The 144179-nt window shown below is 50.0% G+C and overlaps 3 protein-coding genes across 5 annotated transcripts; all 3 read right to left on the bottom strand.

The window, feature by feature from the left end:
• Positions 1-3390: 3390 nt before the first annotated feature.
• On the bottom strand, positions 3391-24732 carry TMEM9B (TMEM9 domain family member B). Its single transcript, XM_066583659.1, has 5 exons — positions 24577-24732; positions 23659-23750; positions 21067-21175; positions 8375-8509; positions 3391-5725 (listed from the first exon to the last, which is right to left on the bottom strand). Exons 1-5 carry the CDS (start codon positions 24643-24645, stop codon positions 5570-5572), a joined length of 561 nt encoding a protein of 186 aa, XP_066439756.1. The 5' UTR covers positions 24646-24732; the 3' UTR covers positions 3391-5569.
• Positions 24733-32338: 7606 nt separating this feature from the next.
• On the bottom strand, positions 32339-65445 carry NRIP3 (nuclear receptor interacting protein 3). Its single transcript, XM_066582431.1, has 7 exons — positions 65296-65445; positions 48348-48527; positions 47651-47733; positions 44748-44887; positions 40051-40103; positions 39738-39835; positions 32339-33059 (listed from the first exon to the last, which is right to left on the bottom strand). Exons 1-7 carry the CDS (start codon positions 65443-65445, stop codon positions 32339-32341), a joined length of 1425 nt encoding a protein of 474 aa, XP_066438528.1.
• A 7592-nt stretch (positions 65446-73037) lies between these two features.
• SCUBE2 (signal peptide, CUB domain and EGF like domain containing 2) lies at positions 73038-140883 on the bottom strand. Of its 3 annotated transcripts, none has more exons than XM_066583656.1 (23): positions 140648-140883; positions 134372-134494; positions 133198-133323; positions 131366-131500; positions 121077-121202; positions 109999-110115; positions 108242-108316; positions 107482-107598; positions 106934-107056; positions 105310-105426; positions 102000-102122; positions 98768-98884; positions 96265-96336; positions 94970-95068; positions 93439-93579; positions 92435-92638; positions 88945-89109; positions 87196-87363; positions 86021-86182; positions 81780-81977; positions 80482-80634; positions 77528-77607; positions 73038-74070 (listed from the first exon to the last, which is right to left on the bottom strand). In XM_066583656.1, the coding sequence occupies exons 1-23, from the start codon at positions 140721-140723 to the stop codon at positions 73918-73920; spliced, it is 2970 nt and encodes a 989-aa protein (XP_066439753.1). In that variant the 5' UTR covers positions 140724-140883; the 3' UTR covers positions 73038-73917. The 3 variants fall into 3 exon arrangements, with proteins under 3 accessions (XP_066439753.1, XP_066439754.1, XP_066439755.1); XM_066583657.1 differs by having other exon boundaries at positions 121077-121199; XM_066583658.1 differs by lacking the exon at positions 88945-89109 and having other exon boundaries at positions 140648-140882.
• Between the last annotated feature and the right edge of the window lie 3296 nt (positions 140884-144179).

Raw genomic sequence — 144179 nt, 5'->3', positions numbered from 1 at the left:
ACCACGAGGATCCATGCTGGGAGCGCCAGAAGACCACGAGGATCTGTACTGGGAGCGACAGGAGCCCTTTACGATCCGTACTGGGAGTGACAGGAGACCATTAGAATCCGTGCCGGGAGAGACAGGAGACCACGAGGATCCGTACTGGGAGCGGCAGAAGACCACGAGGATCTATACTAGGAGCGGCAGGAGGCCATGAGGATCTGTACTGGGAGTGGCAGAAGACCACGAGGATCTGTACTGGGAGTGGCAGAAGACCACGAGGATCTGTACTGGGAGTGGCAGAAGACCACGACGATCTGTACTGGGAGCGGCAGGAAACCACGAGGATCTCAATATTAAATGGTATGGCTGTTGTATCTTAATAAAATGTGAGAACAATTAGACTCATTTGGTTTGGAATAGCATATTGGGCCATATTTACACGGCTGATGAGTCGCTGGCGCAAGTTGTGTCACAAAGCATTCCACCCCGTCCGTGTGCTGCGAGATGCGCGGCATGAATTCATAGACTGGTAGAGTTGAAAATGCCTCCGGGGTCATCGGGTCCAACCCACTGCTCAGTGCAGGATTCACTAAATCATCCCAGACAGATGTCTGTCCGGCCTCTGAAGACTTCCATTGAAGGAGAACTCCCCACCTCCCGTGGCAACCTGTTCCACTCATTGATCCCCTCACTGTCTAATATCTAATCTGTGTATCCTCCCCTTCAGTTTCATCCCATTGCTTCTAGTCTTTCCTTGTGCAGATGAGAATAGGGCTGATCCCTCTGCACGCTGACAGCCCTTCAGATATTTGTAGGCAGCTATTAAGTCTCCTCTCAGCCTTCTCTTCTGCTAAACATTCCCAGATCCTTTACCCGTTCCTCATAGCACATGATTTGCAGACCGCTCACCATCTTGGTATCTCTGCTCTGCACAGTATTGCCATTTACTGTTCTCATGCTAGATTTGCACAAAAATAGGAAATGCCGATATCTTACCAGCGCTGCTCATGTAAAGTGACACATTGCAGCGTCTCACAAGCACAAAACCTGCGTGCTACAATCGGACGTGTAAATATGGGCCTAGAGGCGGCCTCATTCCCATGTACAGATGGAACAAAGAGCGGGCCCAGGATCTTGTACAGAGAACATTCACTGCATGGGAAGGAGACCGCGATACGGGAAGGGTTCTTCACAGTTAGAGCTGTTAAACTATGGAAATGTCTGACCTCGAGAGCAAGAAATGGCAGACAGCATGGCGGCACGGCGAGCAGCTGATGAAATAATAAACGCTGTGAGGGTCGTAATTAGCATAACAATGAATGATGAAAAATCAATTAAAGGCGGAGCTTGATGGACTTGCGCTTTTTTCCTTCTATATAATGGTAAACGCTAATATAGCAGCATTTTATTATAAGCCAAGAAAAACCCAAGCGGGGCAAAGATATTCCCACCCCTGTCCACCATCCGTGGGGAGAAAGACCGGCGCCTGACCCTCCACGGACGGGGATCCTCACCACTATTGGAGGACGCTAGCGGATTTGCCGTAGACATGATCCGCCGTGCCTGGACCCGCCCTTATGTCTGTGGTCGCCTCTCAAGATTTGCACCTTCTGAGGACTCAGCATAAACTTCAGTGCAAGAACTACGTTAGGTCCAGGGCCGGGCGTGGTGGGGGCCGCGGCAGCCATGTTATGTTTAGAGCCTCTGGCACGAAATCCCGGATGGAAGAGCACAACATGCCGCAGTACTTTCTCCCCGCACGTCAGAAGCAGAACAGACCCCATTATAAAGGTCAGTGGGGGCCGCCGTGTGCCGATCCAGCACTCCAAGTCTTTCTGTTGTATGGCTCCGAGGACGAATGCGAATGGAACCAGTGATGACAGTGTGAACTCAGGCTTAGCGCTCACCCGCATGGGCAAATGTTATACACGTGTAACATGGACTGCATGGACCCCCCATAGACCTGTATTGGGGTCTTTAAACATGCACTTTTTATACGCATGAAAGAAATAGCAGAATGTCCTATTTTGGTCCGCAAGTCTCTGGGAGCGCCACAAACACGCGATACGTGCGGATTTACACAAGTCCATCGGTCCTTCTTGTGCACACAGTACATACCGGCAGGTCTGCTCCAGGACTGAAACTACTTCCACCCCGCGAGTCCGTATACTCCAGTCACATCCAAGGCTGTTCTTGATACCAGCAATGGTCACAAATCAACAGAAAGCCAGATGCCCCAGAGTGAACTGCATTGTGGGAGATTATATGTAAATCAGCAGAACATTCAGTGCAGAAGCCGCGATCCGGGAGGAGATGCTGGGCGGCGCGAGCTCAGAGCAGCGAGGAAGGATGTGAGGCTGACAGGTTACTGCAGCTCTGGAGGTGATTGGAGCAGAAGGGTATACGGCTTGCTATATGGATAGACACGCCACGACTCCATGCGTGTAGAGAGGGTGCAGGCAGCGGGGACCAGGTAAGCGGCACAATGGGGTAAGGCGAGTGTCACATATTTCACACTATTTTAGGCAGGATTACATAGTACGGTAGGCTTGAGAGAGACCATGTCCATCCAGTTCAGTCTGTTTCTCTCCCCCCCCCCCCCCCCCCTTGTTGATCCAGAGGAAGGCAAAAAACCCAATGAAGCAGTAGCCAAGTTAGCCCCTTTGGGAGAATAAATCCCTGGACCAACCTCTGACAGTTCCTCCCTGACTGTAATCCCAGGATCACCAACCCCGCTGGTCACCTAATGTCTATAGCCTGTAATATCACAGACAGACATCTAGTCCCTCTTACACTCCTCTATGGATCCTGCCATCACCACGTCCTCAGGCAGAGAGTTCCACAGTCTCACTGCTCTTACAGTAAAGAACCCTTTTCTATGTTGGTGATGAAACCTGCTTTCCTCTAGACGTAGCGGATGCCCTCTTGTTACCGTCGTGGTCCTGGGTGTAAACAGATCGCGGGAGAGATCCTTGTATCGTCCCCTCATGTACTTATACATGGTTATTTGGTCGCCCCTTAGCCGTCTGTTTTTTGGGGTGAATAATCCCAGTTTTGGTGCCTCTCTGGGTATTCCAGTCCTCTCATTCCATGTATTAGTTTAGTTGCCCTTCCTTGAACCCCCTCCAGCACTGTAACATCTTTCCTGAGCGCCGGTGACCAGAACTGTATACAGTATTCCATCTGAGGCCTGACAAGTGCCTTATATAGAGGGAGGATAATGTTCTCGCCCCTCGCCCCTATACCTCTTTTAATGCACCCCAAGACTTTATTAGCTTTTGCAGCAGCTGACTGGCATTGATTGCTCCAGTTAACCCTTTAACATCTCTATTTGCAGTGACATCACTGCAGACGGCGCGCAGAACATGAGGAGCTGCAGAAGAATCCGACACACGAAGCGTTAAATGGGGAGAAAAGGGTTTATTATCAATCTCAACATACAAAATTGTGAACAGCGAGAGGTAAAATCAGCCAGGAGACGGATGCAGGGAAGCCGCCTCCCGTTACCCGGAGGTGTGACCGTGGCGCCCCAGCTACTACAACTCTGGCTATGAGCATGCTGGGAGTTGTAGTCCTTGCGATAGCTGCGATGGACCTGATCCGTCAGCTTAGCGTGAACCGTCCATCATGTGACTCTCCTGCCATCTCCAGAAGCTCCCGCTGTCAGAATGCCAAAAACCATTCTGAGCGCACGCAGGAATGTAGCGCCGTTCCTTCAGCGGTCCGACTATCAGTGCAGCGATGGCCAAGTGGCCCCGTGGGTTTAGCAGTCGGCAGATGCGGTCAGGAGAGTTGTGCAGACCTCCTCTGCGGGGAGCCGCGGCTCCTATATACACCTACCCCGATCGAACCGTGCGTGGGCCAGCGAGGTTATACAGAAGTCACCTGACCAGTGCGATTAGTAGAAGCCGCCTGCAGTCCCATGGAAATAAAGCTACGACATTACAGGATACAGACGGCAACATTGTATCACAGGTCATGGCACAAGCTGTTTGTTACAATGTAAGAGCCATAACATTACCTGCACTGACACACTGTAACAGAACGGCCACATGCGGTTCGCGCAGCTGAGTGAACACTTAACTACTTCACAACCGGAGGTTTCCTTTATTTATTTTAATTATCGCCCCCAGCTTCCAAGAGCCATAACTTGTCCCCCTGAGCGGGCGCTCCGGGGGCTCGGCGGTTTGTAACGTACCGTATGATGTAGGGAAAAACCTCACAGAATTAAGTTGGGAGAAGTTCAGAATGCAGCGACATGTTTGGCGGGTTTAGTTTCTACAGCGTCACAGAGCAGTAATGACGACGTATGAACCTTGTCCTGCGGTCGCCACGGCAACGCCACGTTTATAGGGGGTCAAATGTTTTCTATTAAAAAAATAAATAAAAGTTTTTCTTAAAATTTGCTTCCCGTCATTTTCTGAGACCCGCAACTTTTTTTTTTGAGTTTTTTCCCCAACGGCGCGGTGGGAGGGCCCGCTTCTGGCGGAGTGAGCGGCAGCTTTATTACTAACATTTTGGTAAACCTGTATTTTTTTATCACTTTTTATTCACATTTTTGGGATTCGAGATACCAGAAAAAAAAAATGCACCTCCGGCCTTCAGCGTGCGGGATATTATGGTGAACATATAATAGTCGGCCCTTTATGTGTGCCGCGATACCGAATATGGGGGATTTTTTAAATGTTTTAGTTCTTTTTATGGGGAAAAGGTGTTTTGCTGCTTTTTTTCCTCTATACATTTTTGTTCTGTCTTGTCCCGATCCTGTAATAATAATCGTTATTTGTATCGCGCCATCTGGCTCCGCAGCGCTTACAAGCGCGGGAGAACATAGACGATACAACAACATGTGATATACCATCAGCTGGGGTCTACCAGGACCCTACAGCTCTGCTGTGACAGGGGGACCCTGCGGTCATGTGATCGCCGGCTTGTGTAGTGGACTTCTTAGTACATAGCTCGTGGAGCGGAGGCTTTAATCCCACGTCAAATTTTTGTTATTGGCTGGGATTAAAGCCCAGGACCAAGTGCCATAAATTTACTGTGCTTGGTCCTTAAGGGGTTAAAGGGGGCGCTTCCTGAATTTTCAGCTCTGCTGCATTGCAATTTGAGAGATGTAACGTTTCAGTAGAGCGCAGCACGCTCGTTATGAAGGAGGGTCTGCAGAGCATTGCGCTCGATGTACGGGGTCCGCTGCCCCCCACTTAAAGGGCAGGCGATATATCATCCGGTTATCAGTGTGAAGGATCAGTCGTGTGAGGAGCTGCGGGGGGCGGTCCAATGCAGAGCTGCGTACCGGACGCCGCGGCTGACAGCGAAGTCCGTCGGTTAACAGAGATGCAGGAATCACAGAGAAGCGGCTGATGCGGGAACACGAACACGGGAATGGCATTCGCGGCAGAATATATTAATTATTTATTAGGAACATCTATTTACAAAGGGGGTCTCTACCCGAGAATCCGCGTCCTGCGGTGGTCCTGCCCAGCGCTGGAGACACGCGAGCCCCATAAAACCGCCGCAGCAGCAGGCGTGGCATTACCAGTGCGCCCAAGAAGCTTCCGCTGTGACATCAGCCTCATTCCGATTAGCTCAAAACAACATGGCGGTCAAAGACGGACTTGCGCTGTTCTTGCACTTGTAATTTCCAGCGCTGCTGGGCGTACTCCACCTTGTTGAGCACATTGGCGCGGCTGCGGGAGCGGGCCAGCACATCGTGAGCGTTGGCGAAAGGCTGGTGATCCTGAAAAGGGAGAAACGGATAGCGTTAGTCGGCGCGTCAGACATTACACATCGCTTCCCTGGACTGCTGCGGACGGGATCATCTTCAGTCACCGGGGCAGTGCACACACACTCTGCTTCCTGTCAGTGAATGGGGGCATCCGAAGGGGGGGGGGGGGGGAAATATGCCCAACCTTGTCCTGCTCACACAGCGGCCGGGACTCTGCAGGCAGGATCAATGCTGAGAAGTCAGTTCCATTCACTAACAGCAAGCAGAGATCTTCATGAGAAATCAAACACTCAAAAGTCAATAAGACAGTTGTAGAAGGTTCCCACCCGACGGGGCGAGTCCTCACAGGGGCCGCGGATCATTATTTCATCACATTCCACACTCCAGTCACAACCAGAGCTGCAGGCACACAGGCTGAACCCTAAGGAGCCCTTAACCACTTCCCATCCAGTGAGTCCATCTAGGCCTCGGGTGAGAAGGGGCTCCCACTAAGGGACATACACTTACACCCTCAGATGCTGAGCCCACGCCATGCGCAGCGTGATGTGACTGACAGCCGGGCCTCCTGACTGTAACAGCGGGGACCGATGGGAACACCGAGCCCGTTAACCCCTTACATGCTGTGATCAATGCCGGTCACATGTAAAAGGTTCACAGAGGAAGAGGGACGTCACTGCATCAGCCGTATAACCGCAGAAGACGGATGGGTCGCCAGTCAGGGGGGCGGAGTCTGCCATAGCCTGCAATGTATTATCAGAGCAATCACAGGACCGCAGGTTCAAGTCCCCTAAACTTTTTGCGCACTTTCACCTTGTTTAAAAAAAAAAAAAAGTAATTAAAAAGTTTCATAAAAAACACTGTTTGGCATTTTCTTTACCCGTAACGATCTGGCAGTGAACGCGCTGCAGTCCGCACAAAACTGGGCCAAGGAGCTTTTTTCCTCCTTCATTTCTCCACCCCCCCCCAAAAAAATTCAATAAGAATAAAAAACCCGTAACCCCCAAAACAGTAACAACGAAATCTACGGCGCGTCGTGAAAAACAAGTCCTCATACAGCCGGGACAACGGGGGGAAAAAAAAAAGTTGTGGCTTTTAAAAAGAGGTGATGAAAGTCCCCCGAAAATTGTCACGTCCCTTAGGTCCAGGCAGGAGCGCAACTAAGGGGTTAACGACAGTCCTAATAAACTCGCAGGCTACAGGGCGATCACATGACTGCAGGGTGTGCGTCGGATCCGTAAAAGCTCATTCATGACGTATCGCACCTTGACCGCGGTGTGCGATTACGGGAATGCGTTGACAGGTTTCAGTAACTGTAATTGCAGCGGCGCCCCCTCTGGCTGCACCGCACACCTGCTGGCCTGCAGAACAGTCACAACAAACACCCGATCGCACCTTTATTTAGCGCCCGTCCTTCTAATGTCACGGCCACGCTTGTATTAGAAGGCCGTGTTTATGCAACATGCGGCAGCTGCCGGGGGTTGGGCAGACGGATCCCGTTACACCTTTGTTCTGAGTGCGCGATCAGCAGCCGGCCCCGGCGCGGAGCGAGCGCGGCGCTATTGTCACCACACGGCGGCTCTGCTGTGTAAACAGGGCGCCATTGTTCGGGGGCGCTGGTGTGTAACGGGATTTAGCGCTGCAGCCACCAACCTGCCAAGTGATCTTATGACGGCCGTTCGCAGAGGCTTCTAGAGCACATCCGCATTTTAACCCCTTAGTGACGCGGCTCCCAGGGGCCCCAAGACAACGGTTTTTCTTTCATCTCCACTTTTGAAAAGAGCTAACGTTCTTATTTTTCCGCTGAAGCGGCTGTTCGCGGGCTTTACTGTTTCTTGCGCAATGAACTATTTTAATTGGTAACATTTTGGGGCACTTTTGGCTCTTTTGATCAATTTCATTGCATTTTCTGGAAGGCAAAATAAACACTAAATTTAAAAAAATTGGCTCTTTCTTCCCCCCTTTTATTTATGACCATTCGCGATTACATGGTGGGGGGCCGACGACGTCACACGGGGGGCACCTTCCCTCTGTCAACCTTTTACATGCCACAATCACCACTGATTGCAGCATGTAAGGGGTTAACAGCGGGAGGCTGACGGCTTCTAAACACGCCTCATCTGTAGGAAGTTTACACCCGTTTACAGGGACCCCCCCTTCTCTCAGAGGTGTAAATATACACCCCGGGGCAGGAAGAGGTTAAAAAGTTGAAATATTATAAACATGTAACTTTACCATTTTTGAGTTATTTTGTGTTTCCCGCACTGCCTGGACCCCCGACATGCAACAAGCAGACAGCTCCATTCCCATTGCGGTGGCCAGGCTTGGTATTACATTCATTTCATTAGGAACTTGAACTGCCAGCGTTGTGTGCTTCCTCTAGGGATCGGCTCAGTGCACACACACGGCACAGCAGACAGCTAACACGCAGGGGTCCTGAGCAGCGGACCCCACTGACCTACTGCTGATGGCCGATCATGACGAGAGGCCATCAGCACTTTACAACGGGACAACCCTTCTAAATGGGGCACAATCACACCGCACAGATCCGGCCTGCCGCCGATCATACCAGAGATCAAACCGCAGCGCCGCTCTGTGCAGTATATAAACATACAGTGTGCGGGAGCGCCCCCTGGTGGAGCAGCACTGCGTGGTCAGACTCACCCCAACATCATCATCGTTCTGTATGAGCTGAGAGTGACCAAAGAGACGGCGCTTCAGCATCGGCTCCACCAGAGTCAGGTACACCATGTAGAGCAGGAGGAGGCCCAGGATGGAGAGGTAGATGATGATCGTCACCTGCAAAGACCAACAGCAGAACAGTGAGTGCAGCTCTGGAGTATAATACAAGATGTAACTCAGGAGCAGTACAGGATAAGTAATGTATGTATACAGTGACTCCACCAGCAGAATAGTGAGTGCAGCTCTGGGGTATAATACAGCATGTAATTCAGGATCAGTACAGGATAAGTAATGTACACAGTGACCCCACCAGCAGAATAGTGAGTGCAGCTCTGGGGTATAATACAGGATGCAACTCAGGATCAGTACAGGATAAGTAATGTATGTACACAGTGACTCCACCAGCAGAATAGTGAGTGCAGCTCTGGGGTATAATATAGGATAAGTAATGTATGTACACAGTGACTCCACCAGCAGAATAGTGAGTGCAGCTCTGGAGTATAATACAGGATGTAACTCAGGATCAGTACAGGATAAGTAATGTATGTACACAGTGACTCCACCAGCAGAATAGTGAGTGCAGCTCTGGAGTATAATACAGGATGCAACTTAGGATCAGTACAGGATAAGTAATGTATGTACACAGTGACTCCACCAGCAGAATAGTGAGTGCAGCTCTGCAGTATAATACAGGATGTAACTCAGGAGCAGTACAGCATAAGTAATGTATGTACACAGTGACTCCATCAGCAGAATAGTGAGTGCAGCTCTGGGGTATAATACAGGATGCAACTCAGGATCAGTACAGGATAAGTAATGTATGTACACAGTGACTCCACCAGCAGAATAGTGAGTGCAGCTCTGGAGTATAATACAGGATGCAACTCAGGATCAGTACAGGATAAGTAATGTATGTACACAGTGACTCCACCAGCAGAATAGTGAGTGCAGCTCTGGGGTATAATACAGGATGTAACTCAGGAGCAGTACAGGATAAGTAATGTATGTACACAGTGACTCCACCAGCAGAATAGTGAGTGCAGCTCTGGAGTATAATACAGGATGTAACTCAGGAGCAGTACAGGATAAGTAATGTATGTACACAGTGACTCCACCAGCAGAATAGTGAGTGCAGCTCTGGAGTATAATACAGGATGTAACTCAGGATCAGTACAGGATAAGTAATGTATGTACACAGTGACTCCACCAGCAGAATAGTGAGTGCAGCTCTGGAGTATAATACAAGATGTAACTCAGGAGCAGTACAGGATAAGTAATGTATGTATACAGTGACTCCACCAGCAGAATAGTGAGTGCAGCTCTGGGGTATAATACAGCATGTAATTCAGGATCAGTACAGGATAAGTAATGTACACAGTGACCCCACCAGCAGAATAGTGAGTGCAGCTCTGGGGTATAATACAGGATGCAACTCAGGATCAGTACAGGATAAGTAATGTATGTACACAGTGACTCCACCAGCAGAATAGTGAGTGCAGCTCTGGGGTATAATATAGGATAAGTAATGTATGTACACAGTGACTCCACCAGCAGAATAGTGAGTGCAGCTCTGGAGTATAATACAGGATGTAACTCAGGATCAGTACAGGATAAGTAATGTATGTACACAGTGACTCCACCAGCAGAATAGTGAGTGCAGCTCTGGAGTATAATACAGGATGCAACTTAGGATCAGTACAGGATAAGTAATGTATGTACACAGTGACTCCACCAGCAGAATAGTGAGTGCAGCTCTGCAGTATAATACAGGATGTAACTCAGGAGCAGTACAGCATAAGTAATGTATGTACACAGTGACTCCATCAGCAGAATAGTGAGTGCAGCTCTGGGGTATAATACAGGATGCAACTCAGGATCAGTACAGGATAAGTAATGTATGTACACAGTGACTCCACCAGCAGAATAGTGAGTGCAGCTCTGGAGTATAATACAGGATGCAACTCAGGATCAGTACAGGATAAGTAATGTATGTACACAGTGACTCCACCAGCAGAATAGTGAGTGCAGCTCTGGGGTATAATACAGGATGTAACTCAGGAGCAGTACAGGATAAGTAATGTATGTACACAGTGACTCCACCAGCAGAATAGTGAGTGCAGCTCTGGAGTATAATACAGGATGTAACTCAGGAGCAGTACAGGATAAGTAATGTATGTACACAGTGACTCCACCAGCAGAATAGTGAGTGCAGCTCTGGAGTATAATACAGGATGTAACTCAGGATCAGTACAGGATAAGTAATGTATGTACACAGTGACTCCACCAGCAGAATAGTGAGCGCAGCTCTGGAGTATAATACAGGATGTAACTCAGGAGCAGTACAGGATAAGTAATGTATGTACACAGTGACTCCACCAGCAGAATAGTGAGTGCAGCTCTGGAGGAAGGTTGTGTGTCTGAGAGCTCTGCTGGTTCCAGGGTGTGGTCGCAAGAGGCAGGTGTAGCTCTTGCTGGATCCCAGGAGCAGTGCACTATTTCTGGGCTTGTTTGCCATGGAGTCTCGTGCTTCCCCCCCCTGGCTCCGGTCGGGAGGGGGGAAGAATGAACCCCAGGAGGGGAGAGGATCTAGCCGGGGTACAGGCAGCGTCACCCAGACTCCCCGGAAGGACGTGGAGCACAGGAAGACCAGAGGCCAAACCAAGAGCAAGGTCAGTGCTGCAAAAGCACCTACAAGTGCCAGCTGGGGAGAGCATAAGAGGGGTGAATCTGTGACCGCCATGGCGTCTCGGATAGCTGCGAGTTTAAAAGACTTTAAGGAGGTCGGAAAGCAGCTCCAGAAATATCGCAGGGAGCTACAGAGTGCCCTCAGCGATTTGGATAAGGCCCCACGGGGAAAGAAGAAAATTACTGCAGCGGAGAGAGTTAAATCCTGCAAGGAGGCAGTAGACTACTACAAGGAGGAGAGGTATAGGATACTGCAAGCCAGCGGCCCATTTAAAGAAAAACTCTTAAATGATGAGCGATTTTCTGGAATGGCGCATGTGAGCAGCGACAGCAGCTCTGATGAGTCAGAGGATGCACAAGAGGGGATGGCGGTATGTTCAGGGGAGCAGCCGTCCCTACAGCAGAGGGGAACTGCAGGGAGCAGCATTCCTGCAGAGCAGGTTAGCCTGCCCCCCACATCGGAGGAGTCCAATGCCGAGGATGCAGACGACGACAGCGACAGCAGCAGCGGTGAGGGGGCCCTCATCATGCAGCAAATCATGCTGCAGGAGTCCCCGGAAAGAATGCACAATATGTACTTTGGTGACGACATGCCTGAAACAACATCTACGGGCAAAAAGAAACAGAAAAAAAAGATATAGACCACCGTGCAGGAGAGGTTTGTGTACGTCACCAAGCACTCCGGTCCGGCTGCAAAGTCAGATCGGGGTGCTAGCCCTGGTATACCCCTAGTCCCGGGCTCTGCAGTGGGTCCGGTGCAGGGGACTGGGGAAGAGAGGGTTAATGCGGCCCAAAACTCCATTCCTGCTTGTGCCAGTAGTGGGAATGGAGGCGATAAGGAGGCAGAGAAGGTCCGTGGGAAAGATGGAATGAGGGGTCGCGGCCAATCCGGAGGTGCTGGCACTGATGGCTGCCCCCCAGTGGGAGGGGGGGGCAGTCTGGCATCAGTTTCCACCAGTGGCGGCTTGGCTGTCCCTCCTGTGTCCCTAAAACGCCTGTCAGGTGTAGAGGGGGCGCAGTGGGTGGTGGCCAAGCCTGTCAATCCTCCCACACATCATGATAGTATTGCGGTAACATCCAAGCAACTAAAAAGTACAACAAGTCCCAGAATGGCTGGGAAAGTGGGCGAAGCCAGGGCTGCAGAGACGGCTCCTACCGACAATCATACAGGACTTAGGACTGGTTCTGTCGGTCTCCAGCCTCAGCCCGCTGGAAAGTGTAATATTAAAAATAAAAGTGAAGCAGGTCCTGGTCCAGCAAAAGGAAAGAAAGGTGCGAGTGGTGTGATGGATATAAATGCCAGTGCTGCCGCTGCCCCTGCTCCCGCAGAGGCTCCAGGAGCTACGGATGCCCCCAATCCCCCGGGAGGTATGCCATCAGCTGTACGGGAGGGTGGGGCTTCGGGTAGTAGTCAGGGGATGGGCCAGGATCCAGTCACCCCTCCAGCGGCGACAACAGCTGGTAGAAGTTATGCCAGTGTCGCCGCTGGAGGGAGGGGGGATGCGCCCTCCTCGTCTTTGGGCTCTGGGGACGGCGTTTTGCAACAGCGCCTCCTGGAGGCCTTGAGGAGGGGGGAGAGCTCGATGAATGTAGGGGGCAGAGTTGTGGATTTGTCTCTCTGGGTGGAGAGACATGGTCTGGGTGCCTTCCGAGAACAAAGGGGGGAGACTGTCTGGTCCCTGCCGACAACCGGGCAGGACATTGGCCGTAGGAATGTGGCTCGTCTTCAGTGGAGAGGCAATGACGCGTGCCCATCCAGGAGTAAGGTGGTGGAGCTTCTGCTGAAGATGGGTTTCAGGGCAAATGACATCTATGCCCTGATCCATCCTTACGGCACGTCTGAGTTTGACATCAGCTTTGTTCGCCCAGAGGGCCTTGAGCTCTTTTGGGGGAACTATGAGTTGATGAAGGACGAGCCCGGCTGGCGCGGTTTCGCTGCACAAGTGGTAACCCGCCAGACTGGAGTCAAGAGAGTGACCGTTTTGACTCGTAACGAGTCCCTCTCTTGTTACGATATCATGACTTGGATAAGTCGGTACGGAGAGGTGGTGGATATGCCCAATAAGAACCGGGACGAGCACGGCATCTGGTCCGGAGCCTGGACGTTTATGGTAAAACTTAAGCGTTCAGGGAATTCGGTGGCCCACATACCATCCGCGGCTTTCCTTGGCAGGGATCGTATCTTGGCCTTCTACCAGGGGCAGCCGAAGCTCTGTCACAAGTGCGGCGACCCCACACATTTGAGTGCAGCCTGTAATGTCATCAAGTGCGCTCTGTGTGGCGAGGTAGGTCATCTTGCGGCATCTTGTACAGAGATTAGGTGTCACCTGTGTGGTGACCTCGGTCACCCATTCAGTCGCTGTCCGCGCTCTTTCGCCAATGCGGTCAGGGCCCCAGCGGAGGAGAGCCCTGAGGTTGCTTCTGCAGGGGAGGGGACCAGCAGAGGCGATGGAGCCCAGGAGCCAAGGAGGAACAAACATGCTGGGGCAGCCAAGCTAAGGCGCCAAGAGAAGCGCGGAAGGGGCAGGGAGCTGGTGGAAACCCAGGTGGCAGGTGGGTCAATGCTGGCCCCTGCTCCGGACGCAAATCATGTGGCTGAGGCTCCAGGGGATAGGGAGCTGGATGAGGAGGTCAGGAGGATCCAAAGGGAGGAGGCTGCCACTTATTCAGATTCTTCCCACTATGAAAGTGTGGGTGAGGGCAAGGATGAGTGGCAAAAGAAAAAGCGCAAGCAGGGCTCCAAGAAAATGAAAAAAAGGGAAGGGAAATCTTCCCCTGCAACGGGCCAGGTGCAGGAAGGCAATCCAAACTCTCCTCTTGTTGGGCTCTCCAACAGGTACCAAGCTCTCTCGTCCTCGGAGGAGGCAGAGGTGTCCAGGACAAGCGTGGGGCCTACAGGGGGTGCTGAGCCTTCCTCTTGTGGGGGTTTGGTGACCTCCAGGGGGAGGGCTGGCCCAGAGCCCAGTGGCAAGGAGGACGAGGTTGAGGAGCCCCTTGCCATGGACCTTTCAGTGTCCAAGAAACGTGGCAAGGGGTCATCCTCAGACCCTGATGAGAAGGGGGGTGGGAAGAAGAAAGCCATCTAACTCGATCACCAATGATGGCGGCACCCACTCCATTGACGCTGGCATCCATTAATGTTGCCAGCATTAAATCTGATATGGCTAGATTTGCGGCCTTTGATTTTCTCGGCCGCGTTGAAGCCGACATTTTGTTTTTACAAGAGACCAGGCTGCCAAATTTGGCAGCTGTGCATAAGGCAAGGAGGGAATGGAGGTCTGGTCCATCTTACTGGTCTCTTGCGGCCGAGCCATATAGCGGAGTGGCGGTACTTTTTACCGCAGCGGTTGAATGCCGACGGGTTATCGAGTTAGAAATAGGGAGGTGCCTGATCCTGGATGTTCTCATGAAGGGACAAGAGCTTCGGCTAATCAACATCTACGGTCCCCAAACCAAGCGGGACCGCAAGGATCTCTTTATGAGGATCAAGCCGTACCTTTTTACCAGTCGGCAGGTGATCTTTGGGGGTGACTTTAACGCAGTCACGAGGACCCGTGACAGGGGAGGCTCCCTAGGCAAGCTGACTTATGATAGCGTCGCGCTTAATAGCATAGCTAGCGAAGCTCGCCTGGTGGATGTCCACATCCGGCACACCCCAGGCCACGCGGGTTTCACCTATTATAGAGGCGAGTGCAGGTCTAGAATAGACAGGTTTTATTTGAAGGAGGAAGCCATCTCTTCACCAGTATCTGTTGTTGAGGTGGAGTTCTCTGACCACTGTCTGATTTTGTTTTCCCTGAATGTTGCAGAGACCCCCCGGATGGGTAGAGGCTTATGGAGGCTGAATTCATCACTCCTGGAGGAAGCAGAGATAAGACAGTCCTTTGAGGATTTTCTGCAGAGCCAGGTACCATTACTGGATCTTTGTAGCAGTAAGTCAGAGTGGTGGGAGATGCTCAAGATCAGGGCGGCGAGGTTCTTCCGCCAGCTCTCTAGCCTCAGGAGCCTGAGTAAGTACCGTCTTTATCAGGGCCTGAGGAGGAAACTCGAACATCTCGTCTCGACTGGAGGTAGCCGCGAGGAGATCTCCAGAGTGAAGTCTTTGCTCAAAGGGTGCCAGTATAATAGGCACGCATCTTTGGTTTTTGAGAGGGACTTCGGGAAGTACCACTCACCTGACCCTTACAGAAACTGCAAGATGTCAGTGAATCGTAAAGTTGTCACGGGACTGATCGACGGTACGGGATCTCTGAACAGGTCCAGATCAGGGATTCTGGAAGTCATCAGATCCTTCTACTCGCACCTTTTGAGAAAGAGGGATCTAGATCGAGATGTGATGTCGGCTTTCCTGGCTGAAGCTGTTCCTGAGCCGGGGGATGACATCTCCCTTAATGTTTTGACAGAGGAGATCAACATAGAGGAAGTTAAACTGGCGATTGATGGGCTTGCGCTCAAAAAATCGCCAGGACCGGATGGCTTAACATCTGAGTACTATAAGACCTTTAAGGACCTCTTGAGTCCCCTCTTGACTGAGGTTTTCAATGAGTGTCTTTCCTCGGACACTCTCCCAAAGTCAATGAGGAGGTCGGCTTTGATCCTTCTGTCAAAGGGTAAAGACTCGAGCCGTATTGAGAACTGGCGTCCCATAGCGCTTCTCAATACGGACAGGAAGGTTCTGGCAAAAGTGCTGTTTAATCGGCAGGTCAAGTTTGCACCCCGGCTCCTCTCGGGCGCCCAGCATTGCTCTGTTCCAGGCCGTAGCACCTTTAGTGCTGTTCTAGGTGTCCGGGAGGCAGTGGAGCAGGGTAGGGCTGGTCACTGGGAGGGGTACCTGCTGTCCTTGGATCAGGCCAAAGCGTTTGATCGGGTTAATCACGAGTACCTCTGGTCTGTTCTTCTGAGATATGGCCTGCCAGTGGGGTTTGTCAATTGGCTCAAGACATTGTACGTAGGGGCTGAGACTTTCCCGCTAGTGAACGGTTGGGTCGGCCACCCATTTGAGGTTGGGTCTGGCGTCCGTCAGGGTTGTCCTCTGAGCCCCTTGCTGTACGTGTTTGCCATTGATCCTTTCCTTAGGATGATTGATGGTGGGCCTATGGCGGGGGTCGGGATGGATCGGACGGTGCCGGAGGCCGCCCTCAGGGTGGCAGCGTACGCTGATGACGTCACCGTCTTTGTGTCCTCGAGGGGGGAGGCAGAGTACGTGATGGCAGAGGTGGATCGCTACTCGGAAGCATCCGGGTCCGGCATCAACTGGGATAAGTGCGAAAGTCTCTGGTTAGGAAGGGGAGATCCTACATTTAGTCTCCCGGACACCTTTCCAGTGCCCCAGGACTCGGCTAAAGTTCTCGGCATCAAATTCGGCCGGGGAGATTACCCCATGCAAAATTGGGTGGTCAGGCTCGATGGTGCCACTCAGAAGGTGGCCCAGTGGAAGGGTTGGTCTTTGACCCTTCGGGAAAGGATTAACCTGATCAAAACATACCTGCTCCCTTTATTCATCTACCTGGGCAGCGTATGCATTTTGCCAGAACCTCTCTGGACCCGGGTCTACAACCTGTTCTTCCTAATGTTGTGGGGGAACAGGTTGAACCTAATTAGGAGAGATGTCACATATCGCACGAGGAGATTAGGGGGGTTATCTATGGTCAACCCCGTGGTGTTTCTCGTAAACACCTTTGTTAAGATCAATATAGGCAACCTCTGGCAAGAGAGGGCTCCTCCGTGGGTCTTCTCCTGTTGGGGATGGCTTCGGCCTTTCTTCCAGGAATGGGAGACAGGAGGGCAAGTGAAGGATCTTCGCACGCCGCACGGGCATCTTCCGGCTTACGCTACCTTGGTTCTGAAGATGATACGTCGGTGGGGTCTGGGGATGTGGGAGATCAGAACTCTGTTGAGGAAACTCCTCGATAAGAGGGTTCTGTTGACCCATTTCCAGAAGCCCCTGGCGCTCAAGGACTGCCCAAGTCGGGACCTGGAGGGAGGGTTACGTTTATTGAATTCTGACAGGATCCCCTTGAAGTTTTGGGACTTGACTTGGCGCTGTTTCCACGGGAGACTGTATGTAAGGGGCAACTTGAAGAGCAGGCCTCTGGTGGATAGGGGTTGCCCCTGCCAGGAGTGCAGCAACGTACTGGAAAGCATGGAGCATTTCCTGCTTCAGTGTCCCTTTAATACAGAGGTGTACAAACGGGTGGGAGCCTCCATTGGTTGGCCCAGGTTGGCACGCCTCTCGTATGCGGAATGGGTCTATGGGGCATTCGGGGACCTTGGTGGCAGGGACCGGTGCACTTTATTCTTAGTCAGCCTAGTGGTCAGGTTTCACATTTGGAACGCACGGTGTCTAGTTTCGACGGAAGAGAAAATCCTCCCAGCGGATGAGGTGAATAGGAACATCCTGGGTGACCTGGTGAAGGTGCGCTCTCTGGATTATGAGAGGTTGGGCACGACTAAGGCCTCTCTCCTATGGAGAGGGTTTGTATTTCGTTAGGGACAGTCTTCTTATTGTTAGGGTCTTTGTAGGGACAGAATAGGGAGAGGTAGGGACAGTTTCTCTGAGGGTAAGTTTTAGGGAAGGAGTAGGGACATTGTAGGGACAGATTAACTATAGGGATAGTGTTTCTCTATTTGGTCGGTGCCCGGCTTATCATATCCAGTCCTGGTGGAGGGCTGTGTGTGACACTAGTAGAGTTTTTGTTTTCGGTCAAAGATAAAGTATGTACGGCTGCAGGTAACTGAACCTTAGGCTTTCGGGTATTAATATGTAGTGTTGGTTTGTAGTTGTGTAGTATAAGATATGTTATATGTTTTGTTTTGTATATAGGGCTAGGGGTTATAGATAGGTTGGGTGGGTGTTTATTGGGGGGAGGGGGGGTGATTTATGCCTCAGCCGTAGCTTGACACGTCCCGGACAATGAACACTGGGCACGGACTGTTGGTGCGGGCGTGGCCCTCAGGCTGCGGCGGGCAGGGTGTGTGTATGCGGTGCAGCTCGGCTCGTCCTGGACATAGACATTGAGCACGGACTTGGGATGCAGGCGTGGCTCCCAGGCTGCACCGTAGGGGGTTGTTTGGGGTGTGTGGTGGTTTGGTCTGGGTATAGGGTTAGTTTAGGATTATGTAAGGTTTTATTCTTTAGGTGGTGGGCATTTAAAAAAAAAATATATATATATAAAATAAATAAGGTATTGGGTTGTTCTTATTATTGTTATTATTGTTACTTTTGTTATTGTTTGCATTATTGTTATTATATCATTGCTTCGGTTATTAGTCATATTTTCTTTCTTCTTTTGGGATTTCTGGCTGGATCCTGTGAGTTAGGGATGTTTTCTCACATGTGTATATTGTTATATGTAGTATGTAGCGTATATGTATTGGTGAGGATGAGTGAGTGTAGTTTTGGAGTGCAGGTTGGTGTAGTGTGCTGTGTAGTATTGTTTGGACCAGATGGACCTTTTGCTTTTGTTCCTTTGTCCTGCAGTAAGGCAAAGTACAGATAACACAAGTGATGATTTGGTTTTGTTTTATGTTTATGCCAAGTGAGCGATATTTATGTTCTGTTTATTGTTATGTTTTTCACTTTTATAATAAAAAGATCTACAGGATGTAACTCAGGATCACTACAGGATAAGTAATGTATGTACATAGTGACTCCACCAGCAGAATAGTGAGTGCAGCTCTGGAGTATAATACAGGATGTAACTCAGGATCAGTACAGGATAAGTAATGTATGTACACAGTGACTCCACCAGCAGAATAGTGAGTGCAGCTCTGGAGTATAATACAGGATGTAACTCAGGATCAGTACAGGATAAGTAATGTATGTACACAGTGACTCCACCAGCAGAATAGTGAGTGCAGCTCTGCAGTATAATATAAGATGTAACTCAGGATCAGTACAGGATAAGTAATGTATGTACACAGTGACTCCACCTGCAGAATAGTGAGTGCAGCTCTGGGGTATAATACAGGATGTAACTCAGGAGCAGTACAGGATAAGTAATGTATGTACACAGTGACTCCACCAGCAGAATAGTGAGTGCAGCTCTGGGGTATAATACAGGATGTAACTCAGGATCAGTACAGGATAAGTAATGTATGTACACAGTGACTTCAGCAGCAGAATAGTGAGTACAGCTCTGGAGTATAATACAGGATGTAACTGAGGATCAGTACAAGATAAGTAATGTATGTACACAGTGACTCCAGCAGCAGAATAGTGAGTGCAGCTCTGGAGTATAATACTGGATGTAACTCAGGATCACTACAGGATAAGTAATGTATGTACACAGTGACTCCACCAGCAGAATAGTGAGTGCAGCTCTGGAGTATAATACAGGATGTAACTCAGGGTCAGTACAGGATAAGTAATGTATGTACACAGTGACTCCACAGCAGAATAGTGAGTGCAGCTCTGGGGTATAATACAGGATGTAACTCAGGATCAGTACAGGATAAGTAATGTATGTACACAGTGACTCCACCAGCAGAATAGTGAGCACAGCTCTGGAGTATAATACAGGATGTAACTCAGGAGCAGTACAGGATAAGTAATGTATGTACACAGTGACTCCACCAGCAGAATAGTGAGTGCAGCTCTGCAGTATAATACAGGATGTAACTCAGGATCAGTACAGGATAAGTAATATATGTACACACTGACTCCACTAGCAGAATAGTGAGTGCAGCTCTGGGGTATAATATAGGATGTAACTCAGGGTCAGTACAGGATAAGTAATGTATGTACACAGTGACTCCACCAGCAGAATAGTGAGTGCAGCTCTGGAGTATAATACAGGATGTAACTCAGGATCAGTACAGGATAAGTAATGTATGTATACAGTGACTCCACCAGCAGAATAGTGAGTGCAGCTCTGGAGTATAATACAGGATGTAACTCAGGATCAGTACAGGATAAGTAATGTATGTACACAGTGACTCCACCAGCAGAATAGTGAGTGCAGCTCTGGGGTATAATACAGGATGGAACTCAGGAGCAGTACAGGATAAGTAATGTATGTACACAGTGACTCCACCAGCAGAATAGTGAGTGCAGCTCTGGGGTATAATACAGGATGTAACTCTGGATCAGTACAGGATAAGTAATGTATGTACACAGTGACTCCACCAGCAGAATAGTGAGTGCAGCTCTGGGGTATAATACAGGATGTAACTCAGGATCAGTACAGGATAAGTAATATATGTACACAGTGACTCCACCAGCAGAATAGTGAGTGCAGCTCTGGGGTATAATACAGGATGTAACTCAGGGTCAGTACAGGATAAGTAATATATGTACACACTGACTCCACTAGCAGAATAGTGAGTGCAGCTCTGGGGTATAATATAGGATGTAACTCAGGGTCAGTACAGGATAAGTAATGTATGTACACAGTGACTCCACCAGCAGAATAGTGAGTGCAGCTCTGGAGTATAATACAGGATGTAACTCAGGAGCAGTACAGGATAAGTAATGTATGTACACAGTGACTCCACCAGCAGAATAGTGAGTGCAGCTCTGGAGTATAATACAGGATGTAACTCAGGAGCAGTACAGGATAAGTAATGTATGTACACAGTGACTCCACCAGCAGAATAGTGAGTGCAGCTCTGGAGTATAATACAGGATGTAACTCAGGATCAGTACAGGATAAGTAATGTATGTACACAGTGACTCCACCAGCAGAATAGTGAGTGCAGCTCTGGAGTATAATACAGGATGTAACTCAGGAGCAGTACAGGATAAGTAATGTATGTACACAGTGACTCCACCAGCAGAATAGTGAGTGCAGCTCTGCAGTATAATACAGGATGTGACTCGGGATCAGGCAGTTATTACTGGCCGCTTCTCATAGTGGTAATTCTTCGTATCATTTATGTCATGCACTTGTCTAATCTGCTATTGCAGCGCAGCATCCAATAATCCTCCGTGTCGGCCACTTTCTATACATGACCCCCCGCGGTCTTTCTGCGCGGTGCAGCGGTCTCACCTTGATGGTGACGGAGCTCCTCTCCTCGTATTTACATTCGCAGCGCAGACAGTACGCCTCCACGTCGGCTCCTGGGACGGGCATGGGGCTCACCACATGGAGGCAATCGCTGAAGACAAGAGAAGAGGGAAGCATGAGCCCCTCCAGGATTCATCTGCACTGATCAGCAAGCCCCTAATAAATGGCAGTTAGCGGACATCCTGCCGGCGCGGTCGGGGTGTGATGCCCCCATTACTGGCATCTCAGGACAAGGATGGCAGCGTGACATCCCAGAGAGTCCCCGCATCTCCACGGCCAGCTATAGGGGCCACTTACCTCTCATGTCCCCACAGAGCCGCAGACGGCTTCACCCCGTCCCAGCCGCCCGTGGGCATGAGGGGGGGGGGGGTACCAGTGCGGCAGTTAATGGGGGTTTCTGGGACTAAACAGCTGCAGACCCCTCAGGGTCATCAGTAGCTGCAGGGATCCCCGCCGGTCAGCTGACCGATGAGGCCGCGGAGTTCTGAGCCCTTCCTGTGGTCCGGTGGACTACATACTGCAGAGACCACGGCTTCCAGGACCGAATAATGAGGAGAAAAGGATGAAAAATGGGAAAAAAATAAAAAGTCTAAAATTCTAAACGACAAAAATAACCCCCGTATGGGTGAAAGAGCGCATCGTAGTCATCCCCAACAACCAGAGACCGCCCTGCAGGAGCCGCCCGGCGGGCAGAGAGAAGGTCTGGGGCTCAGAAGGCGGAAATGGGAACAAGTAGCAAAACACAAAGAAGTAAAGAAACTCGTTGTGCCGCGATCGTACCGACCGCAGAGACCCGCCCCTTTACTGAAAGCCACAAAACACCAAAAATTATTTCTCTTTTCCTAATTTTTTTTACACTTTTCCCTGCATTTTATGTTACATTCACAACTGCGACCCAAAAGCCGGTCCCCTCCGGGAGGTCACAGCGCCCCCCCAGCATCACTCACAGCGCCCCCCCCCCCCCAGCATCACTCACAGCGCGCCCCCCCCCCCCAGCATCACTCACAGCGCCCCCCCCCCCCCCAGCATCACTCACAGCGCCCCCCCCCCCCCAGCATCACTCACAGCGCGCCCCCCCCCCCCAGCATCACTCACAGCGCTCCCCCTCCCCCAGCATCACTCACAGCGCGCCCCCCCCCCAGCATCACTCACAGCGCCCCCCCCCCCCCAGCATCACTCACAGCGCCCCCCCCCCCCCAGCATCACTCACAGCGCCCCCCCCCCCCAGCATCACTCACAGCGCCCCCCCCCCCCAGCATCACTCACAGCGCCCCCCCCCCCCCAGCATCACTCACAGCGCCCCCCCCCCCCAGCATCACTCACAGGGCCCCCCCCCCCCCAGCATCACTCACAGCGCCCCCCCCCCCAGCATCACTCACAGCGCCCCCCCCCCCAGCATCACTCACAGCGCCCCCCCCCCCCCCAGCATCACTCACAGCGCCCCCCCCCAGCATCACTCACAGCGCCCCCCCCCCAGCATCACTCACAGCGCCCCCCCCCCCCAGCATCACTCACAGCGCCCCCCCCCCAGCATCACTCACAGCGCCCCCCCCCCAGCATCACTCACAGCGCCCCCCCCCCAGCATCACTCACAGCGCCCCCCCCCCCCAGCATCACTCACAGCGCCCCCCCCCCCAGCATCACTCACAGCGCCCCCCCCCCCAGCATCACTCACAGCGCCCCCCCCCCCAGCATCACTCACAGCGCCCCCCCCCCAGCATCACTCACAGCGCCCCCCCCCCCAGCATCACTCACAGCGCCCCCCCCCAGCATCACTCACAGCGCCCCCCCCCCCAGCATCACTCACAGCGCCCCCCCCCCCCAGCATCACTCACAGCGCCCCCCCCCCCAGCATCACTCACAGCGCCCCCCCCCCCCAGCATCACTCACAGCGCCCCCCCCCCCCCAGCATCACTCACAGCGCCCCCCCCCCCAGCATCACTCACAGCGCCCCCCCCCCCCAGCATCACTCACAGCGCCCCCCCCCCCCCAGCATCACTCACAGCGCCCCCCCCCCAGCATCACTCACAGCGCCCCCCCCCCCAGCATCACTCACAGCGCCCCCCCCCCCCAGCATCACTCACAGCGCCCCCCCCCCCCAGCATCACTCACAGCGCCCCCCCCCAGCATCACTCACAGCGCCCCCCCCCCCCAGCATCACTCACAGCGCCCCCCCCCCAGCATCACTCACAGCGCCCCCCCCCCCAGCATCACTCACAGCGCCCCCCCCCAGCATCACTCACAGCGCCCCCCCCCCAGCATCACTCACAGCGCCCCCCCCCCCAGCATCACTCACAGCGCCCCCCCCCCCAGCATCACTCACAGCGCCCCCCCCCCCAGCATCACTCACAGCGCCCCCCCCCCCAGCATCACTCACAGCGCCCCCCCCCCCAGCATCACTCACAGCGCCCCCCCCCCCAGCATCACTCACAGCGCCCCCCCCCCCAGCATCACTCACAGCGCCCCCCCCCCCCCAGCATCACTCACAGCGCTCCCCCCCCCCCCGTGTTTGTTACAATGTATCAGTAGCGCCGGCCCCCAGCCTCGCTGACACACTGTGACGCTGATACTGACCAGTCCTTCTGCGTGACGTTGCGGTTGTAGATGTTCCCCGGTTTGTCCTTGTAGGGGGGGCAGATGCACTTACAGCGGACGTCCTTGGAGTTCTGGAGAGGAAGGAGACCGTTACAGAGGAGGCAAAGCGCTAACTGGGGGGAGGGGCAGCGGTTTGCTCCACGGGGGGGGGGGGGGGCTCTGTGGGGGAGGGGCAGCGGTTAGATTGGCAGGGGAGGGGCTCTGTGTGCGAGGGGAGGTGGTTAGATTGGCAGGGGAGGGGCTCTGGGTTAGCAGTTGGCCTGGCGGGGTAGGAGCTCTGTGGGGGAGGGGCGGTGGTTGGCCTAGGGGGAGGGGCAGCGGTTTGCCCGGCGGGGGAGGGTTCTGTGTGGGGAAGGCACCAGTTGGCAGTGCAGGGGAGGAGCTCTGGGGCAGTGGTTGGCCTGGCGGGGTAGGAGCTCTGTGGGGGAGGGGCGGTGGTTGGCCCAGGGGGGGAGGGGCTCTGTGGGGGAGGGGCAGCGGTTTGCCCAGCGGGGGAGGGGCTCTGTGGGGGGAAGGCACCAGTTGGCCTGGCAGGGGAGGGGCTCTGTGTGCGAGGGAGGTGGTTAGATTGGCAGGGGAGGGGCTCTGGGGCAGCGGTTTGCCCGGCGGGGTAGGAGCTCTGTGGGGGAGGGGCGGTGGTTGGCCTAGGGGGGAGGGGTTCCGTGTGCGAGGGGAGGTGGTTAGACTGGCAGGGGAGGGGCTCTGGGGTTGCGGTTGGCCTGGCGGGGGTCTGGGGCTCTGTAAGGGAGAGGCAGCGGTTGGCCCCCCGTATGTAGGTGAAGCGCAGGCCCGGTACCCCCCTCACCCTTCCCCGGGAACCTGCGTTTGACCAGTGGCTGGACTCTCTGCCTGCCGCCGTCCGTTGCGGAGTGTCTGTACACACAGCGCGGCTCTCACCTTGTCCTCCGAGCCGCAGACGGCCGCCAGCAGCAGGAGCACCGCAGTGCATGCCGGGAGCGCCGCCATCAGAGAATCAGCGGCAGCACCGACTCCGCAGTCAGCTGACAACACGACCTGCGCCGCCCACTTCCGGTCTTTGCGCAACGCGATTTCCTCCCCCCGGGTGACTCGTAAAGGGAGAATCGTTCCGCTCATCGTCCGGACCTGCAATGTAAGAGCTCCCCCTGGCGGCCGGACCTGCAATGTAAGAGCTCCCCCTGGCGGCCGCCCCCGTCCCTGCAGTCCGCGGAGTCTAGAGATATATGGAGGATGATAGAAGTAATCCTCATATGTGCCGTGTGTACTGGTGGAGTTAGAAGGGTCATCGGGGGTCCTCCGGGGTCATCGGGTCCTCCGGGGTCATCAGGTCCAGCCCCCGTCTCAGTGCGGGATCACAAAGGCCTCCTGCACACCGGCCGGTGACCCCAGCGTACCTGTCTGGAGCCCTCTCTGTGGAGTCTTCTGCGCTCCGTCGCACATGCTCAGTAGCCGCCGGCACTCTGCGATGACACGGATCCCGCGGTACTTCCGCACTGCTCACTTTGGAAGCGCTGCGGGACGGACGGCTTCCACTGACTTCAATGGAACCTGGCCGAGCGTAGCGCAGAATCACGCTGCGATTTATCACCTGCGAGCAGAAAATCGCAATTGATTTCCGCCCGTGGGCAGGATCCCTAAATCATCCCAGACAGATGTCTGTCCGGCCCCTGAAGACTTCCATTGAAGGAGAACTCCCCACCTCCCGTGACAACCTGTTCCACTCATTGATCCCCCTCACTGTCTAATATCTAATCTGTGTCTCCTCCCTTTCAGTTTCATCCCATTGCTTCTACTCTTTCCTTGTGCAGATGAGAATAGGGCTGATCCCTCTGCACTGTGACAGCCCTTCAGATATTTGTAGACCGCTATTAAGTCTCCTCTCAGCCTTCTCTTCTGCTGAACATCCCCCCGATCCTTCACCCGCTCCTCATGATATCGGGGCTTCTCATTTATACAATCGCTTTTACGTCACAGACCAGCAGTCGCCGCGTCACACGGGATCAGTGGGGACAACAATATGGGAAATCACACGTTACTAAAGTATCAAAAGTGGAAGAAGCACATAATGATATCAGATGAGAAGCTCCTCCAATCAGAATGTACAGCTGCTCTCTGGGAAACATGAGGGGAAGGAAGACGCACGGACCCAAGAAATCCGAACACGATTAACTGCTAAGAGAGTAGATATAACAGTATATATATATGTGCCTCAGCTTATATAAGAAACACAAGACAATAATAAATGTTATATAGCATACAAATATCATTCCTATAACACTCATAAGACTTGATTGGTATTATTGTACCTTGACGCCACCAGGAAGTAGTGCTGGAGAGCGCTGACAGCCCAGTGATGTCCACAGTACCTCATTGGCTGCACAGATGGCTCCCCTGCAGGTCCCGGAAGGTGGGTATTATTCTCTCCTCAGCTCCCGGCCAACAGTTGTCGTCCCCGCTGCTGCTGTCAGTCCACCCGGCTCCCCAGTCCCAACCAACAGTTGTTGTGAGCGCTGCTGCTGCCAGTCTGCCCAGCTGCCCAGTCCCAACCAACAGTTGTTGTGAGCGCTGCTGCTGCCAGTCTGCCCAGCTGCCCAGTCCCAACCAACAGTTGTTGTGAGCGCTGCTGCTGCCAGTCTGCCCAGCTCCCCAGTCCCGGCTACCATGTTAAGCTCCCTGATGCTGTTTTAATTTTTCCAGCCGGCCTGCTTTCAGTTTTGGCAGCCTCCTTGGCCATTAGGTCACGTCCCCGCTGCAGTTCTCTGTTGGGTGCCCCTTCCCCGCTGCAGCTGCTGATCATCCCCGGTGTCCTCGCAGATGCTGCTGATCCACGGGCTACGTCTCCCGAGCGCCACTGGCAGAACATGGTATATGTATGGTCAGCCAGCGCCGGCAGGAGAGTGGCATGGGCACCTTCCCCACTGTTTCCGCAGCACCGGCTGCAACACACACGCAAATGATGGTGATGCCGCGGGGGCAGGACAGTGCAGTCCGGGCCTTCCTGGGTGCTGCTGCTCCCCGCTCTTAATCTCATTTCTGTCCGGATGCAGCGGGTGGACAGCCCACATGGAAGATGGAGCGCACATTGCAGCATCGCGTAGCAGCACAGTGTTTAGAGATTTGTGCGGCCCTGGATGGTTAGTGGTTATTTTCCAGTGAGGGTTACATTAATAACTGACAATGCTTCCATGTTACGCCTCTGAGATGGAAGTGTTTACAACTAATAATGTTACCCTCCCTGCTGAATAACTCCTAAACCTAACAGATCACGGGCCGCAACAATCTCTAAACACTGTGCTGCTAGGACCTTACTGACGTCAGACGATCGGGAGCTAGGGGTGTGACAGGGGCGTTTCTGCATCCAAGTGCTGTCAAGCCTCGAGCTTCCTGGTGGCATCAAGATACAATAATACCGACATGATTTGTAGACCGCTCACCATCTTGGTAACTCTTCTCTGAACTTGCTCCAGTTTGTCTATGTCTTTTATAAAGTGGGGTGCCCAGAACTGGACCCAGTATTCCAGATGAGGTCTGACTAAGGAAGAGTAGAGGGGGACAATGACCTCACGTGATCTAGACTCTATGCTTCTCTTAATACATCCCAGAATTGTGTTTGCCTTTTTGGCTGCGGCATCACATTGTTGACTCATGTTCAGTCTATGATTTATTAGTATACCCAAGTCTTTTTCACATGAGCTGCTGCTTAGCCCAATTCCTCCCATTCTGTATGTGCTTTGTTCATTTTTCTTGCCCAGATGTAGGGCTTTGCATTTCTCCTTGTTAAATACCATTCTGTTAGTCGCTGACCACTGTGCAAGCTTTTCTAGATCTTTTAGAATCCTCTCTCTTCCCTAGTGTTAGCTATCCCTCCTAGCTTTGTGTCGTCTGCAAATCAGTTTTCCATCAATTCCCTCCTCCAGATCATTTATAACAATGTTGACCAACACTGGGCCTAGGACAGAGCCTTGTGGTCCCCACTTGGTACATTCTCCCACTTGGATGTGCAGCCATTTATGACCCCTCTTTGAGTACGATCACTCAGCCAGTTGTGAATCCACCTAACAGTTGCCTTGTCAATCCCAGATTTGGTCATTTTTTTCAATAAGTATGGTATGAGATACTTTGTTAAATGCTTTACTAAAGTCAAGATATACTATATCCACCGCATTTCCCTGATCAACCCAGTCAGTGATTCTCTCATAGAAGGAAATTAGATTAGTCTGACATGACTTGTTTGTTACAAACCCATGCTGGCTCTGGTTAATTACTCCATTCTCATCCAAGTACTTGCATACATGCTGTTTAATAATTTGCTCAAAGATCTTTCCTGGTCTAGAAGTCAGGCTCACAGGCCTGTAGTTTCCTGGATCCACCGTCTTCCCTTTATTGAAAATAGGGACAACATTTGCCCTTTTCCAATCTTCTGGGACTTCTCCTGTTCTCCAGGAATCTTCACAGATTCTGGCGAGTGGTTCAGCAATTACCTTCACTGCTTCCTTTAGTATCCTAGGATGTAATTCATCTGGACCTTGAGACTTGGATTCATGTAAGGGCTCATTCACACGGGCTACAAAATCACGCAGCTATTAGCTGCATGAAAAAAATCACAGCTAGCGCTGCAGAAAATCCTCTGAATGGAAGATCTTCTCTAGTGCTAGTTGCGAGATTCACACGGCTGGGACTGACCGAAAAGATGCACTGCTGAAGGGACAGAGATGAAGGGGAGTCCCCCAGTCCTCACATGTACTGTATATACTGGGGGATGATGATGGGAGTAGTCCTCACATGTACTGTATATACTGGGGGATGATGATGGGAGTAGTCCTCACATGTGCTGTATATAGTGGGGGATGATGGGAGTAGTCCTCACATGTGCTGTATATAGTGGGGGATGATGGGAGTAGTCCTCACATGTGCTGTATGTAGTAGGGGATGATGATGGGAGTAGTCCTCACATGTACTGTATATAGTGGGGGATGATGATGGGAGTAGTCCTCACATGTACTGTATATAGTGGGGGATGATGATGGGAGTAGTACTCACATGTGCTGTATATAGTGGGGGATGATGATGAGAGTAGTCCTCACATGTGCTGTATATAGTGGGGGATGATGGGAGTAGTCCTCACATGTGCTGTATATAGTGGGGGATGATGATGGGAGTAGTCCTCACATGTACTGTATATAGTGGGGGATGATGATGGGAGTAGTACTCACATGTGCTGTATATAGTGGGGGATGATGATGAGAGTAGTCCTCACATGTGCTGTATATAGTGGGGGATAATGGGAGTAGTCCTCACATGTGCTGTATATAGTGGGGGATGATGGGAGTAGTCCTCACATGTGCTGTATATAGTGGAGGATGATGATGGGAGTAGTCCTCACATGTGCTGTATATAGTGAGGGATGATGATGGGAGTAGTCCTCACATGTGCTGTATATAGTGGGGGATGATGGGAGTAGTCCTCACATGTGCTGTATATAGTGGGGGATGATGGGAGTAGTCCTCACGTGCTGTATATAGTGTGGATGATGGGAGTAGTCCTCACATGTACTGTATATAGTGGGGGATGATGATGGGAGTAGTCCTCACATGTACTGTATATAGTGGGGGATGATGGGAGTAGTCCTCACATGTACTGTATATAGTGGGGGATGATGGGAGTAGTCCTCACATGTGCTGTATATAGTGGGGGATGATGATGGGAGTAGTCCTCACGTGCTGTATATAGTGGGGGATGATGGGAGTAGTCCTCACATGTGCTATATATAGTGGGGGATGATGATGGGAGTAGTCCTCACATGTACTGTATATAGTGGGGGATGATGATGGGAGTAATCCTCACATGTGCTGTATATAGTGGGGGATGATGGGAGTAGTCCTCACATGTGCTGTATATAGTGGGGGATGATGGGAGTAGTCCTCACATGTGCTGTATATAGTGGGGGATGATGGGAGTAGTCCTCACATGTGCTGTATATAGTGGGGGATGATGATGGGAGTAGTCCTCACATGTGCTGTATATAGTGGGGATGATGATGGGAGTAGTCCTCACATGTACTGTATATAGTGGGGGATGATGGGAGTAGTCCTCACATGTGCTGTATATAGTGGGGGATGATGGGAGTAGTCCTCACATGTGCTGTATATAGTGGGGGATGATGATGGGAGTAGTCCTCACATGTGCTGTATATAGTGGGGATGATGATGGGAGTAGTCCTCACATGTGCTGTATATAGTGGGGGATGATGGGAGTAACGTGTCTTGATGCCGTTCCCATAATTCTGTGGTTTTCGCCTGTGATCGCCATGTGCTTCGTGAGATAATTGCGTCGCTGCTCTTGCGATCGTTAAACACTTGAAAATGTATTTCAAATAAAAACAGAAAAAAATTGCCAACTCGTATTTTCTTGCGTCTTTTTTTTGTCGAGGCTCCTGGAGGAAATAACGGATGAACGTTAAACAAGCGCAGCGCGTCCGCGTGATTGAGCCCTCAGTAATGGTGTTGGTTGGAGGTAGTGATGGCGGCCGTGGTCACGTGAGGGCGGCGCCTGGTTTCACATTTCTTCCAGTAAATTCCACAAGAAAAAGAAAGAATGATCCCAGCGCTTCTTTGGGATTAAAAGGATGGATCCATTCGTTTAAAAATAAATTAAGATTTATTGCAACGCGTTTCAGCCCTTATCGGGCCTTTATCATGCTTGTTAAAGGCTTGATAAAGGCCCCATAAGGGCTGAAACGCGTTGCAATAAATCTTAATTTATTTTTAAACGAATGGATCCATCCTTTTAATCCCAAAGAAGCGCTGGGATCATTTTTTCTTTTTCCTGTGGAATCTACACCATTGGGTCCCCTGCGTCCGGGGGGACACAAAGATTTTAGCAGCTCTCCTTCTAGGATTGGGATAAAAGCACGACCATTTTACAGGCGAACCTGGACTCGGAGGTACCAGTGTGGGTCACTTGCAGGTGACTCCACTGTGTACCGGGGTAAGTCCACTTTAAGTTTTATGCAAAATTCATCACATTGTTGGAGCGCTCTATTGATCCCTACACTTTTTTTATTTCACCAGTAAGTGATGTGAAGGCGACCCTGCAGGATTAATTGTGCGCCGCTGTGGAATACGTTGCGCTCTCCTCACGTGTCGCCTCTGCTGAGATTACGCACATGGATGATCAAGCAGCGGTTGGTGTTATTGAATTCATGGGGCGCCGCGGTCAGGCGGGGGTGCGGCTGCCGTGGCCTAGTTGTAAAGGGTTACCATGGTAACCGGCCGGGTGATTCTCCGCTTCCATTTTCTGCTGACGACCTCGTTACATCTGGACCTCGCGCCGCCCGCCCCACCGCTTGTTATTGTGCAAAGAGAAGCCTAATTAGATTGTAGCGAGGGCGCCGGCATCACATGCCGCATCCGAGCCGCACGTTTATTCTGCAGTCATCGCACGCCGTCCTGTGATGCTGCGCGGCAGGCGCGACTTTTATTGGCACCAAGTATCATAAACAATACCTCCGTTCTGCCGTTGTTACCCGCGCAGCAGAAATACGTGGTACTTTTTTCTGCGGTTTGGTACGATTACAGCGATACCAAAATTATATATATATTTTTTTAGGTTTTTCCACTTTTGCACAATTAGGGCGCCCACCCACTGGCGTTTTTTTTCCTGGGTTTGCGTTTTGCGTTTTGCGTTTTTCCTGCACAGGCATAGAGATAACATGTGTTCCTGTCCACTGGCGTTTTGCGTTGCGTTTTTTAACATAGGAACTGTCAGTTGCATATGTGTCCTTATTTTTCTCCTAATGCACCCATGAAAGTCAATGGAAAAGCCGCGAAAACGCGGCAAAAAACGCCGCGAAAACGCGGCGTTTTTCACGCACGAAAATCGCAAACGCCAGTGGGTGGGCGCCCTTAGAGTTGTTTTTTGTTGCAAAATATAGAAACCCTTTTTCCATCGTTGCAGTCGTAGTGCCCGAAGTGTTCGGTGTCCGCGGTCGGAGCGCGGACGAAGCGCGTCTTGGTGTGACCAGTTGGATTAGTACCATTTTGGGGTACATATGGCTTTTTTGATCACTTTCAGTGTGTTTTTGACGAAATTAACAAAATAAGTTTTTTTTTACATCGTCCGCCGTGATGGGAAACGTGCGCTCCATTTATTGTAGGGGCCATCGTGGATGTATTGACACCAAATGTGGGGTTATTTGTTTTGTTTACAGTTTTTTACATATTTTTGTCATTTTTATTCATTTTTGCTCTTTCTGTCCGGGGATGGCGCCGCACAAAAAGGCTGTTTGTAAAAAAAAGGTTTTATATTGTACAAAAGTGGTCAAACATAATAAAACCTGTAATAATGAGACGTAACATAATAATCAGACTGCGGGCGCTGGAAGAGGAGCTCACAGCAACAGCCGGGAAATAAACCCAAACAGAAGAAGACGTATTCAATGCCATATATATATACTGTATATACTCGACATTGGTTCCTATAAAAACTATAACTCTGCTGGAATCATAGAATGGTAGAGTTGGAAGCGTCCTCCAGGGTCATCGGGTCCTCTCGGGTCATCGGGTCCTCCCGGGTCATCAGGACCTCCATGGTCATCGGGTCCTCCCGGGTCATCGGGTCCTCCGGGGTCATCAGGACCTCCGGGGTCATCGGGCCCAACCCCCTGCTCAGTGCAGGATCACTAAATCATCCCAAACAGATGTCTGTCCAGCCTTTGTTGGACTCCTCTGGAAGTCTCTGGGTCTGATCTGAACTCCTCTGGAAGTCTCTGGGTCTGATCTGAACTCCTCTGGAAGTCTCTGGGTCTGATCTGAACTCCTCTGGAAGTCTCTGGGTCTGATCTGAACTCCTCTGGAAGTCTCTGGGTCTGATCTGGACTCCTCTGGAAGTCTCTGGGTCTGATCTGAACTCCCCTGGAAGTCTCTGGGTCTGATCTGAACTCCTCTGGAAGTCTCTGGGTCTGATCTGGACTCCTCTGGAAGTCTCTGGGTCTGATCTGAACTCCTCTGGAAGTCTCTGGGTCTGATCTGAACTCCTCTGGAAGTCGCTGGGTCTGATCTGGACTCCTCTGGAAGTCTCTGGGTCTGATCTGGACTCCTCTGGAAGTCGCTGGGTCTGATCTGAACTCCTCTGGAAGTCGCTGGGTCTGATCTGGACTCCTCTGGAAGTCTCTGGGTCTGATCTGGACTCCTCTGGAAGTCGCTGGGTCTGATCTGGACTCCTCTGGAAGTCTCTGGGTCTGCTCTAAACTCCTCTGGAAGTCTCTGGGTCTGCTCTGAACTCCTCTGGAAGTCTCTGGGTCTGATCTCGACTCCTCTGGAAGTCTCTGCGGCTCGTCACCCGCTGCCGTTGCTGCTTTGGCCCTTTTACACGGGACAATTATTGTTCCGATTCTCGAGCTCCTGCAGGAAGTTGAGCGATAATGGCGCCGTGTAAACGCCTGCAGCGGCGGAGCGAGAGATGTTCCGTGTAAACAGCAGCGGTCTCTTCTGCACGCCGGTCTGCTTACTGTAAATGCAGGCAGCGGGCGGAGAACGCTCCCCGGCCACTCCACCTCCACGCCGGCCGCACTGTGAGCGAGCATCAGTGGGACGAGTGTCATCCTGTGTACAAGGACCGGTGGCACGGGGGACGTCTGTCATCCGGGGGTCCCAGTTCAATCACACAGAGAAACAAGACCACCTGGAGTCCTCACTGCCCATCCCCCACCTGGACCCCCCGAGACCCCAACTGTCCTCATAGAAGGGAAGATCTGCACACCATCAGCTGCAACCGCATCACAGTATCACACAGGATAGGATTAGATACACGGCTCAGCAGACAGTATCACACAGGATAGGATTAGATACACAGCTCAGCAGACAGTATCACACAGGATGGGATTAGATACATGGCTCAGCAGACAGTATCACACAGGATAGGATTAGATACACAGCTCAGCAGACAGTATCACACAGGATAGGATTAGATACACGGCTCAGCAGACAGTATCACACAGGATAGGATTAGATACATGGCTCAGCAGACAGTATCACACAGGATAGGATTAGATACATGGCTCAGCAGACAGTATCACACAGGATAGGATTAGATACACAGCTCAGCATACAGTATCACACAGGATAGGATTAGATACATGGCTCAGCAGACAGTATCACACAGGATAGGATTAGATACACAGCTCAGCATACAGTATCACACAGGATAGGATTAGATACACGGCTCAGCAGATAGTATCACACAGGATAGGATTAGATACACAGCTCAGCAGACAGTATCACACAGGATGGGATTAGATACATGGCTCAGCAGACAGTATCACACAGGATAGGATTAGATACACAGCTCAGCAGACAGTATCACACAGGATAGGATTAGATACACGGCTCAGCAGACAGTATCACACAGGATAGGATTAGATACACGGCTCAGCAGACAGTATCACACAGGATAGGATTAGATACACAGCTCAGCAGACAGTATCACACAGGATGGGATTAGATACACGGCTCAGCAGACAGTATCACACAGGATAGGATTAGATACACAGCTCAGCAGACAGTATCACACAGGATAGGATTAGATACACAGCCAGTATCACACAGGATAGGATTAGATACCCCGGCACGCGGTGTTCCATAGCAGTAAATATCGGCACTCGGCATGCAGTTCTGTTTATTGTAGTAAATCCGGTAATTACAGTGACGTTTGCGCCATTTCTAAGAGGCGGATTGTCTGCGCAGACATGGCTTTAACATTTAACATTTGCGCATGGCCTACAATCGGCGCAGGCAGCCCTTTCATGGGTCAGTCTAGCAGTCAGCGGCTCCGGCGAGGTACGATGCCTCACACCTCATTGGGTTACGTGAGGCGCATCTTCTCATGGACACATTAAATGGCGGCTTCGCTGTGTGAGTGCCAAACCCATTCGCAGGCTACTAAGTAACGCTGAGCATACCGCCGTGACCAATGACAGCCAATCAGATGTCACTTCCCACAAACGCATCTCATTATGGGGCTCTGTCACTTTAAAAATGTAATGCTTGCTCTGGCGTTGCCATGGCAGCAGGAACACACACTGTGCATGAACTTCCTGTCATATGACCTCCAATTTCAAAAAGGTATGTACTTATTTAAAGGTACAGAACCCCATTTTCAGTGAGCCTTCATCTCATTGGCTGCGCAGCCATTTGATTGGTTGCCATGGGTTACAGTCCCAGCCTGGACTGCGTCATATCGATGCCAATAAACTTGTCACCTGCTCGTTCCCAGAGAGTTGCTGACGAGTGACATATGGAACAAGATAGACAGGATCCCTGGGTCACAATGGCGCCCCCCGCCTCCCAAGCATCACGCTAATGTCGGGGGGTTGTGCAGAACAGTGGGGGTCATGCGTCAGCGCTGAAGAAAATGTCGGCTTTACGAAATTAGCGATGCGTTTATATTCTTCGTGAATACGTATGCCGCGATGCATTTGGCCACACCCCTTACACACGTTACATCTCATTGGCTTGTTCTGAGCGCTGTATTTTCTGCCACATTTGCGCTATTTTTCCACCTTCATGAGACGGATTGTTAAGGCGGAAACCTTCCAATTAAGTATCCTGAGAGCGTTTCTATGGTTGGTCTACTAATAGACATCACAAGGCCTGCTGGGACTTGTAGTCCGCCAGGTAAGGATCACAGGTCACTCGCGGTCCAAGAACATTAATAAAGACGTAGTGAGCGTTCTGCTCGGATGTCGTACGTAAGTGGGGGGTCTGGGAAAACAGAGTATTCACGCCCCTGGGTGTACGCCGCTCGCGTCTCCTCGTCACGCCGAACGCTTCTAGAGCACAACAACCCTTGCCTCGCGCTCGCAGGTCTGCGCGGTTGTCCCGCCCGCACGGTGCGATTCTTCTACTTCTCTGCTTGAAACAACATGCGGTTTTCATGTGCGCGAAATCTGTACGTCGCAGAGATGCAATTCGTTTTTTCGCAAAACACATCGCCGCAGGAGCCACAGGACGGTGAGCGCGGCATCAGATCGGCATCGCAGACGCCCGTGGGAACGCTGCCGCAGTCTGAGGTCATAAGAGGGCCGCAGGATATCAGTCCGAGGAACGCCGACGAGGAACACCTCGCACTCTGAACCTTCCATTTCTATGCGAGTGTGACGCGTATTTTCAAGGAAACCCCATTGCGGTACGAGCGTGAAAATCGCGTGCTGTTTTAATAGAAAAAAAATTTAAGATCTCATCGCGATCGCGTATCTGCGAATGTGAGCCGAATTTAACTCGCCCTTCGCAAGTAACGGCCGAGTTTTCTGTGAGCTCGCGTGCTGCAGTTTTCCGGTCTTGCAACGTCGCGGGGAGAGGAGGGACGTCCGTGTAAATTAAGGGACCTTTCACACAAGACAAAATGCTCTGCAGGACGCCGCAGAATATTCCGCCATCAGAACCTGCAGGTCTTAAGTCCGCCATTTTCAATACTGCATCAAAACCCACGTTAGTCAAGTGGATTTTATGCGCGGCGGGGAACGCTGTGAGCAAACGGCGCGTTTCAGATTCTGGTGCGGCATCTCAGGTGCGTTCAGGCGAGGACGGGCGGATGTTACGTTGGGGCTTATTTATCAATAAAGGCGTTATTCGCGCCGTTTTTTACTAGTTCCTGGCAAGTATAATCTGCGCCATATTCATGAATGAAGCGGATGGCACTTTAAATATTTGCCACATTTATGAGGCGCCAGAAAGAAGTAGTAGATGCGCCCAACAATTTTCAGAATGCGCCAAATTTTAGCCATGTTTACAAAACAGACGCACGCAGGCCAGGAAACCGTCAATAGAGAAGGCAGAAGAAGCCGAGATGCGCCAAAATGGGAATTTTTTTTTACTTAACTCAAACTTTCCCTCCGTGCCGTGGTGGTTTCTACACGGAGGGGCGGAGCGTCTGGATTCACCGCCGTATGAAGGACGTTATCCCAAGAAAATAATATTTGAGAAGTTTGTAAAAACAAGAACAATGCGAGCGCCAAAATGACGAGAAATGCACCAAAAAGAATTCTTAGCTGCGCCAAAAACACAGATACGCCAAAATGAACGCCAGAGGCTGAAAGATTGCGCAATAATCCGGCAAATACATAGCAAGCGCCGTAAAAGGCGCCAAATAGGCGCCAACCATAATCCAGGCTGTTTGCTTTACTTGCTCTGATCTGCGCTTACTTTTTGCGCCTGTTTTCTGACATTCAGCCTCATAATTGTCGCAGAGGCCACGCCCACATCCGCAAGAAAAGCTAAACTGGCAGAGGGATTCGGAATTTTTAAAATTCTTTTTGGCACAAATCTGTCAGAAACGGCTTTATAAATGGGAAACGGGACGTCTAAAAGGGTGTGAAGACTTCCTCAAGGCATTGCGTCCTTTTTGCGTCCTCCGTTCTTGTATGTTCAGAAACAGCAGAGAAGAAACGTTCCATCTGCCGATAATATATCTGCGGGGACATTAACAGTCTAATATTCGCGTCGCGGCGCGATATCATCAATAGAAAAGCCTTCTTCCTGCATGAGATCCGACGCAGTCACGTATTCCCGCCCCGCGTGGCGTCTGATAGCTCTAAGTATGTTTGTGATCAAACTTTATGTATATGGTGAAAAGTTCTCACAAGCACTTCCTGCCCCTGCCAGCTGGTGGCGCTGTGGGGCAGTGTGGGGGATGGCTATATGACAGGATGTGATGGGTGCAAACAGTTTTCTAGAAATAGCGGAATATTAAAATACATCTAGTAAAAAATCTCCAGCGACATTATCAGGGAGGGGCAGGTAGAAAAAGCAGAGAGAGCGAGGCGTCACAGGATCCGCAGACACACGGCGACACGGGAGGGGCAAACGGATGCGGTGATGAGGGTGGTCTTATTTGGTTTGGAATCCATCTTCTTGTTTTGCATCTGATGAGCTTATAGAAAAAGAGAGGAAAGGGTTAATCCTGCTGCTGCTGGCACAATGTCTGTTAACCCCTTCAGCCCCTGCCCCACACCCTGGTAGGTGGGCAGGCTCTGTGACCCCCCCCAGGACAGCCCCCATTTTCTTTACTGTGGTGCAGCGCCCCCCCCCCCCCCCCCCATGGGTGTTACCTAATGTCAGTACTGGCTCTGGCATGACGCAGATTGATTTTGCTGGGGGACCTCCCACCTCCGTGCATGCCCAAACATTCTGGGGTCTCCAGTTTGGACAATCACAGGATGCGATCATGTGTGGGGGAAATGGATGAAGCAATCACTGGAGTCAATTGCCATCTACAGCGCTGGCTAACAGGAGGGTGGAGGGGTGGTCTTCACCAGGGGACCCAATAGGAGGGGTTCTTCATCTTCTAAAATGTTTATCTAACGACGGCCATTTTTATTAGATGCATATTAGAAAGTGATACAGGGGTCTGGAGGAAGACACAGAGGAGTATGGAGGAAGGATCACAGGCGTCTGAAGGAGAGGGTCAGGTGGTCTGCAGCAAAAGGTCGGAGGGGCCTGGAGGAGAGGGTCAGATGGGTCTGGAGGAGAGGGGTCTGCAGGAAAGGGTCAGAGGAGAGGAGGAGAGGGTCAGAGGGGTTTGCAGATAAGGGTCAGAGGGGTCTAGAGAAGAGAGTCATAGGGGTCTGGAGGATAGAGTAAGAGGGGTCTGGAGAAGAGAGTCAGGTGGTCTGCAGGTGAGAGTCAGAGGGGTCTGGAGGATAGTGTCAGAGGGGTCTGGAGGAGAAGGTTAGAGGGGTCTGAAGGAGAGGGGTCTGCAGGAAAGGGTCAGAGGAGAGGAGGAAAGGGTCAGAGAGGTCTGGATGAGAGAGTCATAGGGGTCTGGAGGAGAGACTAAAAGGGGTCTGGGGAAGAGGGTCAGGTGGTCTGCAGATGAGAGTCAGAGGGGTCTGGAGGAGAGTGTCAGAGGGGTCTGGAGGAGAGGGTCAGATGGGTCTGGAGGAGAGGGTTAGAGGGGTCTGAAGGAGAGGGGTCTGCAGAAAAGGGTCAGAGGAGAGTTGGAAAGGGTCAGAGGGGTCTGGATTAGAGAGTGAAAGGGGTCTGGAGGAGAGGGTCAGGTGGTCTGCAGGTGAGAGTCAGAGGGGTCTGGAGGAGAGTGTCAGAGGGGTCGGGAGGAGAGGGTCAGAGGGATCTAGAAGTGCTGTCAAAGAGGCCTGAAGCAAGAGGCAGAAAAGTCCGGAGGAAGAAATAAAGGAGACCAAGGAGTCTAGAGGAAGGGATAGAGGGTTCTGGAGTAGACAGAGGAGGAAATAGATGGACCCAGAGGGGACATAGGAGTCTGGAGAAAGGGAAAGAGAAGTCTATAGGGGAATAGAGAGGTCAGGAGAAGACGACAGAGTAGTCTGAAGAGGGACAGAGGGGTCTGAAGGAGGAGAGAGGGGTCCAGAGATGAATAAAAGGATCACAAGGAGGGGGAAAGGGGAGAGAGATCTGGAGGAAAGGTCAGAGGTATCTGGGGGAGGGGACACAGGGATCTGGAGGAAGGGTCAGAGGGATCATGAGGAGGGGGCATAGGGATCTGGAGGAAGGGTCAGAGGGGTCTTGAGGAGGTGACATAGGGATCTAGAGGAAGGGTCAGAGGGGTCTCAAGGAGGGGACATAGGGATCTGGAGGAAAGATCAGAGGGATCTGGAGAAAGGGTCATATGGATCTGGAGGAAAGTTCAGAGGGGTCTGAAGGAGGTGACATAGGGATCTAGAGGAAGGGTCAGAGGGGTCTCGAGGAGGGGACATAGGGATCTGGAGGAAAGTTCAGAGGGGCGTGGAGGAGGGGACATAGGGATCTGGAGGAAAGGTCAGAGGGATCTGGAGGAAGGGTCAGAGGGGTCTGGAGGAGGGGACATCGGGATCTGGAGGAAAGGTCAGAGGGAAACCTGAGGAGGGGACATAGGGATCTGGAGGAAGGGTCAGAGGGGTCTAGCAGTGGCTTTCTCCCTTCATGCCTGTGTGTGGAGGATGGATATCTGTAGGTGAACACATGTTCGTATGATAGCGATCTAACAAGTCCGGTCCCCTAAGAGAGTTCTGTGCCATTTTTCCTTGCTGTATAGCCCCTTTTTCCACCCCTCATCTGCTCAGTACTCACTGCTCCTCCCTGGCGGCGCTGCGGCTCGCGACGAGCGGGACAACATCTCTGTCTGCTCTTCCCACTTCCAGATGATTCTTCTCCAGGTTTATCACACACTGTGGAAATACCGGCAATTAAGGGAGGAAGGAGCGACGCCATCATGTGACGCTGATCCTAGCGATTCCTAGGCTCTTGTTTATGTTACATTTGTTGCCCTGGGTTACCACACAATGAGGCCTCCTTGATATATTGTATCCAGTGCAGTGATAGAATAACCGATGGCTCCTCCCACTATCGCCACAAATATCCGATAACTGCTGCAGGATCTTACCTTCAGGGAGCGCAAAGCCTGGAGACCCAGCGAGAAGCTCCAATCCTTGTCATCTGGAGGAGAGAGCAGAGACGTGAGCACAGTGAACCCCAAGACAAGGCAAAGAAGAGCGCCCCAAGATAGAACGTCGCTCTAGAGTCTCCCACCCTCCGCTCTGCCTCACACCATCCACTGTATGATGGAAAGACCCAACACAAGCTGTGCCCTCCTCGTATGGACCCTACACAACACTCCAATAGAACTCAATGGTAAATCCTCCACCATTTTCAATATCTCTGCTGCCAGTGAATAGAAACAATATTATATACATTCAGGCCAAAAACCCCTTAATACCTAAATCTTAGGACCAAAATGTGTCCTAAAATCTGCTTACAGATTTGGATCTTCACAAACTACCCTGTTGTACCGCCTCTAGCTTGGATACAAGATGTGATACAGGCAGGCATGGGGGCTCTAGTACCCTGTTGTACCGCCTCTAGCTTGGATACAAGATGTGATACAGATGGGCATGGAGGCTCTAGTACCCTGTTGTACCGCCTCTAGCTTGGATACAAGATGTGATACAGATGGGCATGGAGGCTCTAGTACCCTGTTGTACCGCCTCTAGCTTGGATACAAGATGTGATACTGGCGGGCATGGAAGCTCTAGTACCCTGTTGTACCACCCCTAGCTTGGATACAAGATGTGATACAGGCAGGCATGGAGGCTCTAGTACCCTGTTGTACCGCCTCTAGCTTGGATAAAAGATGTCATACGGGTGGGGGGCAGGTATAAAGCCTCTAGTACCCTGTTGTACCACCTCTAGCTTGGATACAAGATGTGATACAGATGGACATGGAGGCTCTAGTACCCTGTTGTACCGCCTCTAGCTTGGATACAAGATGTGATACAGGCGGGCATGGAGGTTCTAGTACCCTGTTGTACTGCCTCTAGCTTGGATACAAGATGTGATACGCATGGGCATGGAGGCTCTAGTACCCTTTTGTTACCACCTTTAGCTTGGATACAAGATGTGATACGTGCGGGCATGGAGGCTCTAGTACCCTCTTGTACTGCCTCTAGCTTGGATACAAGATGTGATACGGATGGGCATGGAGGCTCTAGTACCCTGTTGTACCGCCTCTAGCTTGGATACAAGATGTGATACGGATGGGCATGGAGGCTCTAGTACCCTCTTGTACTGCCTCTAGCTTGGATACAAGATGTGATACGGATGGGCATGGAGGCTCTAGTACCCTGTTGTACCGCCTCTAGCTTGGATACAAGATGTGATACGGATGGGCATGGAGGCTCTAGTACCCTGTTGCATCACCTCTAGCTTGGATACAAGATGTGATACAGGGGGCATGGAGGCTCTAGTACCCTGTTGTATCACCTCTAGCTTGGATACAAGATGTGATACGGATGGGCATGGAGGCTCTAGTACCCTGTTGTATCACCTCTAGCTTGGATACAAGATGTGATACGGGGGGCATGGAGGCTCTAGTACCCTGTTGTATCACCTCTAGCTTGGATACAAGATGTGATACAGGCGGGCATGGAGGCTCTAGTACCCTGTTGTACTGCCTCTAGCTTGGATACAAGATGTGATACGGGTGGGCATGGAGGCTCTAGTACCCTGTTGTACCGCCTCTAGCTTGGATACAAGATGTGATATGGGTATCACAGCCGCAGGGGAATCACTTTTTATAGTAACGTTTTCACTAATTTGACTCTTAGGTAAAATATAACCTTTAATGATATCCTATAAAAATATACAATCCCACAGAGAGAAAACGAATATATAATTTGGTTAAAACACCAGAGACTCCCAATTTCTTAAATGGCCCCCTGGTGGCACTCGAGAAGCACTTGCCCGGATACAGTCGGTATAGATATTCCGTGTTTTATTATCGGGCTCTCAGGACTCCCTGCGGGACAGAACTGAGAAACTGAAACGGATACATTTCGGTCCAAAACCCGCTCGTCTTGTCCGCTATTATAGCGGTGAGGCGGAGTATAGCCAGGGACTTGGTCCGGGGTATTACGATGATCAGAAAGAGCAAGAGGTGGTCTTATAGTCCTGGATCAACCCAGCTGTCCATGTAGACAGACCCGGCTTTAATCTATGTTCGCTCACATAAAGGGAGATGTTGAATTCACTGATGTTTTACATGGCTCCACGCGTTTCTGTCGCAAATGTGACTTCATCAGGAGCCTAAAAGGAGAGGGACCAAAAAGTTTTGTCCCAACAACAAAATACTTGAGCGTTCAGAGCAATGTCTATAGATGGTAGGGTAACGGTTCAGCTGTAACACTCGGGGTACGATCCTCACCGAAGGGACAAAAGGTTTCAATAATGACTTGTTAAAAACCCTGTGAACCCTCCAAGTAGCTGGTAAATCAAGTTCATAAGCAAGCAGATTTACTACCCGTGTGATGACAAAGGGACCCACGTAACGCGGCGCCAGTTTCAAAGACGGAACCTTTGATTTGAGATTTCTAGAAGACAAGTATTCCTTCTGTCCCACCCTGTACGGTTCAGATACTGACAGACTCCTCCCACTACGCAACTGCATACGAGCCCCCGCTGCTTCCAGGTTCTTCTGTACTTCCTTCCATACCCCCTGCAGCGCATCTGTGGCGACATCAGCTGCAGGACAGGCAGACGGAGTAGGGATCGCTGTAAGGAAGCGAGGATGCTGACCGTATACACACAGGAATGGAGATACCCCGGTGGAGGAACAAGTGCGGTTGTTTAGTGCAAACTCTGCCAACGGCAGGAACTCTGCCCACTGATGAGCCTTCTCGCCAGCAAACAACCGTAAATATTGCACTAAATCCTGGTTCTTCCGCTCAGTCTGACCATTAGTTTGCGGGTGGAATGCTGACGAGAAGGAAAGCGACGTTCCCAGGTTTCTACAGAAGGCTCGCCAAAACTGCGACACAAACTGAACCCCGCGATCAGATACGATGTTCTCAGGAACCCCATGTAGAAGAATTATTTCTTTTACAAAAATCTTGGAAAATTCCATCCCAGAAGGTAGCTTCTTTAACGCCACGAAATGTGCCATCTGTGAGAAACGGTCCACAACAACCAGGATGGTGGTGAACGTCTGAGACTCAGGTAGTTCGGTGATAAAATCTACCGATAAATGCGACCACGGACGAGAAGGCACCGGTAACGGTCTCAGAGGCCCCTCCGGACGACGACGACGACTTTTACTGCGTGCACAGACAGAGCATCCTCTAACAAAGTCGCGGATCTCCTAAGACATGCCTGGCCACCAGTAGTGTCTAGTACAAAGATCCAGAGTCCCCTGAACCCCCGGATGGCCTGCGAGAACAGATGAGTGAGACTCTTCAATGACTCTGAGACGCAAGGTCTCTAGCACAAACCATCTACCCTCCGGCACCCCCGAGGGAGCGTCCTGCTGACAACTCCGTGGACGAGGAACAAGATCAGATTCTACAGCTGCCACCACCACCCCAGGGGCCAAGATATTCTTGGGAGCCACTGTCTCACTTTCCGGCGAACTGAGACTCCGTGACAGGGCGTCCGCCTTCACGATCTTCTCCCCTGGAATATATGTAACGACGAGGTTAAACCTGGCAAAAAACAATGCCCACCTGGCCTGACGAGCCGTGAGTCTCTTAGCGTTAGGGAGATATACCAAGTTTTTATGATCAGTATACACGGTAATGGGATACCTTGCCCCCTCAAGATGGTGACGCCACTCTTCTAGAGACCACTTAATCACCAATAACTCATGATTACCCACGTTGTAGTTACGCTCCACCGAACTGAACTTCCGCGAGAAGAATGCACATGGACTATACCCAGATCTCCCGCTGACTTCCTGTGACAATACAGCCCCCGCCCCCAGCATCGACCTCAATGAAGAACGGTCGCCGCGCGTTAGGCTGTACTAGTACCGGGGCAGCAGTAAACGCCCTTTTGAAACGACTAAGAGCCTCTAGGGCCTCTGGTGACCATCTTACCAAGTCGGCCATCGTAGCCATGTACAACATCAGTGAATTCAACATCTACCTTTATTGGAGCGAACATAGATGAAAGGGGTTCTGACACAAATAAGGTTTTTATGCTTTAACAGCCATTGTTCCCTCAGCGAGAGAAGAGCCGCCATACAACACTGCAACTTCAACTGTGAGTGTGTAGCGGTAGAGAGCTGGAGAGAGTGAAGAGAGCAGAACCCCTCAGATAACTGGGACTGTGGCTTCTTCTGTCACACCACTATCCTGTATGGTGCTTGTGTTATACTGGCTGATGTAGCATTCATGGACTGTTAATATTTTACCCAAGTAAACGAGCTCTACCGACCGTTGCTCAGAAAGTTATCCCTGTGTGTGGACTCTATTCTAACTTCAGGAATTCACTGCAGAGGACGGAACAATGGCGTCACGAGTGAGAGAGCTGTAAGGTAACCGCTAGTTACCAAGGCCTGTGACCTCCCCCAGCAGTAATGTAGACAGGTCCCGAGCTATCCCCAGGGGAGGAGATGATAGAGCCACCATGACAGCAGCCTTTATCTACCCTGTCATCTCCTCGGCTGTGGGCCCGCTCCTCAGACGCTGCACATTCACTGGCAGCAAGGATCTTGAGAAAGGTGAGGAATTAAAACACAACAAAGTGTATTGGAAAGTTAAACCTTCATGAGGGTCATTTGTGGATGTAAATGAGGCGTCTGATACCCACCGGTGACGGCGGCGCTGCAGTCCAGGGACACGCTGCCCAGAGTCACCGTCAGATGTTCCACCTGCCCAATGGTCTTCACATTGTAGGGCAGAGAGATCTTCTCCTCCTCCTTCTTGTACCACCTGAAATGTTCCTTCAGCCTGAGACAGAAGAGAAGACGACGTGACGCCCCCCGCAGGTTATTGACGTGACGCCCCCCGCAGGTTACTGAGATCTGTGAAAGCCCTTCTACACGGGACCATTATCAATCAAATGAGCGAAAGTGCAGATAATCGCTTAGTCTGAACGCAGCCGACGACAGAAGGTAATCGCTGACAATTAGAACGTCGTTCATATTCTGCATAAGAATCGCCGTCGGCTCGTTTACTAATCCTTCAGTTCAAATACCGAGCGGTCAGTCGCTCACAGTAATACAGCGAATGTGAATGGCTGAATGAATGGTGCAAATCAGAGGAACCCCCGGGATGTGGGGGCATAATATAAATCATAGGGACCCCCAGAATGTGGGGGGGCATAATATAAATCATAGGGACCCCCAGGATGTGTGTGTGGGGGGAGGGGGGACATAATATAAATCATTGGGAACCCCGGGATGTGGCGGGGGGGAGAGCATAATATGAATCAGAGGGACTTCCGGGGTGTGATTGGGGGGGGCTGTAATATAAATCACAAGGACCCCCGGGATGTTCCAGCTGTTTCCAGATTGCTTTAATCCGTTTGTATTTCTCAGTACAATTAGCTGCGGTTTTATGGTAATGAGCCGGACACGAGCGCGGTGACCTGATTCTGCCAGAGGAGCGACATCTCAGCACAAGCCACATAATACAGCTGCGTCAGCAGAACCCTCGGTACCAGCAAGGAACCATCATTAACTGGTATGATGCCAGGCGCAGGAGTCATCTGGTGACGGCCCTTTAAATTCTAGTTTACCTTAAAGGGGAACGCCACTTCAGTGCAAAATGTATCCACACCTGAGAGTTCAGGCTCCGGCACCCTGGTGAGGGCGGCATCGGGATGTGACTGACGCCCTGACATCGCCCTCACAATCCTCCTGAAGCCCTGGAGGCGAGGCATCTCCGCAGGGAAACAGCCTCCCATCCCTGCAGGACTGAAGGAATCCCCTGCTGCAGCGGTCACAGCCACGGCAGGAGATGGTGATCTTCTCCCAGCCACGGCAGCGCCAGCCCACTGAAATCAATGGCAGATGATCACGATCCTCTACCACTGCGGTGACAGCAGTGGCAGGGGACTCCCCATGGCGAGGATTTTCAGGGGAAGCTTGAAATATAAGTCCTACCCCGAAAATAATCCCTAACTGTAGAAAAATAATAATACTACATCCCCTTAGCAGCGCTGTCACCTCCGGCGTCTCCTAGCCGGTCCCCGGCACTCTTTTTCAGCTTCTCTTCTGGCCTCCTGAAAGCGCTGCCACTAATCCTGTCCCATTGATATTAGTGGGGCAGCAGCTGCCGGCCTCATTGGTAACGATGGACGAGATCGCAAAGAGAATGGCCGTGCTGCCATCTTGTTTTCGCGCTGCATCGCACATGTGAATGGAGCCATTGGCTTCACAATTTTGCGATTTCTCGCAGCGCTGGGAAATTGTGCGATTTCATCGCCCTAACCCTCAGATACTTACTAGATACCATTTATTTTATTCTTTCTTCTATTTTATACTCCAGTTGCATCCAAAGCTGCAATCAACTATTGGAGTGCCCCAAGCCTTATGCTGCCTGGTGCAAAGTGTGAAGCCCCCCCCCCCCAAAAAAAAAATACACAGGATACCCAATATATATCTGAACTATTGAGACTAGTCTGACAGAGAAGTGACGGAGTAGTGACTGTCTCCTGTAGTGGTCCTAATATGAAGTGTCCCCCTTAGTGGCCCTAGTAATAATAGTGCCACCTGTAGTGGCCCCAATAGTAAGTGGCGCCAATAGTAGTAACTTCCTTCCCCAGTAGTAATAATGCCACCAGTAGTGGCCTCACTAGTAATATTGACCCCCTTAATGCCCCCATTAGTACTAGTGTCCCCTATAATGGCCCCACTAATTACAGTAAGGCACATAGTGGTCCAAGTAGTAATAGTTACCCCAGTATTGACAGTATTCCTTGTAGTGGACTTTGGGCAGCAACCCAACCAGCTGTGCACTCAGTCTGTGGTCCAGTCAGGCGGCTGCTGCTGCTATCAGTCTGTGACCCCTGACCTCTCTCCCCAGCGTCTGGATGCAGGAGCGTGGATGCAGAGTGGTGGCCTCCCAACCACAGTTGCGGACGTAGTGATTTCAGTGCTTGTATCATTGCAGCTCGGCCGCCTCGAAGCTGACGATTCTTTTTACCGACCCTCTGAGGTCCTGCAGACCTCATGGATGGAGCCTCCTGCCTGGTGGCAGAGCGGTGAATTGTAAGAGCTGAAAGTGCAGTCACACATCCAGACCCCAGCAAGCAATCCACCATAATGCAAAATACAGCACATATCCATATGGAGTGTGTCCACCAGCATAGAGGCAATTGGCAGAATTATGACTGCAGCTCTGGATGTGACTGGAGTATAAGGTACAATCTGATGTCGGATCCCAGCACTTTGTAAAGTTTATAGCATGAAATACATTTATCAGTGGAGCTGACCAAAGAAATGTGATGGCAGGTGACACCGAGCGCAGAGCTCCGCCCAGGGAAAGAGGATATGAATCTCTGCTCCATCCCAGTGCATTATGGGAGCGACATTCAGAATACAAAGGAATGGATGTAACAAAACATATTGTATACAATGTTCTCCCTTCACGACAGGGGGGGGGGGGATCCTGCTACAGTTGTGCTCATACCAGTAGTGTGCAGGGTGGCCCTTTAATTCATGGAGTGGGGGAGGGGAGACGGCGACATCTCACATCTCTGACACTTACCCGAGTCGGTCCAGGCAGGCGGAGGACATGATGCTGTGCTGGCAGGACGTATCGATCTTCACCTTCATCTCCTTCCCTGCGCACTGCAGGATGACAAGGGAAACCCTGTTACCTGGGGGGAGGGGCCTGTGGAATTATGGGCGGGATGCAGAGTGTACACCCCATATTAGACCCCATTTACACTGAAAGATGATCGCTCACAAATCGCTCAAACGACAGTCTGAGTGACAGTTTTGAGCGATCATCTTTGCATAGTCCATAGTAGCTAATTAGCTACTAAAGAGCTATGCAGGCCGAGCGGGACACTGTCACTATTGCTAGGCGAACAATACAGCTGTTTCACATAAGAAAAAAACAGCTGTATTGTTCTCTGCGATTACAGGTCATGTCCTGCTGTAAATAACCAGCAGTACACGAGCTGAAAGAATCTTATCAGCGCTGGCGACTGTGATAACAGCCTGCACCGCTGATAAGAGTTCATCGCTCAATTCAAGAAAACTAGAATTGAATGGTGAACGACTCATGCGCGAAAACTGCTCAGTGTCCGTATATTTTGACGCAACGGTTATCGCTCAAAAGACGGCTTTGAGCGAATTTTGAGCAAGAATCGTTGTGTCTAAATGGGCCTTCATATATTAACCCTTGCATCACACTGGGGGAGTGAAGGCCTCATTGCATTAGTATTAGATCCCTCTACCTGACACCAGACAAACACTGCGTCGTCCTCGTCGCTCTTTCTAGCGCTCTCTCCTTTCCCATAGTTCAGTTTGTTGCTCTGCGCTGAGACTTCGTTCTTCGGGATCCACGCCGGCCGACTGTTTCGAAGTTTTGTCAAATTTGACTCCATCAAACGTCTCTGCAGGATGTTGTGCGGCTGCTGCAAAATGAGTCAGAAACGCAAGGAGTCAGGAAGCTGCACACGAGCCGGGTGACCCGCCAGAGCCTCTGCCGCCCCAAGCAGGCATCGTCAGCTTCCAGTTCAGTGTGCGGATTATCAAACTGCCCTAAAAGATACATTTTTATATGAATCAGAATATAACTTCTACCATCAGAGACGCTGCGATGACTTCGCTCATTTCTAAATTTTTGGTTTTGTCAGATTAGAAATTATTTCACAGAACACGGGCCAGAATGTTGTGCCGCCACGGCAGCGCCGGCGCCGGACATACGCTGATCTGTCACAGGCACGAAGTGCTGGGTTATCAGACTTCTAAGCTAGCTGCTTCTGTATAGCAGCTCCCGGCCGTGCGGCGCTACGGACATGGCGGCTGAATCCCGCTAGAATTTGAAGATGATTCAGCAGAACATTCCGGGTGTTTCCGCCCCGATGTCAGCGCACTTCTCTTGCCGTGTGACTGCAGATTATAGGGAAGATTCCTCCTCCGCAGCTGCAACTCAAATCAGCGGCTGAGAAAGAAAATTAATTATACATCAAGCATGAAAGGTGCCGGATCCCATTAACCCGCGCGACCGTCCAACGCGCCAAAGCTGCACAACAAGGGAGAAGTCACACACTGCAGATCGGATGCAGAAATTCCTATGTAGTTGTGTTTATATTGATGGGGCTTGGAGAAGTCCATGTGATGGAGACCTGGAGCAGGACTGAGGGGTCTGAAGGAGAAGAGGGAAGGCTATAAGTCTGACAGAGGGGTCTAAAGGGTAAAGTGGGGTCTGGAAGGGGGTGGAGGCACTTGGAGGGGAGCCGAGGAGCCCACAGGGTATGGAGTAGTCTGCAGGAGGAATGGAGGGGTCTGGAGGTCTGCAGGAGGAATGGAGGGGTCTGGAGGTCTGCAGGAGGAATGGAGGGGACAAGGAGGTCTGCAGGAGGAATGGAGGGGTCTGGAGGTCTGCAGGAGAAATGGAGGGGTCTGGAGGTCTGCAGGAGGAATGGAGGGGACAAGGAGGTCTGCAGGAGGAATGGAGGGGTCTGGAGGTCTGCAGGAGGAATGGAGGGGTCTGGAGGTCTGCAGGAGGAATGGAGGGGTCTGGAGGTCTGCAGGAGGAATGGAGGGGTCTGGAGGTTTGCAGGAGGAATGGAGGGGTCTAGAGGTCTGCAGGAGGAATGGAGGGGTCTGGAGGTCTGGCCGGGGGCTGTTATACAGAAGCAGCTAGTTTAGAAGCCTGATAATCCAGCATGACTATGATGGATCGTATATCCAGCCCAGCGCCAGCGCAGCAGTCGCGGCATGACATTCTGACCCCTGTTTTCTGCAAAGATCCGTAGAATAATCTATAATCTGACAAAACCAGAAGCAGAAAATAACAAAGTAATCGAAGCATCTCTTATGATATATGTATAAATTATTGGCCAGAGTCCCAGGTGAAGCTCTTGCTGTGATCCCCAAAGAGTGCAGGTTTCTGGGGTTTCTTTTGCCATGGAGTCCAGCACCGATCTCGGTCGGAGGGAGGACAGTGATGGCAGCGAACACAGCAACAGCCTCACTACTGGTGCCAGAAAAGTCAGCGGTAATAGTCAAGAAGACAGAAGCTGTGAAGCAGTGAGGAGAGCGGGTCCGGGTCGTGGCTGCAGCGATGCGCCAATGTTCGTTAAGGAGAAGCTCATCAATGATGATCAGTTTGCAAAGATGGCTGCAGGGTGCAGTGACCACAAGCAAACCGAATCGTCCATTGATGGTGAGAGCTCAGACGAGGAGGAGTATCAGGATGTGCAGGAGAGTCTGGGGGAGCAGCCTGCAGGCTCTGCTGAGCAATCACTGACCCAGAGCAGCACTACAAGTGCCAGAAGACTCTGGCCTGAGGAGGTAGAACTGCTACCGACATAAGAGGAGTCTGAGGTGGAGGGGAAAGTAGGAGAAGCCCCCACAGCTGGAAGCCTTGTCTGATATGGGGGGCTTTCTGTCTAGCAATAATTTGGCAGAAAAGGACTCAGTGGTCTGTAAAAGGCAACAAAAGAAATCGGAGAAGCTGCAGGAGAGGCCGGTGTTTGTATCGGTCCCTGAGAGCACTGGTCCAGCCGGAAAGTCGGATCAGAGTTCTGACCTCAAGAGCCTTCCGAGAGCAAAGGGGGGAGACCGTATGGTCCCTACCGACACCTGAGCAGGACGCAGGTAGTAGGAATGTGGTCCGTCTTCGTTGGAGAGGCAATGATGCATGTCCCCGAAGGCGAGAGTAGTAGAGCTTCTACTGAAGATGGGCTTCAGGGCAGTTGACATCTTTGCCCTGATCCATCCTTACGGCCCGTCTGAGTTTGACATCAGCTTCGTTCGCCCAGAGGGTCTAGAAATCTTTTGGGGGAATTACGAGCTGGTGAAAAACGAGCCCGGCTGGCGATACTTTGCCATTCAGGACGAGACTCGCCAAAACGATATCAAGAAGGTGTCATGTATGACCAGGATGTAGGAAAATCAGTGAAGCAAAGAACATAAACCACCACAGGTAATGTGTGGAATATCAGATGGAGAGGGAAATTCTCCCTATGTGAATAAAAGACTGTACCTGCCTATAGTGGATGTCCCGTCCTGATAAGAATGCACCGACACATTCACTGTCCCTAGCTGGGACAGAAGTAACTAACTAAGTAAGAATACAGCTTCCACCAATAATCACAGTGCTTTGCTTAAGATGAGCAGGAATACACAGGAGATTAAAATGCAGCTCTGATTCCAACAACCATGAGATGAAGACTGAGAATAATCAGCGCAGTTCCACAGCCAAGACAGGAATAAAAGCCCTTCCTAATTGCTAGGCAGGTGCAACAGGTAGCAGAACGCTCCCATAGACACTCTCACCAGTGCTAGAGAAACCTGGGAGGAAAGTCCTAAACAGCACTAACACTGAACAAAGACCTCAACCTGCCACAGTAGAAGGTGACCGTTTTGACCAGTTATGAGTCACTTTTTGCTTTGACATTATGACGTGGCTCAGTTGGTATGGAGAGGTGACGGAGATGCCCAAGAAGAACAGAGATGAGCACGGCATATGGTCTGGGGCCTGGACGTTTATGGTCAAGCTGAAGCGTTCAGGTAACTCAGTGGCTCACATACCATCTGCAGCCTTCTTCGGCAGGGATCGTATCTTGGCCTTTTACCAGGGGCAGCCGAAGCTCTGCCACAGGTGCGGCGACCCCTCACACTTGAGCGCCGCTTGTAAGACCTTGAAGTGTGCTCTGTGTGGGGGTCTGGGTCATCTAGCCGCCTCCTGTGCGGAGATTAGGTGTAACCTCTGTGGTGATCTCGGTCACCCATTTAGCCGCTGTCCATGCTCCTTTGCCAATGCGGTCTCAGCACCTACGGATGGGGGTCATGATGTGGCCTCTGGGGGTGAGGGGACCAGCAGAGGTGGGGGAGCTCAGGAGCCAGGGAAGAACCGGCAAAAGACGCCTGCGGAGCAGAGGCGTCAGGAGAAACGCAGACGGAGCAGGGAGCTGACAGGAGCGCCCACAGCGGGTGGGTCAATGGTGGCCCCTGTTCCAGAAGCAAATCTCGTGCCTGAGGCTTTGAGGGACAGGAGGATCAAGAGGAAGGAGGATGAGACCAACTCTGCAGATTCCTCCTGCTATGAAAGTGTGGATGAGGAAGGCAAGAGGTGGTTAGGGAAAAGGCGTAAGCTAGGTGCCGCAAGGAGAAAACGAAGGGGGGATTCAAGATCTTCCCCCACCCCGGGCCAAGTACTAGAAGGAGAAACCTGCTCGCCTCCAGTTGGACTCTCCAATGGGGTCCGGGCCCTCCGAGACTTCTCTTCCTCCTCTTCTGAGGGGGAGGCGGAGGGCGAGGTTCCTAGGGCTAAGAAAGGGTCAATGTGCAGTAAATGTCCTGTTGGGGGCTTTTATGTTGGAGAAACAGGACAAACACTTAAAGCAAGCATGAGAGCTCATTGCCACATGATTAAAGAGAGAAAGACAGAATTACCCGCGGCCGAGCATTGCTCTCGTCAAGGACTCAACATAGAACATATGAAAGTTATTATACTTAAAGGTAATTTTTAATCTTAACGTCACAGAAGAATTTGGGAATATACATTTAAAACCACCTTTAATAATATCAGGAGCGGAATGAATCTCAGGGGTGGTTTTTTTTACATTAGTGGAGATTATGAGAACCTGAGCAGAGGTAACACTTGGCATGGTGGTGACCCCCTAACATCAATTTAGAGACCATAAAACTTTCACATTCCTTTTTGCTGGACTAATTAAGTATTTACTGTTATGCTCATCCCTTTCTGGTGTTTATCTAAGTGCTATTAATCACAACATGTCTCTGCCCTTTTATCCTCTTCTGGAAGATGTTTCAAGTGCAAATTAAGCACACTATGTCTGTTCCCTCCCATGTGATGATAGTAAAACACATCACACGGCGAGTGATGTGCGATGCCAGGTTTACCATTGAAAACTATGGTAAACACTTGCCGATCCTCTAATGTGGCTGGAAGCCACACCGAAGGATTGCAGCCAAAACAATGCCTTGTATCGCTGTGTAAACGCATGTTGGTGAGCGGGATATCAGGCCGAGTTCCTTGGCCCAATACCGTGCTCGCCCGTGTGTAAGTAGACTAATGTTGCCAGCTTTAAGGAAGATATGGCTAGATTTGCGGTCTTTTATTTGAAGTCAACATTTTATTTTTGCAGCAGACCAGGCTGTCTGATGTGGCAGCCATACATAAAGCAAAAAGGGAGTGGAGGTCAGGTCCCTCCTATTAGTCTCCTGCGGCCGAGCCGTATAGCGGAGTAGCAGTCCTTTTTACCACCTCATGTGGCACAGAGTGTTAAGGCAGCGGTTTGGAGTCCTAAGCTCTCGCTCCTGACCTGAAGGTTACGAGTTCAATCCCTGCTTGATTCAGGTAGCTCAAGGTTGACTCAGAAGTCTTCCATCCTTCCAAGGTCAGTAAAATGAGTACCCAGCTTTCTGGAGGGTAATAAGTAGGTATTAGCTGGCGCTATACAAACAACAAGTCCCTTCCCTGATCTTAGATGTCCTCATGAAGGGACAAGAACTAGGACATCAACAACTATGGTCCCCAGTCAAAAAAGACAGGAAGAGTCTCTTCATGAGGATCAAGCCCTACCTTTTTACCAGCCGCCAAGTTGTCTTTGGAGGTGACTTTTATACAGTCACAAGAGCCCGCGATAGGGGAGGCTCTGGAGACAGGCGATTGGCTTTTGACACTTAATAACATAGCTAGCGAAGCTCGCCTGGTGGATGTCCACGTCCGGAACACCCCAGGCCACGAGGGATTCACCTTTCAGCAGTAGAATAGACAGGTTTTATTTGAAGGAGGAAGCCATCTCTTCACCAGTGTCCGTTGTTGAGGTGGAATTCTCCGACCACTGTCTAATATTGTTTTCTCTGAATGTTGCAGAGACCCCCCGGATGGGCAGAGGTTTGTGGAGACTGAATTCATCACTCCTGGAGGAAGCAGAGATAAGACAGTCCTTTGAGGATTTTCTGCAGAGCCAGGTACCATTACTGGATCTCTGTAGCAGTAAGTCAGAGTGGTGGGAGATGTTCAAGAGGAGGGCGGCGAGGTTTTTCCGAGAGCTCTCCAACCTCAGATGCCTGGACAGGTACCGCCTGTACAACGGCCTGAGGAGGAAACTCGAACACCTCGTTTTGACTGGAGGTAGCCGCAAGGAGATCTCCAGAGTGAAATCTTTACTCAAGAAGTGCCAGTATGACAGACACGCATCCTTGGTTTTTGAGAGGGATTTCGGGAAGTACCGCTCGCCCGACCCTTACAGAAACTGTAGGATGTCTGAATAGTAAAGTGGTCACTGGACTGATTAGCAGTACGGGGTCCCTGAATCGATCCAGATCAGGGATTCTGGAGGTCGTCAGATCCTACTACTCGCAACTCTTGGGAAAGAGGGATCTAGATTCGGAAGTGATGTCGGCTTTCCTGGCTGAAACTGTCCCTGAGCCGGGGGTAGACACCTCTCTTGACGTTTTGACAGGAGAGATCAGAATAGAGGAAGTTAAACTGGCGATTGATGGGCTCCGGCTCAAAAAATCGCCAGGACCGGATGGACTAACATCCGAGTATTATAAGACCTTCAAGGACCTCTTGAGTCCCCTCTTGACGGAGGTATTAAATGAGTGTCTTTCCTCGGGCACTCTGCCTTGGTCCATGAGGAGGTCAGCTTTGATCCTTCTGTCAAAGGGTAAAAACTCGAGCCGTATTGAGAACTGGCGTCCCATAGCGCTTCTCAATACGGACAGGAAGGTTCTGGCAAAAGTGCTGTTTAATCGGCTGGTCAAGTTTGCACCTCAGCTCCTCTCGGGGGCCCAGCATTGCTCTGTTCCAGGCCGTAGCACCTTTAGTGCTGTTCTCGGTGTCCGGGAGGCAGTGGAGCAGGGTAGGGCTGGTCACTGGGAGGGGTACTTGCTGTCCTTGGATCAGGCCAAAGCGTTTGATCGGGTTAATCACAAGTACCTCTGGTCAGTCCTTCTGAGATATTGTCTGCTATGAAGACGAAGGGGGATTTGTAGATCGGCTAGAACATTGTAGAACATTGTATGCAGGGACAAAGACTTTCCCACTGTTTAATGGTTGGCTTGGCTGCCTTTTTGAGGTAGGTTCTGGCGTTCGCCAGGGCTGTCCTGCAAGTCCCCTGTTGTATGTATTTTTTATAGATCCCTTCTTTAAGAGGTCATTTTTGTACCTCCTCTAGCTTGGATACAAAATGTAATACGGGTGGGCATGGAGGCTCTAGTATCCCATAGTACCACCTCTAGCTTGGATACAAGATGTCATACAGGGGCATAGAGGCTCTAGTACCCTGTTGTACCGCCTCTAGCTTGGATACAAGATGTGATACGAGCAGCATGGAGGCTCTATTACCCTGTTGTACCATCTCTAGCCTGGATACAAGATGTGATACAGGCAGGCATGGAGGCTCTAGTACCCTGTTGTACCACCTCTAGCTTGGATACAAGATGTAATACGGGTGGGTATGGAGGCTCTGGTACCCTGTTGTACCACCTCTATCTTGGATACAAGATGTGATACGGGGGCGGGCATGGAGGCTCTAGTACCCTGTTATACCACCTCTAGCTTGGATGTGGGCATGGAGGCTCTAGTACCCTGTTGTACTACCTCTAGCTTGGATACAAGATGTGATACGGGGGGCATGGAGGCTCTAGTACCCTGTTGTACCACCTCTAGCTTGGATACAAGATGTGATACGGGGGGCATGGAGGCTCTAGTACCCTGTTGTACCACCTCTATCTTGGATACAAGATGTGATACGGGGGGCATGGAGGCTCTAGTACCCTGTTGTACCACCTCTAGCTTGGATGTGGGCATGGAGGCTCTAGTACCCTGTTGTACCACCTCTATCTTGGATACAAGATGTGATACAGGCAGGTATGGAGGCTCTAGTATCCTGTTGTACCACCTCTAGCTCGGATACAAGATGTGATACAGGCAGGCATGGAGGCTCTAGTACCCTGTTGTACCACCTCTATCTTGGATACAAGATGTAATACGGGTGGGCATGGAGGCTCTAGTACCCTGTTGTACCGTCTCTAGCTTGGATACAAGATGTGATACGGGGGGCATGGAGGCTCTAGTACCCTGTTGTACCGCCTCTAGCTTGGATACAAGATGTGATACAGGTGGGTATGGAGGCTCTAGTATCCTGTTGTACCACCTCTAGCTCGGATACAAGATGTGATACAGGCAGGCATGGAGGCTCTAGTACCCTGTTGTACCACCTCTATCTTGGATACAAGATGTGATACGGGGGGCATGGAGGCTCTAGTACCCTGTTGTACCGCCTCTAGCTTGGATACAAGATGTGATACAGGTGGGTATGGAGGCTCTAGTATCCTGTTGTACCACCTCTAGCTCGGATACAAGATGTGATACAGGCAGGCATGGAGGCTCTAGTACCCTGTTGTACCACCTCTATCTTGGATACAAGATGTAATACGGGTGGGCATGGAGGCTCTAGTACCCTGTTGTACTGCCTCTAGCTTGGGTACAACATGTGATATGAACGGGCATGGAGGTATACAGGTTCTGTATGATATCCTGCGGCATATCGCTCCACATTTGCTGTAACTGAGCCTGTAGATCCTGTAAACCTGTAGGCTGTGACAGTTGGCATCACAGATGGTCCCTATTGGTGATAAGTCATTTGACCTGGCAGCCAGGCAGTGTGACAATGTTGTGGGGGCTCCAGTGACCCCCCTGTGTGTGCGGCCGAGCATTATCCTGCTGGAGGCCACCATGAGAGGAACACATGTGGCTGCAGGATGTCCTGAACATATCGCTGAGCGGCCATTGTCCCTCATACCACCGCTAGGGGGGACCGACTGTTGTATACGATGGCCCCCAGACCATCACACCAGCAGGGGGCAGCAGTGTACATACAGCATACACGTGGCGCTATGTCTAGTAGAGGGATGTATTCTGACGGTATAAGGACTCTTGGCTGACGCAGCAGTTTTGCGGTTCGTCGCGGCGCGGCTTGTAGTTGTTATGTCTGATTTCCAATGACAAGATAAAATAAGAAGATGCATCATCATCATCATCATCATCATCATCATCTGTCGCTGCGAGTAACGAGGGCACTGAGCAGGTCTGCTGGCAAGGGAAGGGTTAAGAGACTGCAGCGGAGCGACTGGGTGATACTGGTAATAATTAGCAATAATTAACCCGTCCCCCGAAATATCTCATCATCCCTGTATCCAACAGTGCCTTCCCCTCCGCCATCACTAAGCTGTCCATCTAGACTGTATCACACATGATGGGATTAGATACACGGCTCAGCAGACAGTATCACACAGGATAGGATTAGATACACGGCTCAGCAGACAGTATCACACAGGATAGGATTAGATACACGGCTCAGCAGGCAGTATCACACAGGATAGGATTAGATACACGGCTCAGCAGACAGTATCACACAGGATAGGATTAGATACACGGCTCAGCAGACAGTATCACATAGGATGGGATTAGATACATGGCTCAACAGACAGTATCACACTGGATAGGATTAGATACACAGCTCAGCAGACCGTATCACACAGGATAGGATTAGATACACAGCTCAGCAGACCGTATCACACAGGATAGGATTAGATACACAGCTCAGCAGACAGTATCACACAGGATAGGATTAGATACACAGCTCAGTAGACAGTATCACATAGGATAGGATTAGATACACAGCTCAGCAGGCAGTATCACACAGGATAGGATTAGACACATGGCTCAGCAGACAGTATCACATAGGATAGGATTAGATACACAGCTCAGCAGGCAGTATCACACAGGATAGGATTAGATACACGGCTCAGCAGACAGTATCACACAGGATAGGGTTAGATACACGGCTCAGCAGGTAGTATCACACAGGATAGGATTAGATACACAGCTCAGCAGACAGTATCACACAGGATACGATTAGATACACGGCTCAGCAGACAGTATCACACAGGATAGGATTAGATACACGGCTCAGCATACAGTATCACAAAGGATAGGATTAGATACACGGCTCAGCAGCTAGTATCACACAGGATAGGATTAGATACACAGCTCAGCAGGCAGTATCACACAATAGGATTAGATACACGGCTCAGCAGGCAGTATCACACAGGATAGGATTAGATACACGGCTCAGCAGGCAGTATCACACCGGATAGGGTTAGATACATGGCTCAGCAGAGAGTATCACTCCGGATAGGATTAGATACACAGCTCAGCAGAGAGTATCACACAGGATTGGATTAGATACACCCTCAGCAGACAGTATCACACAGAATAGGTTTAGATACACGGCTCAGCAGACAGTATCACACAGGATAGGATTAGATACATAGCTCAGAAGACAGTATCACACAGGATAGGATTAGATACATGGCTCAGCAGACAGTATCACATAGGATAGGATTAGATACACGGATCAGCAGACAGTATCACACAGGATAGGATTAGATACATGGCTCAGCAGAGAGTATCAAACAGGATCGGATTAGATACACCCTCAGCAGACAGTATCACACAGGATAAGATTAGATACACAGCTCAGCAGACAGTATCACACAGGATACGATTAGATACACGGCTCAGCAGACAGTATCACACAGGATAGGATTAGATACACGGCTCAGCATACAGTATCACAAAGGATAGGATTAGATACACGGCTCAGCAGGTAGTATCACACAGGATAGGATTAGATACACAGCTCAGCAGGCAGTATCACACAATAGGATTAGATACACGGCTCAGCAGGCAGTATCACACAGGATAGGATTAGATACACGGCTCAGCAGGCAGTATCACACTGGATAGGGTTAGATACATGGCTCAGCAGACAGTATCACACCGGATAGGATTAGATACACGGCTCAGCAGACTGTATCACACAGGATAGGGTTAGATACATGGCTCAGCAGACAGTATCACACAGGATAAGATTAGATACACAGTTCAGCAGACAGTATCACACAGGATAGGATTAGATACATGACTCAGCAGGCAGTATCAAACAGGATAAGATTAGATACACGGCTCAGCAGACAGTATCACACGATAGGATTAGATACACGGCTCAGCAGACAGTATCACATAGGATAGGATTAGATACATGGCTCAGCAGACAGTATCACCAGGATATGGTTAGATACACGGCTCAGCAGACAGTATCACACAGGATGGGATTAGATACACGGCTCAGCAGACAGTATCACACAGGATAGGATTAGATACACGGCTCAGCAGACAGTATCACACAGGATAGGATTAGATACACGGCTCAGCAGACAGTATCACACAGAATTGGATTAGATACACCCTCAGTAGACAGTATCACACAGGATAGGATTAGATACACGGCTCAGCAGACAGTATCACACAGGATAGGATTAGATACACGGCTCAGCAGACAGTATCACATAGGATAGGATTAGATACATGGCTCAGCAGACAGTATCACACAGGATATGGTTAGATACACGGCTCAGCAGACAGTATCACACAGGATGGGATTAGATACACGGCTCAGCAGACAGTATCACACAGGATAGGATTAGATACACGGCTCAGCAGACAGTATCACACAGGATAGGGTTAGATACACGGCTCAGCAGACAGTATCACACAGGATAGGATTAGATACGCAGGCAGTATCACACAGGATAGGATTAGATACACGGCTCAGCAGACAGTATCACATAGGAAAGGATTAGATATACGGCTCAGTAGACAGTATCACACAGGATAGGATTAGATACACAGCTCAGCAGGCAGTATCACATAGGATAGGATTAGATACACGGCTCAGCAGACAGTATCACACAGGATGGGATTAGATACACGGCTCAGCAGACAGTATCACACAGGATAGGGTTAGATACACGGCTCAGCAGACAGTATCACACAGAATTGGATTAGATACACCCTCAGTAGACAGTATCACACAGGATAGGGTTAGATACACGGCTCAGTATCTTCCTGTCTCAGATGATACGCTGTTTCCCGCGTCCGTCTGGTTCTGCGCTCGGAGCCATCCCTGATAATTGTTACATCGTGTCCCTAATCTGATTATGAACCTTCTTCTCCGGTCTCTCATTTATGATGATTTGGTGGATAATAGACGGGACGCTTTATAGACAGGATGATTTCATGAACGTTCTCAGCCGTCGCTGTGGGAGGAGCTTACAGCCATCTGGGGAGCTGTGCATGTCCGTCATGTGGCACCTTGCGCCTCAGTGGTGGCCGCAGCGCCGGTTGGCTCGAGGGTTTCTCAGGCGCTGCAGCTGTGGACCGCAGGAAATACCTTAGAATTAGGTTTTTTATCCGGTTTATGCAGATTTAATCGGCTGACCTGAACCGCCGCTGTTGGGTTCTCACATTCCGGTTTGCTGATTTCATGGTGGGCAATCGGTTATTCCGATCCTGGATGTACCATAACCTCCTTCATGGAGCAGAAGAGTGGTCTGCAGAGCTTACAATCTAATCTCCTGCCGCAGGAGCCGCAGATCTGCTGTGTGAATGGCCATCTTGCAGTACTACGTTTTCCCGTATGGATGGCTGCGGCTTCCCCAACAAATACAGCTATTTCTTGAGGGTGTCAGCCGCACATTCTGAAAGGGCCTGGACAAGTTTGCAATTACTATAAATCTCTTATATAGAGTCAAAGTAACCCAAAATATAAACCCCCGTTTACAGTCCCCCCTCTGCTTCATGTCCATTGCACTATATGCAGCCTCCGTAGGACACGGAGGTCACCCCCACATCCTGCAGGCTACACATCGCTATAGGAGGATCCTGCTGTCATCCAGAGCCTCCCTTATATTCTGTATATCTACTGCGCTGTCCTCCTGAACCCCCCTGTAAATATCCACTGAGCCGTCATACATCATCCTTATCACTACCATATGCATCACTGATCATCACCACCATCATCCTCCCACTATCCACACCGCTACCGTCAGTACCACTATAACCACCATCATCCTCTCCTGCATCCCTATCGCTACTGTTAGTACCACTGTTTATACCCAGGACTGCGACGGTAACAAGAGGACATCTGCTACATAGAAGAAAGCAGGTTTCATCACCAACACAGAAGAGGGTTCTTTACTGTAAGAGCAGTGAGACTGTGGAACTTTCTGCCTGAGGACGTGGTGATGGCAGGATCCATAGAGGAGGTTAAGAGGGACTAGACGTCTTTCTGGAGAGGAAGGATATTATAGGATATAGATATTAGGTGACCAGCGGGGTCGATGATCTCAAACATTGACCCAGGGATTACTCTGGCTGCCATTATGGAGTCAGGAAGTAATTTTTTTCCACCGAATGAGCTAATTTGCTTGCAGTTTCCCCCCCCCCCCCCTCCTCTGGACCAACAAGGGGAGGTTAAAACAGGCTGAACTGGATGGACACTGTCTCCCTTCAGCCTAACATACTATGTTACAATCACCACCATCATCCTCTCCACTATTCCTATCGTTACCATCAGTACCACTATCACCACAATCATCTTCTCCTGCATCCCTATTGTTACCACGAGTACCACTATCACCACCATCATCCTTTCTATTATCCATATTGTTACCATCAGTTCTACTATCACCACCATCATCTTCTCCACTATCCATATCGTTACCATCAGTACCACTATCACCACCATCATCCTCTCCACTATCCATATTGTTACCATCAGTACCACTATCACCACCATCATCCTCTCAACTATCCATATTGTTACCATCAGTACCACTATCACCACCATCATCCTCTCCACTATTCAGATTGTTACCATCAGTACTACTATCACCCCCATCATCCTCTCCACTATCCATATTGTTACCATCAGTACCACTATCACCACCATCATCCTCTCCACTATTCAGATTGTTACCATCAGTACCACTATCACCACCATCATCCTCTCTACTATTCAGATTGTTACCATCAGTACCACTATCACCACCGTCATCCTCTCCACTATCCCTACCGCTACTGTCAGTACCACTATTACCACAATCATCTTCTCCACTATCCATATCGTTACCATTGTTACCACTATTACCACCATCATCCTCTCCACTATTCATATCGTTACCATCAGTATCACTATCACCACCATCCTCTCCACTATCCATATTGTTACCACCAGTTCCACTATCACCACCATCATCCTCTCCACTATCCATATCGTTACCATTGTTACCACTATTACCACCATCATCCTCTCCACTATTCATATCGTTACCACCAGTTCCACTATCACCACCATCATCCTCTCCACTATCCATATTGTTATCATAAGTACCACTATCACCACCATCCTCTCCACTATCCATATTGTTACCATCAGTACCACTATTACCCCCATCATCCTCTCCACTATCCATATTGTTACCATCAGTATCACTATCACCACCATCATCCTCTCCACTATCTATATTGTTACCATCAGTACCACTATCACCACCATCATCCTCTCCACTATTCAGATTGTTACCATCAGTACCACTATCACCACCATCATCCTCTCCACTATCCATATTGTTACCATCAGTACCACTATCACCCCCATCATCCTCTACACTATCCATATTGTTACCATCAGTACCACTATTACCACCATCATCCTCTCCACTATTCAGATTGTTACCATCAGTACCACTATCACCACCACCATCCTCTCCACTATCCATATTGTTACCATCAGTACCACTATCACCCCCATCATCCTCTCCACTATCAATATTGGTACCATCAGTTCCACTATCACCACCATCATCCTCTCCACTATTCAGATTGTTACCATCAGTACCACTATCACCACCATCATCCTCTCCACTATCCATATTGTTACCATCAGTACCACTATCACCACCACCATCCTCTCCACTATCCATATTGTTACCATCAGTACCACTATTACCACCATCATCCTCTCCACTATTCAGATTGTTACCATCAGTTCCACTATCACCACCACCATCCTCTCCACTATCCATATGGTTACCATCAGTACCACTATCACCACCATCATCCTCGCCACTATCCATATTGTTACCATCAGTACCACTATCACCACCATCATCCTCTCCACTGCACATATTGTTACCATCAGTTCCACTATCACCCCCATCATCCTCTCCACTATCCATATTGTTACCATCAGTATCACTATCACCACCATCCTCTCCACTATCCAGATTGTTACCATCAGTACCACTATCACCACCATCATCCTCTCCACTATCCATATTGTTACCATCAGTATCACTATCACCACCATCCTCTCCACTATCCAGATTGTTACCATCAGTACCACTATCACCACCATCCTCTCCACTATCCATATTGTTACCATCAGTATCACTATCACCACCACCATCCTCTCCACTATCCATATTGTTACCATCAGTACCACTATCACCACCATCATCCTCTCAACTATCCATATTGTTACCATCAGTTCCACTATCACCCCCATCATCCTCTCCACTATCCATATTGTTACCATCAGTACCACTATCACCACCATCATCCTCTCCACTATCCATATTGTTACCATCAGTACCACTATCACCACCATCATCCTCTCCACTATCCCTACCGCTACTGTCAGTACCACTATCACCACCATCATCCTCTCCACTATCCATATTGTTACCATCAGTACCACTATCACCACCATCATCCTCTCCACTATCCATATTGTTACCATCAGTATCACTATCACCACCATCATCCTCTCCACTATCCATATTGTTACCATCAGTACCACTATCACCACCATCATCCTCTCCACTATCCATATTGTTACCATCAGTACCACTATCACCACCATCATCCTCTCCACTGCACATATTGTTACCATCAGTACTACTATCACCACCATCATCCTCTCCACTATCCATATTGTTACCATCAGTACCACTATCACCACCATCATCCTCTCCACTATCCATATTGTTACCATCAGTATCACTATCACCACCACCATCCTCTCCACTATCCATATTGTTACCATCAATACCACTATCACCACCACCATCCTCTCCACTATCCATATTGTTACCATCAGTATCACTATCACCACCATCATCCTCTCCACTATCCATATTGTTACCATCAGTACCACTATAACCCCCATCATCCTCTCCACTATCCATATTGTTACCATCAGTACCACTATCACCAGCATCATCCTCTCCACTATCCATATTGTTACCATCAGTACTACTATCACCACCATCATCCACTCCACTATCCATATTGTTACTATCAGTATCACTATCACCCCCATCATCCTCTCCACTATCCATATTGTTACCATCAGTACTACTATCACCCCCATCATCCTCTCCACTATCCATATTGTTACCATCAGTACCACTATAACCCCCATCATCCTCTCCACTATCCATATTGTTACCATCAGTACTACTATCACCCCCATCATCCTCTACACTATCCATATTGTTACCATCAGTACCACTATCACCACCATCATCCTCTCCACTATCCATATTGTTACCATCAGTACCACTATAACCCCCATCATCCTCTCCACTATCCATATTGTTACCATCAGTACCACTCTAACCCCCATCATCCTCTCCACTATCCATATTGTTACCATCAGTACCACTATAACCCCCATCATCCTCTCCACTATCCATATTGTTACCATCAGTACCACTATAACCCCCATCATCCTCTCCACTATCCATATTGTTACCATCAGTACCACTATCACCCCCATCATCCTCTCCACTATCCATATTGTTACCATCAGTACCACTATCACCAGCATCATCCTCTCCACTATCCATATTGTTACCATCAGTACCACTATCACCGCCATCATCCTCTCCACTATCCATATTGTTATCGTAAGTACCACTATCACCGCCATCATCCTCTCCACTATCCATATTGTTACCATCAGTACTACTATCACCCCCATCATCCTCTCCACTATCTATATTGTTATCGTAAGTACCACTATCACCACCATCATCCTCTCCACTATCCATATTGTTACCATCAGTACCACTATCACCACCATCATCCTCTCCACTATCCATATGGTTACCATCAGTACCACCATCACCCCCATCATCCTATGACTTCTTAGCATTCCTGTTGACCCCCCACATTTGCCCTGTTTTGGGGTCCCCCTCCCACCACCCCAGCATTCGTCTTACTGTGTCCTTGGAGGTCCCCAGCTTCTTGAGGCCATCCAGAGGCAGGAGGTCGGCGGAGTCCTTGTGGATGAACTGGACGGACTGCTTCATCCTCCTCTGCTGCCGCAGATCGGCGTCCTTCCCGTCGGTGAGGATCCCGGAGCAGAACATGTGAGCGGCGGCTCGGAGAGCAGTGGGCTGCCGGGGTGCAGCAGCCGAGCGCGAGGCCGGATCTGCTGCAGCTGCGGACTCTGCTGCCACCTCCAGCATTTCAGCCTCACTCCTTCCAAGTTCTCTTTTTGCTGTCAGTGAATGGAAACATTGTTGCTCACATCTAGAGGTTAAACAACCGGCCATACTTTATATTTCTGGGGCCGTAAAGCATCCCCTGACAGCAGCACAGATCCCTGCCCCGTTCTGATAGTTTGTTACAATGTAGCAGTCAGCTTTTCTGTATGGGATACAATTGTAGCAGCCCCTCAGCTGTGAGAAGTAGTAGATTCTGCAGGTCTTCTAGATCTGGGGGGACATTTGTCACCCGGCTGCACATGAATGAAGAACTGAGGGGGAAGTTAGTAGCTAAAAAGGTTGTAGATTTTGGCATCAGTCTTGCACAAAAAAATTGCAACTTTTTACAATTATGTTGGCTTAAGTCATTTTGAAATGGGCGGGGCTTGTTGGGAGGGGGTGTGGCTGCATAAATTATACCAGAAATCTCCATCTTGTAGTCGGCATAGATTTCTTTTTAGGTGCAAAGAAGCCACAAGATTCTTGGCCGCAACTTGCTATTGGCCGTGTAAGGATGGCGTTGGTGGCCCCAATAGTAATAGTGCCCCCATTAACAGACCCAGCAGTAATAGTGATGCCTATAGTGGCCCCTGTTAGCAGGCCCAGTACTAATAGCAACCCCCAGAGTGGCCTCAATAGTAATAGTTCCCCCATTAGCGGCCTTAGCAGTTGTGACCCCCAAAGTGGCCCCAATAGTAAAGACAATAGTACGGACCGAATGTCAATGTTAGGCTGATAGAATATGTCGGCTGTTGCCAAAGTTTATTGTGGAGTTGCAGAGGCTTTGACCAGGCGGTGACGTCACCGCGCTCCTGTGGAACGCACGCCCGACTCCTCAGTCATTCTACTAGTACTGCGTTCCAGGGCACGTAGCTTACTCCTATGCACCCGGCAGGTGACGTCAGCACTCCTGCCAGCGGGTGTCTGGAACTTCCATTGTAGGTTTTACTAATGTTATATAAATGTATGTTATTGCAATGTTTTGTTATGCTTGAAAAAGGCGCCAGAGAGCGCCGAAACGCGTTGCATCCATGTTATATACGTTTTTGTCTGTCGAAATAAAATAAGTCTTATCTGGCACTATCAGTGGTCTCCTTGGGGTGCCTGTTGCAATGAGCGCAAGGAAACTTTTTTTGTTTTTTTATTTTAGCATAGCAGTAATAGTGACCCTTATAGTGGCCCCAGTAGTAATAGTGTCCCCCCACAGTGTCCTCAGTAGTAATAGTCACCCTGTTAGTGATCCCAGCAGTAATAGTGACCCTTATAGTGGCCCCAGTAGTAATAGTGTCCCCCCACAGTGTCCTCAGTAGTAATAGTGTCCCTCCACAGTGGCCTCAGTAGTAATAGTGACCCCCACAGTGGCCCCAGTAGTAATAGTGACCCCCGCAGTGGCCCCAGTAGTAATAGTGACCCCCACAGTGGCCCCAGTAGTAATAGTGTCCCCCCATAGTGGCCCCAGTAGTAATAGTGACCCCCTACAGTGGCCCCAGTAGTAATAGTGACCCTTATAGTGGCCCCAGTAATAATAGTTACCCCCACAAAGGACCCAGTAGTAATAGTGTCTCCCATTAGTGGTCCGATATGTAATAGTGCCCCAACAGTGGCTCAAGTAGTAATAGTGACCCCATTAGCAGCACCAGTAGTAATAACGACCCACACAGTGGTCCCAGGAGTAATAGTGTCCCCATTAGTGGCTCCCAGTAGTAATAGTGCCTGTGTTAGTAACCCCAGCAGTAATAGGGACCCCCATTTACAGCCCCAGTAGTAATAGTGTTCTCAGTAGTAATAGTGACCCTGCTAGTGCCACCAGTAGTAATAGTGCCTCCCATTGCGCCCCAGTAACAGTAGTGACCCCTGTTAGTGGCTCCAGTAGTAATAGTGACCCCCGTTAGTGGCTCCAGTAGTAATAGTGACCCCATTAGCAGCACCAGTAGTAATAACGACCCACACAGTGGTCCCAGGAGTAATAGTGTCCCCATTAGTGGCTCCCAGTAGTAATAGTGCCTGTGTTAGTAACCCCAGCAGTAATAGGGACCCCCATTTACAGCCCCAGTAGTAATAGTGTTCTCAGTAGTAATAGTGACCCTGCTAGTGCCACCAGTAGTAATAGTGCCTCCCATTGCGCCCCAGTAACAGTAGTGACCCCTGTTAGTGGCTCCAGTAGTAATAGTGACCCCCGTTAGTGGCTCCAGTAGTAATAGTGACCCCATTAGCAGCACCAGTAGTAATAACGACCCACACAGTGGTCCCAGGAGTAATAGTGTCCCCATTAGTGGCTCCCAGTAGTAATAGTGCCTGTGTTAGTAACCCCAGCAGTAATAGGGACCCCCATTTACAGCCCCAGTAGTAATAGTGTTCTCAGTAGTAATAGTGACCCTGCTAGTGCCACCAGTAGTAATAGTGCCTCCCATTGCGCCCCAGTAACAGTAGTGACCCCTGTTAGTGGCTCCAGTAGTAATAGTGACCGCCGTTAGTGGCTCCAGTAGTAATAGTGACCCCATTAGAGGCCCCAGTAATAGTGACCCCCATTTGCAGCCCCAGTAGTAATAGTGTTCTCAGTAGTAATAGTGACCCTGCTAGTGCCACCAGTAGTAATAGTGCCTCCCATTGCGCCCCAGTAACAGTAGTGCCCCCCATTAGTGGCCCCAGTAGTAATAGTGACCGCCGTTAGTGGCTCCAGTCACCTCACCTTCTTTGCTGACTCTCCGTTCTGCTCACTGTCCATCCAGATCCCGCCAATATCCCCTGGCCTCAGTCCTTCGTGGCACATGACCACTGCAGCCAATCACTGCTCGCAGCTATGCTATTGCCAGGGGTTGCAACAGCACATGACCAGCTGGAGGGAGATCAGTTGGGGGGCACATGCCTCCTGTCGCCCAGGATTGTAGGACAGTGTCTCAAACCCAGGACCGTCCCGCAGAATCTGGGATGGTTGGGGGGCATATTTTCACTTTCAGGACTTTTCCGAGCAGCATTCAGCATTCGGACCTCGTGTGTTTCGAAGGACGCCTCATTATACATCATGGTCCCCGCATGGAAGGGGGCCAGCCCTACCCGTGGCCAGGGGGCCCGAACCTACAAGGGGTCAGCCGACCAGAAGAAAATTATATTTTTCTGATACCAACAGCAAAACACAACTTATGTTACTCTGTCATGACCCCAAGGCACCCCAACCTAAGATAAGGTGCTGTGGAACATGAGGGATCAGAGGTCTTGTTCCATCTCCCTTATTTGCATATTACCCAGAGGAGCATGAATGGCCTTAAAGTCTCCTCACTCACCTTCTAGGATAGGTGCTCTCCCTAAGAAGAAAAGATAGCATTCCTGACCCCCGTCCCAGGCCTCTTGCTAGCCAAGTCAGAAACCTACTACACACTGATGAGGGGCGAACACCCCGAAACAGCTGTCTGTGTATGGATTCTGACTTAACTTACAATTCCCAGTCATTGTTACAAGGCTTGTATAAAGAGTCTAACATTGACTTGCAGGAAAGCTGCCTTCCAATAGGTGGCGCTACAGAGGTATTCCATCTTCCTTATGTGCGTATCACCCAGAGGAGCGTGAATGGCTGTAAAGTCTCCTCACTCACCGTCTAGTTGCTCTCTCTAAGGAGCAAAGATAGCGTTCTGGACTTGAGGATGTGATTTTACCCACCCGGCCCCCGCCGACGGCCCATCTCCCCTACAGCGGCGACTTCTCGCCTTATTGTAGTAAAGCGAGATGCCACCTGTTTTGGAGGACTGACTGTCAGCTGGGACCCCCGTAAGCATAATAATCACATCCTTTTAGGGGGGTAGGGGGGAACCCGGCTGGTTATCTGGTCAGGGGGACCCTGAAAAATGTGGGGGCCATGGTATAGACACAGGCGTCCCTAGGAGTCCCGATTGATCCTACCTCTATAGAGAACACTTTGACGCCCTTATATACAGTGTGATCTCTGCTCCCGCAGGTGTGCTGTGCTTTTTAACCCTCACCTCGTGTGTCGTTTTTTGTGTTCCCCCTTGGCATACATGATACATCGTATACTGTAGATCTACGACTTCCTCCGCGGATGAGAAGATCGGCCTCTTTTAGCCCAGTGGCTCCTGCTGGATGATAAATTTGGTGCATCTGGAGCCGCGTTTGTCCAACTTTACATCGCCAATTGGTCGGCTTTAGTCTATGCAAAAATATTAGCATATGTTGTTGCAATAAAGCCACGCCCCTGCAGTAGAGCCACACCCCTTCCCAGTATAGCCACGCCCCTCCCCAGTAGAGCCACGCCCCTTGTCAGGTGCAGCAGCGCAGATTATTCCTTTCGGCACTCTTGCTACACATCGTCTAGCAGCAGATCCAGTAGTGAATGAGCCCCGATGGGCGCAGTGAATGTGATGCAGACGTCATTCTGTAGACCTCCAACCACACTCCCTGCTTCTTCAGTGTCTGCTCCGGTGAACTGGGTACCTCATATACCATCAGCTGATTAGTGACTGCGTGCCATATGCAGCACCAACTCATGATGGACTAAGTAAGGGGGGCTTCATTGGGGTCAGTTCAGGGTTACTGTATTTCTGCTCTATTTTTGGAGGAGAGAAACTGAAGTAAAACAGGAAAAAAATGCTGTTTTTTGCCCCATTGATTTCATGTACCTCTGGGTCAGCGGGGCCTGGGTTCTGTAAGTACCTCGTAACCACCGGGGTCAGCAGGGACGGAGTATTGTGTGTACCTCCGGGTCAGCAGGGAGCAGGTACTTCATATACTATTGCCTCAGCTTATGATTCATGTATAATGGAGATGCAGAGAGCATATTACCATCCCCTGAACAACAACTCCCAGCATCTCCGCCACAGAAGCTCGCAGTCACGGTGAAGCCGCTGACATTTGTCCTGCCACTACTTACTGCTGGGCTCCGGCTTAAGAGCTTATCATCTCACTGACTATTAATACGCGGAGCAGCGGGTTATTAATCTGCACATATTAGATGCAGCCGCTGCGGGCGCCAAACCTGATGTGACAGCGGCATACGTGGCTGCATGTACCGGGATGTCCCGCTATACCTGGACTGTAATGAGCCCCTACACGCCGCGATGACCGGCGCGACGGGACGCTATTGGGAGGCCGCATGAACAAAAAACAGCAATTCTAGCCAATTTATTAGTTGCTGTTGGCAGTTTCTCTGATGCTGCCCACCCGGCACAAGACCCCCGTGCAGGACTAAGGGAGTCTTATGGCGGGTGGAGCAAGTAGCCAATGTCAGACTTCACTCGTGCGGCCTGATTATCCCAGCAGACACACCGCCGGCTCCTTCATAGAGATCGCTCAGCCGTTCACATTCGCTGTATAACTGAGTGCGACTGAACAGCGCCGGTGAAGCTGAACGAGCCGACGGCCATTTTTATGCCCACAGAACGACATGTGAACGATTTATCGCTCCTCGCTGCGTTTACACGGAAGATTCGCTTTCGCTTGTTTGAACGAGTTTTGGAATGATAATCGTTCCGTCTAAAAGAGAAGTTATCCTACAAAACCGCAAAAAACACGTCGGCCCGAGGGAGGATCCTGCAGGAAGGTGTTTAAACATTAAAAAAAGGGTGCTGAGGGTGTCCTCCCCTGCAGGCGAGGCAGGGTGCTGCCCGTTATGGCTTGGAGTGTCATTGCCAGAAGTTTAATCTGGTCCAATTTCTGGAACGAAGACACTGCGGCCAATCCATTATTTCTGGAACAAAAAGTGCAGCACAGTCCCATGTAAATCCTCTGTGAGTCCCATGTAAGTCCTATGTATGTCCCCTGTAAGTGCCATGTGAGCTTTGTGTGCGTTCAATGTAAGTCCTATGTGAGCCCTGTGTAAGTCCCGTGTGAGTCCCATGTAAGTGCTATGAAAGTCCTGTGTGAGACCCTGTGAGTCCCCTGTAAGTCCTGTGTGAGTCCCATGTACATCCCGTCTATATCCCTTGTAAGTCCCGTGTAAGTCCCATGTAAGTCCAGTGTGAGTCCTGTGTGAGACCCTGTGAGTCCCCTGTAAGTCCTGTGTTAGTCCCCTGTAAGTCCTGTGTGAGTCCCATGTACGTCCCGTCTATATCCCTTGTAAGTCCCTTGTAAGTCCCGTGTAAGTCCCGTGTAAGTCCTCTGTGAGCCCTGTGTGAGTGGTGCAATTCTGACGAGGGATTGGAAAGCGTCCGGCCCGTTGTACAGCGCAGACATTAACGGCCGCGGGTTGGGAGGATTTTCTGCTCCGGGCTGCTGTGAGACGCTCCATCATCCCGTATTCACCCGGCGGCGGTTTCCTCTTCGCTCCTGACCTTGGACGCTACGCGGTTCGGTCAGCTGCTTTCAGTTGCTGTTTCCATAGAGATTCGCTGTAAAGAGGACTATAAAAATCATCAGTAAATATAATAAGTCCTCGAGTCGTCTGTCAGTCCTAGTCAGCCACTTCTGGGGCGGCTCAGCGGCGGTCGGCACTCAGCTTTCCTAATATTCTGAATGGTAAATATGATCGGCGCCCCGCACTCATAACACCGCAGAACGGAGACGATAAGCGTGTTACCATCCCAGAACACAGACTGCGGACCTCTAATTACCGGTGGTCGCCCGCCGCACCATCATCTCTGCCACGCAGGAATCTTGGAGAGCCGGGTGGGACCTCGAATGACGACTCTACGGGTGATCCCCCAGCTTGCCCAGAACCGGAAACAGACAAAACATTCCTTGAAAGTCCTACACTGAACAACTTCTTTATTAAACCCCCCCAGGGGACCTTTTATTAGAGCCCTCCGGGGGGCAGTTTATTGGAGCCCCCCGGTCATCAGTGATAGACTAGTCGGGGTCTCACCGCCAACTGCGGGGGTTTTCTCATGTAACGGCGTGTAGAGTATACAGAGAATGGCGCGATCGAGGAGAACATCCAGCGAAAGGGGATCCTGCGGACAGAAACAACTCATCACTGAAAGGGGTCGGAGGAGGATGTCAGGAATCATTCTGACCAACAGGCTGCACAGTCAGCTGAATACAACGCTGGAGCTCCAACTAACGTGTCCGAACGCACAACTCGCCGTTCCTCCGCACGGATGGTGTAACAGCGGGCGACCAGTTCCAGCGCCATTGTGTCTAAGAGGAACAGAAAGACTCCAGCGGGCAAAAGAGCACAAAACTTGTATCACTGAGCAGCGGGAGAAACATCTCCTGGTCAGATGGGTGCAGATCTCTGTTGCTGATGGAAGGTCAGAAATTGGCGCAAGCAGCATGAATCGCTGACCCCTTCCTGTCAGCCGGTCAGAACATGTCAACACCGCCATCTAATCTGCGGCAACTACAAGAAGCTTCCTGTCCGCAGGGGCCGGTATTCCTGCAGGACGGTTTCATCACCACCATGAATCGCTGCGGTTCGGAAGGCCATTAGCGCTCTAACAATACGGCCAGTTGGTGTAGATCACCTGAGCGAGGACGATAGAGGAACCTCAGCTGCAGCGCCCCCATTACAGAAAGGCGCCAAGACGGCGTTACGGTGAATAATACGCTTTTATTAATTCACAAATCTAAAAAAATATTCTCTTCCATCCCGATACTCTGCGGCTTCGGCCGGCCGGACTCTTGTAAAGAGTATACCGTGTATAGTGCGGAGAAACTGTACAACATTTACAGCCAGATACACGAGAGGCGCGTCCTCTGCAGAGACAGGAAGACCCCTCAACAGTCCAGTACATGGAGTCCGTCCCAGTGTCCAGCACTGCAAGTCTCCGACCCCCCCATAAGGGGTCACTTATAGAAAGCACATTCTTCTTCTACAAACATGTCAGCGATACTTGAGGCCTGGAAGTTGTTGTGTCCAAGGTAACGAATGCCGATCCGAAACGCATCCGTGCAGGACCTTGGGGGGAAATATGGGCTAGAATGAATTTTCAGCTCAGTGCCAGTAAGCTGCCTGCGAGCCCACTGCATCCAAGTCATCTTTTTTTTCTTGGATCTGATGTGACCCGCATGTTCTGGTTTCCGGCGCAGTCCTGATGGTTCGGGCAATAGATAGAGTGAAGTATGATCGCCATCCTCCGTAACCCCACAAGACCCCCTTTCTTCTTATTAGTATGAGGAAAGTTCAGCAAGTTCCACCGTCTCCGACGTTCCGATGACTTTGTCCAGGTTTAGACCGAAACTGCAAAGTTTCATCTTAAAATATGGCGGCTGATGGGTCGTCGGTGAAGGAAGACGTTGGTGGCGCGGACCATTCTAGAACCCCGAATACCAATGCGATCAGGTCATAGGCCAAAAACGGTTGAAATCAAGTCCCTTCAATCTGAGAAGGAGCTCAGGCTGGAGCGATATAATCTATAATAGTGCAGCGTGAGGATATCGGACCCCGATACAATGTCTGCTTGTCATGCATTACTTATAGGGTCGCAGGAATCTGGAGACTTTGGCGCGCAGGAGTCGGATGAAGGACTTGGGAAACATTTCCCTGGACTCTTGAGCCGTGTACTTGAAGTAGTTCTGAGGGTGCGCCAGGACGTCAAACAGCGCCTTAATCAGCTTCTTATCCTGTGGGAGACACAAACAGGAGATTAACAGCCGAGTCCAGGCAGCCAGAAGCGGAAGGTGGCGGTGGATGTTCTCCCGTGTCTATATTCGCAGGTTCCCTCCCTGCGGCCCCGGATCCTGCCCTGCTCCACCAAGTACCCTGCATCAGAGGAGAACTGCCACCAGGTGGCAGTATTACACAGTGGCAGTCAGGGACGGCACTAGGCCAGAGCTTCTACCATAAGGGGACTGCCCTGAACCTCGCCGGCCCTTCCACCCCAAATAATGCAGCCAGCACAGGGCCACCTATTCACCCAGCTGCTCCCTATATAGCATCGCCTGACTCCTCCGTCTCCTACTCCCCAAGACTACAGCATGAGAGCCAGCGATGGGGGAGGAGTCAGGCCAAGTTATACATGGAGCAGGGGGTGCCATGAAATTACTATTGAGGACCTATCCTCGCAGTCCACCACTCATGGCTCTAGCCAATCAGCTGAACAGGCACTCGCTGTCAGCACCACATGGTCAGCACTTGTAACTGAAGGGGCACAGAAGGGGCACTATCAGAATGTGAGGTCACAGAAGGGGCACTACTATTTGTGGTGGCACAGAGGGGGTGCTATCAGCATGTGGGGTCACTATTAAAAGATTGGAGGCACATAGGGGGCACTATTATTGGGGGAGCAAAGCAGCACAGAAGTATTATCTTTTTACAGGTGGGCATCATAATTTTGTGGGGAGACTCAAAGGGGATTATTGTGTGGGGTTACACAGAAGGGCACTATTACTATGGAGCACAAAGAAGGCATTATTATAGTGGGCAGCGAATTATTACTCTGAGGGGCACAAATAGAGGATACTACTATTAGGGGAGGACACAGTGGGGCAGTATGGGAACAGCGTACAGACACGAGTGGTGGCTAAAAGTCTTCAAGGCAGTCTGGGCAGAGAAGAAATGGACGGCTCTAATCAGAGAAGGCATCACCTGTGACCACTGGAGGTAACTGCACTGTAATCACTATCACTGTGTGGAGTTGGTTTGACTATTATATGGTTACGCCCCCGGGGAAAGTTTTAGGGTAGATTCTCTCTTTATTTCCCACTTGTTAACTGGGCGCATTTACTTTTGGTAGAAGGCTTCCCTGACAATAAGCTGATCATATAGGACCTTGTCATTTGTGAGAGAAGCAGCAGCAAGTGTGTAATTTCCCTGCAGCGCCCCCACAGGACAAGTGAAGCATTATACAGTCCTCATATACGAAATTTAGAGAGTTTTTAAAACCTAAATAAAATTTAAACAGAAATTGTTTTCTGTCACCGCATTCTGAGACCCGTAACTTTTTTACTGCTTCGCTGATTGCGCGGCGCGAGGGCTCCTTTTTTCAGGGTGAGCGGTAGTTTTTATTATTACCATTTTGGGGTGCATATATCTTTTTGATCAGTTTTTGTTCAAATTTTTGGGGAGCTGGGAGTTCAAAGATCGTAACTCATTCTGTCCCTCAACGTGTGGCATAAATATTATGTGACTTTAACCCCTTCCTGCTCCAGGGCGTAAGTTTACGTCCTGGCAGCGGGGTACTTCCCGCAACAGGGCGTAAACTTACGTCCTGGGGATAGCGCAAGATCACTTATGATCCCGCAGCAGGAGCCGGCCTCCCACTGCAACAGTGGGGGTGCATCGGAGATGCGCCCCCCCCCTTCCCCGCTGTTAACCTATGTAGATCGCAGCATGGGAGGGTTTCACAGAGGGAGCGCGCTCCCTCTATGACATCACCGGGCTCTCGCGATATAATCGCAGACACTGGCGTCCTGTAGTGCCATAGCCTGAGATCGCTGTATAAGCGATAAGGCATGGCAGGGCAGTAGCCCTGTCATGCCTTATCACAGCGATCATCAGTGCTGTACTGTAAGTCCCCCAGAGGGACACAAATGGTGTAAAAAAAAAAAAAGAAAAGAAAAATGAATAAAAAAAATAATGTAAAAAAAAAAAGTTAACCCCCCCCCCCTTTTTATGCTTTTTCTCATATTAGCATAAAAAAGGTTAAAAAAAATTGTAAAAAAACCCCGATGCGTACAATAAGCTGCACATGCTTTTGACTGTGCAGGGAAAAAAGCGTAAAAAAAAATAAAAATAAAAAGCTGAGGCAAAATGCTAATTTTTAGCATTTTGCCTCCCTAAAAACGCAATAAAAGTGATCAAGAAAGCCGTATGTACCCCAAAATAGTACCAATAAAAACTACAGCTCGCCGCGCAAACAATAAGCCCTCATAGAGCTCCGTACATAGAAAAATAAAAAAGGTACAGGACTTTAAATGCAGCGATTTTGAAAAAAAAAAAGGTTTCCAAAAAAAAGGGGTTTTATTGCAGAAAGTGGAAAAAACCTAAAGAAAATGTAAGAATTTTGGTATCGTTGTATCCGTACCGGCCCGCAGAAAAAAATGGATTGTGTCATTTATGCTGCATGATTAATGCTGTAAAAAAAAAGAATCTATGGCAGAATTGATGCGTTTTCTCTCCCTGCTATCATAAAAAAAATAATAAAAGTTTTACAATATAGTTAATGTACCCAAAAATGGCACCGATAAAAACTACAGTTTACCACGCAGAAAACAAGCCCTCATACGGCCGCGGCGACGGAAAGGTAAAAAAGTTATGACTTTTGAAAAATGGAGAAGAAAATCCGCCAAAAATCGTTGTCTTTAAGCCCAAAATAGGCCGTGTCCTTAAGGGGTTAATAGTTTGCACTTTTAGGTGTTTATAGGGAAAATAGGGGAATGTTTATTTTTGAACTGAGTGGTTTTTATATTTTTATTTGGTGCCCTCAGGGGATCAAGAGTTTGTGATCATTTGATGGCTTGTACTATACACTGTACTACTTCAGTATTGCAGTATGTAGTGATTTTTGATGCTGCCCTGGGCAGGGATTGATGGGCATCTGTGAGGTGCAGCCCTGGGAGCCTTCAGTAGCTTCTGAGCTGCCATGGTAGCCCATTGGTACCCTCTGATTGAGCTGTGGGGGTGCTGAAGGGATGTGGGAGGGGGCGCCCCTCTCCTGTTGACTGTTTAGACGTGCAGTCAGCTTTGAGGGTGTCATCTAAAGAGTTAGCGGCCATGATAGCCGCCAGGTATTGAGGGGACTCGGTACATTTCCTTTCCGCAGGACGTTTCTAGTCGTTGGGGGGTCCTGAAGTGGTTACATTTCTTTCATTGCAGAGTTAAGGCCTTGTAATCTATTCTAGGGGTTTGGGGGGAGGGAAGCAATTTGCTTTGTCTGATATGATCCTGATATGATCGGTCTACAGGCAGAGAGTCAATCCCGGTCTTGGACCAATGAAAAAGATGGGGGGGGGGTCATTATGGCTGAAATGTCTGATAACAGGGAGCAGTACAACAGAGGGTGGAATAACACATTGTGAGTGTAGCGCCCCCTATAGCCTAATTCTCCATCTGCTTTACAGTGCCAGATCCAGAACGTACCTTTAGTATCTCCTGGTGATTCTCGGAGGCGTACAACCGCCCGTCTCGGACAATATCCTCTATGAGCTCCTGATAATCTTCTGGAGGAAGCAAGAAAAGATGTGTTAACAATAAAAGAAAGGATTAAGAGTCCGGTGGGCTGGGGGGGGGGGACACGACGATTATCACGGGAGTGCAGGAGTACTGGTCAGCTCCGGCCCTCCTCAGGTCAGTGCTACACATCAGCTCCTACCAGTTACATTTGTGCACGGGGTGTATTACATCCGGCGGCACATTATGGGTTTGTCTCCTATGGTGGCGTGTCTGAGATGCTCTGTCGGTGAGGGCACCATCATGAATATGGTGCAATGTGCTGCGGGATTACTGGCATTCTGCAGTCTCATGAGGAAGAAGGTTCGCCTCTTCGGGCTTGTGGGCGATATCCTGGTGGACTACAAACTACTATTGTTCTATGTTACAAAAGTGATCTTGCTTAAATGGACGCCGACCTGAAGAAACCCACTAGAAGCGCCTGGATGCGTGGAGGTATCACTGTAGTGCCCGTGTATAAGGTTGGCATATACGGTAAGATATGGGACTGTTGGGTGGACTGTGCCTCTGCTGGTTACTCCACTATTAGGGGCTTCTGCTCCTTACTACAGCAGTCCCGCTGTGGGGGGCTTTTCACCCTCTTTGCTTTGTTTGGTTTTGCTCTTCTTTTTTTCCCCTTTTCCGACTCCTTGTTTTCTATAATATGTTGCGTTGGCGTAACCTCTTAATTTACGTTCTGGGCGCATTAGGCCCCCTGACCACAGCCGAGGTGAAATATTGCTAGCGATATCCCGCCGTGGTGGAGGAGGGGGGAGCGCTGACAGGCTCACCGCGGAGAATAGCGGCAATCGCAGCATGTCATGATTTAACCCTTTCCAATCCACTGCCTGACCTCTGAAGACATTATGATTTAAGGTTGTACAGCTCTGATATTGGAAGACGTCCGTCGGGGGTTCTCTTACTGTATATCGCCAGCCTCTCTGCTGTCGGAGCCTATCCAAAGTGTCACATCATGCAGTACTGGCTTTAGCCAGCAGATAGCGCCATTGTATAATGGCAGAAAAAGAGTAAGCCCCCCTAGGAAAACCAGGATACAAATTGGATTGGAAAGGGTTAAATCCCACAAGCCGAAAATCGCTATGTTTCTCCGCTCGTGGACGCCAGAGCTGTGCTTTCCATAGCAACGCTATGGAAAACTTTACAGAGCGTGATTCACGGGCAATTCATTACCCACGAATTTCGATCGTGGACAGGCAGCCTTATACTCAACACCCAGGACATAAGCATACGTCCTGTGGGTGCCACGGGCGCCAGCTGTGGCTGATTGGTAAGAACACAGCAACCAAATGCCAGACAATGGCGTCCAGCCCTGCTGAGGCCTTTAATCGCTAATGTAAACGATAATGCATTGCAGTACAGAACTACAGTAATGCATTATCATAGCATTTCTGGTTCAAACCCCCTAAAGGGACATAAACCATGTAAAAAAACACAAAAAAAAAGTAGGAAAAAAACAAAACATTTTTTGCACGCGTTCCCCTTTTTGCATAAAAGACAACCAAAACACATATTATATATCAACCTATCCATAACAACCTGTACAATAAAATATACACACTATTTGTCCTGTACAGAAAAAACTGTAAAGAATGGAAAACTAAAACAAATGGAGCAAAAATGCTTATTTTGTTCATTTCGTCTGCCAAAAAAATGCAATAAAAGTGATCAAAAAAGCAGAACGTACCCCAATATGGTGCCAGTAAAAACTACAGCTCGTCAGACAAAAAAACAGCCCTTACAGAGCCGTCAATGGGAAAATAAAACAGTTATAGCTTTTCACAGTCGGGGTTGAAAGTCCAAAAAATTGTTGCGTCTGCATGGTCAGAATAGGCTGTGTCACCAAGGGGTTAATAGAAGGCTCGTCTCCATTAGCTTCTACTTCACCTTGTAGGTTTTTATCTGTTCCCATACTGTACTGTTTGCAAAATAAATGTTCCTTAAAGTAAATATATAAGAGTCCAATCATAGGAGCTTACAATCTAGAAGGGATTCTGGAAGAGCCATTAACCCCTTTAGTGGCACGCCTGGAAAATTTCCAGGGCTTGCTGCACTGACCATGCAGTTAAACCCTCAAAGATTTCCGTGGACAGCTGTAGTGCTGAAATGTGCAGAGCACTGAACGGTCAGCTGACATCTTCCGGGGTTTTTACTTGCATTGCTGACTCATTTAAAAAACCTGCTCTGTGAGGCATCAATGGTAATTATAAACCTGCCACTGAAGGGGTTCAGGGAGCCCCCGGTCCAAGTAAGAACACAGCGACAATGAGACCCGTCACACAGACCCCGTGCAAAGCGCTAACCGGGCCTGAGCCAAATGATAGCGCTGGGCAAGAGTTCTTGAAGCTGTACCGGCCAATACACAGAGCTTCTTTCAGACAGAAATGGTATTAGGGGGTTCAGGAGTGCAAACGTTTTAGGGGTTCAGCTGTAGTATTAAAGGGGTATTTCAGGCTTTTACTATTAATGACCTATTCTCAAGATAAGTCATGAACAGTTGATCGGTGAGGGTCTGCTGCTAGGGATCCCCACCAATCAGCTGGTCCTCCGACACACTGTCAGTGCAGCAGGGCTGGCCGTCCTCATCGGTGGTCGGGCCCGAAGTGTAATAAAGGCTTTGCTCTCACTGAAATCAGCCCAGACTACCGATGACTACATCCAGTCCCACTGCATTGAGGTTAGAGGATCAGCTGATCAATCAGGGTCAGAACCCCGAAGATCAACTATTGATGACCTATCCTGAGGATATTTCACTAGAAGTAAAAGTCTCTGAGAACCCAAGTAAGGTTGGGAATCTCTGCTCCAAGTTATAGTCTTGTTGGCATGGAAAGAAGGGGTTAATTCTCAGGCATGGCCGCTCGTCTTACCATCGTATGTGACATATGGAACTTGGAAACCTTTGGCGCTATTCCCCTCGTTAGACCGGAATTGTATCCAGAGCTTCTTAGACCGCGAGGTGAAGGCGATGGGGCGTTCGTAGGTCTGACACGTCTCGTATGTTGTCACCGAATTCGACGAAGCTTCATAAGAAATAAAGTAACAACATTTCCAACATTGACTGATTTGTAGCCGATCATCAAGTGCATGAAACACCGCCACATAGTGCAAGCTGCAGCACGACCTCCAGAGAGGGGGGCGCTGTAGCTACAACAGAAGATATGTAGTGCTGTAACCAGTCCACTACATAGAAGGTATAATAACTTGACCGCTAGACAGAGGGCGCTATAACCTGACCAGCAGATAGAGGGCGCTATAACATGACCGACAAATAGAGGGCGCTATAATCTAACCGCCAGATAGAGGGCGCTATAATATGACCAGCAGATAGAGGGCGCTATAACATGACCGACAAATAGAGGGCGCTATAACCTGACTGCCAGATAGAGGGCGCTATAATATGACTGCCAGATAGAGGGCGCTATAACATGACTGCCAGATAGAGGGCGCTATAACATGACCGCCAGGTAGAGGGCGCTAAAACATGACCGCCAGGTAGAGGGCGCTAAAACATGACCGCCAGGTAGAGGGCGCTATAACCTGACCGCCAGATAGAGGGAGCTATAACCTGACCGCCAGATAGAGGGCGCTATAACATGACCGACAAATAGAGGGCGCTATAACCTGACCGCCAGATAGAGGGCGCTATAATATGACCAGCAGATAGAGGGCGCTATAACATGACCGACAAATAGAGGGTGCTATAACCTGACTGCCAGATAGAGGGCGCTATAATATGACTGCCAGATAGAGGGCGCTATAACATGACCGCCAGATAGAGGGCGCTATAACATGACCGCCAGGTAGAGGGCGCTAAAACATGACCGCCAGGTAGAGGGCGCTATAACATGACCGCCAGGTAGAGGGCGCTATAACCTGACCGCCAGATAGAGGGAGCTATAACCTGACCGCCAGATAGAGGGAGCTATAACCTGACTGCCAGATAGAGGGCGCTATAACCTGACCGCCAGATAGAGGGCGCTATAACCTCACCGCCAGATAGAGGGCGCTATAACCTGACCAGCAAATAAAAGGTGCTATAACATGCCTGCCAGATAGAAGGCGCTATAACATGCCTGCCAGATAGAAGGCGCTATAACATGCATGCCAGATAGAGGGCGCTGCGACCGGTTTACCAGATTCGGCTCTTCTGGATGGAGATACTCACAGCTCTTCCTCATCACCAGATAATCTCCACATTCGTCTTCTATTGGCAGGAAGATCTCCGGCACCACAATGAGGATCCGCCTCTTGGGGGGCGGCGTGATGTTCCATGTGCACTCTGTGTTTGCTGGGTAGTTTCCGGGATAATTGGGAGACTCGATGTAGCCGGAGTAATCCCCCAGCTCCCCGCCGCACTGCCGGTCTGAAGACAATGGAGACAGCAGGTTATACCGGGCGTGATGGTGTGTGATGATGAATATCTACATGGAACCAGCCCTGATCGGGGTGATCAGACAGTCACACGGCTCTGACGCCCGCCCCAGGCTCCTACCTCTTTACTATCAACAGGGATTTGGGGATCTGACAATCGGGATCCCCCAACGATCAACTGATCCTCTAACCTCAATGCAGTGGGACTGGATGCCGCTAAGTATGGACCCCCTTATGCCTGCTAGCTCCCAAAACATTCAGTACAGCACCTTGATGTGGGACCTAAATGAGGCGCAGCACAAGTCGGTGGGTATAGAAGCCGGTGAACACCGCCACAGCTTGGTACCGCCCTCATCACGCTGAACATCCCTGGTACCACCCTCATCACGCTGTACATCCCTAGTACCGCCTATATCACACTGTGCATCCCTGGTACCGCCCTCATCACGCTGAACATCCCTGGTACCACCCTCATCATGCTGTGCATCCCTGGTACCGCACACATCACGCTGTACATCCCTGGTACCGCACACATCACGCTGCACATCCCTGGTACCGCCCACATCACGCTGTACATCCCTGGTACCGCACACATCACGCTGAACATCCCTGGTACCACCCTCATCATGCTGTGCATCCCTGGTACCGCACACATCACGCTGTACATCCCTGGTACCGCACACATCACGCTGCACATCCCTGGTACCGCCCACATCACGCTGTACATCCCTGGTACCGCACACATCACGCTGTACATCCCTGGTACCGCACACATCACGCTGTACATCCCTGGTACCGCCCACATCATGCTGCACAGCCCTGGTACCGCCCACATCACGCTGTACATCCCTGGTACCGCCTATATCACACTGTGCATCCCTGGTACCGCCCACATCACGCTGTACATCCCTGGTACCGCCCACATCACGCTGCACATCCCTGGTACCGCCCACATCATGCTGCACATCCCTGGTACCGCCCACATCACGCTGTACATCCCTGCTACCGCCCACATCACGCTGTACATCACTGCTACCGCCCACATCACGCTGTACATCCCTGCAACCGCCCACATTACTCTGTACATCCCTGGTACTGCCCACATCATGCTGCACATCCTTGGTACCGCCCACATATCGCTGTACATCCCTGGTACCACCCACTTCATACTGTACATGCCTGGTACCGCCCACATCACGCTGTACATCCCTGGTAATGCCCACTTCATACTGTACATCCCTGGTACTGCCCACATCATGCTGTACATCCCTGGTACCGCCTACAACACGCTGTATATCCCTGGTACCACCCACATAATGCTGTACATCCCTGGTACCGCCCACATCATGCTGTACATCCCTGGTACCGCCTACATCACGCTGTACATCCCTGGTACCACCCACATCTTGCTGTACATCCCTGGTACCGCCTACATCACGCTGTACATCCCTGGTACAGCCTACATCACGCTGTACATCCCTGGTACCGCCCACATCACGCTGTACATCCCTGGTACCGCCTACATCACGCTGTACATCCCTGGTACCTCCCACATCATGCTGTACATCCCTGGTACCGCCTACATCGCGCAGTACATCCCTGGTACCGCCCTCATCCCGCTGTACATCCCTGGTACCGCCCTCATCCCGCTGTACATCCCTGGTACCGCCCACATCACACTGTACATCCCTGCTACCGCCCACATCACACTGTACATCCCTGCTACCGCCCACATCACGCTGTACATCCCTGGTACCACCCACATCTTGCTGTACATCCCTGGTACCGCCTACATCGCGCAGTACATCCCTGGTACCGCCCTCATCCCGCTGTACATCCCTGGTACCGCCCACATCACACTGTACATCCCTGCTACCGCCCACAACACGCTGTACATCCCTGCTACCACCCACATCATGCTGTACATCCCTGGTACCGCCCATAACACGCTGTACATTCCTGGTACCGCCCACATAACGCTGTACATCCCTGCTACCGTCCACATCATGCTGTACATCCCTGGTACCGCCCACAACACGCTGTACATTCCTGGTACCGCCCACAACATGTTGTACATCCCTGGTACCGCCCACATCACTCTGTACATCCCTGTATACCACTCAGATGTGGACACTGACTGAGTGTAGCCCGAGCCGCCCTCCACTCCACTGGTGAATAGGTGGCGTGGCATCATTCTTTCTCAGCCCCACCCCCCTATTAGTCCATGTATATAAATGCCTTAGCGTGTCATGTTGTCATCAAACCACATGGTGGCAGTAATGCTGTTAAAAATTGAACAGGACCTGCTAAGGCACACACATACATACACTAGTAATTATTAGGAAATTATAGTACCAGTGTTTCTGGTGATGCAATGCGCCACACAGCTCTGCTACATGGTACATGCATTATGATCCCCACACATCACACACACAGCTGTAGTACATCCATGCTGATTTCTAGACATCACCAGCTCAGCAGACTGCCGGATACAGTGATCAGCCCTGGTCATGTGATCCCTGACTCCACTCACACAGGTGATCACATGACCATGATGTCATCACAGGTCCTGGTGGCTGCTGTCGGCTTATCCAGTATACAGTACTTTCTACCAAACTGCACAATGGCTCCTCCCACAGCTGTGACATCACCGCAGGTCCTTCAGCCCACCGGATCTCTGTGGTGGCGGTAGGTCAGTGTCTCCTGTCAGGACTGCTGAGTTGTGTCTGAGATAGTAATGGCTTAGTTGTATTCTCATTTTGTTATTTTTATCCTCCTCTTCCAAGAGCCCCAACCGTGTTGTTCTTCTGTTGGTCAGACTCTGTGTTTTATATATGTTGTAGGACCTTCAATGATGTCACCAGGGGCGGAGCGATGGTGTCACCAGGGGCGGAGCATGAGAAGCACCCACACACAAACATACATACTCACAGTCAAGTGGTCGTTAGTAGTTTGATTATATATATTAGATAAAAGATAAAGCCATGTCTGTGAGGGCACAAAGGATGATCACAGTGTAACAAACCCTCAGAAGTTAGACGCGTTAGGTCTGTATAAACACAAATGTACCCATTCACTGACAGCAAGTAGAGATCTTGGTGAAGAATTAAGTCAAAAGTATATTAAAGAGTGGAGAACTTTCATAACACAATGATTAGGCTTTAAGACTGTGACTGGCACCGAGGCCCTCGTGCGGGGCAACGGCTGGCACAGAGGCCCTCGTGCGGGGCAACGGCTGGCACAGAGGCCCTCGTGCGGGGCAACGGCTGTCACCGAGGCCCTCGTGCGGGGTAACGGCTGGCACCGAGGCCCTTGTGCGGAGTACAGCTGGCACAGAGACCCTCGTGCGGGGCAACGGCTGGCACACTGTGCAGGGTGACCGGGGGTGATCAGAGGTTCGGATATTGAGGACATGTTGACCAGTGTCGGGGTGGTAGTGACTTCGGCCGGTTCCACGTGATGTGGTGTCGCAGGCGATTCGGTGATCTACGGTAACATTGTATCGCACTACACGGGATTTACATTGTATCAATACGGATTTACTTAAGTCTCTGTAGTATAAACCTTCCAGCTGCCAAAGTGCCGGGAGCGACGGCGAGGACGCGTGGGGGCCGGAGCTCAGAATCCTCCAGAATAATAAACCGCCATCATCACGCCACGTTTTTAGAAAGTAATGGAAGGCAGCGGGCGCTCGGTGTACGTGGTGCCAAATATCACAGCTGCCTGCCATCAGGGTGCTTAACCCGTCACTCGCAGCCTGAAGATATACAACATGCTGCACACTGGAGTCGTCCCCAGTCGCTGACTAATTCTCCACTGCTGCTTCTAGTGAGGGAAGTAACCCCTCCCCCGCTGACAATGATATGGTGTACTTACCCAACATCAAACCCCTGTAAATATGGCCACTAGACTCATTATGGAAGGAGGTGGCGAGGGGCCTACAGTCCACCATCGAGAGGCGACTTTACCCTTGGACCATCCTCGTTTTTACTACGTGGTGAACGCCGGATCCTCCTTACTGCTGATGTCACTCACTTTTACACTGGGTGATGTTCGTGGAGCCATCAAAATCCGTGCTGGTGTTCACCGGGCAGGAAATACAATAGTTCTGACCAAACTCAGGCTGATAGGTTCCCACTGGGCAGCGGATGCATCTATGTGTCGTCGTGTTGTACGAATGTCCGGGAGAGCACTGCACTGTAGAGACCAATAGGGAGATACGGGAGCCGGATTAATAACACCCCACAGCATGGAGAAATAACCACCGTCACTCCAGAGCTGCACTCACTATTCTGCTGCTGGAGTCACTGTGTGCATACATTACTTATCCTGTACTGATCCTGAGTTACATCCTGTATTATACTCCAGAGCTGCACTCACTATTCTGCTGGTGGAGTCACTGTGTACATACATTACTTATCCCGTACTGATCCTGAGTTACAGCCTGTATTATACCCCAGAGCTGCACTCACTATTCTGCTGGTGGAGTCACTGTGTACATACATTACTTATCCCGTACTGAGCCTGAGTTACATCCTGCATTATACTCCGGAGCTGCACTCACTATTCTGCTGGTGGAGTCACTGTGTACATACATTACTTATCCCGTACTGAGCCTGAGTTACATCCTGCATTATACTCCGGAGCTGCACTCACTATTCTGCTGGTGGAGTCACTGTGTACATGCATTACTTGTCCTGTACTGATCCTGAGTTACATCCTGTATTATACCCCAGAGCTGCACTCACTATTCTGCTGGTGGAGTCACTGTGTACATACATTACTTATCCCGTACTGAGCCTGAGTTACATCCTGCATTATACTCCGGAGCTGCACTCACTATTCTGCTGGTGGAGTCACTGTGTACATGCATTACTTATCCTGTACTGATCCTGAGTTACATCCTGTATTATACTCCGGAGCTGCACTCACTATTCTGCTGCAGGAGTCACTGTGTACATACATTACTTATCCTGTACTGATCCTGAGTTACAGCCTGTATTATACTCCAGAGCTGCACTCACTGTTCTGCTGGTTACTATTGGAAGCTTTGCACAACCCCTACTTCCGATGACTGCACAGAACCTGAACAAGCAGGGAATGCTGTGAGATTTCAGCTTTGAAGCTTGGAAATTAAACCATTAAAACTCTGCATTTAACGCTTTCCTTCCCAGACTCCTTCACCTCCTTCACAGCTTTACTTGACTCACCTTTAGTCTCGCAGTCATGGAAAGATGAGGCTCCACTCTGTTTAGTTGCCAATCCTCCACCGCAGGAGAAACAAGACGTGCGCCCAGATTCCGGCTGGTACATCCCGAGTGGACATGGAACACAGGGCCGAAAACCATCTGAGGAGGATTCACCCGGCGGGCACAGGCCTGAATGACAGGAAGAGACACGGTGGCATCATTATGGACATCCCCGCTTTACACAGATGGAGTAGACTTCACTGCACACGGGTTTTCAAAATGTGCTCCTGCAATACCACTAGATGGCGCCGTTCCATCATCTCTCACTACAGCCCTGCTAGTCGTCTCTTACAGTTGGGGGCAGCCTAGAACATTTCCCGCTGATTGGCGCAGCGGTGAACGAGGATCACATTGTCGCCGTTTACAGGAAACAAGGAAGCAAAAACAGGAATCCAATAAAATACATAAAACCCCTGGCTGATGTGAGGCGTAACGGCCAGATGCAGCGGGGCAGTCCTGCCACCACTGCAGTCCGCCCAGCAGTGCCAGATGCCGTACACTGCATAGTCTGACTCCTCCCCCTATACGCCCTGCGCTGAGAGCCGGAGACAGGGGGAGGAGTCAGACTATGGGATGCGCAAAGCTCCGCGTCCGACCGTCCTGTGAGTGAGGAATATTGATTTACTACTGATTCAGCCCGATGGACCGTAGCGGAGAACCAGTGTTGGGGGACACTAACAATGCAGGGCCACAGAGGGGGCACTATAAGCAGGGCCGCAGGCAGAGTACTATAACACAGCGGGGCCACAGAGGGGGCACTATAAGCGGGGCCGCAGGCAGAGTACTATAACACAGCGGGGCCACAGAGGGGGCACTATAAGCGGGGCCGCAGGCAGAGTACTATAACACAGCGGGGCCACAGAGGGGGCACTATAAGCGGGGCCGCAGACAGAGTACTGTAACACAGCGGGGCCACAGAGGGGGCACTATAAGCGGGGCCGCAGGCAGAGTACTATAACACAGCGGGGCCACAGAGGGGGCACTATAAGCGGGGCCGCAGGCAGAGTACTATAACACAGCGGGGCCACAGAGGGGGCACTATAAGCGGGGCCGCAGGCAGAGTACTATAACACAGCGGGGCCACAGAGGGGGCACTATAAGCGGGGCCGCAGGCAGAGTACTATAACACAGCGGGGCCACAGAGGGGGCACTATAAGCGGGGCCGCAGGCAGAGTACTGTAACACAGCGGGGCCATAGAGGGGGCACCATAACTAACCAGGGCCACAGATAGGGCAATATAACACAGCGGGGCCACAGATGGGGCAATATACCAAAGTGGGGCCACAGAGGGGGCACTATCAGTGGGGTTCACAGGCAGAGCACTTTAACACAGCGGCGCCATAGAGAGGGCACAGAGGGGCAATATAAGTAGGGCCACAGATGGGGCACCATCACAAAGTGGGGACACGGAGGGGGCTGCATAACCAAGTTGTTTTCTAGAAAAAAAAAAAGAATTATACATATATATGTATAAAATTTTGGAGCGCAGCAGGGGCCCGAGGGGAGGACAATTCTGAGTCTTGCTTCAGGGCCCCATTAGGTCTATGTATGCCCCTTGTGATCCCTGCAGCTCTGGATGTGATTGGAGTATAAGATATCATAAAGGTCAATACAAGAAAAGTGATTAGTCTACGGAGAGTTAACCCATAAAGTGCTGGAGCTTTCCCTTCTCCTCTGCTGCCCAGTCTCCCGGCCCGCGCCTCTGTTACCTCCACACTCAGATACGTCTCGAGCGCCGCCTTGCTTTGGGCTGTCTCGGCTGTCGGGGCAGATCTCACACGTTATCTGCCCTTCCTCACTCTGATACGTTCCGTGTGGACATAAGACGCACTGCTCCTTGTCCTCGTCGTAGTACGCTCCAGCACGGCAGCTAGCTGACAGAAAGAGAAGAGAACTGCGCTGGTTAATGGGGGCCGGAGTGGGGCGAGCGCCGACCGCGTGAAAAACAGGCAGACAAAGTCAAATTCAATCTTCTCCCCGCAGTCAGCGACAAAAAGTCCTCATCAGGAGACATTAAAGGGAACTCCAAGAGCTTCCGATCAAGACCTCAGCGCCTCGAGCTCAGCTGTTGGAGGGCCGGAATGTCCACCGATTTACTCACTGTGAATGCAGCTCTGGAGTACTGTCCTATCTGGGAGACGTACGTATGAACACAATACCAGAAGAGCAGTAAAGACCGACACACAGATGGAACACTATGCATTATCTGTCCTGGTGGGGTTATCACTATGTTATCTGTGGGGCTGCAGGTCACATCCCCTATCCCCATGTACTAGTCAGCTCTGCTACATCTGCATATTCAGCCATATTTGATATGGTATATAGCTTGGCCCCACGGACCAGATGTAAACCGTCTGTAGCTGGACCGCTGTTCCTCCGGCATATCCGCCTCGGCTGTCAGGACTCGGGCGTTCTGACTTAAGTGTCGGGATTCCCGTAAGGCCTTGTGAAATCCGAGTATAGGGTTTATTTCACTAATGCCGCTCTATAAACAATGCTGGGGGGGGCAGGAATTATGCAACTGGCGGAGGGCCGGACGCCGCTCTTGACCTTAAGGTCTGGCTGTGCATATGGCGATATGATTTGCTCACAGCGGCCTCCGCCGCACTTCAGACTCCCGCTGAGTATTAAAGAATCAAGAATTCAAATCCCCGTCGTCTTCGGCCGCGGACAATGGGGGCGATTGGCTTCGACAGACTTCAACTTCATAGCGGGGTCTTTTGTGAGTCTCCACTGACCATTAAGAGCCCATTTGGGGGTCTCCAAACAGCTGGTTTTTAATACTCTGGGGTTTTTGTGATGTAAAGCAGGGCCCTGCAGGGGGCGCTCCAGATTAGTGGCCACAAAGACCTTTAAAAGCTCCTCACCTCCATTCACACTTTGTGTCCTTTAAGTATCTCCTGCCACAAAAACCTGTTCAATGTGAAGCGGGCGTCGGGGGCACAGCCGCCCCCAAACTGTCACCGCAGATCCAATCCTCGCATCGCTACATCATTTGCACAGTTCATTGGCTCCGCTGACGGGTTTTGTCCAAAGAATTAAATCTTAATTCCTCTGATCGTACTGCAGAAATCTGCATCCATCTGACCAGGAGATGTTTCTCCGCTGCTCAGTGATACAAGTTTTGCGCTCTTTTGCCCGCTGGAGTCTTTCTGTTCCTCTTAGACACAATGGCGCTGGAACTGGCCGCCCGCTGTTATCCCATCCGTGCGGAGGAACGGCGAGTTGTGCGTTCGGACACGTTAGTTGGAGCTCCAGCGTTGTATTCAGCTGACTGTGCAGCCTGTTGGTCAGAACGATTCCTGACATCCTCCTCCGACCCCTTTCAGTGAGGAGTTGTTTCTGTCCGCAGGATCCCCTTTCGATGGATGTTTTCCCTGGTCACTCCATTCTCTGTATACTCTCCACACATACTCTCTTACACGAGACACCCCCCGCGGTTGGCAGTGAGACTCCGGCTCCATCCAGGGAAGCACCAATTATGAGGGGGCCGGGGGCTGTAATGAAGGCGCCATTCAGTGAAGATCACATGGTAACCACTGGGGGCGCTGTTCTATAACTCACTATAAAGCATTACAACTGATGGGAGCCTCTTTCCACGAATATTAAAGGCGTTGTCCAGAGTTAAAAAAACATGTCTGCTTTCCTCCAAACACAGCGCCACACTCGTCCGTGGGTTGTGTGTGGTATTGCAGCTCTGCTACAGTGGGAACTAAGCTGCAATACCAGATACAACCCATGGACAAGAGTGGTGCTGTGTTTGGAGAAAACCAGACATGTTTTACTAACCCTGGACAACCACTTTAAGATGATAATTCGTTGAAATACTCCTTTTTTATATTCACTATAATTTTTATACTACAAAGGAAAAAGACCCCGACCCACCAGTCCTGTGACGGCACCCATCGAGGTTGTGACCGTGAATGGCATATAAATTTATACTCCCTTCTTCCGCACTCCTATTGATCTGCCTGGGTGTCAGTTTTCACTGCTGGTCTGGTATTTTATTCAGCAACGTCCCGCATCAAGACCAGAGTGGACGTGCATGCTATATGATCCCTGTATCTGACGCACGGGCAGGATATATGAGAGGAGTGCAGTATATGGCGATCGGCACACTGTCACTTTGGTGGCATCGGCCTACGCATTCCCAGAAGTGCTGATGAATACAGCCAGACTGAAACGCGCTGCTAGACGGACTTCACCTTGATACGATCTGCCTATTTACTTAACTTGAAGTTGTCGGCGGTTTGTGAGGACATTTTCTTTAAGTCCCATTTATGTGTCAGGCGGGCGGATGATAAACGACCGCGACTTACAAGGTGTTAGGGACGAGGGTCAGATGTTATCTCAAGGAGGGCTGAAATCCTTGGTGGATTACGGAATCTGCGCTGCACGCTCAGCGTGTAATTACCTCTCAGGAACAAAGAGCCTGCAGAAGGCCTGTCACATCCAATGAGCGTCGCCTCGTGCGAGGGGCCTGCGAATGTTTACACGCCGGGGCCGCTGTGGCAGAATGCTGCTGACAATAGGGGGATTACAAGGGTTATTTACAATCCTGCGCTACGATCCGCCATTGAATGGGTCGCGCACTCTGACTTGTACCGTGTACAATACAGCTGTAGTATCTGTCCAACGTAACAGTGAATGACCCCCAAAAGCCTCCCGGTGACTATGCCTTATGGAAAATGGTACCTTCCCCGCAATGTTCCGAAAAATGCGCATTCTGATACAGCACACGAATAATGGCGATTATGGACATTTGTCCGCATAGACTCACACAGGCGATTTTTTTTTCAGTCTGTAAACATCAGTCCGATTTTTCATGCGTGTTTTTTCTGCGCACGACTTCCATCTGGTTTTCATGCGCAAAAAAAAAAAGTATAAAAAAGATGAAAGCTCTGCACTTCCTGGTTCTCATTATTTTTTATGGCCCTTAGGGTTATATGCATTAAAAACGGATCGCGCTTGTATCATGCGAATGCAATCCGTTTTTTTTAAACGCACCCATAGACTAGAGAGGGCAATTTCCATCTACAAGTCCAAACTACATAGGACCTGCTGCAAGATTTATTTTTTCTACGACTGCGAATGACGATCGCTTTTATTTCCATCCAAATGGTCCGATTTTTGTGGGCAGAAAATCGGAAGGAAAAAAAAATTGCTTGTGTGAATATTCCATAGAGGGGAGGAGCTTACTGCATCGATTGTCCACGCGCATTTGTCCTGTCCCGCACATCTCCGGGTTTTCTGGCGATCGCGGCGTTTTTTTAGAGACCTCAAAATCCTTTCCAGATAGTCGGACGTGAAAGTGGTCCTTGCCGATGGCTTTCCGCAGGGTCCTGATCGTCTTGCGTAGCCTTTTTTCTGCTTTCCCACGCACACAGCTGAGACTGCAGGTCTCTGGAAGAGGCAATAACAGTAGAAGGGCGTTGCATAAATACGGATGCTACAAAGAGTCGTTACATCACCGGGCCTAGCGCTGAGAAACGTCACACGCCATATTTACAAACAGGAGATAATTGTGATAGGTTTGTAATAGGGTGCCCAGAGTAGGGACATGGTGGAGCCGCCCTTCTCAGGGCGATCGCTCCACAGACTCCTTCAATGGTAGGACATACAAGGGACAGCGGGCGCGCCGGCTGCTTATCCTTCCCTTTTACCAATGTCATGAACACCCATTACATTGCCGGCACAACGCAGGAAGTGCTCCGACCGTCCCTTTTTCTTGTATGGCAATGTATCATAGTTGTGGTCATTTATGACTTGATTAGGATAATATTGATGATTTTTGGTAAATGCCACAGATTGTAAGGTTCTATTTTTAAGTCCCATTTCAATACTAATACATATTTTCACCTTCTCCCTTGTGCTTCATGTTTTGGCGATTTGGTAGTACGGCTGCTGTCACACACAAGGTTGGCAAAAAGCAGCATTTTTACCCCGTCCGACAGCGGTTTTTAGTGCACCCATCATTGTGATGGGTGATGAGGTGCAGTAATCGCGATAAAATAGGGCAGGCAGTGCTAGAAAAGCGCTGCGCCAGAAGTGGAGCGTCATACCATGATTACCGCGGAGTTCAGAACGCCATAGTAATCACGGTGAGAGCGGCCTAGGGGAACGGAGATGTTACCATTGGTACCGAAACCTATGTCCTATTGGAGTTGGGAAAGTAAAAGCGCAGCATGACAACTGCCACCAACCTGTCACCTCCCTCTGGTTTACATCCAGCTCCAGGTGAGCGGTCACCAGAGTCTCTTTGGCAGATGTCTTGCGTCCGCTCGGCCGTCTCTTGCAGGTTATGTTGACGAAGGAAAGGTTCTCGTAGACGTGGGATTGTCTCTCTGTGCGGAAAGAAGAGATGAAAGAGAAGCGGCAGCCGCGGTGAGTCCACAGTAATGACAGTGTCTCCAAGATAAAAGGAGACGGATACAATGTAACCGCCTAACACCCCGCTTATTACAGACGCCGCTGTCTCCGGCCGCCCAGAAATATATGTTTACCGTCTCAGATTCCGCTCATTGATGTGATTTAATGTCTGATTTCCATCCTAGAAAGCGTGCGGTTACGTGTACCGTATAACAATTATTACAGCACCGTGTCATTAAAATATTATCCGGTGTATTACATCACCCGTGTATATACAGAAACACCAGATGCCTCCCAGAACAGGGCCAGTAACTCTAAGAGTGCTGGAGCGTTATAAGAGGAGCGGCTGATATCAGTCCCATATATGATGTCTCTGGAGGTTATATCAGTACTGGAGAGTTATAAGAGGAGGGGCAGATATCACATATATGATGTCTCTGGGGCTTATATCAGCACTGGAGCGTTATAAGCTGAGCGGCTGATATCACATATATGATGTCTCTGGAGATTATATGTACGACTGATATCAGCTGCTCCACTTATCAGCTGTTCATATTATAACACTCCAGTACTGATATAACCTCCAGAGACATCATATATGTGATATCAGCCCCTCCTCTTATAACGCTCCAGTAGTGATAGAACCTTCAGATACATCATATATGTGATATCAGCCCCTCCTCTTATAACGCTCCAGTACTGATGTAACCCCCAGAGACATCATATATGTGATATCAGCTGCTCCTCTTATAACACTCCAGTACTGATATAACCTCCAGAGACATCATATATGTGATATCAGCTGCTCCACTTATAATGCTCCAGTACTGATATAACCCCCAGACATCATATATGTGATATCAGCCCCTCCTCTTATAACGCTCCAGTAGTGATATAACCTCCAGATACATCATATATGTGATATCAGCCCCTCCTCTTATAACGCTCCAGTACTGATATAACCCCCAGAGACATCATGTATGTGATATCAGCCTCTCTCTTATAACACTTCAGTACTGATATAACCCCCAGACATCATATATGTGATATCAGCTGCTCCTCTTTTAACGCTCCAGTACTGATATAACCTCCAGAGACATCATGTATGTCATATCAGCCCCTCCTCTTATGGTTTCATCATTCATGACAACACTGCAAATGGGGGCGATGGTGGAAGTCAGAGGCCGGAAGGTGGGGACAGATGACTATATACCGACACCCAGCTGCAGCTGTCCGCCCTGTGGGGACTGTACTGACGGTAGTATGTATCCCCCAGCTTTCCTGCTCACCAACCGCTGAGCTGCTCACATTGCGGCGTTGATGATGTGCAGACAACAGGGTTCAGCTGATAAAGCGAGTTCCTACCTGCCAGCTTGTGCGTTGCGAGGCCCTGGTGCAGCTCCGTCCGCTTCACTCGGCACATGCCGTCATTCAGCTTGAACGTGACGCTCGCTTTCACCGTGTCTGAGGGGAACGAGCAGCAAATAAGTGCGCAGTACCGCTGTGACTCCACTCGCACCGTACCGCGTACCTCACAATGTCCACTGGAGGGCAGAGGCAGACAAACAGCTAGATTCCACAATTCCATGCGGCCCCCCAGACATTCTGTACGGTGATCAGACTGGATTGTACGGCGCAGGTTTAAAGCGGGTGCAATCCACCAGGAGCCGGTCGGTTGCCGGACCCCACGGAGATGACAGAAGTGGTTTATAACCTCCTCTATCTTCTCTTTTCCAGCCTTTATACTGACCACTAAGCCTAATAGTCTAATGTCAAAGCTCACCTCCTCCCCTCCCTGTACACTGACCACTAAGCCTAATAGTCTGATACTTGCTGTTCTGCCATCATCTCATTATCAGCACAGGCAGAATAACATTGAGAGGAGGCACCTATAGATAAAATAACACAGGATCCTCCATTCACAATAGGTGATGTCACAGCTCACCTCCTCCCCCTCACTGCACAGGTCACAGAGCATGACGCCAACACATTCCCATAGATGTCAATGATCCTCTCCTGTCCATTATGTCTATGGACTATGAGGCTGCTGTAAAGCATCTCTGTAAATGCTGTTAACTGCAGCTCAGGCAAGATGGCCGCCCGCATAGTCATCTACAGACAACAGAATAAAAGTTCTATAATCAGAGATTAGAAACACATTAGAAAAAATGAAAATGTGTCACAATATGGTTCTAATTAGAGATGAGCGAACGTACTCGTTACGAGTACTTACGCACCCGAGTACCACCATTTTCGAGTACTTCAGTACTCGCGCGCAAAGATTCGGGGGGCGCCGGGGGGCGGGGAGAGGAGTGGCGGTGCGGGGGGTAGCAGCGGGGAACAGGGGGGAGCCCTCTCTCTCTCCCTCTCCCCCCCACTCCCCACTGCTACCCCCCGTGCCGCCACGCCGCCCCCCGAATCTTTGCGCGCGAGTACTGAAGTACTCGAAAATGGCGGTACTCGGGTGCGCAAGTGCTCGTAACGAGTACGTTCGCTCATCTCTAGTTCTAATTACTAAAACAATATAGAGCTGGTACAGTCCCTTTAAAGGTTTGTTTTTGGTGGGCGGAGTCATGTAAATCAGTATCACACAATCCATAGAATTATAACATGTAACAGGTACATACAGGGGCGATGACCCAACGACAGGGCGCCGTTACCTGAACTCAGCGTCTCATTGCTCCTCGGGTATTTGGCTTTGCCACAGATAACCGTGTAAGAATCCTGCAGACCTGATGAGAAGATAAACGGTATATTCATCTACATCTCATAATAGACATCATGTACACCCTGTCAAAAACCCTCAGCACCGTATCGGGAGAGTGCACTGACATAAATGTAATTAAAATGTTGCATGACAGGTTTTCCTTGCAGGATGGCCCATTGAAAACAGCGCAGTAACATCTAATGAAGACACGTCTAAAAAACTGTAGGGCTAAAATGTGATACTCAAAACATTTTCTATTGACGCATAAATCTCATGTAAGAAGGATTGTGGAATGTTTGGTTTTGTCTGTGAAATGTCTAGAACTTGTAGAAGTATTCTCCAATCTACACAGATGATGGCAGAGTGTGAACAGGCTGTTACGGGGAGTTCAGCCACCACCCATGTGGGAGTTAGCTCAAATGTGCCCCTAGTGGTAGAGGGGAGAAATAATGAAACGAATGCATGTAGTACTAAAAGTGAAGGCAAACTAGAGAGAGATATTACCAGTGTAGTTTCCTGTGAAACTGAAGTAGTTGCTAGTAGCAACCAAATATCAGTTGGGACTACAGATAGTAAAACTGCTAAGAAGAAAAAGAGAAAGAAGACTGCTTCTAGTAAGATAGAAGATGTAGTCAGTGCAGACCCTGATGTCCAAGTTGAGAAAGAAAGTGAACAGTTGCCCAGAGTTCAGGAGGAACCTGTCACAATGCGTGCTGTCATAGATGCTCTGGTGAGGCAAAGGTTACTGATAGAAGAGGAAACAGAGAGACTCCAAAGTGAAAGTTAGAATGCTCCAAAAAAGCCGCTCAGTTGAAATCACACGGTACGATTGTCTTAAAGGACAGTGAGCGCCTCAGAAGATTAGCTAAAGCCGATCACAGGTTGTTTCTGGAAGCGCAAGCTACGCAGTGTGAACAGAACTTTAAGAAAATGCAGAGACCAAGAATTAGAGATGATGCATTGCAGGTCAGAAGGGGAGTCTACAGATTTGCATAATCAAATTGCAGAGTTGAAAATGCAGTTGGCAAAGAAAAATGGTGAGCTGGAGTCTCAGATATGTCAGCTCAAAGAAAACCTGGAGACAGAGAAAGCTGCTTGCAGTCGGGCAGAGAAACAAACAGAAGTCTTGGAAGATACACTGGACTTCATTGAAGCCCAGGAAGCACTCCATGAGCAAGAGGTGACCAAGTTTAGGAAAAGCTTGGATGAGTAAGCTGAAGTATATGAAACCCAGATCCAGAAGCTGACTGAACGCTAAAGCAAACTGAGAAGGTGAAAGAAACCTTGGAAATGGCCAAACAGGCTTTGGAAAGTAATTTGTACTGGACTGATCTAGGAGGTGAAGGTCCTATTGAAAGACAAGCTACAAGTAAAGATCCCTGAAGGTGACAGGGTCCAGGCAGAGTGGTCTGAGAAGGTGAACAGACGGCAGGTGGAAGCTCAGAGTGAAGAGTTTGAGAAGCTGGAGCGAGAAGAAACGTGGCAGAGGCTTGGCCTTAGTGCAGACCTGGAGAGAGTGGGAGATGAGAGAGATGTGTTCCTCAAGTAGTTAAACTGCAACACTTCAGGATATAGCTGCAGATATGACAAAGAAAATGGAGAAGAAGATTGCATCCTTGGAGTCTGTTGAAGAACAGAAGAGAGAAATTCAAAGAGAATTAGAAGCTACAAATCAACGGTATGAAGAAAAATCAGCTGCTTGTGATAAACTGGAGAAGTTAAACGAGTCTACGGCAGGAATTAGAAGATGTTACTGTGGAGCTGCGTCACCAACGGCAGATTGTGTCCAAACTGGAGAAGAAACAGAAGCTGTGTGAACAGGGGCTGACTGAGGAGCAGGTCTGCGGGGTACGCCACTGAGCGTGAGCGGGCTGAAGAAAGACACCGAGGGCTAACCTTGATGCGCACCCTGAAAGAGGTGTCAGGGAAAAGGCACTGTGTCAAAGGTTTATGCGTGAAGATGAAACCCTGGGTGTCAAATAGTCGTGTTAATGAAAGGTTACAAGACGGTTTTTCAAGTTTTCACCATTTCACTGGATGGGTGAAAACTGATAGATGGGTGGGGGTCCTACCACTGGGACTCCCATTGATGGGCTGACGGTATAATCGAGCACTTTGTGCTCCGCTATGTCCAGCAGTCCCACTGAAAATGAATGGAGTATCACTGTGCAAGCGCAACTTGGGCTTCATTCCTTCTCCTGCTCACTGGGGGGACTGCAGCGAGGATGTTCTTGGTCCCAGTGGTTGGCCCCCCACCAATCTATTGGGCTTCACCAATCCCATGATCAGCACAGCATCACATGAGCAGCTGGAGCCAATACCATCTCATGCCTCTAACTCTCAGACACACAGTGTAAGGTACGGTTCGTGAATGGTTTATATGGCGGCCAGTATTTAAAGCCCCCCCCCATAGGACCGGTGTGCAGACAGCTGAGATGTTTGGTGCTCGCACTTACCAGGAACGTTGTAGACGTGCGACTGGCAGTTGATGAGGCAGCGCTCGCTTCCACCATTCTTTATACATTGCAGAACGGTCTTCTGGGGCGCAGAGTCTGACATGAAGCTCTCCACCTCTGAGCAAGATAAAAGCACAAATCCAAGTAGGGGAGGTGCGACACGGAGGCATCAAGCGTGGCGCTGCCCTAACGCTGGAGAGCAAGTGCTACCCGGGTAACACAATCTGCAGGACAACCCTGAGGGATCCTTCACACGGGCGGATGTAGTGTTAGTCCGCGCAATACACGGCATTCTCATGGACCAAAGCTGCACCTTCGCGGTGGATTTGGACTTTCTTGCGATTTTTTTTGCGCATGTATTTATTGTGTTTTTCACACGTGCCAGAAGGTCCCTAGTTCTTTCCTGCCTTGTATTTTACGCTTTCTTATTGACTTTAAGGGTAATTTTGGCCCATAATGCGGACCTATATAGGACACACTGCAAGCCTGCAAAACACACGTGAAAAACACGTCTGAATACCGCAATGCAGATCGATGGGGCTTAACCCCTTCAGGACCAGAGATTTACCTCTAGTTTTATTTTCGCCTTCCAAAAGCAATCCCCCAAAAGATGACAAAATACGAGCCTGTGCCTGGTCCTCAGATTACATGGGGTCCCTGGTCCTCACATTACAGGGGCCCCTGGTCCTCAGATTACATGGGGTCCCTGGTCCTCACATTACAGGGGTCCCTGGTCCTCAGATTACATGGGGTCCCTGGTCCTCACATTACAGGGGCCCCTGGTCCTCACATTACAGGGGCCCCTGGTCCTCACATTACAGGGGGCCCCTGGTCCTCACATTACACAGGGCGCCTGGTCCTCGCATTACTGGGGGCCACGAGCCTCACATTACAGGGGCCCCTGGTCCTCACATTACTGGGGGCCACTAGCCTCACATTACAGGGGCCCCTGGACCTCACATTACAGGGGGCCCCTGGTCCTCACATTACTGGGGGCCACTAGCCTCCTATTACAGGGGCCCCTGGTCCTCACATTACAGGGGGCCCCTGGTCCTCACATTACAGGGGGCCCAAAGTCTACGGGCAGCTTATTTTATATCAGCGCTTCCTCTTCCGTCCATCAGACTGACCTCTTAGGATCGGCTGTAGGATACATAACGCAGTTTTGGCTTTACCCCCCAATGTGTCAGTATGAATAAGGGTGTGAGGTCGATGGTTTCTGCACGGTCAGGGCCGGAGGTCACATGATACAGCGGAGCTGGAAATTCCGGGCTCGTAAATAACAACATTTTTGATTGGCAGCCATAAAGTACAAACAATGGTCAGGAGTGAAGCGGCTCCGGATCCGGGCGGGCGCTGCGAGGCTTTATTTGGGGAGCTCTTGATTCCGCATGTATAAAGCCTTTGTTGATATCTGCGCTGGATGGCGGCCATGCAGCGCTAGAGGTTAAGGCCAATCCATATTTTTTTCTATAGACGCCTATTTTACATCAGCCATGTGCTGGCCGAAATATTTGTGGGTCATCAGACCTTTAACCCATTCAATGCATCTACTTATCCTAAGCTGACACCGTGTTCTGCGGCTTCAAATATGCCATTCATGGAATGACAGCTGTAGATGGGACTCCCAGCATGCACTGCAAGCAGAGTATGGAGCACAGGGGAGTATTAATAAAGGGCAGCGTGCAGAGTCTATTACTAGCACATAAATGCAATTATGGAAGGGGAGGCGGGAGGAGAAAAGGAGGCGGGAGGAGAAAAGGAGGCGGGAGGAGAAGGGGAGGCAGGGGGAGAAGGGAAGGCGGGAGGAGAAAAGGAGGCGGGAGGAGAAGGGGAGGCAAAGGGAGAAGGGGAGGCGGGAAGAGAAGGGGAGGCGGGAAGAGAAGGGGAGGCGGGAAGAGAAGGGGAGGCGGGAGGAGAAAAGGAGGCGGGAGGAGAAGGGGAGGCAGGGGGAGAAGGGAAGGCGGGAGGAGAAGGGGAGGCGGGAGGAGAAAAGGATGCGGGAGGAGAAGGGGAGGCGGGAGGAGAAGGGGAGGCGGGGGGAGAAGGGGAGGAGGGAGGAGAAGGGAAGGCGGGGGGAGAAGGGGAGGCGGGAGGAGAAGGGGAGGGGGAAGGAGAGAGAGAGGCGGGAGGAGAAGGGGAGGCAGGAGGAGAAGGGAAGGCGAAAGGAGAAAAGGGGGCGGGAGGAGAAAAGGAGGAGGGAGGAGAAAAGGAGGAGGGAGGAGAAGGGGAGGCGGGAGGAGAAGGGGAGGCGGAAGGAGAAGGGAAGGCGGAAGGAGAAGGGAAGGCAGAAGGATAAAGGGAGATGGAAGGAGAGAGAGAAGCGGAAGGAGAAGGGGAGGCGTGAGGAGAAGAGGAGGTGGAAGTAGAAGGGGAGGCAGAAGGAGAGAGAGACGCAGGAGGAGAAGGGGAGGTGTGAGGAGAAGAGGAGGTGGAAGTAGAAGGGGAGGCAGAAGGAGAGAGAGACGCAGGAGGAGAAGGGAAGGCGGAAGGAGAAGGGAAGGCGGAAGGAAAGGCGGAAGGAGAAGGAAAGGCGGAAGGAGAAGGAAAGGCGGAAGGAGAAGGGAAAGCGGAAGGAGAAGGGGAGGCGGAAGGAGAAGGAAAGGAGAAGGGAAGGCAGAAGGAGAAACGGAAGGAGAGAGAGAGACAGGAGGAGAAGTGGAGGCGGGGGGAGAAGGGGAGGCATGAGGAGAAGGAAAGGCGGAAGGAGAAGGGAAGGCAGAAGAAGAAGGGGAGACGGATGGAGAGAGAGAGGCGGGAGAAGAAGGGGAGGCGGAAGGAGAAGGGGAGGCGGAAGGAGAAGGGGAGGGGGAGGCGGAAGGAGAAGGGGAGGGGGAGGCGGAAGGAGAAGGGGAGGCGGGAGGAAAAGGGGAGGCAGGAGGAGAAGGGGAGGCAGGAGGAGAAGGGGGGGGGGCGGAAGGAGAAGGGAAGGCAGAAGGAAAAGGAGAGACGCAAGGAGAGAGAGAAGCGGGAGGAGAAGGGAATGCGGGAGGAGAAGGGGAGGCGGAAGGAGAAGGGAAGGAGGAAGCAGAAGAGAAGGAGAAGGAAAGGCAGAAAGAGAAGGGGAGGCGGAAGGAGAAGGTCACACACATGAAGAATAACGTATTTTTGTGTGGAAATCATTTCCCATTACAACCGCCGATGACATCACACAGACAGGACAAGCCCGGAGGATGAAGGCGATGGAATTTCTACCCAAATTGATACATCAAAGGTTACCGTGGAGTCTCACCTATGCAGTCCTTGCGGTTCCAATGTAACTTGAAGCGCGGGGGACACTGGCAGTAATAATCCCCTGGCGTATTCACACATGTGTATTCACAGCCGCCATTATTGATGCTACATTCATTCACGTCTAAAAGAGAAGGATGAAAACATTAGATTGGCAAATTACTCTTATAAAACACTCTGTGCTGCTGTGGACTATCTGCCTTCCAATATACAATTATTAGTTTTTTACCACCCACAAAATCAGCCTACTCCCTCCTGACATCCTCTGCGCTGCGGGGGTCCTGCTCCTTACACCATTTAACACAGGACCAGCACACTCCCCTCCTGACATCCTTTGTGCTGCGGGGGTCCTTCAACCATGTAACAGAGGACCAGCACACTCCCCTCCTGACATCCTCTGTGCTGCGGTGGTCCTTCCACCATGTAACACAGGACCAGCACCCTCCCCTCCTGACATCCTCTGTGCTGTGTGGGTCCTGCTCCTTCCACCATGTTACACAGGACCAGCACACGCCCCTCCTGACATCCTCTGTGCTGCGGGGGTCCTTCTACCATGTAACACAGGACCAGCACCCTCCCCTCCTGACATCCTCTGTGCTGCGGGGATCCTGCTCCTTCCACCATGTTACACAGGACCAGCACACGCCCCTCCTGACATCCTCTGTGCTGCAGCGGTCCTTCCACCATGTAACACAGGACCAGCACACTCCCCTCCTGACATCCTCTGTGCTGTGGGGGTCCTGCTTTTTCCACCATGTAACACAGGACCAGCACACTCCCCTCCTGACATCCTCTGTGCTGTGGGGGTCCTTCCACCATGTAACACAGGGCCAGCACACTCCCCTCCTGACATCCTCTGTGCTGCGGGGGTCCTGCTCCTTCCACCATGTAACCCTCAGCCCGTGACCCTGCACAGGATCAGCCTGCTCCCCTCCTGACATCCTCTGTGCTGCTGTTAGCTCTGCTCCAATAGCCGGGCTAGAATATGTAACTTCCCCTTTAAATGCAGGGTCACGTCTGTCCGGTAATGGGCGCCAGGTTTCCACACCGGTGTTTTGGAGTGAGTTTGCTGAATATTTTGGGCCCTCGCTAGGCCTGAGCGCCGGCGGCGGCGCACTCATCACTCCACACCGTTCTGTCAACAAGGAATATTTTCACATCCCCAGAACTTTCCGGCTGCCAATAAGGGCTGAATAAATTGCTGTGAGGTTTCTCGCACCACAAGGAACCACTTGGCGTTACGGGGCTGTATTTTTGGCATTTTATGATTTCACGGCGGTTAGACGCCGCACCGCAAGAGTCTACAGTGCGGTCACACTGACACTTTAATGCTGAGAGGGTGCGAGCCCCATGGTTTAACCCATTCAGCTAGAGATCTGATCCCCTCTACCTACTGGTAGTGATATATGCTGCAGACTATTCCACCACTGACCTCTAGAGATCTGTAGAACATCGCTCTATCTCCTCTACCTCCTGATAGTGATATATCCTGCTGACTATTACACCACTGACCTCTAGAGATCTGCAGAACATCGCTCTGTCCTCTCTACCTCCTGATAGTGATATATCCTGCAGATTATTACACTACTGACCCTCCAGGGATCTGCAGAACATTGCTTTATCTCCTGATAGTGATATATCCTACAGATTATTACACCCCTGACCTCTAGAGATCTGCAGAACATTGCTCTGTCCTCTCTACCTCCTGATAGTGATATATCCTGCAGATTATTACACCCCTGACCTCTAGAGATCTGCAGAACATTGCTCTGTCCTCTCTACCTCCTGATAGTGATATATCCTGCAGATTATTACACCCCTGACCTCTAGAGATCTGAACATCGCTCTGTCCACTCTACCTCCTGATACATAGTGATATATCCTGCAGACTATTACACCCCTGACCTCCAGGGATCTGCAGAACATCGCTCTGCCCTCTCTATCTCCTGATAGTGATATATGCTGCAGACTATTCCACCACTGACCTCTAGAGATCTGCAGAACATCGCTCTGTCCTCTCTACCTCCTGATAGTGCTATATCCTGCAGACCATTCCCCTACTGACCCTCCAGGGATCTGCAGAACATCGCTCTGTCCTCTCTACCTCCCGATACATAGTGATATATCCTGCAGATTATTCCACCACCTCTCTACAGATCTGCAGAACATGCTCTATCTCCTTTACCTCCCGATACATAGTGATATATCCTGCAGACTATTACATCACTCACCTCTCTACAGACCTGCAGGCCATTTCTATATAAATGCACTATAATTTTTACGTATTTAGTGATGCCCGGCTGCAGACAGTGACATCACAGCGGTGTTTGTGTACACGGGCGGATAGCAGGGAATGAACCTCAGAGGGGAGATACTGTGTCACCCTCCAGTGACTCCGCAGCTCGCACCAGTATAATAAACGCAGTGTAGCTCATACTGGACAAACAAACGCCCCGGAGTCAGAAATAAATAGCAGACGTTTACCCAGAGCCGCCGCCGCCGCCGCGCTCATCCCGCCGCTGGTAGGAAGCAATCCGGACGTGTTAATGAGGTCGGGCATTTCTGCAAGAATGGCTTCTAATTAGCCTGGTGTGCAGCCCGGCCGCGACTACGGATCAAAGTCGCCTGAAATGACGAGAAGCCATTATTTGAAAAAAAAAAAAAACGAATGATCGTTGATAATGGCTGATGGAAGACTGCCGCCGCCAAAAATGTGCGCCACGATGAAAGATATCCGCTACAAACAGGCGTGTTTAGCGCGATCAACCAATCACTGGACGCTTAGGTAAAAAGCAGCGTGAGCGTGCGCAGTTTTTTGTTTTCTTTTAATGGTGTCGTTCGTCGGCCGGCTCAGTGTGACTTGTGGCCGCTGGGATGATCCCGCCAATGACGGAGCGGGGAATTATATCATGAACTCAACCCAATGTGTCGTTTTCATGTGCGTTACCTGAGCATTCCACAATTGGTCAGATAACGCACGGACAGCTCGCTCCGCGTGAATGCACCCATAATCGCTCCCACACAGGCGGTTTTACAGCGTTTGAAACGCCCATTAAAAATACTGTACTGAGCCTCCGTTGATTTCAATGGGGCTTCTCAGACAGGCGTTCGTAAGGCCGCACTAAGCGAACGCTGTCTGCTTTTTTTTTTAGTGCGTCGCAGCGCTTTTTAACGCATTACATCCCTCATTGCGATGCTGGGGTGCGTTAAAAATGCTGTCCGAAAAACCGCCTGTGTGAGCGTGTCCTTCCAGGGAGGGAAGCTCCGAGCGATGAATCTGCCCTGTGAAGCATCTGGCGGCGAGCACTTACCTCCGCAGTGCGTTAGTCCGTAGAGCGTGTAGCCTCTGTCGCACGTGCAGGTGAACAGTCCGGGCTGATTGATGCAGGTGTGGTCACATGTCCGTTCAAAGAAGCATTCATCGACATCTGCAAAAGAGAGCGATCACTTAGCACAATCCTCACTGATCGCTCGCTACCACCGTGGGGGACCACATGTACAGGGCTGGCCTATCAGGTCACTAGTAACAAGTCACATGACTGAGACATGAATGCTGGCAAGTAAATGAACCCTCCATGACATGTGCAGAAGGGTTCCTTTACTTTATGCGCAAGGCTCGCTTTACAGCCAATCAGTGCCTGCCAGCAAGGGGCATGTCGGCCAGCGCTTGTTCCTTCCTACAACCACTGGTCCCCGTAGAGCCACCGATGGTCGGCTGCACATCGCCCTGTTCACACGCAGAGTCACGCAGCCGACCAGCGGGCAGCTTATGCTTGAGTCAACGAGCCAATTGGCTGACGGGCGAAAATTTGCAGATTCACTGGCAGACGGCTCGTCCTCTGATACAGACGGTGATCGGGGAAAGGGCTGACTCATTTATGAGAGCTCAAGTAACGAATATTCAAGTCTTCAAGGACGTTTCCACCCAATATACACCGACCGCCCCTTTATCAGTCCCCATCTAGTAGCTTTGGACTCCTGTGGCCTTCAGATCCGCAGCAGTTCGTCGTCGTGTAGATCCCACCAGGTAATGAAATCATTCTGCAGTAATACCGGCCCCTGCGGACAGGAAGCTTCTGGTAAATTGCCGCAGATTAGATGGCGGTGCTGACATGTTCTGACCGGCTGACAGGAAGGAGTCAGCGATTCATGCTGCTTGCACCAAATTCTGACCTCCTATCAGCAACAGTAATCTGGCTCCATCTGACCAGGAGATGTTTTCCCGCTGCTCAGTGATACAAGTTTTGTGCTCTTTTGCCCGCTGGAGTCTTTCTGTTTCTCTTACACACAATGGCGCTGGAACTGGTCGTCCGCTGTTATACCATCCGTGCGGAGGAACGGCGAGTTGTGCGTTCGGACACGTTAGTTGGAGCCCCAGCGTTGTAGTCAGCTGACTCTGCAGCCTGTTGGTCAGAACGATTCCTGACATCCTCCTCCGACCCCTTTCGGTGATGAGTTGTTTCCATCCGCAGGATCCCCTTTGACTGGATGTTCTCCTCGATCGCGCCATTCTTGGTATACTCTCCACACCGTTACACGAGACACCCCCTGCGATTGGGGGTGAGACCCCGGCTAGTCTAGCACTGATGACCGGCCTCGTTGGAAGTCGTTCCAATCGCTGGATTTTTCATCTAATGTGGATTCACACTGAGACTGATCAGCGGAAAACTTGTCACGTGATTTTATGCCGCACTCCGGGGTCACCGGGAGAATTACCATACGGGGGAGAATTAATCGTGAGAGCGCCGGGGGCTGTAATAAAGGGGCCGGGGGCTATAATAAAGGGCCAGTGGGTGTATATTATACATAGAAGTGGCCAGCATCCTGGTGGACCCCCAGCATTCGGATGTAAATAACTGCCCCAGCTTTATTTCTCACAGCCCATCATGCACTGGGGTAGCGGGAGGTGGGCACGCAGTGACTGGCAGCACCTACCTTGGCAGGACTTCTCATCTGTGAGCAGTTTATACCCTGCTTTGCAGCTGCAGTCAAAGCTGCCCACGGTGTTTTTGCAGAAGTGATCACACCCTCCGTTGTTGCTCTGGCATTCATCAACATCTGAGAAACAAGGACAAAGCAGACAATTACACAATGATGAGAGTGGGAGACCCCGGAGAGCGAGGGCGGGTGGGATCCAATATAAGGGGTCCAATCGTGCTGAACAACATCATTCACGTCAATCCAAGGATCACAAGAAGCAGGGATCACATATTAAAGGGGACCCCCATCATGTCGGCGGGTCCACAGTCACCCGATAGTCCAGCCAAGAGCTGGCGCTCATTTACCTCTCCACTTGTGTAGACACGAAGTGGCGGATTGCTCTGCGCGCCCGTGGAGATGGCGTACATCTTCTCACAACAGGAATCGCAGCCAAGTCCCACGCTATAACTCATCCTGCACCTGCATGGCACCGGCTCACCTTGGCGCAGAGACCAGAAAGCAGGGCTAGGGGGCTTTCCCTATGTGTTTACCGCCTCGCTCACCTTTACATGTCTTGCCATCAAACTGCAATGTGAATCCGACAGGACAGCTGCAGCGTACGCCCGTCGATGTGTCCCGACACGTCCGGTCACACCCGCCGTTATTAACTGCGCACGTTTCTGAGGAGAGAAGTCGTTATCAGGACGTTCATCAACGGAGTATTTCAGATCACATCATGTGTTAAGTTAAAGGGACAGTCACACCATTATTGAATATCCCCTTCGTGATGAGCAGCAGGCAGCGCCGCCACATTTACCAAGAGCTGACAGAAGGGGATGAAATCACTCTTGTCCCCATTTTCCCCACAGTGTTGGGCGCCTTCGGCCTCCATGACTGCAGTCACCCCCCGCAGCCGCTTCCCACCAGATCCCCATAGATGTGTGGAGGGGCTTCAGGTAGTGATGGGGGGATGACGGGTGTGTTGGGCGCATGAATACGGCATCTCCCCCCTGGTGACATCTGATGGTTCCTGTACTGGGGTCTCCTGTGTGATCCTCTCCTATATACCTGATGCCCACGCATCACCTGGCAGTGCAGGACGGGTGGGGAGGGGTGGTGGGGGGGGGCACATACTTTTGTTAATATAGTTTAAGTGCAGGCAGAGACCCCCAATAACAGCAGTTTGTTTGAGGCTGTATGGAGTTACACACGCTGAGAGGCTCTGAATCCTGAGCAACGGTGACACAAGAGTCGGGCTGATATGTACATTGTTGTGTATTGTACAGATGTCGCTTTACTACGTAGTAGACCTGCGCCTCGTACCCATCACCAGCCGGCGCTTCACCCTCTTGTCCATCTCAGCCACCGATGTAGAATCGTTGTCAGATTCCTCTTTTTCTGGTGAAAAAAAAAAGACCAAAATCATAGCTGATCTATAAAGAACTAACTGATAGTGACTCCAGCAGCAGAATAGTGAGTGCAGCTCTGGGGTATAATACAGGATGTAACTCAGGATCAGTACAGGGTAAGTAATGTATGTACACAGTGACTCCACCAGCAGAATAGTGAGTGCAGCTCTGGAGTATAATACAGGATGTAACTCAGGAGCAGTACAGGATAAGTAATGTATGTACACAGTGACTCCACCAGCAGCAGAATAGTGAGTGCAGCTCTGGAGTATAATACAGGATGTAACTCAGGATCAGTACAGGATAAGTAATGTATGTACACAGTGACTCCACCAGCAGAATAGTGAGTGCAGCTCTGGGGTATAATACGGGATGTAACTCAGGATCAGTACAGGACAAGTAATGTATGTACACAGGGACTCCACCAGCAGAATAGTGAGTGCAGCTCTGGAGTATAATACGGGATGTAACTCAGGATCAGTACAGGGTAAGTAATGTATGTACACAGTGACTCCACCAGCAGAATAGTGAGTGCAGCTCTGGAGTATAATACAGGATGTAACTCAGGATCAGTACAGGATAAGTAATGTATGTACACAGGGACTCCACCAGCAGAATAGTGAGTGCAGCTCTGGGGATAATACAGGATGTAACTCAGGAGCAGTACAGGATAAGTAATGTATGTACACAGTGAGTCCACCAGCAGAATAGTGAGTGCAGCTCTGGAGTATAATACAGGATGTAACTCAGGGTCAGTACAGGATAAGTATTGTATGTACACAGTGACTCCACCAGCAGAATAGTGAGTGCAGCTCTGGAGTATAATACAGGATGTAACTCAGGATCAGTACAGGATAAGTAATGTATGTACACAGTGACTCAACCAGCAGAATAGTGAGTGCAGCTCTGGGGTATAATACAAGATGTAACTCAGGATCAGTGCAGGATAAGTAATGTATGTACACAGTGACTCCAGCAGCAGAATAGTGAGTGCAGCTCTGGGGTATAATACAAGATGTAACTCAGGATCAGTACAGGATAAGTAATGTATATACACAGTGTCTCCACCAGCAGAATAGTGAGTGCAGCTCTGGAGTATAATACAGGATGTAACTCAGGACCAGTACAGGATAAGTAATGTATGTACACAGTGACTCCACCAGCAGAATAGTGAGTGCAGCTCCGGAGTATAATACAGGATGTAACTCAGGGTCAGTACGGGATAAGTAATGTATGTACACAGTGACTCCACCAGCAGAATTGTGAGTACAGCTCCGGAGTATAATACAGGATGTAACTCAGGATCAGTACAGGATAAGTAATGTATGTACACAGTGACCCCACCAGCAGAATAGTAAGTGCAGCTCTGGAGTATAATACAGGATGTAACTCAGGACCAGTACAGGATAAGTAATGTATGTACACAGTGACTCCACCAGCAGAATAGTGAGTGCAGCTCTGCAGTATTATACAGGATGTAACTCAGGATCAGTACAGGATAAGTAATGTATGTACACAGTGACTCCACCAGCAGAATAGTGAGTGCAGCTCTGGAGTATAATACAGGATGTAACTCAGGGTCAGTACAGGATAAGTAATATATGTCAACTGTATAATGGTGATAGGAGGTGGACAGACACTTTAGGATTATACAAACAGAATACTAATTACCAACACAGTTCTTGCCATCAGGCTGCAGAGAATACTTTGGGTGGCACATGCAGACTGGCACGGTGTCTGTATCATTACATGTATGTTGGCATCCTCCGTTACCGTGATTACAGGTCACTGTGAAGGGAACACAGAATCTGAAACATATTGGCTATTTCCATTCTATCACAATTACATTAAAAATGGTTGATAAACTTTTCTTGCACTGTGATTGGCACTTTTTTGGGTCATTTAAAGACATTTTCCAGTTTTTTGTAGTTAAAAAGTAAATCCACTCTCTGGTTTCAGGGAAAATTTCTATCCGTTCTTCCCTGAAGACGTCCCTCCATTCTACTAGTTCTGGATCAAGTTTTCAGCTATCCAATGCAGCAGTTGCAATTTTCTAATGACCTGATGGACACTGTGCACTGTGATTGGCCTGCACTGATCATGTGAGTGGCTCTGGCCAATCAGACAGCAGGTAAAGTGCACTGGTAGTCTAACAGTACCAGTGCACTGTGGGGATTAGGTTGCCTGAAGAGGGCATTGGCAATCCTGGATGGCTGAAAATGCCACAATCGATGTCCGGGGGTCCCAAAGAGCCCCCCAGAGAGTGATGGTCAGAATATGATAAAATGTTATAATATGGTATAAATAAAAGAGATATGATTTATTGAAAGTGGGGAGGAAAAACCCAAAATTTAAAAAAGGAGTTAAACACTGTACAGCAAAGAGTCCTGCAACTTTCTAATAGACTGTGTGTGTTTGTATTAATCATCATTTTCAAGATCTCTGCTTGCTGTCAGTAAATTAAATCTTCTATTGTTGACATCCAAAGCTTGCAAACTTGTCACAAAAAATAGACAGGCAATCCTCTCAGCATGGCACCAATCATTGGCGCAAATCATTTGTTACATTCATTTGCTACAATGTTTCAGTGCAGGTAAAATTTGGCAGAGGGAGGATCACCCAGACTGGATACAGTGCAGGTCTGAGGAGCCTCAGATCTGTTTGCAGTCTATGGATATGTGTCCAATGTTCCTATTCACTGACAACAAGCAGAGATCTGAAAAATGGCAAATAATTGAATCGTTAAGTATGTTAGAAAGTTCCTGAACTTATCGCTATATGGTGATCACATAACAGACAATCCCTTTAAGGCAGACTGGGGGGAGGGGCGGTTTGATTTTGGAAGGGGAAAGGGTCTCTAATTTTAGTAAATCTTGGACAGCTCTAGCGGGGATTTCCGTCACGTCTTGGACGATCTTCCCCTTTCTTCACCCCCACCACTCCTGTACAGATTAGGCACTCACTGCTATTACATCGAACCGCGATGAAGCCCGATCCTCCTTCCCGAATCCAATCTAATGGACGTTCTCACCACCGGTTATTTAACCCCTTCAGGACCAGAGATTTAGCACTTCATTTTCACTTCTTTGTCCCCACCTTTCAAGAGCCATAGTTTTTTAACTTTTTCACTGACATGGCCGTATGGGGGCTTGTTTTTTGCGCGACGAGTTACATTTTTGAATCCTACCACTTAATGTACCGTATAACGAACGGAAAAACGGAAAATAAAATGGAAGTGGGGAGAAATGAAAAAAAAGTCTTAAACAAAAATTGCTTTCTGTTGCCATATTACAAATAAGCGACTGGAACCTCCTCCACAGACACTCAGCTACGGGCGGGGAGTGGGGCTTCAGTTCTTATCAGTTACCCCCATGATGAAGTGTTTAGCCCTCATGTGAAATACTAGATCCATAAACAGGACAAGGATCCGTCGCTGCCCGGCCGGTGAATCGCATTTATTCCAGTCCCCTTCATGATGATTTCTTTTGTATGCACTTTACCCACCCATATGAAATACTACTTACAGGGCAATGCCACCCTGCTGCCCAGCTTCTTTATGTACAGATGGTTTTATTCATTTAAGGCCTTGTGTCCACGAGTGATATATTATTGTGTTATCCGCGGCGATAATCCGCACGCAGGTAACACAATAAACGCTTTCCATAGAACCGTTGAGAATTTCCGCTGGCGTATAAAGATCGCGGCATGCCACGATGAAGCTATCATAATGACAGGTTCATTGCGGAAAATCCCGGTGACTTTAGCCCGTGGACAGGCGGCCTTACTCGCTTTGTTTATTGAATCCTTTATATTAATTGGGCTATACCTCTCTGCGCTTTATGTATTATTTTAGATTTTTCCTCCCTCTTTGTGCTTTCTGCTCACACCCTACGTCACGCATCATGCATGTCTTCCCAACACCACATTCATATAGTTGTGCTTGAAGAAGGAGTTACCGCTCTGAAACGCGTTGCACTTTGTAACTATCTATTTCTTTTATTACGGAGTGCCGCATCCCCTTTTTTCCCACCGACCACGAATGGAGGTCATCCTCTATTCCTGAGCCATTTTCATCCCTCCAATGGTGTCTTCATGTTGCCCCTGAGCGCTGAGGCTCTTTCATCTTTGTTTCCCCTTCTAGTTCTCTTGCCCTACCTCGGGGTACACTCCAGTAACCCCCCGTCACTCTCCTTGGATTTCCCTCGGGACAGGGTAGCGCCCACCACCAGCATCTTCTAGAGGCGCTGTCCTACCAAACTTCAATCTGTATTACAAGAGCCTTTTAGATTCTTCCGTTGATCGCACTGTAGTTTTTATTATTACCATTTTGGGGTGCGCACATTTTTTGATCACTTTTTAAATATTGGCATTCCATTTTTTTCTTACCTCCTTCAATGGGCAGGAAAAATATTTGTCATTTTACATATACGGCGATACCAAATGTGTGTGGAGGGGTTCAATGTTTAGTTCTTAATAGGAAAAGGGTTGTTTTTTTTTGAACTTTTAGTATTTCTTTAACAGAAAAAACTCTAACCAATCTCTTTTCCACTTGTATTTAGTCCCGACAGGCGATCTGAACTGGTGATCATTGGATCGCTTGTACTATATACTGCTATACTTCGGTATTGCAGTATATAGTGATTTTTGCTGCTGCTTTGGGCTGGGCTTGTTGGGCTTGATAGGCAGCTATGTGTGGCAGTCCTTGGAGCCTCCTGTAGGCTATGGTGCCCCCCCTCCCACTGACAGCTTTGACTGCGGCACCTAGACAGTTAACTACTGCTATTAGAGCGAACTGTGATTGTGGCAGTTACCGGCAGCTGTCAGAAACAGTTGACAGCCGAGGGGTATAGAGCAGATTGACCTGCCAAGCCCCCCCTCTTCCATACACACGTCAGGGCTGTAGGACATTTATAGTCATTCAGCGGTCCTGAAGTGGTTAACAGCCCCCCCACCCCTTGGGCGCAGCTATTTCTCAAGCACTTTTCTTAAAAGAGGCCATTACTGGGCAGAGGCAGGATCGGTAGACGTGTACGTGATGGAGGGAAGCTGTCGGCGACAGGCACAACGCCTCACACTTTACTATTGTTTTGATCTTTTTTTGGCGCAGAACTTCCCTCATCTGTTTATTGAAGGAGAACTTTATGGGCCTGAAATGAGGAGACGCGATGGATGGACGGCGAGGAGTCCGATGGCGGGAAGCTTCTCTAATCCAGAATCTGATAATTCGCTGATTTCTTCCAGTACAGAACTGGCAAGACCAGAAGCCGATGTCAGATCAGGCCTAGAGATGAGCGAATATACTCGTTTCGAGTAATTACTCGATCGAGCACTGCGAATTTCGAGTACTTCCGTACTCGGGTGAAAAGATTCGGGGGGCGGGGAGAGGCGTGGCGGAGCGCGGTGTAGCAGCGGGGAACAGTGGGGAGCCCTCTCTCTCTCCCTCTCCCCCCCACTCCCCGCTGCAACCTACCACTCACCCACGGAGCCCCCCGAATCTTTTCACCCGAGTACGGAAGTACTCGAAAATCGCGGCGCTCGGGCGAAAAAGGGGCGTGGCCGAGTAGGTTTGCTCATCTCTAATCAGGTCCCTTCTGTATTAGGAAACGCAGGCGCCATTTATGGAACTGTTATATCTGCGATTGTCTATGGCTGCTTTCATATCCGTTCAGGGAGCAGGAAGCCCCCAGCTGAACCGCTCTGTCTTATGACGGAACCGAACATCGACGAACGGACGCCATTGACTATAACGGGGTCCATTTGGTTTCCACTCAGCTGCCCGCCACTTTACCGGAATGCAGCGCTTTTTCTTCCAGCATTTTGTGCCGGATCTGGGACGGAACGTCTGACCGGATGTGAAACCACACTAATGCTTATGGGTATGATTCACCTTAACCTCTTCCTGCCCCATGACGTATTTGCAGGTCATGGGTAGGAAGGGGTTTCCGCGCCTACTCCCGCTAACGCCTTACATGCTGTGATCAATGTGGATGGTGGCATGTACGCAGTTAACGGAGGGAGGGAGCTCCATCTGATATCATCGGCCCTACGCCACGAAATTGTGGAGGGACGATTCGCTGTCATGTCAAAATGGAGGCCTAACAGTACCTCCGGATCTGCCATAGCTTTCAATGTAAATGAACAGGGACCATACACTGCAGTACAGAAGTACTGTAGTGTATTGTGTGAGTGATCATAAGACTACAGGTTCAAGTTCCCTAAAGGAACATAAAAAAAAGGTTTTAGCCTTTTAGCTTAGCGTCCGCAGAAGACAGATGCTTGTAGACGGTCCAAGAACCACTTGGACTCGTAATCTAGGACTGGCAGGACTCTTCCTGTTACCCCACAGAGGAAGGTGAACAGAGCGGAGCTAAGCGTTCTCCTGCCTGCCCAAACCTCAGAAGAGAAGGAGGCACATCGAAGCCCTAACCTGAATGTGATCTGCCAGCTATAGTGACCCCCTTTTCACTGGAACGCTCTCTACCTCCTTAAAGGCAAGCGACTACAGGGGTGTAAACTGCTGGAACTATGGAACCCCCCTTCTTTCTCAGCAAAAGGGTCTCCCCCACTGTGCAGCAAGGTGAGTATTGTCTCTCCCCCACCATTCTCCATAGGGAGGCGCAAGGCTATGTTCCTGTCTCAGGGGGTCCTATACCAGCGTAGCTGACAACACCTCTACCTGCCTGAGGATTGGGGCTCAGGGAACCCCCTCTCCAACCTGCGTCCCTCTCTCTCCCTCCAACACTCTGCAGCCCTCCTATCTGGGAGGGCTTAATTCTCCTTTCCTCCAATCACTGCCCAGAGCGCCTTTTTTCTAGGCTCCAATTGGCTTAGCAAGACCCACCCTCAGATTGTCTCTTCCTGTTCCGCTTCTCCACGCAGGCTTGCTGGGACCTGTGGTTCCTTCTATGTGACTGGATTCCACAGGGCTCCAGACTATCCAACAGTGATCTATTGGTCCATTGCCCCCCAGACTAGCTGTGGAGGGGGTAAGCTCTGCCTGGCGACTAGCTCCCCTCCTGCAGTTCCCCCTTGAAGTAGTCCTACATGGAGGTATTCTATTAAATACTGTCTGCGGTCTTTTTTAGCGAACTGTCCGACTGCGGAGCGATAGACTCCAGACAGGGACCGGCCAGAGCCACATACCGCAACAATCTAAATTGCATGTCTGAGTGGTCTTGTCCTAATTGCATGCTATCACAGCCATCCTCCCACCCAGCCCCCACCGACCACCAAACCGGAATGGGCATGCTCCCTGTCACAGGCGGTTTCGGACCTTACTAGGACAACTACCGCAGTTCTGGACAAGCTGGACCGCGCAACTACTCAGCCATTTCAAAATGTGTCTCACGTGACGACTCCCTCATGCAGGACTCCTGAAGAGTCACTCAAGGCAGTCATCCAGATCCCCTGCATCGTCCTCCTGTCCAGCCCTTCCTGAGATGCGCTTGGAACCTTCCTCTACAGACAGTAGTCGCTCAGAGGGCAAACTGCGAATTCCTCTCTGATTCCGACGTTGACGAAGAACAGGCCTGTAAACTCTCACTATGGTGGATAGCCTAATAGTCGCCATGAAGCATACCCTCCAGGAAACAGGACATATACCTACTACGTTAGCAATGACCTTTTCCTTCAGATGTCCAAAGCGTTCTCCGAAGGACTCCCCTCCTCATGCAAAGTTCTAGGATGTCTTGACCAGGGAACAGAACCTACCCAACAAACACTTCATTAAACCTAAGTGTAAGGACCTCATGCATCCTTTTCCAGAGTTAGTGTAGAAGTGGTCGTCTTCACCGGTGTCTCGTTTGGCGATACACACTACATTTCCTATGGCGGATGTATTTTCAAAACATGCATGAAAGGACAATGGAATCACTAGCCAAAACTTCCTTTCAAGCAGTGGGTTCGGCAGTCAGGATTGTTTTCACCTCTACCTGGGTCAGCAGAGCCACTACTGAATGATCTAAGCAACTATACCGAAGTACTGTCTCTCACTCTAAACCAGAAGAATTGTCAGACATTACACATCAGATAGGCCAGGTGGGGAAGTTTATCTGCAAAGCTTCCTTGGATCTGGCCAGAGTCTTAGCTTGCACCTCAGCAGCTTTGGTAATCTCAAAGACCCCAATTTTGCTCCTTTCACAGCTCCAGCCCCTGGGGCTCAGAGAGTAAGAATACCTTACAGAAACAGAAGTGAAGGCCCTCTTTTAAACCAAGACCCTCCCCAACCACAGCCCTCTAAGTCCTCTTCTACGAAATCTTCTACATGAAGGGTGGCCCCTACCCAAACCATCCAGGGTGGGAGGATGACTTTCCTTTCCTATTCATGGAGACTTGACTCACCCACGTCTCAGATGCCTGGGTTCAGGAGGTAATTTCTTCAGGCTACGCCATAGAATTTTTTGATTCACTCCAGATCGCTTCTTCAGCTCCATCATTCGAGGTCCCCTTCAAAGCTAACCCTTTGGCTCGAGCAATATGCTTCATCATTCCGGTTTCTCCTTCTCAACGCTTTATGGCTTTCTACTACAATCTCTTTGTGGTACCCAAGAAGGATGGCATGGTCAGGCCCATTGTGGACCTGAAGAACTTGAATCAGTATGTCAAAGTCTGACATTTCTGCATGGAGTCACTGAGATCTGTCACTGTCTCATGGAAGCGGAGGAGTTTCTGTTATCCATAGACATCAAGGATGCCTACTTTCAAGTCCCCATCTGTCAAGCATATTAGCGATTTCTCCACTTTGCCATCTGATCGAATCATTATCAATTTACGGCCCTTTCGTTCGGGTTGTCCAGAGCTCTCCTTCACTCCAAGGGGATAGTGGTCATACCCTCTCTCGAGAACATCACGGTAAATGCCACAATCCAGTCGGCCAATCTGGAGAATCTCCACATCACTCTGTTCACGTTCAGATGGATCATCAACCATCCCAAGTCTTCCTTCTCACAGTCTCAATGTCTAGGTCTCTCCTTCGACACAGATCAGGCCAGTGTCCTACTACCGCTGCCGAAACTACTTCTCCTCCAGAAGCACTTATGCTCTCTGCAAACTCAGAATCCCATGACCATTTGTCACTAAATGAGAGTGCTGGGGCTGATGGCCTCCTCCTTCGAGGAGATACTATTAGGCCAATTTCACAGTCAGCCTCTCCAGTAGACCATTCTCTTGCATGAGATAACTTCAGCATTGCTCCCTTTTTTGGTGGCTGGATTCCTCACAGACCCATCTGGGGTGCTCCTTTTTGACTTCCCAATGGCAGGTACTCACCAGTGATGCCAGCCTCCTCAGCTGGGGAGGTACTCTGCAGAATTCCATGGCGCATAAAGGAGGTCTAAAGAAGTCCACACTACCGATAAATGTGTTGGAAATTTGGGCCCTTCTCCTGTCGACTCATCACTTCATATACAGGAAATTCTAAACAGAAAACATGACAGCCATCGCGCACATAAATCATGAAGGTGGAATTCGCAGCACAAAGGTAATCGCAGAAGCAGTGAAAAACCTAACATGGGCTGAAAATCACCTTCCAGCGTTCTCAGCAGTCCACATGCCAGGGGTGGACAACTGGATAGCAGACTTTTTCAGCTGGGAGATAGTTGACCTAGGAGATTGAGAGCTACATTCCAAAATCTTTCAAGCACTTTGTTGAAGGTGGGGTCAACCAGACCTTGATCTGATGGCATCCAGAATTAATCACAAGCTGCAAGTCTTTATGTCCAGGTCTCAGAATCCCCAAGCTCGAGCAGTGGATGAACTAGTAATTCAATGGACGGACATACAGTGTTTGTACATCTTTCTCCCCTTCCCACCAATCCCGCAACCTCAAAAAGATCAAGACTGAAGGACTCCCGATGATTCTCATCACCCTAGATTGGCCCGCCACGCATGTTAAGTGGATCTCGTCCATCTGCTCGTCAACTCTTCGTGGCACCTTCCTCTTCGAGAAGATCTTCTCTTACAAGTACCCCTCTTCCACCTGAGTTTGTTCACTCTTTGTTTACCAGTGTGGTGGTTGCAGCAGAGGTCTTGAGAGCCGGTAGATTTGTGGAACCTGTCATTCAAACCATGATGAAGGCTAGAAAACCCTCCTTTCAGGTTTATCATCACGTTTGGAAAAATTTTCTCTGTTGCGAAAAACACAGCTTCCATCCTATGCGTTTTTCTTTATCCCACATCCTATCCTTTCTACAGGAGGTTCTGGATATGGGCTTTGGCCTTAGTTTTCTGAAGGGTCAGGTATCCGCACTATCCATACTTTTCCACAGGGGGTCGTACGCCTCTCCAAACCATTCTCCTGTTCCACCATTGGACCATAATCTAGTACTGGTTGCACCCCACTCTCATCGTAAAATGCCAGTTTGCCTTTTGGCCTGGAAGGTCGTCTTCTTGGTAGCGGTCACCTTTATCTGCCAGGTTTCTGAGCTTGAGGCCTTGTCGGCCAAGCCTCCGTTCACTGTCTTTCACCAAGACAAGGTGCTCCTGGATCCTGTTCCCTCCTTCCTACCTAATGTACCTACCTAAGCTCGTTGGAGCAGGACCCGCACCCCTATTGTTTCCATCAATTGATTACTATGTAACCGTGGTTCTGTAATGTTTGTACTTTTGTCTTTCTGTATCCCCCTGTCTATGTAAGCGCTGTGGAATATGATGGCGCTATACAAATAAAGTTTATTATTATTATTATTATTATTTATTAATGTAGTGTCGGCAGTCCACCTCAATGAGGACATTGACTTGCCTTCATTTTTCCCCTCCACAGTTCATACAACAGAACGCACTGTCCACAAACTGAATCTAGTGTAAGCCTTGCGGACCTCCCTCTCTCAGACGGCCTCTTATAGGCGCTCTGATTCTCTTTTTGTTATCCCCGATGGCCCAAGACATGGCCTTGAAGCTTCTGAAGTGATCATTTCTCATTGGACCCGATCAGTGGTGGAAGAGGCCTACTATGCTAAGGGCAGAGTGTTCTCTTTTGTGCTACTACACATTCTACTTGGGGAGCGGGTGCCTCGTGGGCGGTATGAACCGATGCTTCCACTATATAAGTATATAAAGCAGCTGCATGGACCTCCTTGCACACCTTTTAAAAGTTTTACCGGGTGCATACTTTTGCATCCGCTGCTATCCCTTTAAAGAGTTTTACAGGCTGCCATAAACTGACCGCATCTCTCCTTCTATACTTTCCCCGCCACCGAGGGATGCTCTGGAATGTCCCACCGTCTTCAGCTGTGTTCTCCAATGATAAGGACGAGAAAACGAGATTTTTGTAATTACTGTAAAAAATCTGTTCTCGCCTCGTTCATTAGGGTGCACAGCACACACCCAGTCTGATCTTCGGACTTTCACATACCTTCCTTCTTGTTGGAGTGTTCTTTGGGGTTGCACATGGTGCTATGCTGAGTTACAGGTGTAATAGTTTTCATGTATTTATATTGACTGTTTTTTTTGTATCTTACTTGGCTGCTCCTACTACTTGCATACAAACTGATTAGCTTGGTCCTGCAGGGGGTATATAGCTAGTAGGAGGAGCTAATGCTTTTTCTGCTTAGTGTCTGCCTCCTAGTGGCAATAGCTGTGCCCCTCAATGAATGTGATGAGAAACAGATATAACAGCAGTAAAGGCCGTTTAGACACACAGATGATTGCTCAAAAGATGGTTTTTGAGCGATCATTTTGCATAATCTGCTAATTGGTACTAATGCCTATTAGTACCAATTAGTAGCGCGTGAGCCGCCAGGAGCTGAATTCATTCAGAGGACCGCCCGCTGTTCTCTGAATAAACTCCTTTGGTTCTGCCGGCGGGGCTGACAGCTGAGAACAGCTGATACAATGCTGGCAGCTGTTCTCAGCAGTCCCCGGGCAAAGCACAGCGTGGGGTCCATCTTATCAGCTGTTCTGTTGAACGACGGATTTCAAGCTGAAAGATGGAAAACTGAAAGCTGGACACATTTACACGCAACGATTTTCGCTCAAAAGATATGCATATTAGTACCAATTAGTAGCCTGTAAATTGCCGGGGGCTGAATTTATTCAGAGTGCAACCCGCTGTTCTCCGAATAAATTCTCTTTGTTCTGCCGGAGGGGCTGACAGCTGAGAACATCTGAGACAATGCTGTCAGCTGTTATCAGCGCTCCCCGGGCAGAGCACAGTGTGTGCTCCGTCTGCTGAACGACAGATTTCAAGTCGAACTGAGCACCGTCGTTCGGCAGAAAACTGAAAGATGGATACATTTACAAGCAACGATTATTGCTCAAAAGATGGCTTTTGAACGAATCGTTGTGTCTAAATGGGCCTTTAGTACAAAAATCTTGTTATTTACACCCCGAACCTAAAAAACCACAAAGTCCTAATTCGTTACTATTATATCCAGTCTAGTGACGGAAAATCCAAGCCATTTTGTTGTTGTTAGCCGTTTAGTCGTTCGGTGACCCACGGCATTTACAGACTAGCACAGTGGATATTTTCAAAATCGTGTCCCCATGTTGCAGAAAAAATATGCGCAAAACCCGTGCAGAACTTGACATGCGGTACGGAATTCAAATCCGCAGCATGTAAGTTACAGCACCAAATACGCTGCGGGGTTCGGCCGATAGACTTCAATGGAGGCGCTGAAGGCATCCAATAACTTCTAGGATCCAGATTACCAGACGGACCCTCCCGGGGGCAATTTATAGTCAGATCGCCCTTTATATACTCCTGACACTTTGCGGACTGCGCCGCAGATCAGACGGACATTTCATTTACTTACAGATACAATCTCGTTGATTCTTTGCGAGCTCAAATCCGGGTCGGCAGTCGCAGGCCACGCCGCCTCGTGGGGTCTCCCTGCAGATGTGAGCGCAGCCGTGCTCCTTGTTCATGCAGCTCAGGCCTTCTGAAAAACACAAAACCGAGGATCACCGTCTACGGATCACACTGCGAAATCCAAACCAGAGACCCGCCCACAATCTGGCCGAACTGTACGGAATTAATCTCGGCAAGAGGCGCAAAAAACAATCTGAAACAGAAACATGTAAGAATAGTCCTCAGGGTTTATGTCTAGGCGGGCGTTGTATCTGACCCACCATCGAGGAGCAGCATTACCCGCGATTCGCTCCGGACTACGCAGAAAGAGCGCTATTACATGAAGCTTCTGATCAGTAATTTGCATTTGACACCTTACATGGGGAGGAGTTAATAATGAAGAGGCGGGTCTTAAAGGGCACGTCTGGCCACTTAAATAACGGACATCCCCTTCCGGTTGTATTTACACGGGTGAGCGCGATAGGAGACAATCCCACGCGGAATCTGCGATATTTTCAGTGATTGCGTCTTGAAATATAAGAAGTATCTTCTTGCTGTTCGCGCGATGTTCATGCGGTGGGAAAAAAACAAAAGCAAGTTGCTTCGTAATTGAAAACGGTATGGCTCCCGCATGCAGATCGCGCGGGATACGAGGGCGAGGACGTTGTTTTCATGCACACATAGGAAATAATGGGCAATTCTTGAAAAACGTAGCCGCAGAACAGGAGCTGCTGCTGCCACTATCGCTGCAAGAGAAAGGTCGCTCCTGTGTTGCTGCACTGAAAATAATGCGCGCTTCTCATGTGCGATTTCTGTGCATCTCGCCATGCAATTATATCGCATGTAAATAGCGCCTAACGCTCCGAATGTTTCACGTAACTGGTGGCGTGGATCGCTGCTCGTTCCACGGGTCAGACTGAAGCGAGCCCCGCTGTCATCAGTAAATCCCGAAGCATTCGCAGCGCTGGTGTAATGGCATCCAAAGAACTCCTAAAGAGCCGCGTGACTCATGTCCGCCGACCGGCCGCGGTCTCAGCAGAAGCAGAACTTGTGAAGATTATTGTTAGGCCACATTCACGCTTTGGCTTCAGTCCGGGTTTCCGTTTTTTGCTGCTTTATGGGTGGGTTCATCCTACGACAATATGGAAGCCGTTGACCATAATGAGCTCCGTCTGACTCCCATCATGGCGTCTGGCACAGCGTGCCGCACTACCTCATCCAGGACGTGAGCTGACTGCAGCTTGCGGACTCTAGGAGCCTCCGACACAGATGTGAACGTAGCCTTAGCCCCTCACCTCCACCTTGCTTTGGGATGTTAGTTATTGACGTAGCGCCCTCTAGTGGAGGGTTATTAGGCCTTCGGATAGGGTGCTTTCACACGGCCAAGAGAATCGCACAAGATTTCTGCGTTGCAAGAGGCACAAATCTCGCACAAATTTGACCCCCATTCTCAGAATAGCCTATGAATCCTAAGGGAGGGAAAGAAATGTACAAATGTCGTCGCATTCGCACGGAGTTGCGAGTTTCATGTAAGTGCGATGTGAAGTTTGATTTTTCCCATTGAAAACACAAATGCGATTTTTACAAGCTTGTTGCAGAGACGCATCGCGCCGCAGCGGAGGCGGCAGGCTTCTCGGTCGGATGCCGCACTCACCTGTGTGAATGAGCCCCAAGATGTTACGCAGGGACTGCCATGTGCAAGAGTGAAAGCGTAAAATGTGCTACTTCAGTATTCATCGCGGTACGTACAAACGGGCGGGCGGTAAGTCTTCTATCTCACGGCGACAGAACAATCGTTACCGTAAACTAGACCCACTGAGAGTGACGGGTTCTACGTCAGCGCAAGGCTTTTGGGTGTCGCAACGCACAAAACTCGCACAGGAAAATCGCCCGTGTAAACGCATCCCGACATCCAATCACAAAACGGTCGCCGTCATCTTCCATCCGCCGCACACATCGCTTCAGGAGAAGCAGAAAGTCGTCTCTTCTTCATAAGAAAATGACTAAATTCTTCATTAATCCGTGGTCTTCAGGATAAAACAGCGAGCAGGCGTGGGCGCCGCCCTAACCCTTTACTGCCCCACAAACAGACATTTTCTGCATCGTCTTATTTGTTTTCAGAAATTTTAGACAAAAACTAAAAAAACTTTGGTCCTACTTATTTGCCAGGATAAACGTAACCGGAGAAACGGCGAGATCAGCGCTAGGCTGTGGAGTTAAGACAGATCTGTCATCGTCTGAGTTATGCGCAAATGGCTGATCCGCTGTGAAACGCAATCCCTTTATTGCAGAATACAGCAGAGCTCGCCGGCCTATAAATCCTGAGGAGCGGCGCTGCTACAATATGGCGGCGCTGCTGATGAAACCCCGTGGGCGCACTTGGTTTTTTCAGATCTGACTGCCTGTATTACCGGGATGACCGCAGAGTAAGACCCTGGAAACGCCAGACGTTTGTATTGGCCTGCGAACGCTGGGGCTGAATCCATGGGAAAACGCCGGGAACTTGTATGGGAATAATTCAGGTGTTGGTAAAATAGTCAGCGACTGCTAAAGAAAACAAGCCGCCGTCTAGGAAACTGAAGCCGGCGCGGTAACAGCCTATAAAGCAGGGGCGCTGGCTGCTCGCAGCGCCGCCTCTGGATCTCGTTAGGGTTTTTGTTCTGCTTGGTAATCAGAGGGTCAAAAGTTGAGTAATCGCAGGTTGGGGTCTGCAGGAGGCTGGAACACAGCGGAGACGGGAGGAGCAGCAGTGCCAGTAGTCCAAAGAGCTTGCAATTAGGGTTATTTACACGGGCGACAAAATCGCATGAGCTCTGTCCGTTTGTTCGACGTATTAACCCATTGTTTCCACGGGTATTGTTACTGCTGCATGTTCCATTTTTCCATGGGAGTCCCCGTGCCCCACTCTGCCTGGCACTGTGAGGGTCCCCATGCCCTGCTCTGCCTGGCACTGAGGGGGTCCCTGTGCCCCGCTCTGCCTAGCACTGTGGACGTCTCCATGCCCTGCTCTGCCTGGCACTATGAGGGTTCCCATGCCCTGCTTAGCCTGGCACTGTAGGGCTCCCTGTGCCCTGCTATGCCTGGCACTGTGGGCCTCCCCGTGCCCTGCTCTGCTTGGCACTGTGGGGCTCCCTATGCCCCGCTCTGCCTGGCACTGTGGGGCTCCCTATGCCCCGCTCTGCCTGGCACTGTGGGAGTCCCCGTGCCCTGCCTGGCACTGTGGGGGTCCCCATGCCCCGCTCTGCCTGGCACTGTGGGGGTCCCCCCTGCCCTGGTCTGCCTGGCACTGTGGGGGTCCCCGTGCCCCGCTCTGCCTGGCACTGTGAGGGTCCCCATGCCCTGCTCTGCCTGGCACTGTGGGGCTCACTATGCCCCGCTCTGCCTGGCACTGTGGGAGTCCCCGTGCCCTGCCTGGCACTGTGGGGGTCCCCGTGCCCCACTCTGCCTGGCACTGTGGGGGTCCCCGTGCCCCACTCTGCCTGGCACTGTGGGTGTCCCCCTGCATGGACGTCACTGTGAATACAGCGCTGGCTGAGCATACCTGGTAATTTCAGTGGGGCTGACAGAAATACCTGAGCAGGTATCTTCACGGTCCTGTTAAAAGTAATGGAGTGTTGATGCCCCCACACGACCAGCACTCCATTCAGTCTCCCGCAATAAGGAGGTCGAGGGACATGGGACCCCAATTCCAGAGGTCAGGATAACATGTCTTTCTGGTAGAAATCCTTTAATTATAGCAGCTCTGAGGACAGTATCACACACGATGGGATTAGATACTGCAGCTCTGAGGACAGTATCACACACGATGGGATTAGATACCTGGGAGGTGCACGGGAGCCATCCCTGGGGAGCTACACGGGAACCATTACTGGGCAACTACACGGGAGCCATCCCTGGGAAGCTACATGAGAGCCATCCCTGGGGAGCTACACGGGAGCCATTACTGGGCAGCTACACGGGAGCCATCCCTGGGCAGCTACACGGGAGCCATCCCTAGAGAGATACACGGGAGACATCCCTAGAGAGATACACGGGGCCAAAAGAAATATCACATGAGAGGCACGGGGGTAAAACGAACCCACTGCTAAATATCATCTGCCTAACGCAGAAGGAAGTACAAAGCTGGCTAAACAAGATTAAAATCGACAAATTTCTGGGCCCAGATGGAATACACCCAAAGGTTCTAGGGGGACTGAGTGATGTGATAGCTAGACCACTTTTTCTTATATCTATGGACACTATAGAGACCGGGGTTGTACCATTGGATTGGCGCATTGCCAACGTGGTTCCAATCTATAAAAAAGTGGTCCAAAAGTGAGCCTGGTAACTACAGACCGGTAAGTCTCCCTTCAGTAACTGGAAAAATATTGGAGGGGTTTCTGAGAGACGTATAACTCCTCACCAACATGGGTTCATGAGGGGTCGATCATGCCAGACCAATCTGATCAGCTTCTACAATGAAGTAAGCTCTAGGCTGGACCTGGGAGAGTCTATTGATCTCGTATATCTGGACTTCTCTAAAGCATTTGACACCGTGCCGCATAATAGGCTGATATATAAAATGAGAAGCTCGGATTGGGCGAAAACGTGTGTATCTGGGTAAAGAACTGGCAGAGATAGAAAGCAGAGGGGGGTAATAAATGGTTCGTACTCTGATTGGGCCCCCGTCACTAGTGGGGGCCACAGGATTCAGTATTAGGCCCCATTCTGTTTAATATATTTACCAACGACCTGATAGAGGGGCTGCACAGCAAAATATCAATATTTGCAGATGACACAAAATTATACAACATAATTAATACAACAGAGGACAATGTGCGGCTACAAACAAACCGAGATAAGCCGGGGGATCGGGGGGAAAATGGGAAATGAAGTACAATGTGGATAAATGTAAGGTTCTGCACATGGGCAGGAGAAACGGATGTCACCAATATACACTAAATGGGGTACTGCTAGGGAAAAGACCTGGGGGTACTAGAGGACTGTAAACTAAACTGGAGTAACCAATGCCAGTCAGCTGCTGCAAAGCTAATAAAGTCTTGGGGTACATTAAAAAAGGTATAGGGGCGAGCTAATAGCTGAGCGCTCAGCCAATGACATATAGCCCTTAGCTATTCATTCATGAATAGCTAAGATAGTGCTATTCATGAATGAATAGCTAAGAACTATCTGTCATTGGCTGAGCGCTCAGCCAATAGCTAAGCACTAGCTGCTATTGGCTGAGCGCTCAGCCAATCAGCACAGCCCTTTCAGGAGGCAGGATTTTTAAATCCCCGCCTGCTAAAGAGCTTAACAGCAGTGCAGTGGAGCCAGCCGGAGGAAACGTCTGAGCACCGGAGAGGTGAGTAATTAAAAAAAAATTTTTTTAACACTTATTGCTGATTATCGGGCAAGGGCTTATATTTCAAGCCCTTCTCCGATAATCATACTGCGGGGCTTGCCAGAAAGCAGTGCTTTCAATGGGATCGGCAGCAGTGCTGATCCCATTGAAAGCAATGGCATAGAATGCCGCGGACTTCTGCCACAGCTGTCACAGCTGTGACAGCTATGGCAGAGGATTCCTTCATCCCCACGGTGATAAAGAAAACTCCTGCCACAGCTGTCACAGCTGTGGCAGAAGTCAGCGGCATTCTCCCTATGCTTTCAATAGGGCTAGCGCTGCTGCCGCTGGCCCATTTGACAGCAACAGCGATATGTCGGTTCTATACCGGCGTCTTTCTTGCGCTGCGAGGCGAGAGTCTTTCCGTGCTCTCGCAGCGCAAGAAAGAAAATATTGCTAGTGAGTGTCCACCATAAGAGCAGTGAGACTGTGGAACTCTCTGCCTGAGGACGTGGTGATGGCAGGATCCATAGAGGAGTTTAAGAGGGACTAGATGTCTTTCTAGAGCGCTGTGATATTACAATGTGATTTTCTGGTTTTATGATTGAAATAACGTGATTTTCACACTCATGAGAACCACAAGTGCAGCGATCAGATACATTTTTCTTGCTAATCGCATCGTACACACATTTAAAAAATGGTGTTTTTGCAAGTGTATTGACCCAAGTTACTGAGTGATATCGTGCTCGCCCGTGTGAAGGGATCCTTAGGGTGCATAAACATAGTAGTAAAAATGTGAATATTCGCAGCGTGCTCGCATGTCACGCGTCTTCAATGTAATTTCTTGCAGGACCACAGAAAATAATGCACGCCGCTGCACCCCTCCGGTCACATATCATCGCTGCGAGAGAAAAATTACTCAAACAGAAACCCATCGAGAAAAACGGCTTCTTTTTGTGGGCGGGGTTTGTTTTGCACTGATAAATACGCAGGTCTAATGCGCAAAAAACCCCAATGTCATAACGGACGAAAATGCGCAGAGAATATGTGATTTTGAGTATGACAATACGCTGCAACTTCACGGACCGAGGAGCGCTTGTGCGAGTCCCAAGTAAAGCTAACAAAGACTTTTCCGTCCGCACTGAAGGCGCTCGATGCTGCCGCAGCTAAATCCTTTTTCTGGGCCCCGAGCACACAGCCCGTAGTAAGCGCAGACCACTGGCGGCGGCCTCGCTGTGTGTCGGGAGGGCCCGTATAATCGCCTATAAAGCAGTGCCCGGTGGGACGAGGGTGCATGAATTTCAATCACATCTCAATTAGTCACTTAGGCTGAATGGCTTGGCTTTGACATTTCGGCTGCGGAGAGCGTCCCACTCCCCCATTATAGGGCTTCAGCCCACAAGGGCGCAGAGGTCGGCCCCATTACCATTATTCCGCCCAGCTGGCTTTTTGATCCCTTTTTTCCCACAGTGAAAACTTCACAAAAAGCAAAGATTCCTCGATCCGAGCAAATGTGCCGGACATGAAAGAGCGCGGACCGTCCCGCCGCCAATCACCGCGCCACACAAATTAGTCCTATTAATGCCGCGTCCTCTGTGACAATTCTGCGCTAACAAGCGCAATGCGATCCGTCAGCGAACTAACTGAGGGAATTAACTGCTCATTCTTCTTTTTATTTCAGGCCATTTTCTCCAGTTGCATTCAGCCGCCGAAGACGGGGCCCCTCCATGGCAGGTAGCGCCAGAGAGTTCACTGAGCACAGATAAAACAGCTCATAGATGAAAAGCGCTGCACTGGGAAGGAGGGACGGCGTATGTGCCCCCCCCTCCCCCCCCCCCCCCCCCCCGAAGCCTTATTTACATGGAGAATGAGCCATGTGATATACACCACACTAAATAACAGATAACACCGCATGGATGCAAACAGCAGACTCACGTGTCCAGGCCTAGAGGGGAAGATTCTCCCAAACGCCCTGCTCCTCTCTCCATGTACATAGGGGGCAGTATTATAGTAGTTATATTCTTGTACATAGGGAGCAGTATTATAGTAGTTATATTCTTGTACATAGGGAGCAGTATTATAGTAGTTATATTCTTGTACATAGGGGGCAGTATTATAGTAGGTATATTCTGGTACATAGGGGGCAGTATTATAGTAGTTATATTCTTGTACATAGGGGGCAGTATTATAGTAGTTATATTCTTGTATATAGGAGGCGGTATTATAGTAGTTATATTCTTGTACATAGGGGGCAGTATTACAGTAGTTATGTTCTTGTACATAGGGGACAGTATTATAGTAGGTATATTCTGGTACATAGGGGGCAGTATTATAGTAGTTATATTCTTGTACATAGGGGGCAGTATTATAGTAGTTATATTCTTGTACATAGGAGGCAGTATTATAGTAGTTATATTCTTGTATATAGGAGGCAGTATTATAGTAGTTATATTCTTGTATATAGGAGGCGGTATTATAGTAGTTATATTCTTGTACATAGGGGGCAGTATTATAGTAGGTATATTCTGGTACATAGGGGGCAGTATTATAGTAGTTATATTCTTGTACATAGGGGGCAGTATTATAGTAGTTATATTCTTGTACATAGGAGGCAGTATTATAGTAATTATATTCTTGTACATAGGGGGCAGTATTATAGTAGGTATATTCTGGTACATAGGGGGCAGTATTATAGTAGTTATATTCTTGTACATAGGGGGCAGTATTATAGTAGGTATATTCTGGTACATAGGGGGCAGTATTATAGTAGTTATATTCTTGTACATAGGGGCAGTATTATAGTAGTTATATTCTTGTACATAGGAGGCAGTATTATAGTAGTTATATTCTTGTACATAGGGAGCAGTATTATAGTAGTAATATTCTTGTACATAGGGGGCAGTATTATAGTAGTTATATTCTTGTACATAGGGGGCAGTATTATAGTAGTTATATTCTTGTACATAGGGAGCAGTATTATAGTAGTAATATTCTTGTACATAGGGGGCAGTATTATAGTAGTTATATTCTTGTACATAGGAGGCAGTATTATAGTAGTTATATTCTTGTATATAGGAGGCGGTATTATAGTAGTTATATTCTTGTACATAGGGGGCAGTATTATAGTAGGTATATTCTGGTACATAGGGGGCAGTATTATAGTAGTTATATTCTTGTACATAGGAGGCAGTATTATAGTAATTATATTCTTGTACATAGGGGGCAGTATTATAGTAGTTATATTCTTGTACATAGGGAGCAGTATTATAGTAGTAATATTCTTGTACATAGGGGGCAGTATTATAGTAGTTATATTCTTGTACATAGGGGGCAGTATTATAGTAGTTATATTCTTGTACATAGGGAGCAGTATTATAGTAGTAATATTCTTGTACATAGGGGGCAGTATTATAGTAGTTATATTCTTGTACATAGGAGGCAGTATTATAGTAGTTATATTCTTGTATATAGGAGGCGGTATTATAGTAGTTATATTCTTGTACATAGGGGGCAGTATTATAGTAGGTATATTCTGGTACATAGGGGGCAGTATTATAGTAGTTATATTCTTGTACATAGGAGGCAGTATTATAGTAATTATATTCTTGTACATAGGGGGCAGTATTATAGTAATTATATTCTTGTACATAGGAGGCAGTATTATAGTAGTTATATTCTTGTACATAGGGGGCAGTATTATAGTAGTTATATTCTTGTACATAGGGGGCAGTATTATAGTAGTTATATTCTTGTACATAGGAGGCAGTATTATAGTAATTATATTCTTGTACATAGGAGGCAGTATTATAGTAATTATATTCTTGTACATAGGGGGCAGTATTATAGTACTTATATTCTTGTACATAGGAGGCAGTATTATAGTAGTTATATTCTTGTACATAGGGGGCAGTATTATAGTAGTTATATTCTTGTACATAGGGGGCAGTATTATAGTAGTTATATTCTTGTACATAGGGGGCAGTATTATAGTAGTTATATTCTTGTACATAGGGGGCAGTATTATAGTAGTTATATTCTTGTACATAGGAGGCAGTATTATAGTAGTTATATTCTTGTACATAGGGGACAGTATTATAGTAGTTATATTCTTGTACATAGGGGGCAGTATTATAGTAGTTATATTCTTGTACATAGGGGGCAGTATTATAGTAGTTATATTCTTGTACATTGGGGGCAGTATTATAGTAGTTATATTGTTGTGCATAGGAGGCAGTATTATAGTAGTTATATTCTCATACATAGTGGGCAGTATTATAGTAGTTATATTCTTGTACATAGGGGGCAGTATTATAGTAGTTATATTCTTGTACATAGGGGGCAGTATTATAGTAGTTATATTCTTGTACATAGGGGGCAGTATTATAGTAGTTATATTCTTGTACATAGGGGGCAGTATTATAGTAGTTATATTCTTGTACATAGGGGCAGTGTTATAGTAGTTATATTCTTGTACACAGGCGGCAGTATTATAGTAGTTATATTCTCATACATAGTGGGCAGTATTATAGTAGTTATATTCTTGTACATAGGGGGCAGTATTATAGTAGTTATATTCTTGTACATAGGAGCAGTATTATAGTAGTTATATTCTTGTACATAGGAGGCAGTATTATAGTAGTTATATTTTTGTACATAGGGGGCAGTATTATAGTAGTTATATTCTTGTACATTGGGGGCAGTAATTTAGTAGTTATATTCTTGTACATAGGGGGCAGTATTATAGTAGTTATATTCTTGTACATAGGAGGCAGTATTATAGTAGTTATATTCTTGTACATAGGAGGCAGTATTATAGTAGTTATATTCTCATACATAGTGGGCAGTATTATAGTAGTTATATTCTTGTACATAGTGGGCAGTATTATAGTATTTACGTTATATTTTTGTCCATAATGGAAGTTACAGTCACTCACCTTCAGAACGATGAATACATGTATGCTGGTTGTCACTGAGAAAGAAGCCAGCTTTACAGCGACATTCATAGCTGCCCATGGTGTTGACGCATGTCTGCTGACAGCCCCCGTTGTTTGACTTGCACTCGTCCACATCTAAGAAAAGGTAAAGGAAAGCATCAGTGTATATAAACGCTGGTTTCATGTTGATTTCACTACATGTCAGCAGCTCAGGGGTTAACACAGTAAATAGTTCTCAGGGTAGGCTGCGTTCCTTGTGTCATGTTTGTTTTTGTTGATACAGATCTCCATCCTGCTTCTAATGCTGTATAACGGAGGGTCCGCTGCGGGACGGACCTTGTGGATCCACCTGTATTTGACTCTGTGTCTTACTATGGAACGCGGAGGCTGCAACGCAGCAGTGAAGAAGTTAATGGCTGCACTAGTAACTCGATGTTGTGGCCATTCGTCACGACACGTCAAACCTTGTTCTTCCTCCAACCACATGGAAAGTGATTGACTCCTGGCGCTGGAGACCCTCCATTCACCCCCTGCTCCCCGCACAATGAGCAGGACATTCCTGCGCAGCCGTGAACCTGTCTGCAAGTTCTGTGCATTAACTGGGTCATTTAGTTTTCTGTAAATAAAGCTTAAAGGGGTCGTCCCGGGGGATTTTTCTCTCAAAAACAGGCTCAGTGTGCAGTTGAAAAATAACAGAAGACATGCCCACCTCCCCTGCTCCCCCTCCGCTCTCGTTCCACATGCGCCCGGTCCGCACTCCCTTCACTTCTCCACCCAGCACGGTTTTGAAAAAAAAAAAAAAAGTCTCCCCGATATAAAGAAACTTCCTAAGAGCTAGACATCGGGCTTGTGTACGGAAGTTTGTGGTATATATGACAGCATTGTAACTTTCAGACCCACCATTTTTTTTAAAAAGTGGACAGGGCGCAGAAACGCCGTCACATCCACTGTGATATCCGCCAGAATCTGAAGTACGTTATAGCAGATATGTATGCCGGCTTGGAGCTGCTGTGGATATCCATCTGGTGCCGCCAGATGCCACAAATGTAAATGGTGCGTCACTCTTAAAGGGGTTGTACCACAATTACAAGTTGTCCCCTTCTTCCCTATCCACAGGATATCCTCAAGATGGGGATAACTTGCTGATCGGTGGGGGTCTCACAGATGGGACTCCTGCTAGAGAGTTCCCTGTCTTCTCCAGGGTTACTGCACCCCCTGCAATGAGGTGCAGACTGAATGTAGCGCTGGTCGTGCGAGTGCACTGGCGCTTAATTCACTTACAATGGGCCTGTGAAGATACCCAAGAGGCGCCCGCTCAGGTATTTCCATCAGCCCCTTTAAAATGAGTGGAGCACCGAATGCGCATGCTCAGCCCGTGCCTCATTCACAGTGACAGGCAGAGCGGGACATGCGTGAGACCCCTACTAAATCAGCAAGTTATCCCCCATCGTGGGGGATAAGCATGTAAAGCATTGGACTCCAATGCATTCATTTACATGACGGTATTTTCAGCCACGCTTTTATCTCGCAGCGTCAAAAGGCGCAGGGAGGGGGAGGAGTTTACCTGCATCCGGCGCTCGGTGAAGAAGACAGCTATTTAAGCTAAATAGAGCCATTCTGCTGACCGCCGCTGCAGCGTCCTTTTCACGCGATGCGGCCGTGTGAATGGACGAGAAAACGCTAATTCCTTTTGGAATAAGATTGCGGCAATGAACCGTTGCTGCGATTTCTTGACGCGATGCGACCTGCGTTAAACGCTTCGCTTGTGTGAAAGAGGCCTGAAAGGAAACGGACGCTCAGCTAGTAACCTGGACGAGGGATAAGCTTCTCACCGAGGCAGTTATGTCCATCGTGCGCCAATTCAAAGCCGTCGTAGCAAGTGCAGCGGTAGTTCCCGGGGATGTTGGTGCAGTCGTGGACGCAGTCTCCATTGTAGTCGTTATCGCATTCATCAATGTCTGCAGGATAAAGACACAAGTGATTATGATCGATGCCTTTACAGCTCAGCGACACAAGTGAAAACACTCGCCGGCCCTTTAACAGCGGATTGTCTTGCAAATCAAGTGTTTTTGTTGCACTTCTCTCCCAGCTGAAGAGGCGGCTGAGCGTCCCGCGGGCGACAGATTGATGAGGCGCCCGGCCGCAGAGGGTTAAACCCACAAGTGTCTCTTCCATGACCCGTTACATGTTTATGGTGCGTTAGGAGGCGCCATTAAAGATCAGAATATAATAAGTGGCCTTACGAGAAAATACATCCGCGGCGCAGCGCAGCGACCGCAGGCGCCCATCGCAGATGTTCTACCGGGAATTGCATAAAAGAGGGGACTAACAAATACTAATCAGGCCTCCTGCGTTATGTATCACATCGCACTTGTGCTCGCATCCCACGCCGTGCAACGCTTTTAAAGGTCCCATTGACAACAAGGGGCGTTGTGTTCCGAGGGACGCCAAAAGACCGAATGTGCTGTGAGGAAAAAAAATTGCTCTTGTGAATAAGTCCATTCAAAAGAATGACGTTCATATCCATGCGAGTTTCTCACAATGCGCAAAACGTGCGCAAGATTCTCACCTGTGTGAATGTTACCTAATATAGAGGATTGTATGGCGAACAAAAAACGCTAGAAAAAACGCCAGACCCAGAAGCTTGCTGAAAAACGCCAAAAAGAAAACTTCTCTGGATGCGGACTGCTCAATAAATGGCTAAAGACGGTAAGGGTGGTTTCGCACGGGCGACAAAATTGAGCGATTTTTGCCTGATGCGTCAGTAAATAAGCAGATTCTGAAACCAATGGTTTCCGTCCGTCTGCGATGCTGAGAGATAAAGAATCGCAGCGTGCGCCATCTTCCTGAGATGTGCGATTTTCTATCTCCCATGCACTCCTATGGAGCTGCGTTTTATCGGATTTGTTCGCACCGCGGAACGCCACAGATTTTGCTAGAGTTTTTATCGGCGAATTCAAGCGTAAACTCTGCGGTGAGCCCCCGGTGACGCACGGCCGCCCTCACCTTCACACGCGGTGCCTTCCCCTTTAAATCCTGCTTTGCACACACACTTGTATGACGTTGGCGTGTCCTGGCATATGGCGTCGATGTGGCAGTCATCCGTGCCCAGGGCGCACTCGTCAACACCTGTAGAGAGAGAGAAAGCGTCCGCAGGTATTAGCTGCCATACCCTACATATAACCGTAGGCACGAGGACGCCGCCGAGCTGCGACATTGTTTACATACATATTTATTCGTATCGTCCCACGTGATTAATCTATGATGGCAGAAACAACCCGGGCGCAGCGCTATCTTCCTGTAGAAGCGGCAGGCGCCTCGGTTAGACCCAGGGGGTCCTCTTACAGGGACGGTCACACGTGGCAGATATCGGCGCAGAGCTGCGTCATATTTGGCGCTGTGGATTTGATGCCCATCCACACTAAGATCATCACCACTTGCTGCAGATTCGTAACCAAGTGCATCCCCTCCATCGCAGGGGCGGCGTTGGCTGCTGCATCCACACTACAACAATGGCGCAGACTTTGGCGTGTTTTTTCCAGTGCGTAAAGTAAGCACCGCTACATGTGATCGCACTATAGGATATGTTAGCAGGGCCTGTCGTTTGCTGCCAGCGGCTTTTATTGATGGCAGCCGCAGGGTCGACCTGACTAGAGCCCGGGACGCCATTTGTACGTACAAACCTGCCAAAGAAGATGGTGCCACTGATGGGAGAGGAACAAGCGCGCCAAAGATAGGGGAAACGGGAGCCGTCGCCTATAGCAACCAATCAGATTACACCTTGGGTTGGGCCTCCCTCGCACCTGCAGACGGCGGCAGCTCTGTAGTCACGCTCCGTTTATCACTTCATTACTTCATATCACTTCATAACCGCGCCATTTTGTCACTGTGGTGTCAGGACTTGTTGCCCGGAGCAACCAATCAGCTTCCAGCTCTCATCGTTACAGCTCTAGATAAGAAAGTGAAGAAGCGATGTGATTGGTCGCTATGGGTGACAGCTGAGGATATAGAAGCAGCGATGTGATTGGTCGCTACGGGTGACAGCTGAGGATATAGAAGCAGCGATGTGATTGGTCGCCATGGTTATTACCTCAAAATATAAAAGCAGCGATGTGATTGGTCGCTATGGGTAACAGCTTGGGATATAGAAGCAGTCATGTGATTGGTCGCCATGGTTATTACCTCAAAATATAAAAGCAGCGATGTGATTGGTCGCTATGGGTAACAGCTTGGGATATAGAAGCAGTCATGTGATTGGTCGCTATGGGTGACAGCTGAGGCTGAGGATATAGAAGCAGAGATGTGATTGGTCGCCATGGTTATTACCTCACAATATAAAAGCAGTGATGTGATTGGTCGCTATGGGTAACAGCTGAGGATATAGAAGCAGCGATGTGATTGGTCGCTATGGGTAACAGCTGAGGATATAGAAGCAGCGATGTGATTGGTCGCCATGGTTATTACCTCACAATATAAAAGCAGTGATGTGATTGGTCACTATGGGTAACAGCTGAGGATATAGAAGCAGCGATGTGATTGGTCGCTCCGGTCACATACAGTCTCTCTCACCCCTGCGGCCTTCTCGCAGCCGCCAATCAGATCACTGGTTTCATGTTCCATCTGACATCTGATTGGTCGTCTCCCAGAGTCGGCAGAAGCTGAATAAGGTGAGTGGATCGGCTATGAACACCTGCCGACTATTCCGGAAGGCTCCGGCGTTATGATCCCTGCGCTGGTATCATGGCCGCATTCCTCCGGCTCGCGGTGAGGTAACGGCCTCTGGTTTCTGTCACTGTTTGGCTCCGTCCTCCATAATTGATGATTGTTCCCATTTCTGCTTATTTAGAGCTATTTCCCTGGTGGCCCTTGGGGGCCCTCAGCGCTCGCAGGCCGCATGTTGTCCGTGATGATCCCGCAGCGTTTTATACGAGGATTCCGTTCCGCCGCTCTGTAATTAATAACGATCCAAATCCGCACCGATAATTGTGGATTTTGCCACCGTGGACTTCCTGCCCGTAGTCGGTCGCGGACCGCCGCAGCGCTGGTGCCCTACGAGAGGGAGGCCTACAATTACAACGTGTTACCATGTGTGGCGGGTACATCTCCGCGGACGTCGGACAAACACGCCTGGCAGCTGACACTGTGCAAAATGGCGGTTGGCGTTTCTCACTGTGGCGCTGGTAATTACTGCTTCTGTTTACTTGCTGTTTACATCCTAGGCCGTGCATATATTTCTGCGCCGCCTTCCGCCGCGGTCACTCACGGTGGTTACACTCCGACCGCCCTGTCCGCTCCAACTGCTCCACTTGCGCCATTTACGTCAGGCCTGTCCGCCTCGCCAAACAACGAAAATCACAGCAATCACTATTAACCCCCGGGAGGAGATGGCTAACTGCACTTCTTTGGATGGCGTCTCCATTGACGCAGCGCCAAACATATTCCGAACGGACATCTTCTGCGAACCGCCTTTCTCCATACATGGCACAGAGGTTGTGGAGGTCCAGTGCCAGGTGACGCCAAGAGCCCTCTGCGGGCAGCACAGGTGACTCCTTACCCAGGTTGGGCTTGCTGGGACATGTAGTCCTCTGACTACAGCCAGCCGATACTGGCGCAGCCCCATTACTATAGCCGCCTCTGTTTGCCGCGAGCGTCCTGTCCTTATAGAGATCCCATAAATGATGCGCCGGCTGCCCGGGAAGCGGACTGGAAAGTTGAACTTGGCAGAAACCCCTCCATGTAAAAGACGGATTTGTTGTTTGAACGTCGCATATCAGGTGGCAGCGAGAGCGAATACTGGGCGCATTGTGAGCATTAACGGGGAAAAGCTGCTCGCCGACACGCTGAAACCGTAAAAAAGGGGTTTTACTATGTGGCCACAATCACATCACTAAGTGCCGACCGAAAATAGGACCCCTGCCCCCCTCATCTACCCCGAGCCCCGCACAACTGCGAGACTGTGGAATCATCTGTACAGCTCTTTATACTCCAATCACATCCAGAGCTGCATTCACAGTTCTGCTGTTACATTATATGTTTATACTCCAAGCACATCCAGAGCTGCATTCACAGTTCTGCTGCATTACTGCCCCTTGTGGGTTTAAAGGGGTTACCCAGGACCTTCACTATTGATGACCTATCCAATAATTGATGGGCCAGGATCCACCTTGCAGGATCCCCATTGATCAGCTGATTGCTGGGCCTGGAAGCAGATAGCACTGTCCATATTGCAGTGGCCCGGTTTGGTACTGCAGGCTCAGCACCCATTGAATGGAGCCGTGCTTGTAGTACCAAACCGGAAGCTGCAGCGCTGTTGGCGGGCCCGGCAATCAGCTGATCAGAGCGGGCCAAACCAACTATGGTGGCTCAGTGGTTAGCACTGTTGCCTTGCTGTGCCGGGGTCCTCCATAAGCATACAGGTGACTGGAGATTGGGGACTCCAGCGCCCGTAATGTATGAATGGTGATGAGTCATAATAGTTAATATCCCCCCAAACCCCTTCTGGGGTCTCCACGGAACATGCTGCAGTGCATTGTGGGGGATGTAGTGTTTATAGTAGGTCCTGCACAGATTCTCCCAGAATGCCGTGTGCCCTGGTGATGGGGATGACCCCTCCAGGCACCAGCGCTCACGGCGAGTTCATCACATCTGCGTAGAAATTGTAGTTTTTCTATATTTCAAAGTCAGTTCCCGCACCGCGCAATTCCCGTCTAGAGCGTAGCGTGCGGCCGCTGCTCTCGCCTTCAGCTATCTGTAGAGCGCATTCACACAGCCGACTGCAATCTACGCCATCGCTCTGTTTCGGAAATGCACTTTTGCATAAAATCGCACCACCTCCGTGTACCCGCCATCTTCACGCACATCAAAAAACATGGCGTTTGCTTACAATAGTCATGGTGGTAAAAATCGCTTTGCATTAATGGGCGATTCTTAAGCAAGAAGCCCCCCAAGATAGGACACGCGGCGGCTTTTCTGTCTTGGCCCATCGCGTGACTAACCAGACAGAAATCAATAACTTCTTCTCAAATCGCAGTCGGATGGAAGTCGTGTGACGCTCGCCTGTGCGAACGCACGCTTAGGCGCATCTACACGGCGCTAGCGAGATTCCTGGGTGCGACTTGCATCACATCGCACACAACTAGGTGACGCTTCAGCTTTTCCGACCCGCTCCGTCTGTGCAAGACCCACTGGAAACAAAGGGTTAATACATCGCACGGGTTCACTGCGATTTTCTCGGCCTCCAGAGACCGGAGTGCGCCAGATTCGTTGAGATTTGCGCGCCTTATAAGAAATTCAGTGCGGTTTGCGCCAACAAACTAAATTACAAAATAAGAGTCCAGACCCCCACCCCCCACCCGTCGTCTTTAACCCATGACATTCTGCACCGTTGGCTGGAAAGTTCAGCTGAGACGTCTTCATTTACATGGGAGGATCACGGGGGGGCGCAGCCTGTAGACACGCCGTATAGTAACAGGGGCTATGAAGTGTCACTACAAGTACCAGCAAGACCAGACACTCTGAGAGTTTGACGACCTCTGTCGTATCAGGATAAACCTGCTGGCATTTGTAGTCCTACAGCTGCACAGCTAGCATACAGGGCTATTGAGGGTTAAACATCTGCTGTGCTGATACTTGCAGTTCTACAAGGGTTCCCCTCCTGTTCACACAGCTGAGGGTTTGTTACAATGGACCATCAACACATCAGCAGCACAAATCTGTCTCTCATCCCGATGGTTTGTTACAATGTATCAGTGCAGGTAATCGGCTGGATTTACACGGACAAGCGTGAAATCGGTCCAGGAAACTCGCACCAATATTGCGCTCTTTAACCCGCGATGTGCCTGGAAAACGTATCGCGGCAGGCGCCATCTTCAATCTTATTTTTGGATTAGGACAAATGACAGCTTTCCCCGCATGAACATTTCCCGTACACACGGGTGCCGAGGGATTCTGTTTTTAACTCGCCCGTAGGAAATGACGGAAGAGTGGAATTGCCGCGAGAGAAAAATCGTACATGTAAACAGACCTATTTAAAATAATGGGTTCTGTTCTCGTGCGTCCAACGCCCAAAATGTGAGCGATTCAAGTCCGCTGTGTTAATATGGCCTCCGCGCGGGGTTCAGGGCGTTCACACCGCGGAGGGCCGTACGGTCAGACGTGTTACATTTGACAATCCGGCGAGCAGAAGTCCCCGTGCCGTCCGATGGCGGACCGCATCACACGCAGGCGGGCGCTGTTTCCACAAGCTGATTCACATACTGCAGATGGATTTTGGGCAAAAACAATCCACTGCGAAAATACGGAGTGGAAAAACGCCAAGAACCAACGGAAAGACAAAGCGGCTAATCGCGGGCGGATCTGCTGCCGACCGGAGTACATCTGTGGCGGAAATCTGAGCGCCGGCTTTGGGGTTTTGCTGCAGATCATGTTGCAATTCAGTGTTGCAATATGCAAATGTGACACACGTGAACAAACCCTCAGCTGTGAGAGGTCTGGGTCCTGATCGGATGCAAACAAATACGTTTCCGTTCACTGACAGCAAGTAGATCGCAACAAAAAAACCTGCAGGCAAGTAGTAGAAAGTTCATTCTGCCATAACGAAGAATCGCGGCAGGGGACACAGGAAGGACAATGGGGGGGAGCAAGACGATGGGGGGCGCAGGACAATGGGTGGCGAAGGACAATGGAGGCCGCAGGACAATGGGGGGGCACGGGACAATGGGGGGCGCAGGACAACGGGGCGGGGGCACAGGACGATGGGGGGGCGCGGGACAATGGGAGGCGAAGGACGATGGGGTGGCGCGAAACAATGGGGGGGCATGGGACAATGGGGGGCACGGGACAATGGGGGGCGCCCTCTAATCTATCTCCCACGTCACGGGGTCAGTGTCACCGTAGACAGTGATGTCAGGACATACATTCTCCACATTCCTGGATACAAACGTTTCTTCCTGCCGACATCAACCTGGATGTTTCCAAATGTGGGCAGTGGCTGCTGCCAGGTATCAGTGGTGCCAAGTACAGCGCTGCTCCATTATCGCCAGCTCCGCAGTTACAGCTCTGCCTCATATTTACCTCGTTTCCACCCAAAGGAACGTTCTGAATATGCGGCTTATTAGAAATGGTGCAAAATACAAGATCTTCCAAGATCCGCAGCTGGCAATCTGTAGAATTTCTGTAAACTCGTCGCAGTGACACCGCCGCCTTACGCCGACGACACGGGCATCATGAGTACATATAGCGATATACCGCCGAGGCCGCAGTACGCCAGAACAGGTTACTCACCGCTGTGTGTCCGGCCTGCAGGGGGCGGTGATGTGCAAAGAGGGAGCAACAGTAACAAGAACTGGAGGGCCCTCATAGTGACAGGCAGGGGGCGCCCCTCCTCTTCCCTGACCCTCCCCTGAAGAGTGTCTGAGATCTCCTGACCTGCGGCTCCTCACCTGTGTGGCCTATTAATACCCCTCACCTACCTGCCCTTTGTAAAGACCTCCTCCTTCCCTCCACCCCACATAGACCTGTCCCCCCCACGACAGACCCCTTCTCTTTCCCCTTAAAGTGACCCTTCTTGTTCCCGGTCCCCTACAAAATGAGCCCCTTCTCTGCTGCTGTCCCCTTGTTTCTATTTGCCCCCCCAAGAAGCAACACCTCTTGACTCCCCTTGAACTGACCTCTCCTTTTCTGCTGTCCCCCCTGTTAGGCCACCTCCTTTTCCCCTTAAAATAACCCTTTTTTTCCTGCCTCCCTTAAAATAACCTCCTGTTGCCCTTTATTTGTTTGTCCCCCCTACAAGTGACCCCTCCTACCCCCTTTAAACTGACTCCTCCTCTTCTATGATCCCCCCTTATAGACCCCACCTCTTTCCTTTTAATGTGACCCTGTCCCATTTAAAATTAACCCCTTCTCTCATGCCTCTTTCTTTTTTTCTGCCCCCACTATAAGTCGCCCTTCCAGCCCCCTTTAAACAACCCCTTCCTGCCTCACCCTTTTTTTCTGCCCCCTTCAGTCCTCTTTAAATGCCCTTTTCTCTCTTGCCTCTCTTTATTTTGTACCCCCTAGAAGTGACCCCTCCAGATCCCTTTAAATGCCCGCTTCTTTCCCCTCGTCCTCTTCCCCTACACCGACCCCTTCTGCCAAAAGACCCTGATTCTACTTTGCCCCCTTATAGTGACCCCTTCTCTTGTCTTCCTTTTTTTTACCCCCAGCCCCCTTTTAACACCTCCACCTGTCCCCGCTTATAGACTCCTCTTCTTCCTCTTTTTGTAAATGCCCCCTTCTGCTCCCCTTTATTTTGTCCCCCCCTAGAAGTGACCCCTCCAGCCTTTTAAATGCCCCTTCTCCCCTCTTGTCCCCCCTTGTAGACTCCTCTTGCTCCCACTTTAAAGTGATCCCTGCTGTCCCCAATCCGCCCCAGTGCCCCTCCTCTCCTGCCCCAGTGCCCCCTGACTGTATTGTGCCCCTTCTCTCCTCCGGATCGCTGCTGCCCCGTGCCGTCCTCGGTGTGTGAGCCGGAGCTGCCGGGGATGATGCGGCCGCCCCTCTCTCCTCCCCCGGTCCTGCTGTGTCTGCCCCTCCAGCACCTCCTCTCCCCCCACCCCCAGCCCCTGCCTGCAGCCTGCAGGAGGACTACAAGTCCTAGCATGACCAGGATGGCACTTGTAGTCCTGCTCACATTATGGGGTTAACTCCTTGTGCCCACCTTACACCCTCCTGCCACTGAGTCTCATGTATTCCCTGCCTGGGCTCCACTGCGCCCGCATGGGCATCAGACCTGCCTCCTTCTCCTGTGATACGGCCGAAATGGGAAAACTGGCGCAGAAACAAAATCCACTGCAACGCCACAGCCGCAGATACATGAAACGCGTCCGCGGCGACCATCGCTTTAATCGGGACGTTTATCAAAAACACTTCCGTATTTTCTGCGGTCCGTTACTGGAATGTACCGCAAAATCGTATTCAGACATTAATGGAGATTTACTGAAATGCTCCAAGTATCACCTGATGCGCGGGGAAATCCCGACTGATCTTTGGCGCACAGTTGTCACCGGCATCCGCAGAATGTCACATTTACGTAAGGATAGGTTCGCACTGGCAATTAGTTTCATCATGGGAGCAGGAAAACGGAATGCTGGACTCGCCCCGCGGTGGAAAGAAACGGCGCCAGATGGACCTGACTGCCTACAATGGCATCCGTCCGTGGTGTCCGGCTTCCTGGCGCAGCATGCTGTGTCACCGCCTGAGGCTCCATGCCGATGTCATCGTATCAGAAAATGCGCAAAATTCCTGAAACACCATTTATTCCTCTCCGTGACCGCGTTTATTGTAAAATAACGAATAAAGACACAACGGTCGCCATATTTATGCGTTCCGTTCACAAGCGGCGGACACACTGTGACATCAGTCAGCGATCCTGCCTCTACCAATCAGATCGGGCAGCGATCCACCCACTTATGACGCCCGCTGAGATGTGGGGGTTCTGCGCCAGCCGATGGTTTGGAGTCCCAGTTAAGACTTGTTAATCATTTGCATGATAAATATAAGAAAGTGTCGCGAACCGTAAAAATATCGGGAATTGCAGAAAAGTGACATTTCTAAATTTTTGTTTCAAAAAGTTCAAAAGTAACAGAGAAGAAATAAGTGAATCCATCATGGCGGCCTCCACAGCAGCAGCAGCAGCCGGTTCATGGTGGAGAAGTGGGCGGAGCCTTCCCCTTGCTTCGCAGCGGTTTGTAAATCCGCCTTTGTCCATTTTATGGCGGTTATAAATCTCGCTGTGAAAGCCCCGACTGTGCGGTTTATACTCATCCAAAAATATGTTTCCAGGGAAAAAGAGAAAAATCATCGTCCTCCGGAGGCGCCACTTCTAGGGGTCTGTGCGAAAGTGTTCACCCCCTTCCAAATCAGAACTATCACAGCCTCTCAGCGCCTCCAGCCTCAGGTTTCTAACAGGTTCCTCCTGCCTCTGCTCGGTCCCATCACCGGTTCTTGGTGCCTCTGTCCTCAGTCATCCAGATGCCACCTCTCTCTCTTACATGATGGCGCAGTAGCGCCCCCCTGTGTTTGCATTACACTGAAACATGCTGGACTCATGCAGATGTAGCAGAGCTGAGTTGGTCATGAGTCCCTTGCACCACCGCTGTGCCCATATGTATATTCACACCCCAGAGTCACTGCAAGTACGTGGATTTCTGCGAGCCGCGTTCTGATGCGCGAGACAATCGCAGACATTCCTGCCGCTACTTCACCCCAAACGGCAGACCAGAGCGCTCCTGCTTGTAGTCACGCAACCACCGCCTGCGGTCCCAACGACAGACGTGCTCCGTGCAATTAAAGGGCGATTCTGGAGACTGGACATTTTTCCAGTTTTCACCCATCCACTGGATAGGTGAAAACTGTTAGATTGTTGGGGGTCCGACTACTTGGACTCCCACCGATCCTGAGAACGAGGGGCCCCTTTCCATTGCTCCTCACTTCTAGGCGGCTTTTCCCTCCCGCAGTGACATCAGTCTGACTGCAGCGCTGGCTGCCACTGCATTCATTTCGCTGCCGTTGACAGATCTAGCGTAGTGCCCAGCTATCTCCGGCAGTCCCATTGAAAATGTATGGAGTGGAGCGGTCACTGTGCGTGCGCGACCACCGCGCCATTTAATCTCCGCGCTGAAGAGGTTTCAGCGAGTCCACAGTAAGGAGGAATGGGGAAACGTCACCCCTGATCTTGGGATTGGTGGGGGTCCCAGTAGTCAAACCCCCACTGATCAATCATATCTGCCCTGTGTACCGTGTGCGGTATATAACCACAGGTCTGTGTGCCAGGGTC

The sequence above is a fragment of the Eleutherodactylus coqui genome, chromosome 11, assembly GCF_035609145.1.
Source record: "Eleutherodactylus coqui strain aEleCoq1 chromosome 11, aEleCoq1.hap1, whole genome shotgun sequence".
NCBI classification, from domain to species: domain Eukaryota; kingdom Metazoa; phylum Chordata; class Amphibia; order Anura; family Eleutherodactylidae; genus Eleutherodactylus; species Eleutherodactylus coqui.
The sequence above is the reverse complement of the archived record's forward strand: the minus strand, read 5'-3'. Positions and strand labels throughout refer to the sequence as shown.

Coding starts and splice junctions, on each gene's coding strand:
- SCUBE2 (XM_066583656.1), bottom strand. CDS start 140,723: ATGAGGGCCCTCCAGTTCTTGTTACTGTTGCTCCCTCTTTGCACATCA. Junction 98,885..101,999: donor GAACCGCAAGGACTGCATAG/GTGAGACTCCAC, acceptor TATCTTGCTCAG/AGGTGGAGAGCTTCATGTCA. Junction 80,635..81,779: donor TCTGGTGATGAGGAAGAGCT/GTGAGTATCTCC, acceptor TTTCTTATGAAG/CTTCGTCGAATTCGGTGACA.
- TMEM9B (XM_066583659.1), bottom strand. CDS start 24,645: ATGGCGGCGCTCCCGGCATGCACTGCGGTGCTCCTGCTGCTGGCGGCC. Junction 8,510..21,066: donor GGAGCTCCGTCACCATCAAG/GTGAGACCGCTG, acceptor TGGTCTTTGCAG/GTGACGATCATCATCTACCT. Junction 5,726..8,374: donor AGAACGATGATGATGTTGGG/GTGAGTCTGACC, acceptor CTCCCTTTTCAG/GATCACCAGCCTTTCGCCAA.
- NRIP3 (XM_066582431.1), bottom strand. CDS start 65,445: ATGTTCTGCTCCGGGATCCTCACCGACGGGAAGGACGCCGATCTGCGG. Junction 40,104..44,747: donor CTGCAGCGCCGCCGTCACCG/GTGGGTATCAGA, acceptor TCTCTCCTCCAG/ATGACAAGGATTGGAGCTTC. Junction 39,836..40,050: donor AGGCTTTGCGCTCCCTGAAG/GTAAGATCCTGC, acceptor GTATTTCCACAG/TGTGTGATAAACCTGGAGAA.